The 144,179-nt window shown below is 36.6% G+C and overlaps 2 protein-coding genes and 1 pseudogene across 3 annotated transcripts; all 3 read left to right on the plus strand.

The window, feature by feature from the left end:
• Positions 1-12,980: 12,980 nt before the first annotated feature.
• Positions 12,981-65,995, plus strand: LOC149798906 (uncharacterized; annotated as a pseudogene).
• A 3,470-nt stretch (positions 65,996-69,465) lies between these two features.
• Positions 69,466-73,247, plus strand: LOC149798907 (tumor necrosis factor-like). 2 transcript variants are annotated; one of them, XM_089957823.1, is made up of 4 exons: positions 69,466-69,522; positions 70,374-70,431; positions 71,885-71,983; positions 72,329-73,247. In XM_089957823.1, the coding sequence occupies exons 2-4, from the start codon at positions 70,380-70,382 to the stop codon at positions 72,778-72,780; spliced, it is 603 nt and encodes a 200-aa protein (XP_089813949.1). In that variant the 5' UTR covers positions 69,466-69,522; positions 70,374-70,379; the 3' UTR covers positions 72,781-73,247. The 2 variants fall into 2 exon arrangements, with proteins under 2 accessions (XP_089813949.1, XP_089813948.1); XM_089957822.1 differs by lacking the exon at positions 69,466-69,522 and adding an exon at positions 69,529-69,852.
• A 10,873-nt stretch (positions 73,248-84,120) lies between these two features.
• On the plus strand, positions 84,121-88,555 carry LOC149798908 (tumor necrosis factor ligand superfamily member 6-like). The gene is made up of 4 exons (XM_089957824.1): positions 84,121-84,603; positions 86,817-86,853; positions 87,241-87,333; positions 87,977-88,555. Exons 1-4 carry the CDS (start codon positions 84,253-84,255, stop codon positions 88,384-88,386), a joined length of 891 nt encoding a protein of 296 aa, XP_089813950.1. The 5' UTR covers positions 84,121-84,252; the 3' UTR covers positions 88,387-88,555.
• The last annotated feature ends 55,624 nt before the right edge of the window (positions 88,556-144,179 follow it).

The following is a 144,179-nucleotide window of genomic DNA, read 5'->3' on the forward strand; positions in this document are numbered from 1 at the left end:
AGGGCTAACCAAAACTCTAGAAAAGACAAACTAATCAATTTGCCAATGTGTGAATGTGGAGTAGTGTGAATATAAACACTCACTCCTTTCTTGGTATGATTGCGTGTGTGTGTGTGTGTGTGTGTGTGTGTGTGTGTGTGATTGTGTTTGCAAGCGCTCACGTATGTTTGTGTGGATGGTAGATTATTGGGTTTTGTAAGTGTTCACGTACGTGTGTGTGAATAGTAGATTATGGTTATGTTGTTTGTTTGTTTTTTTTTGCTGCTTACCGTGTGTGGATAGTATATTTTGGTTTCGTTTTTTGCTGCTTGGCGTGTGTGGATAGTATATTTTGGTTTTGTTTTTTGCTGCTTGGCGTGTGTGGATAGTATATTTGGGTTTGATTTTCGTGCTTACCGTGTGTGGATAGTATAATATGGTTGTGTTGTTTGTCAAGTCATTACTGTGTGAATAGTAGATAATATGAGAAGAGAAAAGTAGTGGATATTTTCCTTTACGTCCGCGCTTTTTATATAAGAACGCATAGCGTTCGTCGTTCGCGCCATTCTACGGAATAATGGAGACAAAATGGCGCAAGTGTCTGCTTTGTTCAATTTATTGAGAGACATCTATTTCTGGATGATGGATATAGAATATGTGATAGAAAGAATAGAAAAGGAATGGAGGAATGGAGATACCAAAGACTTGGTAACCAGTCAAGTTAAAGGCCTAAAGGTAGCCAGTAATCTGATAGCAGGGATGATAGAAGAAGAAGTCAATAAGTCGAGAGGATTCATTGACCCACCTTATGTCAGAGTGGGAAGTTTGAAGGAAGCACTGGATTATGTCATTCAAGCCAGGTCCTTCCTAGAAAACATATTGTATTGGACGGAGTGGCGGAACGTAAAATGGGGGTTAGACAAGCTGACGAAAGCGGAAGATCTTATGAGAAAAGTGATGAAGGAAGAAGTCAAGAAGATAAAAGAGAAATGGAGTAAAGAAAGAAAGGATAAGGAAAACTTAAAGAAAAAGGAAGAGTTTGAGAGGTTGAATAATAATTGGATAAAGATACAGGAGAAGTTTAGGTCTATGGGTCATCCTGACTGGTTACCAGAAAATGAAAAGAGAAAGAAGAAAGGAATTTTTGGAAAGGTCTGGGGATGGATGAAGAAGTGGAGGAAATAGAAGAAGAAGAAGAAACCAAAGGCCCTTTTCAGGGCGCCTCCTATATCTCGAAAAGAAATTAACTTTCATGCCTCATTTCTTTCTTTTTTTAAAAATGTCTGTTGTCTATTGCCTGTGTTTTATCCATTTCCCATGTTGCATTTCTATTGTCCCTAGACAGTCCCACCATGTTCAATTCTCATTGTCCCTCAACGGTCCCACCATGTTAAATTCCCATTGTCCCTATATTCCATAAAAGATTGCCCCATGTTAAATTCCCATTGTCCCTATAAGGCATAAAAAATGTCCCCATGTTAAATTTCCATAGTCCCCATGTTACAAACTCCCTAGTTTAGGATTAAAGTCCCCTAGTCCCCCTATCGTCCCTATTCACTACTGCTGTTATTACAACAACAAATAAACCCCAGAAAGCAAAGTCCTTGAATTCATAAATACTTTACTGATATGAAGGGTTCCAGGCCCAGATGTAAATGGCGATAGGTTACTCATATGTGATAACGAAACGATTTCTCTAACTGCAATTTAAAATAAATTATTCCATTTGTTAAATTCACAAACATGTTACATGATCTATCAAGTGTGTATTAGTTCACAGTAATATTTGCTAAAATCCGTTATATTCTCCATTCTTATGAACATAGTTGCATGATTTCTTGTCCTGCCACATATCTACGGTATTCAAAGGGCTCTGCTATTTCGAATTGGTGTATAAATGCTTTGTTTTTGTTTTGGGGGTTTGTTTTTGTTTTATTTTTTTGGACGTAGACGTTTGCATCACGGCTTGCAATTTTATTTATGTGGTAGAAAACAGTGTGTTATAATTAATTCATGCATATGTAAGGGAAACAAAAACAAAGCTGGAGTACTCCACGTATCATTCTTAAGGCCTTGACCTTTCTTGCGTAAAAATAACCTTAAAGCATAATCAGCCTCTGAAATAATATTTTCTTAGTAAACGGAAGAATCATGTTATTCATGCCAAGCTTAGAAATAAAATTTGTGAATTCAGTTATGATTTAATTTGCAAACCATTTTTCCTCAGCCCCTGGCAGCACTGTGGAGCCATTGAAACTTTCGTTGTAAGCGTTCAGTATGATACCATTGACGGCGCATGTGCGAATTACGTCATCATGACCTGGTTCCAATTTCAGTAAACATCTCAAAATTTCTTCCGCAAATTGAGATTTTGAATAACTTTCTTAATGCTTGGCAGACAACAATGATTTCCCTATAAACATTTAGCAAGCATCAGCTCTTTAAGTTTCTAAAAATAGAGAATTTGTCTCCTCGCTGACGAAATTGTGAGATTCCTCAAATATGAGAAATTCCTCAAAACATTTTGTCAAGAATAGAAAGGCTTCCAGCATCAAATTTTGAAATCAAGAGTGATTTTGCAGCCATTTCTACATCTAAAAAATATAACTATTATATCAAATACTTATTATAAGCAAGATGATGTAAAACACTTTTTATACAGAAATTATGAGAATTATGAAACTGGAGTCTGGTGACCTAGATCTGATGGCTTCCTTGACTTTACTGAAGTTTCTCTATAGGTTTTCCTTAAGATGACACTTGGTGATATGGATATAGGTCTTGACCTTGCTCACAAAGTACATGGCAATTAACTCAAAAAGTACAATGAAATGAACTAAAAAAGTACATGAATTTGAATTCAAAACGTACATGGATTTGAACTCAAAAAGTACATGGAAATGAACTAAGAAGGTACATGGAAATGAACTCAAAATATACAATGGACATTAACTTAAAAAGTACATGGACGTGAACTAAAAATTACTTGGGAATGAACTCATAAGGTACATGGAAATCACTTCAACAATTTCATAGAAAGTAATTAAAAATTACAAGGACAATGACTGCCATAGACCGGGAGACTGAAGACAGTTGCGAAAAAAAGGGGGTCGGAGTTAGAGCTACTCGATAGATAGATCGATAGATAGATAGATCGATCGATAGATAGATAGATAGATAGATAGATAGATAGATAGATAGATAGATAGAGATTGATTGATTGATTGATTGATTGATTAATTGTATCTGACACTACGACATGTGGCAACCAGAAAGCGCAGTGTTTGATCACGAAGTTGAGAAACAATTACAGGAAGCGTCCTTCTGATTAAAGTCCATTTTAAAAACGTTAAGAAGCAGTATCAACCACGAAATCAATACCAGAACCAATACCAGCCACGAAATAAACCCTAGAAACTGTATCAACCACGAAATAAACACACAAAAAACAGTATCAGCCACGAAATAAACAATCATTTATTTTAATTCTAATGGTTTCTGGACATTCCGTAGCCTATTCTTGCCTGTCTTGTTTACACGTTTGAATGTAATTAGCCAACCTCCTTAGAAAAGCTTGGCTACCCGTGGAACCCCGCCACCCCACCCCCCGGCTGATCGGCTGACGTTTGATGGCTTTATCCTGCCTTTGTCTGTGAGACTCCATCAACGTTCTCACGTAGATGGAAAAGAGTGAAGGAATACTTGTGTTCCTTTCTTTTTTCTGCCATAATACAGCTTAGTTTCAGAAGTTTTCATATCTGTTGCAGGAACGAAAAAATAACATATATATATTGTACGAACAGAAACAGTTCATGTCTGTTATGTGAACAAAATAACTTGTTCTTGTGTCTTTTGGTTTTAACGGCACTTTTAACATATACCATGTCGATGAAATGAGAGCTAAGTAACTATCCAAATGACACCAAGAGGCAGCCGATTGGGGCTGGCGTAAGCGGGCATCGAACCCGCGACCCTTGGATTACGAGTACGACGCTCAATCAGCTGAACTACCACGACTCCCCACTTGTTTGTGTACCAGATAATTTAATAGTGCGCAAATGTTACGTATAAATTGTTCGGTTGTAAGATCGGATATATTAGCGGTACCTTGTGTGGGAAACATTTGAATACTTCATTTTGCTGATAGGCTTCAGAAATGGCTCATGACAGAACAGCTCTAAATCCGTCATTATTTTTGTAAAAAAAAACCCAACAAACTTTGATAGCATATATTGCCCTTTTTACTTATTCAGTCCCCATTTTTGTCTATCCTTGTCAAACTCAATATGCAAAATATGTACCGTCATGAACAACTCGTAATATTATGTAGAACACTGTGTGTGTTTGTGTGTGTGCTTGTGTGTGTGTGTGTGTGTACAAGGAACCAAAAGCAAATATTAATTACGCAATATGTATATATGCATTGGTGATGTAATGGGTAAACACACATTTAGTAGATGCGGTAGAGAGTGTGTTGCAGATACACGGCAAAAAATGTCCATATTTTCCAAGTTAATCCCCACAAATGAATGGATTTCAACATATGCCTTCGATGCAAATTCGTGTACATGCTTTCATTTTGTCTCACGTGAATTGTTGCATACTCTGAAAGCGACAATGGACTCGCACTAGATGTACACCTCCCCCCCCCCAAGAAGTACAACACAAAAAACAACATTAATATTGGTAAGGAATCGTCTGTCATACCTGCATATCCCAACTGCTTAGAACTTGTATCTGTATGTTGTTTTATCTCTTCCTGACATTGCCTTAATAATATTCACGTTAGCATGAATGACGTCGGAGACGTTCTTTCCAATCTATACATAAAATCCATCCCAGGTTACTCAAGGAAGGCTCTAGAATTCTATAGTGGTATTTATCAGAAATGTTTAGCAATTTGCTTCAATGTTCATATTTTCCAATAACGTGGAAGACGCTAATGCTCCCCCATTTATAAACTGGGTGGGGGGATGTTCTTTCAAGTTACAAATCGAGATCTCTATTACGCTGCTTGAGCATGCCATTTGAAAAATGTGTCCTAAACACTTGTACAATTATCTTACGGCCAAGAACCCAATTGTTTATGCTCAATTTGGTTTTACTCTAAAAGACTTGACTTATGTATAACGATTGTCAAAGGCAAAGAAATTAGAATAGGTTGGGATATTAGTAAGGCCGTAGGTAAACTCTGGCATGCACGAAGTTTTAATAAATAAAACAAAGAAAATATTGAACAAGGTTGCATACTCTTGAAATGCATCTCTCAGACAAGACGCAGAATATTGTAATCAAAGGTTGTACATCAGACCAACATCATGTCAGGGCTGGTGTGTCCCAGGGATCTATACTTAAGCCACTGCTATTTTTGATTTACTTTAATGGCATTGTCACTGATATTCGGTCCAGTATAAGACTGTTTACTGATGATACGCCGTGGTCATTTATCGTTGAGGACTCAACCCTAGTTGCTGATCTTTCGAAAAAAGACCAACTTAGAGTTAATGTATGGTCAAAGCAGTGGTTAGCCGATTTTAATTCGAACAAATCTAAATCAATGACCATATCCAGAAAATCTCAAAGAGAACAACATCCAACGCTGTTAATGAATGGCATGGTTATTAAGAAGTTCACCTCACTTAAACACTTGGGCCTAACTTTAAATCAATCCTTATCTTAGCATATTCACATACATTAAATAACTACAAAAGCATGGAAAAAGTTGCACATACTACTAAGCTTGAAATCTAAACTTCACAGAAAGTCACCTTTCGATTTCACCTTTATAAGACCTCTTTTAAAGTACGGGGTATTATCTGGGATGGCTGCCCCACCTAGTATGAAATGGAAAAAAGACAAGCCGAAGCAGGTAGAACCCTTTGTAGGGCAACGCAGTCTACACCATATGCTAGAATGTTAGAGGAGACAAAATGGGATAAACTTTCAGCAACCTGTCTCAGTCATAGGATGATTTTATTTTAAAAACTCTATCATGGTATGTCTCGAGGATACATGCAGGCTTTGATTCCATCAAGTGTTCAGGAGTTAAGTAATAGAAAACGTGATTCAACCAACCTACAAAGCGCCTTCGGCAAAACAAATCTATACCGAAGCGCATATTACCAAAGTCTGTTGCAGAATGGAATCTTCTCCCTGAGGAAATTCGAAACAACCTTCTTTGCGCCCTTTTAAATCACACCTAAACATGAATCAAGGAAAGACCCCAGTTTATTACTATCAGAGAGAAAGAACAGCATACATTATGCACACAAGACTTTGACTTGGTTGTAGTTTGTTAAACAATGATCTTTTCAAATCTATTTGTCAACCAGCAATAGATGCTCAAACTATGAAAGAGAAACCGGAAAGCATTTTCTCTTAGCCTGTACAAAATATATTACTCCCATAAACCGAACAATAACAATATTGCCCATATCACAGATATAACGTCATTATTTAACCATTGCAATCGGTTGAGGTCAGCGAGAATATATTTAAGTTCATGTAAGTGATTTACCTGATCATTACATATGTCTTCAGGTTGTCATAGATAACACCCCATGTAAAAATGAAAAGCCTTGATCTACTCTACTCCACCTCTACCCTACCCCACTCCATGAGTTCAAACATCTTTATATTTTTTTCTTTATTTTCTCCTTTTTTTTTGATTTGCAAGTATACAGTAACACGTTTCCTGCTGTAGACACTTATTAGTTACTGTCTGACATTATAATTTTGTATTTACAATCTGTTACTATAATACCTTAGTAACATGTTTCAATGTTTGCAATACACTGCCTTTATAACTCACATGAGCCACATTAAAAAATAAATATTGTTAATGGGGAGAGAACTTTAAAATATGCTAATGCTTGTTGTTCAGTCCTCCATATCCCTTGCTTAATTTAAAGTACATTCTGTAATGGCATCTGTGGTAAATAAATATTGTTTAAAGCAACTAGTATCTATTTTGATTTCTGAACCTTTAGATGTGGACGCGATTTCGCATATATTTGGACTGCAAGAAGAAATAGCAGTGATCCAATAAGAATAACGTGCATATAGACAGACGGACAGGAAAAGACGAGAAAATTATGTCAGGGATACGAGTTGAGAGCAGTTTAGATGTGCGTGGGCTTTTCCAAATATTGAAGTGAATTTGTTGTACTAATTTCATTGTAGACGGCAGAGAGACAGAACTATGGTTGCTTTGTTTTTCGTCATTTTTTCATCATGATATACATACCAAACTTTGTTTTGGAGATACCTGTATGTATTTATTTTAATACAAATATCCGAAATTATTGCGTCCGTAAATGTCATGGCATGTATTCACCCTTGCTTCTTCACATACGTGCATGTGGCTACATGTATCTGTATAAAGTCACAAACTAAAAGTGCACAGTCCGTATAGAATTACCTGGAAATGAATAAGAATTGTCACATAACTTAATAGAGGACTGCATACAAATATAACTACAAACAAAAAAGTGCCTCAGCTTCCAGTTTAGCCCATGGGGGATGAATCGAAATACTTTTCTTTGCAGTTACTGTTCTCAGTCGATAAAAGTTATCTCCCTTATTACGATCATGGTAAAGAGCGCGTGGCACTTAAAGCTGATTTTGATGTCATCTGTAAATCTGTTCTAGAACAATTTCGTAATTTGAAGGTTTGTGGATCAATGATGAGTAGAAATTGAACCATTACCTTATGTTTCATCAATATCCATCGTCATAACTGGTTGATGGAGAAACCGAAATTTTTCAGTACCATTTAAGTTGATCAAATTTTAGTCTCTAGGGCCGCTCAGGTGGCTTAAGTGGTTAAAGCGTCATCTTTGGATGCGGTAGGTCGCGGGTTCGAACCCTGGCCGAGTCGTACCAAATAGTTACAAAAATGGTATTAGCAGCTGCCTCGATTTGGCACTCAGCACTGAGTCAGTGTTAGGACTGGTCGGTCTGGTGTCAGGATAATGTGACTGGACAAGACATGCCACATGTCTGCTGCAAGATGCCCCAACGCTAGACATCTCTATAAACTGCCACACTGCAGACATCGTAGTGATATGACTAAAATTGTTAAATCTACGCTAAAAATAAAAACAACCCCACACAAACACATATTACTTAGGCGTTGCTTTGAAGAACGTTTTTTCTGTTGTTAAATAAAATGTTTAAATTATTGAACACTTAACAACAAAGTTATATTTTTTATAAACAGAAGTTATCTTCCAAGACAAGTATCCTAAAACCGTTGTTTACATCTACATACCACTCCAATTCCCATTCGAGCTTTAAAATTCTCTATCGAAAACAATGCAGTAGCAATTTTGTGACATTCACGCACGCACAAATGTATGCAAGTCCTGACTGTCAGGATAGCGTAATTTTCATTTTAGTCGAAAACCCTGCCGATTATAATATCACGATTCTTTGCAGATAGCTTATCCTTCGCAGGCAATTTCCGAATTACTTTCTTTAAGTGATAGACCAGCGACCTCTGAGCCTAGTTTCAGACAGTAAAGAAAATATTATGCAGCATTACGTCAGTGTTACTGTCCGTTTTCTTATTAGTTCTTTTATTCTAAATTTAGCATTATGACTGTTATTATCTATGAAAAGCATCATACGTGCTTTTAATTCTACGGAAAACAATGGCTTCACTTTTTATGAGTAAGTTTTAGGTCTAATTATGGTTTACACTGGAAAAGATCTGTATGAGGTCCTGGCTAAGAGGGAGTTCTGCTCATATGTAACGGAGCAAAATATAGATAAAATGCGTTCCTAAAATGTATCGAGAAAATAAAACTCTAATGCAAACTCAGTAATGCAGGTATCTTACTTTCAAACAAATCCTTTAAATGCATTTTATTGAAAACAAATATGGAAAAATTGACTAAAACTAATAAAAAGATTATGGATTAGACGTTAATCTTTACCTCCTCTTAAATGGACGAATTCTGCCATTTGCGATGAACGTTTCGTTCATTTTCAATAAGGGATTCCCCAGTGATGCTGTATATACTTAACACCTTTAATAACTTGAATATCCTTGCGCTAACTTGGCAGCCACATACCACCTCGATTATCCGAGATTGGAAACAGTTTGGATTAAGTGTGTAAGCTAAAGAGAAACGTATCTAAGTGTGTAAACTAAATAAAAATGTATCTAATTGGAACTGTATACCAATTTTCATCATAAATATTCCGTAATCTGAAAATGTTACCGATTCTTGATCACCGCTTGTCGATCTTATCATTTAATCGGATGAAATTTGCTCCAGGATGTTGTTTTTATTATTTTGTTTTCTTTTTAAATTTAATTGGTGGTATTGGACTTGGGTACCGTAAGAAACATCTTTTGCTGGACAATTTCTACACAAATATTTTACAGCAGGTGCCAATGATAAGCGGTGGTTCGCCAGTGCCATACTAAAGTAGGAAACTGGACAGACTAAAACAGAAAACCGATCCGTACTAAAAAACAAATGAGGTTACCTCTGTGATAATTAATGTAGAAATGTAGCTAATAATCTGAAACGACAAGAAAAACAACACTCTATCTTGATTTAATAATTTGGAATATTAAACATGTTGTAAATGTCAAATTAGAAAACAGTAAGATGCACGATTATTATAACCATTAGCCATTTTATCACCGCTATTGTAAAGGGTAAAGCCAAGGTAAGCGTGACAAAAAGGGTATGGCAATGAATAGGAATATCTAATGGGGATCGAGAGTCAGGGATTGATTAAGATAAATACAACAAAACTGAGAACAAATTGCGCAAATCTAGTAGTTTTAGCTAGCCTAAGCGCTTCCGACTCTCGACGAGTTTTCGTCAAAGGCAAACACAAAGCAGAGACAAGACAAACAATAAACACAAAAGATTAAAAATTTATATGGCCGTCGAATGTAAATATTGTTTCAAAATGTTCAATGTCGCGCTCATTTCGTTTCGATTCAGATTTAGTGGGTTAGGTCTAAATTTTAGCCCAGGTAAAATCCATGTTTACATCAATCCTGTTCATTCTATTGGATAAAATATCTTTGGATTTCAGCATGATGATAGGATGGTTGTCATCTTCTTCCTTTATCATTCATTAAAGTTTCTCTATTTATATGATGCATTCCCTCTTTTCCCCGATTTTTTCTGTTTCATTTATGATATCTTTTGAAAAGTTTATAGTGCATAATACATACCATATACGACTACAAAAATAGGTAACTGCTATTGTGATGTGATGTGATGTGATTTTGATTTTTAACGTAGCTTTAACAATTTTTCAGTCATATTGCTACGATGTCTGCAATGTGGCAGTTTATAGTGATGTCTAGCACTGGGGCATCATGCCGCAGACATGTAGCATGATGTCCCACCCAGTCACATTATCCTGATACCGGGCCGACCAGTCCTAACACTAACCTCTTAATGCTGAGCGCCAAGCGAGGCAGCTGTTAGTACCATTTTTGTTAGTCTTTGGTATGACTCGGCCGGGGATGGTAACTGCTATTAATATTTCATTTATTTATCGAGAACTACATCTTCCAAACGTCGTATGTTCGTTTCTTATTAGTATATGTTGACAATTATTTAGTCTTCTATATAATATGCATAGAAAATACCCAACGTTGTAACAGTTTTATAGATATATTTTCAAGAGGCTGGGCTACTTGATTCTATTGCTAGTTTCCTATTAAATAGTTTTGGTTTTAGAACTTTTACCCATATACTTTTTGTGCAGTCATCTGCATGTTAATAGGTTCATCTTTACTCAAATGTTAAGTATTTTTTTTTCCATTATTACTTGCATTGTTTCTTAGTTTAACTCTTAATACATACATGGCGATTACAAAGAGCATCATCGACAGCGTACAACCTTGACTTACTAATCTTGTCATATCTGACGGTTCTGTGAACGCTCCATCTATTTTAAACATACATTATCGCATAGAGTTTCAATCCATATTTCTACCAAAGCCAAATTCAGGAGCACCAATTTAGATAAGGTGTTCCATCCGTGGTCATTTTACTTGACAAGCATAGCAAGTATCTTGACTTTTGTCTTGAGTGGAGTAGTTCGTAGACTTGTTGGATGTATACTTTCGAATGACTGTAACTCTCTGACTAAAACGGCGATCTGTTTAAACTCTTCGATCTTCTTCTCATTCTGAGAGCTGAATGAATGTATACTCTTAGGTTAAGAATCTCTCTCTCTCTCTCTGTGCATAAGGATAGAGTGTGAAAAACTTAGTCAAATTAAATTACAGAATCAAGATAAATCGATCACATGTTTTTAATGAGAAGTCACAAGAAGCAACAAGAGGCCAAGATACGTTTGCTACTACGATCCCGACACTATGATAAAAGAACAACGAGAAGTATTATAAGCCTGGTGCCAAATTCATTCTTCAAACCCGTTTGACTTTCAAGAAGAAATGTTGAAATATTGCCGATCTGAAATGGACATTTGACGATAGTATTGTGGAACATTTCAACAATTATTAATGGTTCAGGGAAGTATCGGTCCTTTAAGGAAGCTTATACCTTGGCCAGTGCGCGTGGATTAGTCTGTCGAAAGGAAAGATGTACGTGTGAGCACTGACTAGCCATCATACCCCTCAGTCATATGTGTTGGTTAGCCGTCGATATTCCGTCGAAGCTTTGCCCATGCATCATTCCTTGTATGAAAGTGAAACCAAATGAATACAACGTCGTATAAAGATAATTGGAATTCATTCCGTGAATGGCTGAGATTTAGAAAACTATCAGACATTGTACGAATTCCAGGGATGTTTATTTCAAAAATGCTTCAATTGTTTCCCACAACGAAACTTGAAAAGTCTTTCTAAGAGTTCACGATGGCCGAGGCGTACGAGTAAACATATAAATCATTCCTGAGGTTAGAAAGTAAGGGATACTAAGTGGCGTGTATATGCGAGCACGATTACGATCGACATTTAAAAACCGGTCCAGATGTTGACACATTTGCCGATGAATACGACAGAACGTCGTTTACAGAAGAAAACGACGCGGAGTACATTCGTCAATACGAAAGTTTGATTAATTGCATTGCTTCCTCCGACGAACTTACATCATTATGTGTGTAAAATAGCGATGTTTCCTTGGTGCCTTACGCATGCTGAAACATGCAATTAAGACCAATATCGATGCTACAAAGTTTTAGAATACGCTTTGATAAGAATGTGGACGAGTATCGAGTATTTTGTTTCATGCTCTCGATGGAGCATGCCAATTGTTAAAAGTATAAAAACTTTGGCACTTTCCGACCACAGAACAATACCAAAGGAAGAAGACATTTTTTCAGGCTACGTTAACGACCTTCTAAAATTGATACAAGAAGCTAGCGGCCATCCTTCTGTCAAGGAATTGTGTGCAGTATATATGAAAGAAAATGTACTTGGATGTGGTTGCCACATACAGTATTGGTCGAGGGTGGTTTATGTTTAGCTGTGGTTTTTTCAAAATACTAAGTTTGTTTTACCCATTGTTGCAAGCGCAAATCGAGAAACTCGATTACCTCGAATTATGTGACTGTTGATATTCACCACAGCCAGGGTACTTATGAAGTAAGTTCTGGTTGTTTTACCCGCAATACGAAGTGTTTTGTCAGGAAGCTCTCTACTTTACGAGAGGAATTTCAGCTGTCGATGTATGCGAAATAAAAGATTGGATTCGTTCTTGCTTCCGTTTTGTATAGTGTTGCGAGACAATGCTCTTAAAATAAATAAGTAATTCTAATACTCCTTCTTGAGAAGTAAAGTCTTACTTTATCATTGGCAATGGTACGTACAAAGCAAACAGCGAGCAAATCCACCAATTTTTGATATGTGACATGGATATTTCTTCGACAAGTTGAGCAGAATCATGGAAAATTTAAAACATAACTTTCAAGATAAAATATACAATTTGAAATGGAACCGAATCACAAGGAGTGAATTCTATTCACAAGACATTTTGACAAACAAGCAAGAAAACATGGCAGCTGCACATAAAGAGATACGAAGATTGGAAAAATTCTTTAAGATAAAGAGAATAGAAACAGATGATGGATCATTTCTGGAATGTTCCTATAAAGAAGGCACCGAAGAATTGGACATATCTACTACACCAAGAGATAGGATACCATCAACATCTACAGTCATGATAGAGCTGAAAGTCATAAATCCAGACGGTATGAGTCAAACCTACGCAATAAACAGAAATGGCTACACAAGATATATTTTACGACCAAAAGGGAACCTGCCAATAATACGATGTGGCAAAATCAACATCTTGGGAAAAAAGGTCATAGTAAAAGAGCCAGCAATAATTCTAAAGAAGAGAAGAAGAAAAAAAAACGGGAGAGCTTCATCTATCGGATTATCACTGGAAATACCCCTAGAAGTAACAGTGGAAAGTTTTGAAGAAGAAAAAAACGTTCGAAATAAAAGTAGAAACATCAAGACTGGCATCCATTCCACAAACAACGATATACAACTGAACAAGAATCTTAAAAATAGAGTGAAGTAAACTCAGAGGAATGAAGAGGACATTTTACCTTCACGGTTTCCTAGCCAAATCGTGGTTTAAAGGCTGCATCCACCATAGAACGTGTAACAGGTGCGAAAAAGCATGACACACACCACACAAATGTCCGAGTAACCAAGAAAAGATTCAAGCGGCGAAAAGTACAAAACAAACAAACTCACGTTGCGACGGCAGAAATCTTTCCATAACTAATGCACCAGGTAGAACAGCGAAATAACAACAGCAACAGCACCATGAAGAACAAAACAAACCCGCGAGGCGACTGAAGAACAGACGAAACAACAACAACAACGATTACATCAGGAAAAACTAAGCTCAAAACAACAACAAAAGGTAGACCCACAACAATAACCAAGACAAAACAAATCCAACAACAACATGAAAACATGACCACGATAATGAAAAACAAAACAACATGGGGAAAAACAACAGGACAAGAGAATGTCCAAAACAACAACTAAGAGATGACCAACAATAAGAATAGGGGCAGAAACAAATCCAGAAAAAACGTAGGAAAGCAGAAACGATTACAAAAAGAAGAAACAACAACGGAAGAAAACAAGAGGAAGCAAGTACAAAGACAGGGTGAACAAGACGAATTAGAAGAAAAACAGCAAAATAAATCAAAACCTAAAATAACATCAACAGAGACAGAATCAAGTGAAACAACAAGGGAAACCGCACAAATAACACTCACAGAGGAATTAACAAAATGACTTGACCTATATAGAAGCAGTAGAAGGCAAAAAAGAAGACAAAGTAGACAAAATAAACATAGAACGATGGAAACATACTTACTGGACGACGATGAATGCCTAGAATATAATATTGAATACACTTACATAAAATAATAACGATACCTAAACACACACACACACACACACACACACACACACACACACGCACACACACACACACACACACATACATACATACATACATACATACATACATACATACATACATACATGCATACATACATACATACATTTTCTTCTTTTGGAATATTTTATTTAACGTGTCAATGGTCAATAAATGTTTATACTTCTCTTTACAGAAAATGCTCCACAAAAGATGCTGCTTAGTGATGGGTGACTCTTCGAAAATAACGATCTCCAAAAATTTGATACGTATCAAAGAAGTTTTATGTTATGACCTTGACCCTTTCGTAGATGAGCTTATACAGAAATCCATTTTTTACATGGATATAAAAGACAAGTTAGACGGCTCATAAATGCCTAAAGAAAAGAGCGACACTCTGATTCGTATGATTATGCGCAAAGGACCAAAAGCATTTTTACAAATTTCTCCAGTTACTGCATACAAATAAATACACGCTGATGAGAACTGAAGAAGTCGAGTCTAACGGTATCTTGATTTGGTTTTGCACAGGATGGAATAGTAAGCATACCTGACGACTCTGTGAAAGTCATTTAATGAAAAGGAACGTAATATAAACATTTCCCAAATTTGAGGACATCTTATATGAAATCAAATATATTATTCCCTTCCCCACCCATTCGTGGTTGAACCTGTAATATCAAAATATTAAGGATAATGCAGATTATGTCTTCTTAGATAAAGGCAGTGTTTTGAGATATCATAAACAATTGTAAAATGAACGTCATCCTAAGACTAGTTGTACCAGGGCAGGCAATTCACAATACATCACAAATATAAGAAGATCAGTAATATTCGTTCTCTACCCACGTGTACACAATGCAATTACTCAGCCGGTAATAGGGCACTACATCAAAAAAGGTAGTACCTTGTAAGCTGAAAATGTTTCTCCAGTTGGAAGTGCATCAATCGGATTTGCACTACCTAAGGTAAAGGTAATGAAAGTCTTTCTTCAGGTTTACAGGTAATCGTTGATGCTTTTGAGATTCAAAAATGCGTGACAAAGGTGCAACGGAAAACTATGTTTAAGACGTTTATGGAATAGTCAGTACTCAACAACCCTATCTCTATATTAAGTCTCAATACTTAACCAGTTAATTACAAATAATCGATATAAATTGATAACAGTTTTTATTTGTTATAACACGGCAATGCGAAATTGATAACAGTTTTTATTTGTTATAACACAAGCAATGCGAATTCCAATGCTTATATGTAAAGAGGCAATCGAATTAGTCAAAATAATACTTTTCCGGCTGGTAACAAAAGAAAAGAATCTCAGTGTTATTAGTCACTAACAAAATGTGTGTAAATTTGCACTTGTCATTATTGACTCAAAATTGTTTACATATGTAAGACGGTCCTAAAACACGATTATTTAAATCTGTTCCTCTACGTGATTTAATCATGTCGGTTTAAAGTGTGAAAATGCAGAGATCACAACCCATTCAAGCAGAAAACAAAATAAAAATTTAAAAATACAACAACAATGCCGACGCCAATTTGATGCAAATATTAGGGGAAAACAAAGTAACTATGTCAGTTACGATGTCTTAGAAACTATAGTAAATTCGTATCGACGTAGATATTAAGAGTGATTTTTATCTATGAAAGTTCTTTAAAAGTTTCTGAGCAGAAACGAAATAAATTCTTGACTGAGAGGATAGTAGTTGCCTGGTGTACACATTTATGAAACTTCATTTCAAAATGTGAATAATGTGGATGATTACTGTAGTACTGGCATTGGATGGAACGCGAGGCTGGCATAATGACTAAGCCTTCCATGTAATGTAATGGTAATGGAAAGATTTATACATGCAGATACTGAATCAAACGTTCCAATATTGCCTGAATAGTTGAAACGTGTAAGAAATGTTTAAATTATATTTCGAACATCATGTAATAATATTTGATATGCCAAAGGAATTTATTTTTAATAAACAATATTCTATCAAACTCTTCAGATCTGCGTTGCATTTGTTAATTTCCAACGCATTTCTTTTTTATTTAGCAGTTTGGACACATCTGCACCTAAGCATTGACAAAACGCTAAAGCACTTCACTTTCTTTGTTCAGTGGGGACTTTACATTGAATATGTGCCTTCCTTCTTTGTGACTTTCTCAAAAATGCCTCCCTTTTGGTTCAAGAAAACTACGTTTTCCTTTCTTTAATCTCCCCTAACTCCCCCACCCCAACTTCTTAATCGCTTGGTTCGTTATGCCTGAATTGAAAAACTGAAGCTGATCCACATGATCGTTAACGTTATTATTCTGAGTGTGCAGGAGGCTTGAAAATCGTATCTCGTAGCTAATTTAAGATATATATATATATATATATATATATATATATATATATATATATATATATATATATATATATATATATATATATATATATATATATATATATACATGTAATAAACTGACAACGAACAGTGGGAAACTACTATCTAACTAGCCTGAGCGATCTCGACTCTTTAATGAGTCTTTTTCAAAGGCAAATACCAAACATAGACATATATATATACATGTAATAAACTGACAACGAACAGTGGGAAACTACTATCTAACTAGCCTGAGCGATCTCGACTCTTTAATGAGTCTTTTTCAAAGGCAAATACCAAACATAGACATATATATATATACATGTAATAAACTGACAACGAACAGTGGGAAACTACTATCTAACTAGCCTGAGCGATCTCGACTCTTTAATGAGTCTTTTTCAAAGGCAAATACCAAACATAGACAAGACAAACAAATAAAACAGAAAACGGTTATGTTTGCGAAACTTTACATGGCTGAGACAAGGCGAATTTTCTAACCGATTTCGATAAATCCGAAGCTCAATATACGGTCGTTATAACAATGACCACTTGGAGATTGCCTCTTCTGTTCTTATCTGGATCCTACGGCTCTTGCCTAAATGACCTCGTGATCGATCTTTCTTTTGAAAGATTGTACAGATGGATATGTTTGACTCCTACAAGATGTATTGACAGCATTAATCGAAAACAATGGGATTAATAGAAAGGTCGTTGTGGATACCTGCAGTATTGAAGCGTTACAGCCCTTTAGCAGATTTTAGTAAAACTTTGCGAAGCAGGTGTTGTATTAAGTCGTATGTATGTATATATATATATACACATGGACCATGTCTGGGAATATGTTGAAACCACGAAATAAATCTTGACGGAGCGAGAGGAATCAGTGAAATGGTGGGTGGGGAGAAATTTCTGAGTATCGGATATACAGAAAAACACGTTCAATGGCTGTCGATTGTATCATTATTTTGTACCTACAGATAATGTACTTCGAGTGATTTCAGCGCCTCTTGGAGAATTTCTGTCTATGGATCCGCTCCATCACTGGATAGATTTACTGAAAATTTTTGGGGCCAACTTCCAGGGATATGGAGCTCAATATATATTATGTATAACAAAGAACATAAGGAGATCACATCTTCAGTCCTTCTCTTGTGGTGGAGAACAAAAGATGGTTTTCCAAGCTCACGCCGCAACAAAAAAGAAACGATTTGATGTCCACACAGGGCACATACATGCCTGTGACGCCCTACAAAAAGACATTTTGAAGTCCTAACCCTCTAACAATTGGAGAAACTCGCAGCCTGAAATATTGGCCGGGGTGACTGGCTGCGGTCTAGCTCTAGCGTCGAATAATGCTGAGGGCCACCCTGGACATGCACATGCGGGTGACCAACAAAGCAGTTTTTCGTGCGGTCTTCGATCGCAAAGAAGTCGGTATCTTTTCGATTCCCCTATTTGCTCGTCTCACGTCCTTGGCTATTGCTGCCAGGGCGACGGTGATCGCGGTACAGTTAGCTACCTTCAAGGCAACCACTAAGCGTCTTAGCCGGGCTGACTCTAATGTCCATCAACCGCAGCGTTGGAGACAAGGGCCTGGGAAGACGGCGAGCACAATCTCCAACTTTAACAGGCTCCGGCTCGTCCAACCTGAAAACACTTCTGCGGCGTCTGCATGAGTGACGCGTGAGTCGCCTTAAACGTTTCAACATCTGTTCGATTCACGTTCGGTCACTTCAAAAGTGAGGTATAATCCCCCGGTGGAATTAAACCAACAGTCGTTGTACGAGATCGCTTTGATCTCCGCCGAAATATGGAACAGCATTTTAACGTCACCGTGAGCAGTAATGAGTTTTCATATACTGCACGAGCAGGTCCGTCAAAAACTATCATGATCTAGCCAGGCGGGTACAATATCACCGATATCGCGACAGAAATCTTCAGCTTGATCACCGACAACGGGGCGAAGACGAAATATCACAATCGGACCCAATTACTCTACGTTCTGGTCCATAACCACACTCGCGAGAGGGTACATCGTGCGATTATATATCCATAATATGATCGGATCCATCCTGAGTTTTAGCGCTGATACCATTTTTGACGGAAATGGAGTGCACGAAGGAAATCTTCCCTCTAACATCACTGACGTGAACAGTATACTTATCAGCTGCTTGATCGCTCAGGGATTGTTATCGTCGGTCCGATCGGCCTCAGACGTGATTTATTCTACGGCGATTAACGTCTCACCTGGATCGATTATACATCATTCATCCCAATCCCTTTTTTTACTATCCTATCATGAACACGTACGCGTTCTCAGAAATTACCATGTGGTTCGCGGATCAATCTGGAAATGCCGTCGATAACAACGACGAAATAATCACCTATTATCTGCACGTAAGAGCAAAATCTGATAGCGCCGAAAAGCGCGTGACGCATGGTGTCTCCGACGCAAAGTATGTCGGCATCGTTGACGGAAAAAAATTCACAGATAAAATAGTAGCTGTTAAAATGAGACGGTCACGCGTACAACGGGGTAAAATCGTGGGAGAATTTTTATCCACCTTGTTTTCAATATATGATTTCAGTGACTGATGTGGCTAATGCTATTGAACTTTACGGAGAGCGTTTCAGAACCCATTGTGCTTTTGCTCGTAACGAATCATACAATCAAAGATTTGCTTTCTCACGGATTCCAGTCGCGAAATCTGCATGATGCTTCCATTGAGAAGCCTTTTCAGAGTAGGCACGGACATCTGTTAAGAGGAGTTAAGCATACGCTCGTTCTGGAAAGAGATTCTCCCACACAGTGCATGCACAGAGCGGACGGACAATTCACCACGACGTGGCTTTCATTGTGGATGCCAAACAATACACGTTCTACTGCTCATTTGCTCCAATTAGAATCCACGCTTGCCAGATTAACCAAAAAGATTTACATTGAGCAAAACAGGATTTACATGCACTAGTCTGCGCTGGCTCAGCAGACCCCGTCGTGCCGATAAGCTACCAATCCAGGCATCGAACTTCCAAGACATGTGTTCGTGGCACTTTAATTATCAGCACGGCGCGAAAACCGGATGGGAAAGAAGCACTTGTTTAACCTTTTGGGCTTATCTCGCCTACATGTCCGCATCAGTTCTAGACAATATCCAGAACGAGAACTCGAATGTCGAATGTACTTTTGATGTGGCTACAGGAAACTACTCCCGTGCGTATCTGATGATCATGGAAGCCATGCAAAAATATCAGGACGTGGATACGGGCGCGCAGATATCGCAGAACTGTTTCGCCAATTTGCATACTATTTTCCATTTCGATGTATCTAAAAATTCTCAGCGTCTCCGTAATTCTGCGGTCGATATCTAAATCAGGTGGACTTTTCGTGTCCATACGTGTTACGTCCTGATGACATCTGACTGATTCATGACTCTGGATGTGGATGTAAAAATTAGAGAATGCCTAAAAAGTCAAAGTCAAAAGATCGTCGTACCACAAAGAGACAAAGTGGTACTGGAACCACAACTTGTGGTTCAACTGTCAGCGCATCAATTCAATTTGTCAAGATGATGACACCGAACCATTTGCTTCGGTTCTTGCTCAGTTGGGACTTGCTGCGGCTACAGGAACCATTACTGGATCTATACATAAAGCGGTGATGGTAAATAGTTTTGCCCGTAGCAGAAACTTCCGCCAGAAACGTTCTGTCGTGACATCGTCAATTGGCTATGTCAATCGAGGTTATCGAAATAAACCCGTCAAGAGAAAACAAAAATGTATAGCAGTAAAGATAACACAATGTAGTTCATGCCAGGAGATTTAACGGTGTCACAGCAGCAAAAGAAAAGTTTTGATGTGGAGGTCACGCACAAAAGGCCCATATTTATCAAACGTAAGTCGTCGGCGTTAACAGGACGTGACAGTCTCACGCTGACCCATCCTTAAGCCACATCAGTAGCTGAACATGCCGCAGCACGAAAAGGATTTGTTCTTAATTTGTTGGCATCACCGCTGTCCAAACAAGGAGGATTTATCACCCCCACCCCCACCCCCGGTTAGTAGGAATCGATGGAACGTTACTTCCAGGAATGCTCGGAGTCGGAAAAGGACTCTAACTTCCTGGAACCACGCGCGCTAAAGGTATTTCCAGACAAAGGCACGATAAAAAATGTTTTAACGCGGCAAATAGTTTCTTCCTCTGTCCAATATAGACCTCGAAAAAGAAATTAGTACCCATCGTTGGAAATTTCAGAGGTGTCTTTCTAAGAATCAGCTTCCTGAATAAATTACACCCAACGTGAGATGTGTGATTAACCTGCAAAATTATTACGATGGATATGGCACGTTACAGCGACGTCGAGTATTTCGATTCGTTTGGTTTACCTCCACCAGATGGGGTTGTGCGTTACATCCAGTACCCACATATATGAGCAGTGTACAACTCATTACAGCATCAGGATGTTAACGATATCATATGTTGATGGTACTTCATCGATTAAATCCAGTGATGGTACGAAAGAAAACCACCCATCGAAGTGATCATACAACTTTCGAAACAGCGTAGTTGGCAAAATAGTGTAAACTAAAACACATAACAGCCAAGATTAACTCGTGGTGCCTTAAGTCTAAAACCAGAACGAAGAGTATCGTCCCCACCGAGGTGGTCACGAAAAATCATCGCCTCATTATCCATTCGAGGTGTGCAGCATGTGGTTCCAAAAAAATCACACATCGTCAAGGTAAGGTAACGCAGTCAGCATCGCTGTCACCAGCGGTAGGGACAACTAAAATATAGGCAGCAGAGTTGTGTGCGAAGACCTTCGCGTGGACAGAAATCTTTGCGTGAGATACTGTAAATGCTGCAGAGAGATACACATTCTCGGTGGCGCCGTTGACATCCATGCGTTGATAGGAAAATTTCAAGACCCCGTGGTGGACCGACGTTGCCATGACATAATTACACGTGACCGTTGAATCAATTAGAACAGCAACTCGATGAAAACGATCTGCCGCTGCTCGGTTTACAGCCCTACTACTGAGTAGATGCCGTCGCAATGCAACACGACATCTGTTACAGACATCATCCCGATGACAAAGCTGGATGCGATCGAATCATGCTGAGGGACTTATGAGAACTCAAGCCTAAATATTTCTAAAAGCGTGTAGACCGAGCTCTTGTAAGTCAGACAAGTCAAATATAATTTAGGCATAGGCGTGCCAGGTAAAATGAAAAAGTCAGCAGGAGATCTTTTGAAACTGAACATAAACCAGCACGCAAGCATTTTCTACGGTCGCGTCAGACGATATGTGGTCGGCAGATCTCGTCGACATGAGAGATTACAGCGCGTACAAAGGTAGTTTCAAATATATCATGACGGTCATCATGTGTTCCACAAATATGCATGGGTAGTTCCTCTCAAAAACAAAAGAGGAAATTCTATCTTTGAAACATTTGATAACATTGTAGGTGCACGAAAGCTCAAAAAGGTATGGGCAGATCACGGCAGCGAACTTTATAAAAAACGTCTCAGACTGGCTTCAAAAAAATAACATTGACATGTCCAGCACACACAATCCAATCAAGCATCGGTCGTCAAAAGGTTCAAAAACTCTCAAGAAAAGATTCACCAGCAATAACATCAACCAAAACTTTGATTTTCTGCCAGAAATCGCTGACCAGTACAATTACACGCGTCATCGCATCATTAGGACGACGCCCATGGGAGCATCCTCGATAAACAAAAAACACCCGGTCACAGACGTCTTAGTTTTTAGATCCAAATTCAAAGTAGGTGACCACGTCAGAATCAGCAGACAAAAACTACATTCGAAAAGGGATACACCCCTAACTGGACCGAATAATTCAAAAAACCATCCTAGTCACGTACACGCTAAAAGATTCCTCGGGGGGTTCGATCCAAGGTTCCTTTCACAAACACGAATTACTAAAAACCCAACACAAAACCTGTACAGAGTCGAAAAGTCATCTCCAGCAAAGGAAAAAAGTGGCTCGTCAAATGGTTTAGTTATCCTGAACAATTCAACTCGTGGATTCCAACAACATCTTTGACGTCAATGTCTCATGCGTCCACGACGTAGTTTCCTGAGGCGACAATGCTTTTACAAGAATCTTATCATACGCTTCGCATATGCTCCTTCCAGATATAGTCTTACAATTAGCTGCTAGCTCTTGAAGACACATCATCTCAAATATACGCTTGAACACATACTCAAATTTTATAAATTTCACACGACCCACTAGCTGAACTCTAGTCACTCTCCTCAGCAACTGATAAAACTGATCTCGCTTCAGCGCTGTCAAATTAAAACGCCTTAGCTTCTTTATGTAATATTGTTGCTTGTAACATTGCACCGGACGCTAATGACTATGACTGCGCCTCACCCACTCTTCCTTCTTGTACTCATCATCACTCTCCTCACAATAGATCATATTAGGCATATAACTCAACTCCTTATTTATATATGATATCTGCTTTTTTGCACGCTTCAGCTACTCCTTAGACTTCTCGTCACTTAATTCCAATACTGGACTGCTAAACTCCTCACTTGATCCCAATCGATCTGCACTCCAAGAATAACACCGAAGAGACATCTTCGCTATATTACAAGCACACCTCTTACACAACGTGGTGCAAAACCCACTATGGACATAAAAAGTGAGTCAGAAACCAATAACAGTAGTATATGTACAAGGGGATCTTTTGATTACGCAGTGAGCCAGAAGCTTCTATCAGTAGTACATAGATCCATGGGAACACTCTTGAACACTCTTTATCACGCAGTGGTAAAATTAAGCCAGAATCCCCATTTCTACATACTACTGGCGGTGTCATCAACAATTGTCGACTTAAAAAAAGATCTGTTGGAAATGTCATCAGTACAGGTTACATACAAACTGATATTGCGATTCATTTTAGTAAAAAAATAAAAAGATATTTCGCACATAGGTTTATATTTGAATGTTTTAGAGGAGTGATGAATGACGGTCTTCTTATCGATCACATCAACTGAAGAATATAAAAGATAGTCACTTGGAAAACTTGCAAGCAATAACATTCAGAGCCTTGCAAACGGAAAACCAGCAAAAACAAAAATAATGCGCTTTCAGTTACATCAAAAAAATTAGATATGGGAGAAAAATAAATATTTTATCATCAGCAGCAGCCGGAAAATAATTTGATAAAGAATCAAAATTGGTGTACTGTGTAGCAAATAATATAAATAATTCAGCAACATCAAAAAGTTCACTCAGAAAGAGAGGTTTTCTTCATCATTCAGTAACATCCATTGATGCAAGGCTCGGATTGATATTTCGAACAAAAATAATGTTCCTTTTGGTCCAGTTTTGTTCCAACGAGGCCTCATTCACTGTTTTTTTTATAATTATTTTAAATACTTCATTTTTTATGCCCACAAATTACATAATTGTGGCCTTGCTTGATTCCCATAGTAAGAGCAGAATCACTCCTTATTGTTATTATTACAACAACAATTTAATCACAGATCACTAGGTCATCAACCATAAAAGATTTCAGTATGCACATTAACGTATTTTTTCAGCTACAGCGAATTGCCGGAATTCCAGTTTGACTCACATATTAGACATCATCAGGTGACGTGTCAAGCCGGCTAAAAATACCTGTGACAAATTGATCGCTAATAATAAAAGACGGAGTTTCCCACGGTCGGCAAGAATTAATGCCTGTTATGATTAGACATAACTACTTAAATTCTCTGCTTAGTGTAATATAAATACGTGTATACTATTAATTTTCGATCCGTAAGTACGAGTGTACTGATACATTACGTAAACAACATTCATGTAATTTTTTTTTAGCAGAATATTTTTAACAGAGACTGTGGCCTAGTGGTTAAAGCTTACTGACAATCTTTCGATCAGCCTGTGGAAATTTACTTCATGTTCGATCCCAGGAACACGTGACTGACATATTGTCGACGTTTTAAAAAAATTATTATAAGTGGAGGGGTGTGTGTGCCTGCGATGCATTAAAAAAAGATGAAATATCATTGAATGGATAATTGCAAACTTGTAAACCTTAACCCAGGTGCACTTGTCTGGGCCCTTCCGAACCCAAATAAGGGTATTCATTTTATATCACCCTGGGTTCACGGGTGTGTGTGTGTGTGTTTGTGTGTGTGTGTGCTTGATTACAAGTTAATGAACTGGACAGCCCTCTGAATCTCAAAAATTTCCTTACACACTTAGCGATTCGTCGGGGTGGGTTGGGTTGTTCACACACAAAGGACAAAACTATAACAATTACCCAAGAAAGTCATTCAACAGATATTCAGCATCTATCAACCTAGTCGCAGTCATTTCCTTTTGCTATTTTTATACAATGCTCAGATTGATACAATGGGGTCTGTTGGGGTTTGTCCACTTCATTGGTAGTGTGTGTATGTGTGTGTGTGGGGTGTGATTTGGATTTTTAACGTAGCTTTAACAATTGTTCAGTCATATCGCTACAACGTCTGCAGTGTGGCAGTTTATAGTGATGTCTAGCACTGGGGCATCATGCCGCAGACATGTAGCATAATGTTCCACCCAATCACATTATCCTGACACCAGGCCGACCAGTTCTAACACTAGCCTCTTAATGCTGAGCGCCAAGCGAGGCAGCTGATAGTACCATTTTTATAAGTCTTTGGTATGACTCGGCCGGGGATCGAACCTACGACCTCCCGCATCCGAGGAGGACGGTCTAACCACTAGGCCATCGGAGCGGTCATAGATAGTAAATAAGCCTTAGATAGGCCTTTGGATAATTAATGAGTAAATTTTACTTCGCTTAAAACAACCTTTTTTTAGGCCCCGCTTTGCAAAATGGGGGCTTGATGGAAGGTTCCCAACCCCCAAGTCGTCGCCACTTCTTTCTGGTCGGTCGACCCCTTCTGCTGCTGCAGCATATACAAACTGAAACAAATAACTGAATATATTTTTGCTTATACTTGTTTTTAAATGTTATTTTCATCAGTATCATTTTGCAAAGGAAAATTATCCAAAATATCCAAATCTAAATTATGCTACGTTAAATTAGTCAAAAGGAGAGAAAAATTGTAAACCGGCTAATCAGACTGGATTTCAGCTACACAGACTCGGGCTCAGGTCTCACTGGATAGTTTCGTATTTTGACACCTCCCTAATTTTTAAGGTAGAAGGCATGAACCTAATTATCACTTGCCTAGCATTTGTAAATTTACACAGAAGCTAAATCTGTAATATGGTTTAGATTTACTTTGAGTTAGGCTTGGAAATAGGTTGGCTTGTTGGTGACTGCCTGTCACAATTAGACTAACATTGGAGATCAGATGCGTAACTTGGGCTGCAAATGAGCAGCCGACTTGGCATACGTATTTACGTGTGTCTGCTACAGAGGTAAATATCTGAAAATCTTGATGGTTGAGGGGTGATGAAAAGTATGCTAATTTGTTATAGTACTAGTGAACTTTATTCATGCATAAGGCACATACTGATTCTTTTAGCTGTCTTGTCACAGGACAATATTCAAAATAGCTCTTTGCTGTCAAAAATGCATGTAAAATTTAAGGGTTGGTGGCAGTGTTGATTCAGTATAAAAGCCACCATTTGCATCAGGAATTAACCTGATTGCCGCAGTCAAAATCTTACATGTAACCTTTCTATAAAAATCATTAGTTTATTTTTATTTGTGTCTTCATTGTAAAACTATTCTCATTTTTCTGCAATAGGTCATTGTTGGATGAAAATTCACCATATAAACTGTCCAGTGAGACCTCAACGCGCGCTGTCCAAGTCCTTAATACTCGCACAGGACTTTCAAATTGGTTACATCTCTTCATTGCAATTCGGGCATTCTTGAAAATATAATGCCTCATCCGGTAAATTGATCAAGAGCATGGTATTGATACAGTCTTGTCGCATAAAACCAACAAAGCCTTTATGCATCAATCAACGTATCCAAAATTTATTAAATTCAATTTGTCAAAGGTGAGAACCATTTTCATTGAGGAATTATTCACTTGACTTACCAGAGAACTGTTTTCAATAAGAGCCCGCATATTGATCGGCGGAAGTAATCGAGAACTACTGTATCTAAAGTCCTTTTTCAACAAAAATGGAACGTGTTAGTTAAACAAATTTTGCAAATAAAAGGGGAAAATATAGTCATATTCAAGTCACTTTAACATTTTAGTCGGAATCCTCTACAGATTATGCCCAAGACACCTAAAATGGCATTTGTGTATAAACAGACTTAGAGCGATGACGTCACAATTTTTTATAACGCGGCTTAGGTGGCGCTCACCAGATAATATGTACTTTTGAGAGAGTGACGTATGTAAGGTGAAGTAGTTCGCATTTAAAACATGCACAGTGGAGAGAATGTTTGCATACCTCTATGCTACATTAATGTAATGTGGATGATATTTCTTTTGGATATTGTACTTTTGGAAATTTTACATGATTTAAGCACACTGCTAACTAAAATGACTGCTCCCTTGTGTTAAAAAATCAGTCTGAATTAGTCTAAAGTACACTATACATAGCAGCTATTAAAATAGGGAAAATGAATTTTGCCAGACTAGACAATACCAGCTTCTGAAAGTGCAATGAATGAATTACCAAATACATAAAATGTAAGAAAAGTTATCGGCTCTTTTTTATACAATTGACCTCTGAAGTTCAGGAAGTGAAAATGACCAAGTAGAGCTAGCACTTTTTTGAAAGGTGCACATTTGAAGTAAGGCCAAGCTGTATACTCTATAACCCATAGTACACCCATCAATCATACACCAAAATAAAAGGAATTAAAGGTTCTTTGCATTATACCTAAGATCTACAAGGTCTTTTTTAAATAGCCAGTATAACCAGTGAGGAAAGCCGGGGACATTCTTTTTCTTTAAATTCCTAACCCTATGCAAAATGCGAAACTGTATAGCGCCACCTTAGAGGGAGAGGGTTGTTCTTAAATACAAAATTTAACAAAAAGAAAACGATGTTTTTCTTACTTTATTATCAGTTTTGGTTCACAAATATCATGCTTTTATTACTATTAGCCATGTTAGCTCAATTATCGAGATTGGGACAGACAAATACACGAGAGGTTATAGAGACGATTATATAGAATACACGGAAAGGTTGAAGCAAGGTAAGTTATGGAAAAAAATAGAAGAAAGAAAAGCTGGTGATGCAAAGATGGAAGAGGGTAAGATGATTGAAGAAACATTTAAGACGACCAAAACTGGCGAGAAAAACGTGAAGGAGAGTAATACAGGTGCAAATATAGCGAAAGAGAGTAAGACAAATGAAGGAAAGGTAGATGAGTGTAATATATATCAAGAAAATACGAAGGAGGGCAAAATGGTAAAAGAAAAGACTGGAGAAAAGAAAGACATGTGTGAACAAGTTGGAAGAGGTAAAGGTGGTAGAAGAAACAATAAGTAATAATTAGTAACACAGATGAAGAAAAAAGAACGAGGGTAATATTTGTCAAGAAAAGACTGGCAATATAACAATGGATGATGCTAAAATATGTGACGAAATGATGACGGATAAAGATAGTTGAAAGAAAGATACAAAATGAAGTAAAGACATATGAAGAAAAGATGGAGGGGGTAAAACGTGATGATATTTTCGGGGAGGGAGAGTAGTAACACAGGGAATAGAAAGAAGGAAGAGGGTCTAACAGGTGAGAATATGATGGAGAAGGCAGGAAAGAAGATGGAAGGAAAATTCAGCAAAGATTGATTTGTGCGTACATTGGGTTTTTGTTTGCTGCTGACTCATATATTTGCTAAAGTCGTTGCCAGCACGAGACAATGCCGCGCCATGTGTGAAACAAATATTTGGCGCCCCCACCACCTACTAAAATATTTGTTGATTAGAAAGCTCATAAGAAATCAATTTAAGTTATGACGCCCAAAAACAAAGATTTTCATATGAAGAAAAAATTAAAGAAATTATTCATTTTGGCTCCGTTGTCTAAATTTTGCGCCCGTTTTCATCACTGCTCGCCATTGCTTGCGCCAGCCTGCTTACAATAGTGTATAAAATAAGATATCGAAATAAATTAGAATAATGATTGAGCAATATAAATTATTTTTTGGGAAAATGATCAAATTTAAACATGCAAGTATGGTAAAAGCCTCACACTATCATGCCAGTTCTGCTTGACCTTTACCATCCGAATCCAATTGTCCCATCTGATGATACCAGTTTTTGCCTGAAAAGGTTACCTGTAAAATGGTATCAAAACATATACTGGGGCAAGTGTCATATAGATATAGATAGATATATAGATATATATAATCATATAGTGATATACAATAGGTTGACGCATAGAACTGCTATTTCATAACATTGGTGAGATCACAAGGGGAAGAAATGTGTAGAAAGGAAAGCTATGACATACTTCGGATGTCAGGCAGTTTTTACAGAATATGCCAAACACCATTGAAAAATAAACCAATAAACACAGCCCAGCCTTCCTATCCACGGATACATTGTTAATATTCTGACAAGGTACCAAATGCTTCTACTTAATAATTCGAGTATTCTACAAAGCCAACCGAAATAATTTTGACTAATCTTTGGTCATGCATGAACTAATAGGTCATGTGAAGGAATTGAATATCATTACTTATTCATCAGTTGGACATTGTTAAAGGGTACACTCTGTTTTATTTAAGATATACTGAAAATGGACTCTATAAAATATTACTTAATAGCACATGTTTTTGTCGTTAGCGTAAATTTCGTAATAGGGGCTGACGGAATTACACCCACCTAGCACAAAAACGAAGACCAAGTAACTGTTAAAGTATCCTAAAATAATTTACAAAGATCTTCCCAGTCAATCACATAAAAATTACCACATTTTCGCAAAACGTCAAAACATTTTGACACCTCAGATGGGTTTATACAGTACCTTGACAGTTAGGGAACAGTTTTCCTTGATTTACAAGCGCATTGCTGGACATAGTTACTGTATGTATGTATGTATGTATGTATGTATGTATGTATGTATGTATCTAATATACCCTCTTTTCATCCGTGCTCTTCAGTATTCAATGTCAGGTATACGTATGTTATTATTGATATCCACGTTATACTACTGTATAAACATATTTGTAATATGCAGTATATTCTTGATATACACGCGACACTCTTGATATCCACATGATACTATTTATAAACAAATATTTGTTAAATCCACGATACTCTTGATATCCACATGATACTATTTATAAACGAATATTTGTTAAATCCACGTTACTCTTGATATCCACATGATACTATTTATAAACAAATATTTGTTAAATCCACGATACTATTGATATCCACATGATACTAGTTATAAACGAATATTTGTTAAATCCACTACACTCTTGATATCCACATGATACTATTTATAAACGAATATTTGTTAAATCCACGATACTCTAGATATCCACATGATATTCTTACACGTATGTGACATCTGTTTAAAAAAATACGGATTCTCTAAATGTTTTCTCATACACTATATGATCTTTTTTCAAACTATGCTCTACTCGTGTTACTTTGCTAATGTAAGAATATTTTATGTTAGAAGACAGACTACACAAATGCTTCTACAATTGTTTTCAAATCTCACGATACTGGTGTTTTGTGAAGTATGTCAATCTCTTCAATGTATTTGAATAAATATTATTTACAGGGTAGGTTTCACTTTCCTTATCATTTAATACATATTTCCGTGAATTTGGCCCTTCAAATTTAGTGTAACTGTATTAAAAACGCTCTCAACAGTTTAATACGGAAAGCAAATGCAAAGTATATCCTCATATTCTCTTTCCACAAATAAATGAAAGCTTGTATTTGCATCGCTTGAAGGTAAGACTTGAGCCAGTCCCTTCTTTACATTTTGTAGTTGCCTTAACATACATTTCTTCTGGTCTTCTTTCCAAATCTGCATCTAGAAACGAGAACAACCCTTGGCTGTCAGTTATACGTGTGGTACAATTCAAATGAAAAGGATAATGAACAATGTTATTAAAGAGTAGCGTCATGAAGGCACCAGATGACTTTTTGTGCAAGCAGCGAAAGCGCCCTCTCCCGGCTTTACTGACAGCTGGCGAAAAACTTGATTTTAAGCCGGAACTATTCGATATGTTAATTAGGGCATGTATTTTAAAGTGGAATTACAATTCAATTACCAAGGGATTGTTTTCCATTTTATAATCATCCTTTGTTAGATCAAGGCCACAACCACCCATATGGAAACATGGATGCCTTTTTTTAAATAGAAATCAGAGAGCAGAGATACCATATAAATCAGTAGATAATTTCAGTGATTGTTTTTTATTGTCGCGATAAAATATTTTCTAATAATACAAGTAAATTCCTTCTATTCACCATTTTCCAAACAACACAGGTATCAAAGGAAATGAAAGTGTCTTATTACCAAATCCTGACATAATTTATTTAATACCTCTTAAAAAAATAATCAGGAAAAACATTAATAAGCCAACTGCAAACAAAGCTGCTAAATTTGGCACGTTGGTGTACGAGAGATGTGTGTGTGTGTGTGTGTGTGTGTGTGTGTGAATTGGATTTTTAAGGTAACTTTAAAACAGTTTCAGTCATATCTCTGCGACGTCTGCAGTGTGGAGGTTTCTGTTGATGTTTACCATTGTGGCATTATGCCGCAAACATGTAGCATTATGTCCCACCCAGTCATATTGCCCTGGCACCAGGCCGAACAGTCCTAATACTAACCTCTTAATGCTGCGCGCCTAGCGAGGCAGCTGTTAGTGCCATTTTTATAAATCTTTGGTATGACTAGACCGGGTTTTAAACTCGAGACCACCCGCATCCGAGGCGGACGTTCTAACCACCAGTGATGAGTACAGTAAATCTGTACGTCATGGCAAAAGAAGCGATAAATGTAAACACTTACCTTAATTCAAACCTCTATCATTTAAATTTCGTCTTTTATTACTTACGAATGGCGAATAAACACCTAATTGTATTATCTTCATTATTTTGTATCAATGAACATAAAAGTAAGGGCAATACATAACAAATAGTAGTATAAATTTCCAGTTCATCATTTGTAACTCATGATATGTACTATCAGATACAGGTAATCAAATATGAACCATTTTTACTTGGTGTTCTGTAAAATATATATATATATGTATATATATATATATATATATATATATATATATATATATATATATATATATATATATATATATATATATATATACACACATTCTATCAAAGGCTTCTATTATAGAACCTGATCAATTTCATTTTTTCATAAGTCAAGTCAATGATTTCAAAATACATCTATGATATTAACCACGCCATTGAAATCAAGTACGTTAATAATATTAATCACGCCCATTGTGTCAATTAAACCAATTATATTAAATCTATCAATTACTTGGATACTTGATTATTATCATTTTTATCTTTAGGCACATTCACACCTAGCCCGACACTTGAGGGTTTATGTTCATTGAATGCTAAAAGTAGCCTTCAAAAATTTGTAGAATTAAATCTTATGACTTTTTAAGTCGTTGCTATGGGTTACTTTGGATTTTCTTTAACATTTACTCTCATACAACAAAAAAAGGGAGAATGGTAATTTTGTAATAACTGTAGTATGTAACCGTACCAATTATATGGTATGAGATGTATCCTAAAACCAACACAAAAAAACCCAGACCTACACCAAAACCACAAAAAAACCCAGACCTACACCAAAACCACAAAAATAGCACTGCTGAAATCCTCTAAAATAACGACCAAATCATTTTCATGTTCAAAAACGATAGTATCACTTAAAAATTTAGAATGCTTATCCTTTAACCCAAAGATACCACAAACTTACCACTGCTGAAAAAGAAAAAGATAAAGAAAATGGTCGTTACATATTAAGTGATGACGCAAGTCGCATCAGACTGTGTGTCAGCTATGTACTGGTAGATGGCATTGTATCTAGCACGTACAACACTATCTGCTGAAATCAGAATTGCACACAAGTTATCGAATTATGTAAGTTAGTAACGTAATGACATCACCAACATTAACGTGGTAAAAAAGAACAGCAACAGTAACTTAGTAATATAGGAACAACACCAACAGTAAGTTAGTTAAGAAAAACACCAAGAGTAACTTAATATAATAAGAACAACAGTAAGTTAGTACATTAAGAACAACAACAGCAAGTTAGTACATTAAGAACAACAACAGTAAGTTAGTACATTAAGAACAACAACAGTAAGTTAGTACATTAAGAACAACAACAGTAAGTTAGTACATTAAGAACAACAACAGTTAGTACATTAAGAACAACAACAGTAAGTTAGTACATTAAGAACAACAACAGCAAGTTATTAAAAAAAGAACACAATCAGTAAGTTAGTAAAATAAGAACAACAACAGCAAGTTATTAAAAAAAGAACACAATCAGTAAGTTAGTAAAATAAGAACAACACCAACAGTAAGTTAGTAACATCAGAACAACACCAATATTAACTTAGTAAAACAAGAACAACACCAACAGTAAGTTAGTAAAAGAAAAAACTCCAACCGTAAGCTAGTAAAGAAACAACATCAACAGTAAGTTAGAAAAGCAAGAACAACACCAGCGGTAGGTTAGTACAACAAGAATAATACCAACAGTAAGTTAGCAAAATACAAATAGCACCTGCAGTAAGTTAGCAAATGAACAACACCAACAGTAAGTTCGTAATATACAAACATCACCAATAGCAAGTTAGTAAAGCAAGAACAATATCAGAAGTGAGTTAGTAAACGAAGAACAATATCAACAGAAAGTTAGTAAAATACGATGATCACCAACTGCAAGCTAGTAATGCAAGAATAACATCAGTAGTCAACTAGTAAACTTCAAACATCACCACAGCAAGAATAGAAAATCAAGAAGAACAAAAGCAGTACGTTTGTAAAATACGAACATCACCAACTGCAAACTGGTAAAGCAAGATCAACACCAGCAGTAAGTTTAGAAAGCAAGAACGAAACCAACAGTAAGTTAGAAAAGTGGGAACATATTATCAACAAGTTAGTAAAACAGGAACAACACCTGTTAGTAAAACAAGAACAACACGAACAGTACGTTAGCAAAATACGAACAGCACCAACCGCAAATTAGTAAAGCAAGAACAACACCAAAAGGTTTAGCGTAGACATCATATAAATCGTGTGTCGACATCCTCAAAATTCTCTAAATTTTTGCTTCTAAAACATCCATCTAACACTATTCCACACATCAAAGCTATATATGTATGTGGTATATCTATCTATCTATCTATCTATCTATCTCTCTCTCTCTCTCTCTCTCTCTATATATATATACATATATATATATATATATATATATATATATATATATATATATATATATATATATATATATATATATATATATAGAGAGAGAGAGAGAGAGAGAGAGAGAGAGAGAGAGAGAGAGAGAAAGAGAGAGAGAGAGAGACATACACAGAGAGAGACAGAAAAAGAGAGAGACAGAGAGATACCAGTTCCTCCATGTCCACAAGACGAAGGAACATGCCGTTGTTGAGGAAATACTCACTGCATTGTAGGACAGGATCTTGTAGTTCGACATCAAATTCGGTTCTAAAATGCCATTCCTAGTAAATCAAAACATTAAAAAGCAAATAATAATTTGCAACAAAAATTCATTATTTTACCGTATGTTGTCCATTTAACCTTTATATAATTGATCCACCGATAACCATTCTCAAAACGGGCGGCTTGACATATTTCTGCATTTGGATTCCGGTATAGTATTTCTTATTGCTGAAATACTAATGTTCAATGTTGGTAGCTGTTTAGGTCAAATTTGACGTCCAAAATAGATTTCCACCTAATCGATTTCTGTTTAAAAAGACTGACAATGTCAAAATTATCACCCAAATTAGCTTACACCTAACCGATTTCTTTTCTAAAAGAATGCAGTCACCTTGTAATATGCAGCAAACGGTTCCTTCATATTAACTTTAAAAAAATGTTTCATTTTCTTTTTAAATGATTGGGATTTTAACTGGATCAGATACGTTCTCATTTTATTTTAGTATCTAACAAGTCTCTTATGATCAATTTAATTCTGAATCATTATGTTCCTCATATAAAAGACGTTACAACTTTTTCCATGAGTAAATCTCCTTCGAATGGAAGTTGAAGCACATACATCTGAACGATCCATCATCCAAAGAAAAGAAAACAAACTGCCACCAAAAGGAAAACGACTTAGAACCAAATAAGTATGTAACTTGTGTGATGAAATATATTGGATTCATTCATTCATTCATTCGTTGGTTGGTTGTTGGTTGGTTGGTTGGTTGGTTGGTTGATTGGTGTACTGACTGGCGTTCAACAACACATTAACACATGAAAATACTCTTAGTGTCCAAAAAAGAGAGTAAAAAGCCTAGGTGTTATTAAGGGTAGAAAGCTAATGGAAATGTTTGTTTTTTTTAACTTAAAGGACATACGGCCCATGCAAATTTGATTTTTTTTAAGAAAAGTATATTGTACAGACAGCTGGAATGCATCTGATAACAGCAAATAAAAAGCTATCACACGCCTCTGGTTCGACTGTACGCAAAGCATCATTTGAGAAATTTACCCAAGGAAAGAGGTCTGTCGGAAACTTACCTCAGGAACTGGGAACACATAAGCTTTACATATGTGCTTGTACAATTGCTCTGATGCATATTGACAATTGATGGACCTTATTTTTCCCAAAATAAATCTGTAAGACGGGAAACAGATATGGAAGGAAGGTAAGAAATTAGCCAGCTAACAAGAAAAAGTAGGTGAATAAATATGTTAGTGAACGAGCGAGTCATTCAGTATTGGATCTATCAACTACCACCCGACCAGACATCAAGAATTATTATAACAAATGCATGACTGCTTAATCGTTTCAAACAATATTTCTACATCTATATATTGAAAAACCTTGACTTAAGTTGTATAAACAACTCGCGTTTTTTAATCACAGTCTACATGTTTTAAAAGCCACTCAATGTATATTATTATTACAAGACAGAGGGACCACTTTCACAAGGTGCCTTAACTTATAGTCCGATCAAAATGGAACTTCTGTAATAATGGCAATTCAATATTTTTACGTAAACAAAAACAACAAATGTACCTACCGAATCTGAGACTGGTTCTCTGATGCACTTAAAGATTACTTAAGACAGTGGTTTAATTTCCCCATTAAAGACGGAATAATCTAGACCAGCCGAACCCGAAAAACCGATCAGAAAATTTAATCCTTTTGTTTTTTGCGCATGTGAATGTTGTCTATTTGTCAGCTATCTTCCTATATCATTTTCAGTAATCTACTTATATTCACATTTAATGAAATTTTTCACATGTTGGACAGTTGTTTCATTCTCAAAGAAAAGTCATTAAAAATAAAACAAAATGTGTAGGCATAGAGAGAAAGAGATAGAAAAATGAACTAAGTGAGAAAACTTACTGACCATAAAATAAGTATTCCCAGAGTCCATAACTAGAGAAAGTCTCTCTCTCTCTCAGCTGTTACTGCGTCAATTCGCTCTTTTGCATAGAGATTTAGCGTATGCTGTTAGGTGACATATCAGTCCCTCTACTTGTCAATCACATATTTTAACTGAGAAAGCCCTCGTATTAAACATAGATCTGGAAAAAAAGCAAACAGTATACCTTGGATACGTGGAAGCACTGATTTGTTTTTCCAGGATTCAGTAGATATAACATGTCAGTTACGGCAACCACTATTGTGTGTATCTATTTTTAGTTACATCACTTCAGCTACGTAATGTAACAAACGCTGTAGAGACAAAGTTACGTAACTGCCAGTGTCAGATTAAGGATTTTCAGGGCACTAAGCACCGAGAATATTATGATGCCCACGCCACCACCACCCCCACCCCCCCTTACAAAATGTGACACTCAAAATTAAAAAAAAAATATTAAAAGCTACCAAGGTGGGAAAATAACAGTGTTTCCATCATTCCAAATCAAAATACTTGTACATTCAGATCGAAATAGTCATATATAATTCATTCAATTTTATCATCAACAGTTAATTTTTTCTGTTGCCCCTGCTGGACTGCTGCCATAAGCACGTGCTTAGTGTGTTAATGGCTAATCCGGCCCTAATAACTGCTATCAATAATTTTAATAGTTCCTCTCAAAACTATCTTCATTTTCACTTAATACCCATCTCAAATCGTGTGACCCATGTCCAGAACAACTTTAGCAGACCGTTTACATGACATCATTCTTAGTGACCTGGTAATTGCATCCCTTACATCTTCTCTGCATTCGAATGGTTTACCCCCAACGCAAATCTTTCAGTTGTGGAAAACGACAGACGTTGTGAGTAGCTAACTATGGGATATATGGTGAATGATTTGAGGTTTCAACGCCAATTATTTGTAAGGTTCGTTTTAAACACTTGCATATGCAGGGCTCAGGAAATTTTTTCCAAGAACTCGTTTCCTGGACTAAAAAAGTGCAACAGTTACTCATCCTTACCATCATTGCACTCAACGATGTACGACAATATTTTAGATTTTACTTTAAACAAATAATAAAACAACAAAAAAGACAAGAAATCTAAGATACCTGACTCAAGCTTGACACTAAAATAGGCAAAAATCATGAAAACAGTAATGTGTGTGTGTCTGTGTGTGATTTGGATTCATAAGGTAGCTTTAAGAATGTTTCAGTCATATCGCTACGATGTCTGTAATGTGGTAGTTTATAGCGATGTCCAGCACTGGGGCATCATGCCGCAAACATGTAGCATGATATCCCACCTAGTGACATTATCTGACACCAGGCCGACCAGTCCTAACATTAACCTCTTAATGCTGAGGCGAGGCAGCTGTTAGTACCATTTGTATAAGTCTTTGGTATGAATCGACCGGGGTTCGAACCCGCGTCCTCCCGCATCCGAGTCGAACGCTCTAGGCACTTAGGCCACAGGAGCGGTCAGTAATGTTTATAGCAAAGACAGCAGCTGATTCATGGAAAATTAGAATAAATGTACAGTAAGATACCTTGTATGTATCTCGACAACTTGTAGTTGTACAACTAGTCATGATTTCTTAATAGTTCGTATTATAGCGCTACGTTTCAATATTTTTGAGCTATCACCCATCTTTCAATTAGCTAGATTCATTAGATGTTAAGAGGCAGATAATGTTAAAAATACGTGATTTATCGTCTGGTCAAAATGTGTTACGCTCGCCACAGGTCGTCGTTATTTTGAAAACATTTTCTGGCTTCTTAGAGGTCTAACTCATAAACATTTATGATAGTTCCGTGAAAGAAAACAAATGTCTACATTAAAATGAAGCCTATTTTTCTGAAACGTATAAATCTAAATGTGAATGTCATTAAAATTATCGCCTGGGTTCTGATCAAAACGATTATGAACATAGCCATACAGTCCCTCTACTTAATAACAGAGAGAGAGAGAGAGAGAGAGAGAGAGAGAGAGTACCAAATTTCGAGAACAGCACGAATGTAAGCACACAGATTTGATTTCGTATGGTCTTTTCTCAAGCTTGGATTTCATTGCTTGCCATATATTCTCAGTAGTAGTGAGATCCGAACTGTTTTGTCCCGCTAGAAACATGAACAAATTATCTATATTCAATAAGGGCCCGTCCCCCACTAGAATCTCTTTTTTGCGCTAGCTCCAACCTTTTTCATTAAACACGGTAACACATGTGTCAGAGTCATTATTTTCCTCCACTGAAGTACGACTTCCAGCATGGTTAGAGATACACACATTTAGTTTCAAACTACAATCAATTAGTTCATGAGTGTCCGCATGCAAACTTAAATTTCCATAGTCATTCTTCTACATGTAGTGACCATTTTTGAAATCATGTTTCACTAAACTGAAGTCGACATTTCTTACTCCGTGACAACTCACTTTTGACCTGGGACTGTAGAGAGATAGACATAAACGCTGTCATCCACCCGTCCATTCATTTGCAAATGAACAGATCCATCGACCCAACGACCAATGTATGTCATCTTTCATCATACCTGTCATTGCATGCATTTTTATTTTTTGCAGAGGAACAATTGTCGATACCTTCTAACAACCGATCTGGAAATAATGGCATTTTATATTATTTTTTTTAAAATGGTTGATTTTTATATTGAAAATTATGACATTTCAGAAAAATTTGTCTTCGTCTGTTGGAAGGCAAAATAGCGAGTCCAAAGCTTTCATAGTTTAATGCGCCTTTTCTAAAATTGTTGGAGATCGAAGTTGCATCTTTAGAAATTGAATGAAATAAAATTGAAGATGTGTATATTTTGTTGGGTTGCTGGAAACCTCAACTGAATGAGCAAGAAGATCAAAGTGGAACATATAATTACACGGATAGCTCGTTACTCCATCCCAGATCATCAAGAACCTCGAAAGACTCAGCTAGTTTATCACGTGCCCTTGCGACAATTTGCTGTTGCGGAGCCTCTGACAACTGAAACGGTAGAATGGCATGTCTTCATTCCATTCCATCAAGTTAAATATAAGATGAATTTTGTTCGATGATAAATATTACATATTTACATTTTGATATGGAAATGTAAATTTATAATATTTTAAACTTGTGTGTCTTAAATGATAAGTTAGAGAACATTTACTCAACATAACGTATGCCAAAATTTCACTTTATTTCAATAATTAAGTTAAGACTACAGAAGCAAGAAAAAAGCTTAAGTGTCAGAAACTGCAGTTTTCGGCTATTACTGTGGTATTCCTTTTCTGTTATCTAAATTGAAACTACTAAACTGTCCTTGAAATCGTGAATATGGCAGGTCAATAGAACAAAATTTAGCATCGCTAGTCGTTTGCATGTGGTAGTAAGGTTAACATTAACTATTTAAATTTTGTCTGTAATTACATCATCACTGAATCTTTCATATTCCAAAATTAACCATGCTCCTACCTTTTAATAACAAATCAAGTCTCTGCATTTCACCTTTATATACAAATTGAAATTTGATTTTGATATCTCATGTTTCATTCTTAGAATTACATCAAAATGTGTTCGTTCTAAGACAAGTTCGATTTTTAAGCAAACCGTAAAAAGAAGTATGATTCTAACACAGTCTAGAATTGTACTGAATTCATTCGTTGGGCAACTTTTTCCAACAGTAATGCGTAATGAATAAACTGTTGCATAACATCACTGTAAAATAGCTGTTATGTCACATCTATGACTAATTGCAGACCATCCTTGTCCAATAGTAACATGTAATTAGGTCACATCTATGTCAATTTGTAGACGATCCTTGTCGAGTTAGTAACGTATAATTATGACACATCTATGCCTATTTGTAGATCATCCTTGTCCAACAGCCACGCGTAATTATGTAACATGTATGCAAGGGTATCCGCAGGAATTTTTGCAGGGGAGGGTCAGGACATTTGCAAGGGGGGGGGTACACTCAGTCACGGCCGGGAGATTTAGCATAGTAATCAGTCTGAAACTAAAGCTAATATTTACAAAGCGTTTTGAACAAAACCTTGTGACATATTTTCAGCTTCATTTGCATGATTTAACTTGTCGGAATATATATATATATATATATATATATATATATATATATATATATATATATATATATATATATATAAGAACCACCGACCCACGAGAAGCTACAGGCAAGCTTTCTCACATATCCACATTGGCTGAATCCGAGACTCGAACCCACACAGACAGAGGTGATATATATATATATATATATATATATATATATATATATATATATATATATATATATATATATATATATATATATATATATATATATATATATATAGTATGTACGCTGTATCAATGATATACCACGAGATGCATAAATTTTTCATTCCAAGGAAATGAGGCTTGCGGGGTTTCCGTTTATTGACAAATTTATACAACGATTGGTACATCATTGATACAGCGTACATACGATACAGATATTTTAGTTATATCACATACAAATGCACATATTTGCACTTTGAATGGGGTTACGATATGCTCCGGGTAACTGTACTGACCAAGTGAATGAACTCCTCACATCCCTGCGAGTGTATACGTTACAAAATGTAGTTCTACGATTTTTCTTGTTGTTGACAATCAGATATACGAATTGATAAATTGATTGTTCTCTTTTTGAGTTTCTATTTTTATTCAGATTTATTAAATCATTATAAGACACACTCATGATTTAAACATGAAATATGGTTTTTATAAAGAAAGTAGGGCACTACAAACACGGTTAGCCTCTTGTACAATGAACTGAAAGGCATTCACGTACTGGCGTATGGAAATTAGCGTGGAATAGAAACTAAGCGATATTAAGAACCAACAAGAGGTAATTAAAATAGTTTAATATACTGACAGTTCATCTAAGTAATTATTCTGCTTTTAATTAACATTTCTAAGGATTATAAAATCTCTCTCTCTCTCTCTCTCTCTCTCGATGGACGGTTTGACTAAACTTTACCATCATTCATTGGTCCAGAGACATCGTCATATGACACAAGCGAAAATCCCCAAAGCTCGTATTTTCATGAATTTTAGACTGTATCTAGCTAGGAAAATCCAGAGGTGGGAGCCGTGAGCGCTCATTTGGACATTTTTATATTTAACAATTAATAATCGAGTTTTTCAACATTATAATAGGTTTAAGAAACAAAGACAGCAAAGCATTAAATACGCTACAGCATGCGATCCTTGTAACCGACAAATTTAACATATAGGCCTAGTGTCTACTGACGATTGCAACTATGCATCATTGATATTATGAACACTGTAGATCGATCCCAAGGAAAGCGTAAAAATACCGTTACGACGAACCATATTACTGTCGGTTACTTGGTAAAAGTTCAGTTTTAATCATTTCGTCCAGCGCCTTATGTTTTTCTCTCTCATTCTAAATGTTTGCTTTTTTGTCCCTTACGCACGAGAGGGGAGAGGAGATTGGAAAAAAAAAGAAAGGATTCTGATGAAATTGTGTACCATTTTAATTTCATTTAGAAAACAGGCACTATTAATGCTTTTATCGTTATTTTCATATGTCATTTATGATTAATGAATGAGCAGAAATTCATCATTGATCTATAGGTCTGCAGTTGAAAGAATGTTTATATATTCGTATTATTACGCCATGGACGGATCACAATTTGATATACCAGTAATATTGGTATATCAATTTGCTTTATACCAACACTTTCAATGCCACGTTATTTTTAATGTATGTGGTATAATACATATATGTAATGTGCAATTATGTTAAATCCATGTCTATTTGTAGACCATCCTTGTCCAATAGTGACGTGTAATTATGTCACATCTATGTCCATTTGTAGACCATCATTATCCAATAGTAACGTGCAATTATGTCACATTTATATCTGTTTGTAGACCATCCTTGTCCAATAATATTGTGTAATTATGTCACATCTATGTCTATTTGTGGACCATCCTTGCCCAATAGTAACGTTTAATTATGTCACATCTATGTCTATTTGTAGACCATCCTTGTCCAATAGTAACGTTAAATTATGTCACATCTATGTCTATTTGTATACCATCCTTATCCAATAGTAATGTATAATTATGTCATATCTATGTGTATTCGTAGAACAACTGTGTCTACAGTAATGCGTAATTATATCACATCTATGTGTATTCGTACAGCGTTCTTGTCCAGTGGTAAAGTGCATTTGTGTCGCATCTATGTTATTGTTTTCACTGTATTGACCATTACAGGTACACAGGCATGAAAGTGTAAGATTCAGACACTCCAAAAAGACAGATAGGCAAGACTAAAGCAAAGCATATCACTTCAGTGATGTACTTATAGGCCATAATGATCGGTTGTCGTCAATTTATCTGAGTAGATTTCTCTCTTTTATAATAATAATAATAATAATAATAATAATAATAATAATAATAATAATAATAATCCTTAAATTCGATAAAGGTATGAATACAATAGTCATGTTTTCTCTAGATATTTCGATTGCAATAATAATAATAACAATAATAATACTAATACTACTACTACTACTACTACTACTACTAATAATAATAATTATTATTATTATTATTATTATTATTATTATTATTATTATTATTATTATTATTATCATTATTATTATTATTATTATCATCAATAATTCACTCCTGACACAATATATCAGCTTTACACACTTTCTACTGAGACAGTAAAATTCTGGGTTCAGCAGCAACTTACGTGGTTTTTTGTGATGGAAAGATTATATTTTAAACGCTAAGCAACAGCAACAATCGCCAGTTCATGCCGTTACACATATATAATACTTACACCTCTCTATCCTTTTTACAAACTAAAAGTTCGGGTAATATAATTTTCTCCATTTTGACTTTGTTTCATGTTCCAAAGTTAGGGGTAACACAAGGTCGATTTTAAGGTCACGTGTCAAGTCATATCGTGACGTCAAGAGTGTTATGTATGATCCGCCCACATCAGAACAATTTGGTTAAGTTAAGCAAGTGTGATCCCTTATCTCTCTGACGAAGAAGAAGAAGAAGAAGAAGAAGAAGAAGAAGATGATGATGATGATGATGATGATGATGATGATTTTAATGATGATAAAGAAGAAAGAGTACGATGAAAATGATATTGCTTCTACCTTTGATCCCAGTGATGATGATCATGATCATGATGTATAATAACAACAGTAATAATAATAATAATAATCATAATAATAATAATAATATTAACAGCAACAACAATAAAGCCAACGCTACTACTACCACGTCTAAAACTACTATTATTAATAATATTCAAGAAAATATTGATAATGATAAAGATTATGACGACGACGATGATGATTTTTCGTTTATTAATGATTTCTAATGGAAAATTCACCCTAATTATGGCGTTGATATTGTTACTTGTTTAGGCTCGAATAAACAGAAACGCGGAAAGAGTGAAAACAACAAGCTTTTTAAAATTTAACAAATAATTTATTTTCCTGGAAAATTCTGTAAAAATGTATAAAAAAAAGAACTTACGGTTTTAAGAATCAAAATCCAAAATTAATCTAAGAATCATCCACGAATTAAATTGCACAAGTCCTAGTAATAAATGTTCTAATAACTTCACATTCGAATCCTGATGTAAAAATCCAAGATGGATGACGATGACGTATGTTGTAGTCAGTACTGTGTTTACCTACAGTTCCTTGCAGAAATGCAAATAATAGCACTCCGGTGTTGGAAATCCAAATTGAATTTTTAAGCAATGTCTTTCCCTGTGTGAGCACTCTTCAGAATATTTCCAGACAAATAACAGAATTAATCCTTTTTGAATCCAAGTGATTTGAAATAACTCAAAATAAGTAATTTGAAATAACTCTAAACAGCACAACATAACAGTTTAGCTGCCCAACTTCTACTAAAAATTAATTCTCTAAAACATTGAGTTACATGGGCTTTCTAAAACATCAACAAGGGTCATTTGATCAGGTTTATATCACAAACAAAGAAGATGGCCTTGATTAGACCAATAATTTTATTGCCAGAATAAAAATTCTAAAACGTGTTTACTTGTTAACCCACGTAGTTCCATAATGACCTTGACAACAACCAATCATTTTAAAATAGAATAGAACTTTATTTACTAATTCTGAACCCAGGTCAGAATTTAGATCAACACCTGTTGTTTATAAAGTAACAGTCGAGGTCAAACAATTTTCTGAAAAAGTATCGTCTATAGTGAATAAATTTACATAAAAATTTAAATAAAAATTTTATAACTGACAAACTAAATTATATATATATATATATATATATATATATATATATATATATATATATATATATATATATATATATATATATATATATATATATATATATATATGTATGTATATATATTAAATCAGATATATGTAACAATATAGTGGTCGTTTGTCTTCGAAAGGAGGAAATTTCTTTCATCCTAACAACGCCTAGGCAAAGCATGGCTCCAGTTCCGATAAAAAGTCTTTTTGAAATTTGAAATTAATTTATTTTCTTACATACTTTCGGTTTCTTTTGTTTCATCTTATGATTCAATTTCACTGGATGAATTCATGCAGAGAAAAACTGGCAAACATTAGGTAACATAAACAATTTCTTTCTCATGAGCTTTTCTCCTGCAAACTTTGCTGATATCCAGTTATGTTTGCTTCATGTCGAACTAAATATTGAACTTCATTCTCTTAAGAATCACTCGATTAATTGGTGTTTATTTCTTTATCAAAATAAAATGGTTATTCTCATGAAATATCTAGTTGAGTTAGCTGTCTCGGATACCTTATTATAGAAATAGCCTGCGAAATCAACAACAAGAACCCATAATATTAATAAAATCGCCCCCAAAAAAGAGAACATGTACGTGACACGAATAAGTTTAAGATTAGTATGAATGTGGCTTACGTCTTTTTGAAGATCATAGAAAACATTTATAAAACCTGATAAAGTGTGTTGTGAGGGGCAGTCATTTCATGTCCTATTTAAAACATTCATAAACAGCAAGAACACCAATAATAATAATAATAATAATAATAATAATAATAATAATAAGAAGAAGAAGAAGAAGAAGAAGAAGAAGAAGAAGAAGAAGAAGAAGAAGAAGAAATATACTCAAAAAGACTCCAAAGATATGAAAACGATAAAGTCCTGTTTCTTAATACTTTATGGCAATACTACTACTACTAGTAATAATGTATTATTATTATTATTATTATTATTATTATTATTATTATTATTATTATTATTATTATTATCAATAAATCAATCCTGACCCAATATCTAAGCTTTACACACTTTCTTTTGAGACAGCAATATTTGGGTTTGGCTGTAACTTTCGTGGAAACACTTAGTGTTATATATATTTGATTTAATTATATCTGATCTAATATATATTTATTTCAATTTAATTGTTTGTTTGTCAGGTTTTTTTTTATTTTTTTACTTTTTATTACACGCTATTGAAATGTAAATTCATTCACTCGAGATGATACCTTTTCCAGAAAATAGTTTGACCGAGACTGTTCATTTTAGTAAACACCAGGTGTTGACCTAGATCCTGACTTTGATTCAAAATTAGTAGCATCATCGTAAATAAGTTCTATTTTTATTTTAAAATGATTGGTTGTTGTCGATGTCATGATGGGACAACGTGTTTAAGATGTAAATTATTTTTTTTAAATTTTATTTCTTAGAGTACAATGATTGGTTTTCGTCAGGGCCACACTAGATGTACGTGATCTTTAACAAGTAAATCATTTCGACGAGGTTCTGGAACATGATCACGTGACCCCATTTTTGCGTTTTAGAATACTACATAACCTTTGTTTTGGAGAGATATTCTCATTGGTTGGGCTTTTTCTTTACATTGGAAAGTGTATGTTGTGCTGTTTGGAGTTATTTCAGATTACTTTGATTCAAAAGGATTAATTGATTTTTCCTCGAAAATACGTGTGCTCACATGGAATTTTTGAACAAGGACAGCATTTATACAAATTTATTCAGATTTAAAAAACCGGAGTGATAGTTCTTGTTTCTACAAGGAACTGTAGAGTTCAACACTACAGATTACAGCATACGTCATCGTCTTCCATCTTGGATTCTTCGTCGGAACTCGAACATGAAATCATTAGCAATAATAATAATAATAATGAGGACTTTGTATAGCGCCTAATCTTTAGAAGTTCTAAGCGCTTTACAACATTAGACAACACCTATAAGATAAAAAAACATATATAATGATATGATTACAAACACAAACACAATGAAATTAGAAAACATAAAAAACATGCTGAGAATATTTAAGGTGGGAAACATTATTAGGTCTTTAAGTTTGTTCTTGCAGTCGAAATAAGTGAGTTTTGAGAGCACTCTTGAATGTGATCACTGTGTTGTTTTTGTGTCTAAGTTCAGTGGGCAATTCATTCCACGTTGCTAGGCCCTGGTATACGCTGTCCATATGACTTTGTTTTCATAGTGGGAATAATGAGTATATGATTGTCAGAAGAAGAGCGTAAGTATCTTGCTGGTGTGTACACATGGGTGAGGGCGGATAGGTATGTTGGACTAGAGTCCGTCAGTGAAACGAAGCACTGAGAACAAATTTTATGTTTGATTCTGGATCGAATGGATACCAGTGTAGGGTACAGAGCAGCGGGGAGGTGTGTTCTGATCGCGTGGTTCTCTAAGTATGATCCGAGCAACCGTGTTTTGAACTTTTTGAAGTTTCTGGAGTAGATATTGAGATGAACCAGACAGAATTGAGTTACAATAGTCCAGTCTTGAAAGTACTAATGAACACACAAGTGCTTGGCATCAACTGAAAGATATTTGCGAATGGAGTTGATGCGTCTCAGCTCAAGATGTGCAGCCTTGCATATGTTCATGACATGTTGGGGCAATGTGAGAGTACTGTCCAGAGTAACACCTAGGTTTCGTATTGATTGTGTGAATTTAATGTTGGTGTTGCTGATATTTATTGTTGCAGGTAAAGGATGTGAATGAGAAAGTCTTTGTGTTGTAATCAGAATGGCCTCAGTTTTATCATCATTCATCTGCAGCTTGTTACATGTCATCCATGATTTCACATCAGAAATGCACCTCTCTACACCTTGGATGGCAGCATCAACTTCAGTTGGGTGGCTAGATTTGTATATTTGGGTGTCATCAGTTTACAATTGGTGAGACACTGGATGATGATCTATGACACTTGAGAGCGACTGAGTGTATAGAATGAAGAGAACAGGTTCAAAAACAGACCCCTCTAGAACACCACAACATAGATCAACTGGGCTGGAGTGTATTCCATTTGCAGACACAATTTGTGTCCTGTTGACCAAGTAGGACTTGAACCACAGTAAGGTTGTATCATGAATGCCAAATACATGCTGGAGATGGTGAAGTAATATATCATGGTCTATTGTGTCAAATGCTGCAGACAAATCAAGGAGGGTGAGGACTGTAATCTTTCCGCTATCCAAAACAGAGAGAATGTCATTAACTACTTTTAGAAGAGTAGCTTCAGTACTGTGGCAAGGGCGATATGCAGATTGTACTTTGCTAAAAAGACTGTTTGAATTCAGATGAGACACAAGCTGGGATAGAACAACCTTTTCTAAGATTTATTATATGAATGGGAGATTAGAAACTGGGCGGTAGTTCTTTAAATCGTTATTGTCTAGTGTTGGTTTCTTCAGCAGAGGCTTTACAGTGGCAGTTTTAAAAAATGATGGGAATTCCCTTGATGAGAGAGAGGTATAAATAACATCAGTTAGTGAAGGAAATACTGGATCTAAGCACTCAAGCAGCAGTGATGTTGGAATTGGATCAAGTTCACATGACTGATGCACTCTTCATCACGATTGTACGTACGAAATCCATAGAGATAGGTTCAAATGCTGCTAATGGTTGCCGCTCAAATTCTACATCCCAACTGTATGGTGACGACGAGTCAGTTGAAATTGTGGTGTCAAGCTTATCTCTAATGGTTTGTACTTTGTCACGGAAGAAATTTGCAAACATGTCCGGAAGGTCGACTGGAGAGAAGGTAGTTGGAAGTGGTGTAGATTTGTTCCTTGACATTAGCTTGTTAGTAATCTCGAAGAGCTCTTTGCAGCTGGAACTTTCTATGATCTTAGTAGTGTAGTGGGCTGATTCGCTGCATGGACTATATTTGTGACATTCTTCTTAGCGGCTTCATAGATTTGCTTATGAATAGTGAGTCTTGTAGAAAGCCAAAGCCTTTCAGCTTTACGTCGGTCTCTTTTAGCAGTGCGAAGCTGGTCCCTAGCACTGCTATACCATGGAGAACACTTTTGAATTAATACTCTGCACTTGGTAGCTGGGGCATGTTTGTCGAGCAATCAACGTAGCCAGTTATCGAGTTGTTCTGCTGTAGGAGGTAAGCAAGTTGTTAGGTTTGCTTGGATGTCATTCATTAGTTTGGTTCTATTTATCATACAGAGGTCTCTCTTAGGAGCAGATAAAGGTGGTGGGTTAGGGACTGATACGTCAAGATGGCATATAATGCAGAGGTGATCTGATGCAAGGTCATGGGATACCAGGGAGGACCGTAGAATGTTATCATCAGGTCTATGAAGAATCCTGTCTAAAATGTGACTATGTTTATGGGTGGGTTGGTTAACTGACTGTTTGAGGTTGAAAACATTAATGGAATCTAGGAGTTTTGATGTGTTTGGGTTTCCGGGACAGTCAGAGTGAAAGTTAAAATCTCCAAGAATAATCAGGTTGCCACCTATCGAATTTCCATACTCCAGGAGATTCGGTAACTGTTCCAAAAAGAGAGATTCAGTCAGCTTGTTTTTTCTACGAGGAGGAGGGCGGTAGAGGCAGAAAAAAATGGACTGACCTTTGCTCCAGTGTGAGTGTGCTTTGGACTAGTTCAAAAGATGTGTGGTAGAAATTGAATGTTGTGGTGTGGTTAAGACGTTTGATCATGGAGTTCTTTGTGATGACAACAATTCCACCTCCGCGAGAGTTACATTTTGTTATTAGACTACAAAAATTTTATTCGTGGATTATTCTTGGATTTTGTGGAGATTTGATTCTTAAAAACGTAAGTTCATATTTTTTCATTTTTACAGAATTTTTCCAGGGAAAAAAATAATTATATTTTTTCAAAGGTTGTTGTTTTCACTCTTTCTTGTGTTACTGTTTATTCGAGCCTAAACACGTAACATAAGATGAATATGAGTTAAACCTTAAGCAACAACGGCAATCGCCTGTCCATGCCCTTACACATATAGAATAATTACACCTCTCTATCATTTTTACAAGCTAAAAATTCGGGTATAAGAATTTTCTCCATTTCTACATTGCTTCCTCTCCATAGTTAGAGTAACACAAGGTCTATTTTAACGCCACGTGTCAAGTCATATCATGACGTCACGATATTGTTATGTATGATCCGCCCACAACATAATAATTTGGTTAAGATAAGCATGTGTGAGTCCCTATCTCTCTGAAGAAGATAAAGACGATAACCTTAAGTATTATGTAAAAGAGAGACGGAAAAGATAATTGTTTTGCTGCTACTTATGATCTCAATGATAATGATGATAACGTTGCTTACATTGATGATTTATTAATAATACTAATCATAATAATGACAGGAACAACACAGCTTTAAGCAATAACAAAGCTGATAAATGTGTAAACACCGCTACTAAGTACCAAACTATCTCCTTACTTGTTTTTATATTTTTATTTTTCTGTCTTCCAAGTTGTGTCACCGATAACGTGTGTGTGTGTGTGTGTGTGTGTGTGTGTGTGTGTGTGTGTGCGTGCTGGTGTGTGTGTGTGTGTGTTGGATTTTTAAAGTAGTTTTAACATGGTTTCAGCCATATCGCTACGATGTCTGCAGTGTGGTAGTTTGTAGTGATGTCTAACACTGGGGCATCATGCCACAGACACGTAGCATTATGTCCCACCTAGTCACATTATCCTAACACCAGGCCGAACAGTCCTAACACTGACCTCTTAATGCTGAGCGCCAAACGATGAAGCTGGTAGTACCATTTATTTAAGTCTGATATGACTCGTCCGGTCTTCGAACCCGCGACCTCCCGCATCCGTGGCTGACGCTTTAACCACTAGGTAACTGGAGCGGTACATCCAATCTAGAAACATCCATTCCTCTTCCGAGACTCGTATTGTCTCCGCTGTTTAAACGAAGTCATACAGACAATGTTCTTTTGAGTACCAGGGCCCATCTACGCTGAACGAATTGTCCATAGGTTTTAGACATAAAAGTACATTGCGATCTCATTCAAGAGTACTCATAAAACTCACCTAATTCAACTAAAAGAACAGACTTAAAGACTTAATAATGTTTGCTTTCTTAATTATTGTCAGCATTAGTTTTTGTTTTGTAATTTCATGGTGTTTATTATTGTTATATTGTCATTTTATATGTTTTTATGTGTTGTCTAATATTGTAAAGCGCTTATAGCATCCAAGATTATCGCAAGTAAATACCTACCAACTTACCGACCTACAAATCTGCCTACCTACCTGCCGATATATGCAGACCATAACATTTACTAATTGTTACACACAACGATACTTGGTCGATGTTTTACTGCATATCAACGCATGAACGTTATTTCGTGCAGGCTCTTGAAAGTGCCTTGCCAAGGGAAATACTTAAACAACTGACCCGGGCTGATCCGATAATAAGATTCAAACCCATACCGTTTTCATCCCTAGTTGGGCACATGCCACTCAACTTGGCAACAAGTGTTTATTCGGTAGAGACAAAAAATGCAATGGATCAAAAGAATTAGAACAGCCACCACCCACCCACCCCTCCAAGCAACAAATACGCAATACAAAATGTTACCCACTAAATAAAACCCACAAAAAGAAAACAAAACAAAACAAAACAAATTTTGAAACATTGCAGTTTCTACTCTCAAGTCCCATGTCGTATCGACCCGATGTACCGTGCTTACGTATCACTGTCCCACCTTAATACTGTTTTCTTCGTGTATAATAAAAGCCCTCGTGAATGCATCATGAACCCAGGTAGATCAGGCACCACAGTGTCTATATTAGATTTGTGATTCAAGGTCAAAAGCATAGACATGTTCTGCTCCAAAGCGGATACGTGTTAAACTTACAGAACGTCTTATGGTAAGACAACTCTTGTCGTCTTCGCCTGCCATCTGCAATCACGTAGGAAGAGACTGGATTGTCATTCTTTTAAAAGTGTGAAGCACCGTTCTATCACATTTTTTTCACTGCTTGATTATTTACCTGACGTGTCTGTGTTTGTGTTTGTGTGCGTGTGTTAGATTTCTAACGTAGCTTTAACAATTTTTAAGCCATATGCTACGATGTCTACAGTGTGACAGTTTATAATAATGTCTAGCACTGTGGCATCATGCCGCAGACATGTAGCATTATGTCCCACATATTCACATTATCCTGACACCAGGCCGAGCAGTCCTAACACTAATCTCTTAATGCTGAGCATCAAGCGAGGCAGCTGCTAGTACCGTTTTTCTTAAAGTCTTTAGTATGACTCGACGGGGCTTTGATCTGCGACCTCCCGCATCCGAAGCTGACGCTCTAACCACTGAGCATTCAGAGCGGTCCCTTGCATGACGAGAATAAATATATAACTTTTATCACACTGCCAAAAATCTAAATTATTTAATCATTAAATTTTCAAATAAATAAATAAATAAATAATACTCTTTTTATCCTAATGAAGAATCCTTTGATCAAATAAACTGTAATATTTAGTTTTAGGCACAACTTATAACATAAGCTACTAAATGTGCTTTTTATTGGCTTCACCCATGCTACATTATCATGATAAGGGCAAACACAAACGCCAAGTGGAAACAGTGAATGTATTTCGACACTAGGTGTCGCTTTTAAAACGGCATGGGGTACATTTTTTAATTGTTTCATCCAGTTTTTTTTAAGTTCAAGTTTTATTAATTGATTTTAAAGATATATATTATACTTTGGCCTCACCGTTATCGTTGCTTCTTATGAAAAGGCCACTATCGACGATATGATCACAAAAGATACGAGAGCTTAAAACGATTTTAGTTGTTGTTTTGGGTTTAACGCCATTACTCAGAGCAAGACAGATTTAATAAAAGCTACAATACTACATGATATGCACTGATACCGATATGCAGATCTCGTAATGTACTGTTGTCAAGGCTTTCGTAAATATATTTAAAAAAGATGAGTTCTTATGACATTATTTTCAAGTTAATCTGCATTTGATTCCATATTTGTTATTGTTGATGTTATGTTTTTCCTTTTCTTTCTTTCATTTTATGTCTTGAAAGATTGATTAGACTGAATTTAGGCTGCATTCATTCTTACTCTGACACTTTCATGCATTAATTGTATACGGGTCAATTGGAAAAACAATTCCATGCATACTTTCCAAGGATAATATAACTTTTAATGCAATGTGTATTATTGCATAAACAAACGTATTGAACGTGTGTAACGAATGATGTCCTCCGTCACCAATTGTATTACTCAATATATCTAGCATCTGCAGTTACTACACTTTACATAGCTGTTCTTGGGACAATAAATAAATAGTATCGATTTTTGAGTCTAAAGGTCTGAGATCAAGATCCCAGTGATTGAAAGAAGAATCCTCATCCGCGTACAATAATTTGAATTCTGTACTATCTAAAGTTACAGGACCATGTGGAGAGCTTTCACTTATAATAAGGAAGAACCTTGTCGAATTCTGTCGGAAAAGGTCTGAGGGCAAGGTTATTGAGAATGAAAGAAAACAAATGGTTTCTTCACAATAACTTCGACTTCTACATCATCTTCAGTAACCAGCCATCATGAACGGCATTCATCTGAGTAGTTCGATTATGCTAAATAACTCTAAAGTTGAGCGGGTTACATTTACATTAAAAAGTCATTTGTTTAGGAGCGCAGTTACTAATTTTCGTGATAAAAATGACGCTAAGATATAACCATTCACCATTTGTACTTTCTGAAATAAGGTGGACTACTTGATCTATATTTAACGTTTTCAAGAATCACTCATGATTACTACATGCAAAATGTTGAGAAAAAGTTGGACCACCAAACTTTGGTAGTGAGCATCTTTATTTTGTGAAAAAGTTAACCCACAAACACATGACCTTGCACATTTGTATTGGTTTGAAAAAAGCTGGCACACCAGCACATGAAAATGAACCATTTGTATGTTGTCTTTAAAACGGGCTCAACACCATATGATTCTCCACTATTTTTAGGTTTTGAAAATTATTGGTTCAGCATCCATGGTTCACCATCCATGGTCAGTCATCTACTTTAAACAAATTTAATCAAAAATTCTTGTTCAAATCGCATGAACAAATAAAATAAATTGATATTATCTGGTGATGATGATGGCTTTAATATTCCAAAGCTTTCCGTATTTGCTATCACTTTAACGTTAACTATTTTATATCTTATTTCAAATCCTCATTGCAAGAAAAAACGATTGATAACAGAGAGAATTAGGAGTTGACTACAGATTCTTTTCTTTCATATGCGTCCTAATGCAAACTTTCAAAATTTTAAAATGTAACAATGTTTTTTTCTAAATTGGAATGATGTAATAAATTAATCATTTCTTAGAGAATTAGAAAAAATATTATAATGTCATAAATATTTAAAGTAAAAAGAGCAATAGAAGAATTAAAATATCAGGCGGTATCGATTTCAAATGTATACTTTATTGTCTTTAAATATTTTACTTCTTTATATACTGAGGTAATTTCCATTAAAAAAAAAAACTTGGATTTTTTTAAAGACATGAATGACGTCTTTCCTTACCGTCATAATTGAAATATTAATATTTCGTCGCCTGTCATGTATCTAGTGTTTGACCTGTGACAGGGTAATTTCCTATATTGCCCAAGGGTAAGTAAAATCAAAAGATGTATGTGGTATCGCCCGATCAATGTCTTTGTCGTCTTCATTAAGACCTTTATTGTGTGTGTGATTTGGATTTTTAACGTAGCTTCAAAAAAAATTCAGTTATATCGCTACGATGTCTGCAGTGTGGCAATTTATAGTAACGTCTAGCACCTTGGCATCATGCCGCAGACATGTAGTATCATGTCCCACACAGTTACATTATCCTGACATAAGGCCGACCAGTCCTAGAACTAACCTCTTAATGCTGGGAGCCTAGTTAGGCGACTGTTATTTATGATGTACATTTGAGAAAGTGACGTATGTAACGTGAGGATGTTTGCATTTAAAACATGCATAGTGCTGAGAATGTTGGCGTACATCTATGCTACTTTGATGTAATGTGGCTGTCATTTCTTTGGATATTGTACTTTTGGAAATTGTACATCATCTAAGTACACTTCAATCTAAAATGACTGCTCCCTATTGCTAAAAAAATCAGCCTGAATTAGTCTAAAGTACACTATCATTAGCAGCTATTAAAACAGGGGAAATAAATTTTGCCAGATTAGACAATACCAGCTTCTGAAAGTGCAATGAATGAATTACTAAATATGTAAAATATAAAAATGTTACCGGCTCTTTTTTTGTACAATTTGTCTCTGAAGTACAGGAAGTGAAAATGACCAAGTGGAGCTAGCATTTGTTTGAAAGGTGCACATCTGGAATAAGGCCAAGCTGTATACTCTCTAACCCATCAATCATAGACCAAAATAGAAGGAATCAAGGGTTCTGTTCTTTGAACAACACCAAGATATACAAGGTCTTTTTTTAATAGATTGTATAACCATCGAGCAAACCCGGCTAAATTCTTTTCCTTCAAAGTTCTATGCAAAATACGAAACTATTGAGCGCCACATTAGTACCATCTTTTATAAGTCTTTGGCATGACTCGGCCGGGGTTCGAACCCGCGACCTCCCGCACTGGCGGCGGATGCTCTAACCCCTATACCACCTGAGCGGTCATATCTTTATTCATATTTGGTAGAGGTCCATACATGGAACACAGAGTAGTTTAAAAATATTATTTTATATAGTGTTTGTTTTAATGAAACTAGCATAATTGTCCTTGAATTTTGAAATAATCTTAATTTTTCATCATTCGTTCAGTTGTATGTATGCATAAAATTATTGCAATTATCTCCGTTTTCATCCGCCTATTTGTATATTGTTTTCTGTAGTATGCCGCATAACAAGGTGTACATCAGCTGTTAGCTTTATATATATATATATATCTGTGTGTGTGTGTGTGTAAGAATTTTTTATTGTATAGATAGTATGGTTGTTGAAGTCATACTACTCATAAAGTTATTCTGTTCATAAAGGTAAAGACCCAGAAAACCATAATGTCAACCGAATAACACAATAAGACTTTTTCCAACCCGATCTGTGAAATACAATTTCAGAAAAAGAATATCTTTTATAGCTATAGGAATAGAATAGATTTTACCTACGAATAAATTTTCAAGTTAAATGTTTACAACTCAACACTTTAATCTGTTCTCAACATGTTTTTGAAGATGCTATTTAAGACGTAAGTAGGTCAAACATCAAACGTGCGTATTGGGACTAATTATTATATATTCACTTAGTTCTCAATAGACTATTTAATATCACATAAAATTTGACTTCATACAACTTTCGACACTGAAGAAGATAAAGGAAACTCAAACTTGCATTGGAAAGCACTTCAATTATTTATGATAACAAATTGATTATAGTGTGAAACACAGCTTTCTTGAATTATATATGATAACAAACTGATTGTGCGATGCACATCTTTCATTAATGATTTAGGCTAATAAATTGAGGAAATAATACATAGAAAGACTATTTAAATATGTGATTTAGACAAAATAATATCATATGCGTATCAGTACTACAAACACAGAATTCAGGCTTTGATTGCAAAATACTTTAATATACTTTGTACAACATAATCCGTTGATAAGAATAGACCAGTACAAATTGGTTATAAGATTGTAGAATTAAGATTTTGTAATATATATACATAAAATATTATGTCTACATAGACGGTGTACTTTTAACCTGTAATATGTATTGAACGCTTTTAACTTAAAAAAGGAAAACAAACATGGCTGCCTTCCATGCTACAGATCCGGGCCCCGTTTCACGACTCAATCTAAGTTTACGCACAGAGTTATCAGAACTTTTAAGCGTATGAAAATCTGTTACTGTTTTTGTAAGTGTTCTTCACAATGGTATACATATGAACATTTTATACATCTAAGAAAAACGTCTGCGTAAGCTACTCTTTTGTATGGGAGGTATATAATAAATCGGTAAACTATAATAGGGTACATGATGATGTTTACAAACGATGGCGACGAAGATGACGAAGACGAGAACAACAATAACAATACATTGACCCCAACAAATATTTGGCAGAAAATGCTTTGACTTATGGGTCATAGTGAATGAAATATAGATATCATATCTGATTAAATATCACAGTGTGTGTGTGTGTGTGTGTGTGTGGACGGATTTATGATTTTGCAGCCCCCATGCGCTGTCACAGTTGCAGCGCCACCACCATACCCTTTCCCACCCCAGTCCAAAATGAAGCCTGAGAACCAGACCCTTTAAAGACCGTTACACTTAAATAATATAAAATTGTAACTAGTGTTTTTTATAAGCAAAGAAATACACTTTTTAACAAATGCAGATTCTCATAATTTAAAAATTTGCCGCTGCATGGATTTCTTTCCTATCAATGCAGGCAGCTGTCTTGTCTGTCTAATGGGAAAACAGTGTGTGTGTGTGTGTGTGTGTGTGTGTGTATGTGTTTGTGTGTGTTTGCAAGAGAGAGAGAGAGAGAGAGAGAGATTGTCGAGCTATAATAGAAGTCGATGAATAAACATAATTTAACTTACTTGTTGAAGGTAACGGCTAAGCCATACTTTTGTAGCTGTCTATATCAAACTGGTCATCTAATCACTTCGCTATATTTATCGATTTTTATATTTCCTTTGAATTCATAAATGCACTTGAAACTCCTCATACTGATGTTTTCAACGACAAACCAGCAGAGTCCACAAGTATAGATGAGAAGATAAATGTGTCATATTATGCAATTCTTTGTGTCAGCCATCCGAACTCATTCAATACTAAGAATACAGTTTAGTTAGGCATGAATTTACTTTTGTTCAAATTATTTGGACCACAAGACCAAAATCCAAAGAACATAATTCGCCATTCATTCGTGCCTCCGCAGCCCCTCTCTGATTTTAGACTCATCAAACCTTGGGGTAAAATTACATCGTATTGATATAGATCAATTTCGTTAGAATGGAAGATCGTCTCAGAATACTGTCCCCCCCCCCCCATCTCTCTCTCTCTCTCTCTCTCTCTCTCTCTCACACACACACACACACACACAGAGACTTCGTAAATTCTTTCAACATATGATTAAGGTAAGTTGATGACTATATATAACTGTATTTTTAACTATATAACAAACATATGTCTAATTCTTGTTATTTAATGATAATACAACAAAATATATATAAAATATTAAGGTTTATGTATCCAGTAATTAGATTGTGGTTGATCCACTTGGAGTTGTTTATTTTGATTCGTGTAGGACTGGCACCACCAAAAGAATTTTTACAGTATATCAGCAGCAGTAGAATACATAGCACTCCGATCTGGTATTCAACATTACCAACACAAACATTAACAGATCCACCTATATACGGTGAAGAAGTACTTGCTGTACTTAATGATTTGTCAAGGTCACCATGGACCACCGGCGGTGGTCTGCCGACGCATAACGTCGTGCACGTGTATACCACCCGTCGTTTTAAACAGGTCCTATTATAATACACAATGGTAGATATTTAGGGAAGATCTGCTCAAGAAACGCCCCAGGGTGATATTGATTTATCCAAATATGCAACACGAGATGAACTTGCTGATCTTTTGCGTATCGCCGATGTGGACACAAATGAGGTTGTTGTTTTTCAGGATCAGCAAGGACGATTAAAGGCGAGCAATATCCCGCTTGCAGATATTATTATGCGAGTTCCAGGCAAGACCGATGTTAACTTAGCGGTGTTTACAAAAAGTGGTAAAATTCAAAACTTGAAGAATCACTTCTAACACTCATGGGAGAGATTACTGGACATGTTAGAAAAAATTGGAGATACAATGACTGGCGATCTTAATATGGCTAGTAATCCGATTAATGGTCTTAGAGAACCAAAATCAGACGATGATGTGGCAACAAAAAATACGTGGACAACAACGACGCCACGATCAGAGCTGAGATTAATAAACATGTTTCTAAAGCGGGTGATACAATGACTGGCGTCTCAATCTGACTATTAATACAATAACTGATCTTAGAGAACCAAAAATAGACGATAACGCTGCAATGAAAAGATACGTGGACGACCGCAATCTCCCAATGATGTGCTCATTAATTACAATCAGTGATGGACTGATCTAGTTCAGATGTGAATATGCTAATCATATAAACAAGGTTTTAGATTTTCGCAAGGACATAAATAGACTCGCCGATGATTTCTTTGGAAAGCCAAGAGTCGTCAGCGTTAAGCTCTCTGTGATCAAAAAGATTATCGATGGTGTTGTTCATCGCACAGCCACAATCAACACTGTATACACAGTAGAGTCTGAATCAGTATTATGGACACCACTCAGTAACTCCATCAAACATGTTAGTGATATTAGAGCAAAACGACGAGGAAACCTTCGTAGTGGAACCCGAAGAGAATGGCTTGGTCGTATTGTACTACTGGATTCTTGAATTCGTCGCCAAAATACCACCACTTAGAGTGTTAGCACCATATATAATAAGCAAGATCGCTGATCTCCTTGTCCTCGGATAAGGGATGGACGTTCAACGTTTCAGATACGAGCAAGCATGTATGTGGTAGACGCAAATGAAAAATGTCATCGGTAGATCAACAGTAAAACAAAACAAAACAAAAAAATAATAAAAATACCGTAGACGTATCGCTGTCACTGACATGATTGTATAATCGGAACATTATCATCCACATAAATAATAGCACCAGCGATAGGAATACCAGTGAAGTCTGATCGAAGCAAGCAAATATGTATATAACCAATTCAAACGAACTTCACTTGTTTTCTGCAGATCTCTCTGTATGTTTCGAGATTTTTAAGAAAAGATAATCATTTCAATTTTCTGTTTTGAACTGCATTTAAAAACACAACAGAGTCCACATTCTTACCATGGATGGAATATTAGTCTGTCCACTTGGATGTCATTAAGATGCATTGTTCTTTTTCTCTTTTTGTGGGCTTGTTTGTTTGTTTTTCTTTTTTATGTTTCTTTTTTATATTTGTTTTGTTTTTTGTTTATTTTTTTTATATTTTCTTTTCTGGGATGGGGTTGTAAGATTACCGTTGTAAGCAAGGGAACTTGAAGAAGAAATGCATATAAAGATCAGATGTCATAGTAAGGTTTATGAAATAGAGAAAGAGTTATTAGGTACTGTTTCAAGATGTCTGAATGTCCTGCTTGAAAAAAGGAAAATTAATTATAAAAAGAGACATTACATAGACTTATACTAAAATATTCAAACCTGTTCAGTAAATAAGGCAAGCAAATTGACAATTATGTAGGAAAAGGGATTAACATTATTTTGCAGACAGCTACAAACTCCAAATAGAAGCCTGAGGAAAATGTAAATAAGCATTTGTAACGGAGGCAATTCTGTACAAAACTTAAATAGGGTTTTCTCCGATTTTAGACCTCATTAATTAATTGACGTGACTGATGGATGGGGCGGGCTGATGTACATCAACGACGCTAGTGGACGAACGAACGGAGTGAAGCCTTCAAATAGTCCCCACGTATTTCATTTATTCTAACCCAGGTTCGTTTCTATTAAAAATGGTATTCGGTGAGATCATTCAGAGAGAGAGAGAGAGAGAGAGAGAGAGAGAGAGATAAGTAGAAAGACACAGAGAAGAAACAGAAAGATAGCTCATTTCCTTAAAGTGAAGTTATTACTTACTGACAACAAGAGGAAAAGATTAAATTCCAATGAAAATAATAATGTTTATTTAAAATAAATGATGTTTTTGGTGGATGGAGAGTAAACATAGGAAGGATATTAAGAAAGTATAAAATAATCTGATAAAATGATGTCATTCATGGGGCCAAGCTGAATTTTTTTACCATATTGTATTCCAAACAGACGATTATATTGTCTCAACAGACTGCTCTTTAGACAAAAAAGTTTGATCTAACGCCAGACAATGGCAACTTTACTAAGCATCAACAACCGCAAACGGCGATTCCGCCCGAGCCGACGTATTGCTTCTTCAACTGTTTGAGGAATAAATAAAGATGGAGGCAAGAGATCGACACATAAATCCAGGTGACGTAGAAAATTGCATTGAAATCAGAAAAATTGCAAAGCGGCGACGCAACGAGATGTGAAAAAAAAAATGTTCAGCGATGGTTATGGATTGTGAAGAGAGTCTTTATAGTACAAAAGAAAATACCCAACCACACATATTGATTGACTGTCTTAGTGAACTTTTTATTTCTTTATGCAAGTTTGACGGTTAGTTATAGCTCTCTTCCAAAATTAAATTTTCAAAAATACCTACTGCAGCCACCACCAAAATCCAAAGACGCAAAATTGGAAGTAAAAATGGAGAGAGAAAGAGAGAGCATCGTCACACTAACCTTTGATATAATGTATCAATCAGCAGGTGAATGAGCGTGCTATGTTTCACATAAACGATCCACTTTTAGTCACTCAGAATAACATTGTTCTACCCCGTACTTGGAATCTCGTGAAATCGACTTCAAAATGAATATTAATCCGTATTTTGAGTTATGACCCGAGACCGGTGGGACACATTCCCTGGAAATGTTAATGAAGGTTCTTGCTGAAAATGTGGGACTTTGAATCATTTCATCAGGAAAACAAGTCACCACACTCTCAAAGACGAGCAAGTCGCCCACAAAGACTACGTTCGATTAAATTTTTTCTGGCACATCTTTTGATAATTGTACTTTCCGTTTCCATTGATGCACTGAGTCATATTTTCCTCACATAAATATTTGTTCGTGGTTTTTCTTTGGCTACATAACAGTCTATCCCCTTTTGCAAGTTAGGTTTTGTTCACTACTGACGAGCGCGTTCATATTATTAAAACAGTGCAGATTAATGCGTGGTGCTTAGATTTCATTCATAAATTAAACATCCTGTAATATATGAAACAAAACAAAATAATTTTATTGTTTCAGTTGTATTATTTCTTTGATTTACCAGAACGATTAATATGCTTATTATTAGGTATATAATTAAAAAGTTAATAAAAAGCTCGGGCATTCTTTGCCACATGTACTCGGGACCCTTATTTTTCAATACTCAAGTCAAATAACCTATATCGATGGAATACCTCTCTGTATATCTGCAAATGCTGAACTTGACATACCGTATATAAAAGTGTAATTTTTCTGACGTATTTTTCAAGGAATTTAATTAAATTGATGACTTTGTGTCTTGCTTGTTAATATTTTCGGAATAATCAACAAAGTAAAATTTATCGTACATATATTATTGTTTACTTATTTATTTGTTCTACAGAGAACGTTCATGAATATGAAATAAGATAGCAAAGGACCCGCTATACGGTATATATTGGAATGTCATGGCGCATCTCAAAATATCTCTCTCACTGTGACTTTCGCTCTCAAGAAACATTCGTAGGAAAACACTTGCCATTTACAGCTCGACGTAAAGTTACGTAAAACTATTAGGGAAACTTAGAAAACAAAAGTACGTAATTCTCGTTAGTGAAACACCCGTAATCACGTATGAATATCGAACGTAAAAAGTTAGGAAAATCTTATGCTTACATTGTTAAGTGTAACGGGGCCCAGGACCGGTAAATTCCTCCACTACTCACGTTTCCGATTGAAATAATGTAATGCCTTAAAAAGTGTCAAGAAAATAACTGAGGCATGGGCCGCTTAGATATCGGATTTTGTTGGCATTTTTTTTACCCCATTGCATTTCAGCAATTTCCACAGAAAAAAGGAATGTGCAGAATAATGTTTGCACTAGCAGTCTATCTACGCAACAGGTTATTTAATGCAATTTTATTTACAAGTGTTAGCTTTTCCGAAATATTTGCACTCTTGAAACTTAATACAGTGGATGCCAAATCGGAACCTACTGATGTAATGAAGATTTGTGAAGCATATATATACGTTCTTTAGATATCAAAGCTCGAACTGGTAGTCGGATAAGAGTGTAAAACAATGATTAATAACACAACAATCATTAGTGTACTAAATAGATGGATGAGTAGTTCATAATTATTTAGCGAATTAGCATGGGCAGGTTAATCAGTTGCGTAGTGTTCTTTGTGCAACAACCTGATCACAATTACAAATATGTTTCTCGAAGAAAACCGAATTCGGATTAAAGGCATGGCGTAACCCTCTCCTTCGTTTTGTGTGACTAAACTCTGTTCAATAAGGGTTGTTATCTCCCCTGATTTATTACCTCCCCTTGCATGCTCTTCATAAATAAAGATAAAATTGACCTGTTCACAAAATTTTGGGGATCAAAAATGGCAGACGCAAAACCTGAGGTTTCTGAGAGAAAAATCGCTACAGTTCGTAGTTCTTACAGACATTTTTGTTGTGTATGCAGCAATTACAGAGGGAAATGTGTTAACAATAGAATAATTGCATTACATCGGTTTCCAAATGACAAAACGCTGAAAACCGCGTGGTTGAAACGCATCCGGATTGTGAGTCCCAAAATTTGTGTTCTCAGAAAAGAATGATCGTTTGTGTTCAGCCCACTTTAAGGATGGAATGTACGAAAGAAAATCGGCGGAGAACAACTTGCCTTCGCTTTTTATTCTGCAAGATGGTAGACTGAAGCAGTTTGATACAGTTTGTGTAAGAAAATTAAACTCAAACTATTTGTCATGGCTTGCCAACAAAATTTCCCGGGTGTTACGTGTTTCATTTGTTGGCTTTTATCCATGATTATATGTTATGCTATGCTTATTTTAGAACTTTTATCACCATTTGGGATTTAATTCACAATACTGTAAGTTCTTTTTTATATTTTCACTTTGTATTCTAAGGAAATAAATTGTTTGTTAAGTTTACAAAACTTGTTGGTTCTCGCTTATTTATTATAAGACCATATAGTCATAACACCAGGTACTTTATTTAAACTGTTGGAAGTTAGAAAACTTAATTTAAAAGTATTGCTAATAATAAAAAACGTTATAAGATTATTTGCAAATAAAAATAATGCATGTGTCAACCATTTTTTTTCTTTGTTACTGGGCCTGGGACTTTTGGGCAAATTAATCCTGTATGCCTTCTTGCTGGAAACAAGTTTACATACCAAAATAAAAAAAAAACATCTTTGAGCAACTTTTTAATAGAACAAATTTTCTTCTTTCAGATCTATGAGCAACAACAGCAAGTCGAAATTCAACCAGAAGTGGAAGAGTCTACACCAGAGGAAGAGAAGTATTTTAACACACCATTTTCATCAAGGTGCAACAGTGGAAGTGTCTTTATGTTACATAACTACGAGGGACGTATTGATGATAGTACAATAAGTTCACGTTTTAATAAAGAAACACAAACTGAAAATATTGGAGTAAGTTGTATGACACAAACTGAAATGACTTTTAAAATGCAAAAACCTAAAATATCAAGGACAATCGGAACACAAACTGACATTTTGGTGACAACAAACGGAAGTTGGCGTGCAAGTTATTAGGCCAGATTTGACCATTGAAGATATTAAAAGCAATGAAATGTGTATGTTTTATATAGGGCTACCAAATGTAGACACATTCAATCTATTATTCAACGAATTAGATGATGCTGAGGTAAGAACTCACCGTAGTGGCAATGGCGAAAATCAAGGACGGCCATGATCATTAAGATTAGTTAATGAATCTTTTCTTGTGTTGATTTGACTAAGACTTGGATTACTGCTGGAAGACTTAGCCAGAAGATTTCATGTGTACAAATCTACTGCCAGCAACATTACAAGTCGATGGATTTCTTATCTTTCTATAAAACTATCAAGCCTAACACATTGGCCAACGCAGTCTACAGTATTGTTAACAGTGCCAAAGAAATTCAGATATAAATATCCGAACTGCAGAGTTATTATTAATTGTACAGAATTTTATACCGAAACGCCACAGTCACTAGGTAATAAATCGTTAATGTATTCACATTACAAGTCGCATATAACATGGAAGGCATTGCTGGGAATCAATCCATCAGGAATGTGTCCGACTTATGGTCAGGAAGCATCAGTGATAAACAATTAGTTACTAAATCAGGGCTTCTGGACTTGTGCCAGTTTGGTGATGCTATTATGGCTGATAAGGGCTTTCTGATATCTGACCTTACAAGTCCAAGGGTTATTCATCTTACAATTCCACCATTAAAAAATAAAAGATTTAACCGCCGTTTAAAGTCCATGGCTCCGGAATCTTTTCTCCGAGAGGCGTACAAAATATTTCTGCACGACGTTTGTTGTCATTCTCATTGTCGTCTATCTGTATTTCATGTAGCGTACGCGTGCCCAAATTGACAAGTCCTTGAGCACGCTTGATCAATTCAGATTTATTCTCTGACACGTGTGCACCTCTATCGCTTAAATAAACCTTCAATTCACGAACGGATAGCTTGTCAGAAGAGCACGGGTCAGCGATTCCTTTCTTAGACGTCATTTCATCTGAATTTTTGCTCACCGGAAGTAGATTTAACAAATAACGATAACTCGTGCAAGGGAGGTAACAACCCTTCTTAAACAGGACTATAAGATAAACGTGACTGAACTTGTGTACTCATTGTAGCATATTAGCGGTTTTCAGCATAGCCCGTGCAGCAGACTGATACGATTTTCTAACTGATCAACTAATATACCTGACTAACTAATAAAGTAGCAAAACTCTGGAGCTGACCCAGTTTTTATCTGTTCGAATGTAAGGAAATATACCAGATTACGCAATCAATGGTGATTTTTGTTGTTGTTGATCTAGGGTTTAACGCCATTTTTCAGCACAAGATAGGCTATACATGGCGGCCAGTATAACTGGTGGAGGAAGAACCCTGGAAAACCCAGGGAAGAACCACCGACCCACGAGAAGCTACTGGCAGGCTTTCCCACGTACCCACGCTAGCAATCAATGGTGATATAGAGCTACCGATTTTTTTCCCCCGAATAACGTCTATTGTACAGCTACAGTCCATGGAATAAAGCTCGCATGTTTCCAAAAATAAGTAAACTAATGAGGAAATAGGAAGATAATTAAAATGATCAGAGGTTTCAATTTCTTCTTGATTCAAAGCAGCCCTGTCTTAGAGCCCAGAAGCGAATAATCCAAAAACTTTCCTTTGCTCTTATTGTTTCGATGTTCAGTTTTTGATTGTGGACTCTAACAGTCCAAATAATGTCACAGAAATGGGTAGTCACGGGAAGAAATGTGTTCTTGAACGGGATATCCGGCATTGTTTGAGGATTGACAATCTGATTGATGTAGATTAATCCTTCTGTTTATTTGTTCTGTTTTCCCAGCTTGCTGGGTTGAACAAACCATGCATCTTATTGAAATATATCTTTGGGACTTGCGTTTGTCGTGAATAATTTCGCTTTGGATATTTATTTCGTAGCATGCCTGTGACGTGAATACTGTCCTATGGTTTGGGGTCTTTCCTGAGACATTGCTATGCTAAATAACTACGATCACTTGTGTTGACATTTCCTGCAGTATTGATCGACCCAATGTTCGAAGTATCCCTTTTTGTAGTTTGGTTTCAGGGGAGCTTTTGATTTGCTGACGATGAAGTCTCTCACAGTTTCGTGTTTACTGGTGTGTGTGTGTGTGTGTGTGTGTGGATTTTTTTTATTGTAGCTTTAACACTTTTTCAGTCATACCACTACGATGTATGCAGTGTGGCAGTTTACATTACTATCTAGCACCATGTCCCACCCAGTCACATTATCCTGACACCAGGCCGACCATTCCTAACACTCACTTATGAATGCTGAGCGCCAAGCGAGGCAGCTGTAAGTACCATTTTTATACGTCCTTGTTATGACTTGGCCTGGGTTCGAACCCGCGACCTCCCGCATCCTAGGGCGGACGCTCTAACCAAACCACTAGGCCACCGGAGCGGTGTGTTTACTGGTATATTATGATTATTTCTAGTATTAAAAAGAAATCTTTGGGTTTTGGATGACTCAGTCTTAGGTCAGTTGTGTGCATTTACTATGTATAGTTCCCATATTATCGACCGCTCCGGTGGCCTAGTGGTTAGAGCGTCCGCCTCTGATGCGGGAGGTCGTGGGTTCGATCCCCGGTCGAGTCATGTCAAAGACTTACAAAAATGATACTAACAGCTGCCTCGCTTGCCGCTCAGCATTAAGAGGTTAGTGTTAGAACTGGTCGGCCTGGTGTCAGGATAATGTGACTGGGTGGGACATCATGCTACATGTCTGCGGCATGATGCCCCAGTGCTAGACATCACTATAAACTGTCACACTGCAGGCATCGTAGTGACATGACTGAAAAATTGTTAAAACTACGTTAAAAATCCAAACCATACATACTCCCATTTTATTGCGATGTCTGTACTGTAAACGATTGTCCAAAGTCTTGACTTTTTTTCCTTCAGTGGCATCATCCGCATTATGTGTGTCATAGTTTAGCTTGACTAGACCTTGAGACAATGCGTTTCTTTTCATCTTTTTACCTATCTATTTTTCAGAGCAGATTATTTCCACTTTAGTGCATGGTCATTTCTAAAAGAAAACAATTTTATTTTAGGGTTTCGACTTTCCATTTTATAAATGTATTCGACAAGTAGTAAAACATGTATCAGTCAGTCACTTCCGGTAAATGTATTCGACAAGTAGTTAGATATTTACCAGTCAATCACTTCCGGTAAATGTATTCAACAAGTAGTAAGACATGTATCAGTCAGTCACTTCCGGTAAATGTATTCGACAAGTAGTAAGATATTTACCAGTCAATCACTTCCGATAAATGTATTTGAAGGAAACAATTGCCAGTACCCTATTTTCATCATTTTTGTTTTGATATCTCAATGAAAAGTGAAGAAATTTATAATTTAGGAAACTCTTAGAATTTGATTTGTCATTTAAAAGTAATCATACCCATCTTGCTTTCTTAATACAATACACGACTATGCAGACAGATCTCAGACTATACTGCCATTAACCACGAAGTATTTCTGTTCGAAGAACTAGTCCTGTCATTAACCAATTATCTTCCGCCAAAACAGGCTACATTAAAAACTCCTCGAAATGGAACCGCTCTTTCACTTTTGACTTGGCAGTCAGCTTTAGTTAAAATTTAAAAATCTCCTGTTCAGCTCGAAAGACTGAAACGTACTTCATATGCAGAATGATCGTGAGACATACCCAAAAAGGTGGGTTAATAAAGGAAAATTATGTTTGATCAGTTCTAGAATGTCACTAAGCAAGTGCAGTTAAAAATATAGGCATTGCATGTAAGTTAAAAGACCAAGAAAAATATTACATTGCTGCTACGACACATTATATATTTCAAAGATCTTCTGTTGTCCGCCTAAAGAAACTTTTGGAAACACTGAATCAGTGTTCCACAAGAGAATGTTGTACAACGCATGTAGTTTTATAAAAGAAGGAAGTACAATGTAAAACTTTTTAGTTTTATGTATCAGTGTAAGTCCAAATTTAATAGCAAGTTAATTTATTTGTATATCCATATCGTTCGCCCTCAATTTTAACGTGAGAGACATCGCCTTAGTGGGAGTTATTTCCCTTTATTTACTGTGAACTCGTTTTACAAACATATATTCTTCAAACAATAAGATATAATAGGCCCGGTTTATTCCCCTTTTGTGTGTGAGTGTGTTTAAACTCAATTCCCTCATCTCGTTCCATATGATCTATTTCTTCCACTGGGTTTCATTTTTCGTGAATCTTTTATCAACACATTGCTCATATGACTATTCATGTAAAGCAGAGAGAATACTTCAGGTATTTTTTTCTTTCTCTCCGATCGTTTCCTAAGTTTCATGCTTCATTGTAGGTCTAGTCCCAAAACTGTATGCTGGTTCATTAATCTTCGTAAGAACCATTTACCGTTAAGGGTATATTAAGCTGCCGATATGCTCTCCGTGTATGTTTTCTGTAAAGGAAATACTACGTCGCTTGTCTTGAAATGAATACTTTGAAGTCATTAGAAATCAATTTCAGTCCGTACAGTATTCACATTATTAATGAATGCCTAATTGGTCAACATAATGTTGTCTCGCTGCTGTCGTCAATCTACCTATAGCTTCCACATTTTAAGAAAAGACTTTCAAATTCAACCAGAGCTATATGCGACTCAAACGATGCACAATACCCTTATATAATTTTCCCGTTAATAGAGTAATTCAAATTTGCCATAAGCACAGAGACACTGTACTTTATATGTAGCATCTCTATACCGATAACATAATAATAATAATAATAATATTATTATTATTATTATTATTATTTGTCAAAGTAGTAGTAGTAACAGTATTTTCATTTTTAGTAATAATAGATGTTTTTAAGCGATGATATGGTAATGTGTAAGATAATAAAATCGACGATAACATAAACATAAGCAGGAGTGTGTGTATTACTAGTAGAAGTACTAGTAGCAGTAGTTGTTGTATCAGCTTTTTGTGATAGATGTACTAGCAGCAGCAGCAGTATTGATACCTGAAGAAGAGTAGTTGCAGCATTAGAACAGCAGTGGTTGTTATCGAAATTTTACTGTTAATAAAACATACTAGAGGTAGCAGTACTTGCACAGGCAGAATCTGTACAAAATCATTGGTTAATACCACGTGCTTTCCAAAAAGAAATACTACGTCAAGTTTCGCTACACAATACTTTAAAATAAGGAAACTTTAATATCGGTGTTTTTTTCTTTTCTTTCCAGGTATATATATATATATGTGTGTGTGTGACGTGAGATCTTTTTAGACCTAACCAACCTTTGGCATGCTGTGTTGAAATATTACCTGAATAGTTGTATATATAATCGTTCGCCTTGCGTTACCTGAACAGATCCGAGTAAGTTAACCTTAAGAGAGTTTATCTTGTATATATACCTGGGGATTGTTTCTTTTCCGTGGAAGGAACTTTTCCACATCAACAAGGTGGGGAAAGAAGATCCATTTCAAATTTTGTTTGAAAATGATTGTTGTTCAGCGTTTGACAGCTTTTGTTTTATTACTGACTCTAGCGGTGTTGGTGACCGTGTTGACATTATTGTATACAATGCCAAAATCTACGCAGCAACCGACCTGTGAAAAACTGTGCCTTCCCAGCCACCCATTTTCTCAAAGCTCCCAGATACGCTGCGCCTCCGCTTCAGATCGTCTGAAGGAATATTTGGTTGAGGTGTGCATTATTTACCTGGATTAATCATATCCTAATCACTCAAACATATTAGATAATCTGCCTAAAAAGTACGTTAACGCTCTTTAATCGCTCTAACGCTATAAAATAACTTTGTGTCTAAGGACCCAGTGTAAAAATGAATATTTCATCACTAAAAGAGATTGTTGCAGAAAATAGAATTATGTAGGTGACTAGGTAGGCATGAAAGGATGAATGTTTGATAAGAGAGTGGAAAAGTTGATTTTGACATTCTCTTCATAAACTTGTGGACGGATGAATGGGTTGATGGATAGCTGAATCGACAGATTGTTCGATAGGTGAATAATGAACGGACTGAACGAATACAAGTGGAAAGTGACACACACACACACACACACACACACACACACATATATATATATATATATATATATATATATATATATATATATATATATATATATATATATATATATATATATATATATATATATATATATATCCGTATATGATTAATTTTCAACCCGTTTTCATATTTACAGGCGATCATGAAAGAAGAAAACAGGCTGAATGAAGAGGAGGAGAAAAAAAACACAGAAGGTAGTAGCATGTCCTTTCATCAACTTCTGACAATGTCGAGTGATTATTTGAAATATGTTATAATATTTTCAAGGAATCACATTTATATTTTAAAAATGTTCTCCTTCAATTTGTTTATTAAATGAGGTAACATTTATTTTCCTGTATTGACCTGGTTGTGCAACCTGCTCGCTTCAGATGTTCGCGCTAATCATTTTGACGTCATGCTATTACGTAAGCAATTTGTGTGAAGTCCCTACGTGGTGAAATATTGTTAAAATGTATGGCGGGTATTTACAAGAATGGAATGAATTTCGTCAAGTGGAAACAACTCTGTTTTGTTTTTCTTTTTATTTTTACATCTTGCCCTTTCGTGAAAATTACTTTCACACACGGGTTGAAATATATCCGGTATTCACTTGAAACAAGCAAAGATGTCTATTATGCTCAAAAGTATTGGCTAGGTAAACTTTATAATATAATGAAGTTGTAGATTTCTTACGCTTATGTCAACTACTTATCATTTGTGTTTTTGCTGTATTTTGTGCACATTAAAACAGACAAATATCGTGATATAATTGTCTTTCTGAATTCAATGCAAAGAATCATATGCCCGAAAAACAAACTTTAAAAAGCAAATTCGGCTCATGGTGGGATTAGAAGGTGTTTCTTTTGCGTAAAAGGTTAAAAGGTGGCTAAGGCGAGGTTAATGTTGAACAAAAGCATAACCTAAATGGAAAAATAATCATGTAGAGTCATAAAATTACCTCAGATTACTCCTATGACAAGTTCTTACACAGGACCCAGTCCATCATTCTATAAAAGAAACAAGCTAAGCAACTTCCAAACACTCCGTTCCACACCTGACCTTTGTTCTCAGGCTGATATTTCCGTTCATGAAGACACTTTTGGCCATCAACTATGGCTTCTTTAATTTCTGATATGGTTTTCTTTTCATCACGCCATCGTGGATATTTCTGCGCCGCAGCAAACTGAAGTTACCGCCTCCAAAACGAATTTCGCCTGGCGGGACAAAGCTACTCTCACGTATAGCTTGCGGTACTAACCAAGAGATACAGTGTATAGGACTCTTCGACATGTTCTTTCATTAATATGATAAACGTGGATGATGCAAATGAAGGTTTTATTTGCCAATCACTCATATAATCTATTTGAACCCTGTTCCATGAAATAATTTCGTACGCGTTTGCAAACTTCCACTCTCTTTTGAATCCCACAATACAAAAAAGTCTACACGTCAATCTCGAGCGTGAAAAGATTAGCTCAAAAGTAAAGTTGCTGTATAGTACAAGAATGAGTCCAATGCATAACATTTCGGTTAGAAAAATACAGTAAACAATGATTCTATTAAATTTACTTTTAAAATCCACTAATTCACCATCTAGCATAAAATAAATATAGCATTAATCAGAGTTATGCAGGCCATTGTAGCGATATACATGTACTTTTTCAGGGCCTTCACCTCAGTTGATGGGTCTACTGGGTTCACTTCGGTGGAACATCAAACCCTCCGCCCGCATCACGGGAAAGAAACAGTCCCCCCACCCTAAATGTAAGTCTGAGAGAGAGAGAGAGAGAGAGAGCATACCCTGTTCTCAACATACAAATGATGAAATGCAAAATACATATTTTTATGAAGAGATTTCGCTTAAGAATTCCCGAATTTAGTTTAAACCAATATCATTTCATTGTGCCGAAAGAGAATGAACATGGTTGATACCATCATTAAAAATATAATATTCATTTACACATATAATTATATTGATTCTTCAGGCGGATCCTTTATGATTGATTACTTAGTAGTTTGATTTTATTTTTCGATTAAAGGTAATCATGCACTCTCACTCTCTCTGAATTTACATTTTGAAAAATATTTTACTTACAATTTTTGCCTTAGATGATGACATTATGGCCCCAGTGAGGGACTGGCACATTAAAGACGATAGAGCATTCCTCAGATATGGTATGGAGTACAGACATGGGCGTTTAGTGGTTCCAGCAAAGGGAATATATATAATCCACTCTTTCCTGGATTTGTACGAACAACCCAAGAACGTAACTACAAAAGATGATGCGGCTCTTGAACAGCGACATACTTACAATGATCCAACATCCCCTAGTATCAAACACGCAATATATCGTTTTAATATCTTGAACGGTACAGAAGAAGAGTTGATCAGGACTGAACACCCCCGTGAGGTGCCTCAAAATGGATGCTTCAATATTTACGACAGTTATTTATCAGCCGCTGTCGAACTGCATGGAGGAGATGAAGTTTACATCAAAATTTCAGACTTGGATTTGTTAGCGCAGCCAAGTTCAAACTTCTTTGGTGTTTCCATGATTTGAAGGAAGGAAATGTATCAACGAAGTTATATATAATCCATTACATTTCTGAGTAAGTAAATGTGGTAAATATAACTGTTGATACGAATTGTTCGATGAATAAAAGCGCTCGGGCGAAATCCAGGTTCCGAGAAGAGAGGGGAACTGAGAACGAAACGGAGAGATATAGAAGTTTGCAAGAGTGTAAATGACATACGTTACCAAAAGAAATGGCGATAAGTTGGATGATTAAATTTTTTTCATTTGTAATACATTTACAATCTGAGATGCCGTGTACAAAATTAATAATTTTCAGATTTGATGTAAAATATTATAAAATTCATTCCATTATAAAATTCATTTCAAACGAACGTTTTCGTACGTCGTTTTGCATATAGTGTAACTTATTTCTGTACCTCATATTTCCATTTTACATCGACTGAGGTGAATTGTTTTGTAAATAGTTTGAATAAACATGTTATAATAAATGACATACAGAACTGATTTTTTTTTTTGTATTGCTTTGCATGTTGTGTACCATTTCACTTCCAAAATATTCACTACATATTCCACAGGAAACCACCAACATTTTGTCATAGTCATCGTTTAGGTAGTAGTTCCTAATTCATTTTTTATTATGTTATGTTTTATTTATTTATTTATTTATTTATTTATTTATTAGGCATATGGGACCAAACAATTAGTCGAACCTTTTCCAAACGACAAATGCTTGAGCTTGCACAGTAGTGCTTGTAACGTAAAATGTTACGGAAAACACACTGAGTCACCTGTGCCTCTTTCAAGCCCTGGTTTACCACTTCACGGTCAATATGTGCTTGAAATACATAGGTTCATAATCAAGCAAATAAACAATTATATTAATAAATAACTATTGATATTGACAGGTGCTATTTTCACAAGGTTTTGCCACTTTCATAAAATTGTATGTGTCACATCTTATTTTAACTAATGCCCAGGAACGGCCTTAGCAAACGCTAGGCCCGATTTGGATCATTTTGGCGGGGACCTTTGGATTAATGAGCGGGCTGCCCCGTGAGCACGGCATTTGGAAATAAACTTTTAAACAAGTTTTATACGATATTGAACTAAAACGTTTCTTCCATTGCTTTAAAATTAACTTTCTCTCTATAGATATATTTTTATAAAAAAAAATACTAAATACAGCACTCCTCCCACTCTCGTGAGTTCAAAGTGACCTGGATATTTCCTACAGAAAATTTTCTTTATAGTGACGTGATAAAATGTAGCAGTTTGCTGAAGGATTCACAAGGGGTTCCATCTCACAGAATCTTTGCCGACATCTGTTTAACCTAACATTCGTCCCCCACCACACACAAACAAACGAAATTTGTAGGATCCACCCATTGAATCGATACATTACACACATAAAATATGACTGTAGTGAATTTGTAAGCACACAACATACATAACAATGTTTATCATGATTTAGTTCTGAAAATATTAAAGAAAAAATAGTTCTTTTACTTCCAGTTACAATATAATTTCAAAAGGTCATGGAAAATGTAAACGTTCGACGGAAATGTTCGCTTCATAGTTTTCTTGCCAAAATATTTACTTATGTTTTGATGTTTGATTTAAGTATTCTTGGTAATATCTTTAAGGCATTTGCAGTTCCCATGTGTAACAGTGCTCTTTGCGTCCTAGTCTTTTTCTGGTGTATACATGACGGAGTAGGATCCTCATCTTCCTTTTGAAAGTCTAGATCATCAATACAATATTCATCTTGCTGCGGATTATATTAAACCCTTCAACCTAGCAAACCATGTTTAAAATTTTCACGAGTGAAAAAGTTCCTTAAATCTACTCAAAGAACGTTGTTTTCATTTTATTATATATATTGTTTTAAGGAAAATGCCTTCTATTTGCATGGAGTTTTCACTCAATTCGGCATCAGTTTGTTTAACGTCTGCATAATAATATCAATAAAAAAAGTTTCACAATTTAAAAGTAGTTTAGGGGCATGGACTTTTTGTAAATATAAATTGTACATAATACTTCAAATTGTGTATTGTTCATAACACATTTATTGCGCGAATTGATACAGTGAACGATAATGGGATGGGTTGCTATAGCAACATGACAGAGCAATAAAGCAGACTTCAGAACGTAGAATCATTAACCAAACCAGTTGAATGATTGCGAGTTTACTCTTAAACATGTTGGCTGGTATGTTTGCTAATTGTTACGTCAGACGTGAATTTTGTAACTTGAAATTCATGCGACAATTTTGGTAACAGACGCTGCTCTCAAATTTCGATTGACACTTAATTTCGGTTCTCAATCATCACTAATTAATACATGATTTTTAAATCGTTTTCAGACGTGACTATAATTTTGATATCAATTAAAATCACTATTTATTTACTCTGTGTGATCAAGAGGTTTTTTATTTCTTTATTTTTTTTTTTTTTCAATGTGTGTCATTTTGTCGTTTTGTGTAACAGGAATTAAATACCTTACAGATGATACAAAATATCGAATTACAGCAGTTCGTATAAGTCCAGTCATTGACAATTGGCAGGATCAATTTGAGAACTAATTATAAAAAGTTAATACTTGAATGCTGAGATTTGGTTTTGTCTTGGGTTCATTTCTTTGCATACTTGAAGGCATTTATTAATTGGTTGCATTAACATATATAAGACGGTCAACATTCTTAACACATTTTAAGATCTATTAATCCTGATGGAGAGAGAGAAGAAGAAGAAAAAAAAACAGCTTTTATACTTCTGAAGAAATTGATATTTTTTTGCTCTTTGGTTCCCCTAAAAAGTTATTATAATACATTGTGTGACACAAATATTTGTTCCAATTCACTTTATTGCATTATTTATTGAAACACCACTATAAGTATCATGTTGATGTGAACTTTTCACAGCCTTTTATATTGCAACACAAATGAGCATTAACACTTCGTCTAATAATATTACGAATTTGTTCAGCACAATTGAACTTTTTCTAGTGCATGACTGTTTGAAGAAGTTAAAATCTTCGTCCTCGCAGAGCTAGTAATTATTCTGCGTAATAAAACTCAATCGTCCATCAAGGCACTATACGTTTTTAAACCTAAATGATATGGAATAATGTCAAAATGCTCTCATTTGAATTTTCGTTTAATAAACGCGGCACAGTTTGACAAATCAGACTTGACAACGCAAAGAAAGCAAATATTGATTGACTACGGACGAACGAGATACGCCAGATATTGGGTATAATCATCCACTGTCTTGGTCTTAACGTCAGGGAAGACATTTTTCATCATCCGTCATTGTAACATCAAGGAACAAGGAACATTCCATAATTTTAGATGTATATTGAGGATTGAATATGTTCTTTAAGTTGAAAAAGAAAAACTAAAACTAATACACGATTTTGAACCATGTTTGCGCTTTGCCAAGGATAATAGAAATTACATACAAAACATAACTTGCGATTGTAAGGTTGAGATAGACGATTACAAATAACCGTATCATATTAGTTCTTTAATATCATTCCTTATTGGCCTGAGTTAATCAAACGCCATAATGCTTATGATAAAAGATACTTTATTCCCGTTTCATGTAATATGAATTACATGCCCGTTTCTGTATGGCAGTTAGGGATTCAGATGGTATAACGTCTTTACTGCACCCACCACCACCTTTTGGAATATCAAACACTACAGTAATAACATTAAAATACCACGATTAAATTTGAAAAATGGATTACTTTTATGAGTAAAATAGTATAATGTTGTTAATAGAGATAATTTGAATTTCTTCTTGAATATAAGTGCAGCATATGTATTGTACCTCACATTATTGAATGCTCCTCCATAGTCGATTCTCCTCCTTTCATAGCTTTTGCAGTGAACTAGTAATTATATGTAAAGTGTGTTGGATTGTAAGAAGTTCGGTTAACTGAGCATACTATTTGAGCATACTTGCACTTACATGTTTCCCATAATGTCATCTAAGAAGTAAACTATAACGTTGCGAAGTTGACCAGAGTCACACCTGCTTCAAATCATCCATTCTTTTATCGTGACTGTTATAAAACACGTATCTCAATGTCCACTCATTCTATGAATTTAACTAAACCTGCATTTTAGAATTGCATAATTGCTTGGTCTTGGATTATTATTGGAGCAAATATATAGAAAGAAAGAAAAACGAGAGAGAGAGAGAGAGAGAGAGAGAGAGAGATTGGTAGGTAGATATATGGAAAATAGCGAAGATATAAAATGTTAATAAAGAGTATAGAATTGTACATGAAATATCCAGTTCAAATGCAACATTTAAATTGATCTTTTGTATGTTTATGTTGAATTCACATAATGGAAAAGGAAAAGAAGACCGAAATACAGCACTATTGCTGGGGATATATATATGTGTGTGTGTGTGTGTGTGTGTGTGTGTGTGTACATTATTAAATTTGAAACGGTTCATATAATGTACAATTTCCAGCTATTAAGTGTTTGAGATCATATTAATAAATAAATACGAGGGCAATAGTTAATATCCTGCGGAGTGGAAGGGATTAACTTTCCCTAGAGGGAACAATATGAATATTTCAAGATCTTAAAACGATTGAATCATTATTATGTTGAAACTATTTTATTGTCTCACCGTTCCTAACTTTTCGCTAAATATGTATTATCGTTTTCAAAATGCTATGTTATAATCAGCCATATTACAGATTATGGGAGTGGGGCGGGTACTGTTATATACCGATGTCTATAACTTTTCGCCTGTTTCACTTTGCTGTGTAAATATGGAATTAAAATTTACTTGTTAGCTATTGCGGAGTTGTGTTTCATTTCATAATCCAAACTCCACCATAATTAATGAGACATTTTTCAGATGTGGTACATGCGTCTGACGACAATGTTTAGTGGCGTCTAGGTCGGCAATTTATATTTTTAGATTACGTCAATTCTATATATATATTTGCTGCCTATTGTTCTTATCAAGGGTTTACTGTGGTGCATGTCACCACTCACATGTTAGTATTGGTTTGACATAACTGTGTTCAATGTGACCTATTTTGTATGATTCATAGTATTTGGTCTAATAATATTTGTTAAAGCATACGTGGCTTCGCTACTATTAAAGTTCAAAAGTTAATGTTGATACGTCTGCACAACCAAATACCTAGTAATTTGGAAATATGATTTTTGGAACCACAATTCCAATAGCTTATTTACAATGTCACTTAAATACATGTTTATAACTGAGTGTTACGACCTGTGGCCTCAAATATGTAACAAGGAAGAGCGATAACAAACACGTTTTATGTCAATATAAATTTTAATTCATTTATATGAATACAAATTAACAGAATTAAAAATAACTTACAGTGTGTTGAACGAAATCATAACATCCCAAATGTTCTATTAATTCCAACAGTTCCGAGCAATTTGAATTAGTTCCAAAGGTATTCCGAATGATGGAACTACTATACTGATGTATCAACAGTACCGAATAAATGCCAAAGTATCTTCAAATGAACTCAACAGTAATTTAAGCACAGCTATAAATCCAGATGTCTTTGACTGAACCCAGAGTAATTATGTACAGCTATTAATCTAATTAATCTAAACGTATTTGCATGAATTCAGAGTATTTCTGTACAGCTATTTTATCCAAATAGTCTTTAAATGAATATTAGACAACTGTAATTCTAACAAATGATTATTACATTAAATAAATGGATCAATCCTTTCGATGACACTGCCAAGGCAAGCTATTACTAAGAATATTTAATTCCGCCTAATAATTCACTTATATAAAAAGATGATACGCTATAGCGAAAAATGTAATACGAATCTCTGGATGAATCATTTTTGCTATTTCAAAATAATGTATCAGTAAACAGATTAGCTGGCTTACACTGGTTAATAAGGAATATTATCAGTTAACGTTTCAGAAAACTCATGAACTCTTTTCAAAAGAACTCATGTCCTTGTTGGATCATATGATGTTTACATCTCAACCTTGCAACGTATGAATGAATCAATTTACAGGAATCATTTTACAAGTTGGGACTACAATCATATGATATTACCATTAAAAATGTCAGTAACTAAATAAACGTTACAAAAACGATTATTATGAAAATGATACACATAAAAAAATATACAGAACACTGAGGTAAAAGGGAGATATTTGCGGATGGCACAAATTTGTTTTAATTATCGAGTAAATATTTTAAATTTGTTTTCCTTATAAACATTTGTAGTATATGTGACACGTTTGTGGTTATTTTTAACACGCTTTTGAAGTGATACATTTGTTTTAAAAATAAAAACACCATAAAAATGTGTCTTGTAGTGTGAACTTTTCATGTTAACATTTGAATATAGTTCTATTCCTTGTGTACTGCTCAGTAAAAAATCATAAAGGTTTGGGAATCAGCATTACGACATAGAAAACATCTCTCTCGCAAAGTGATAATATGACTTGACTTGAAAGAAGTCATATAATTCGGATGCCGTAATATACTTTATAAAATATACAAAATTGACTGACTCATTTAAAATTAAAGATGAAGACAGAACCAACATTTTTATCAGACAAAGATATATAAACGTCCGTATGACAGATGATAAGACCACATTTTTTAAAATTTACCTTTGATTTATATTTTTGTAATACTTTTCGTATCGATCTGTAGCAAAAAGCATGTATAACTTCATTCTGTTAACCGAAAATGTACCAACTTAGTACGGCACAGTTGAATTTTTGGTTTTACGGCTTTAACGCCACTTTTCAGCACATGATAGGCTATACATGGCGACCACTATATTTGGTGGAGGAAGAATCTGAGATCCCCGGAACTACCCACCGACCCACGGATAGCTACTTGCAAGCTTTCTCACTTACTCACTTTGCCCGAACCCTACACTCGAGCCCACGCGAAAAGGCACGCAATGCAAGTGATCTTTAAACCAAATCGGCATGCGAAGTATGCGAAACTCTTTGTATGTAGAGAAATGGACGTCCCTAAGCTGTAGAACTGGCTATGATGCCCAATCGCTTCTTTAACATATCTATGAAAAACATATTTTACAAAAAATGATTATCTGCTGACATATCTAAGTCTTGTATGGTAATCATCCAAAACACTTGCGTGTCTATCGTTCTTGCGTTCTTTATTATTATTATCTGTTTTATTCATTCACGCATACATTCAATGCATACACTCACTTTTTCGGGTGCGGGATCTCGTGGGTTCGATCCCCGGCCGTTTCATACCAAAGACTTACAAAAATGGTACTAATAGCTGCCTCGCTTGGCGCTCACCATTAAGAGGTTAGTGTTAGGACTGGTCGGCCTGGTGTCAAGATAATGTGACTAGTTGGGACATCATGTTGCATGTCTGCGGCGTGATGGCCCAGTGCTAGACATCGCTATAAACTGCCACATTGCAGACATCGAAGCGATATGACTGAAAAATTGTTAAAGTTATGTTAAATATCCAAATCACACACACACACACACACACACACACACACACACACTTTTTAATTTACAAATAGTAACAGTACACATATGTAATGAGCTCTGCTCGGTGTTTACAACCGTGGAAACGCCGAGTGGTCTAAAGCGCTCTCAGTTACGGATCACTGCCATCTCACCGCTATCTGCGTAGGTTCGAGTCTCGGATTCGGTCAATGTGGGTATGTGAGAAAGCTTGCCAGTAGCTTCTCGTGGGTCGGTGGTTCTTTCTGGGGTTTTCCAGGGTTCTTCCTCTACCATTAATACTGGCCGCCATGTATAGCCTATCGTGTGCTGAAAAATGGCGTTAAACCCTACAACAACAACAACAACCGTGGCAACCGACTACACTCTACATGCTCTTTTTGTGTTTACCTTTATGAGTAATGTAAACACGAGAAGTGCGTTTAAAGGTATGATTAAGAAACTAGGTCAAGAAGAAAGGCAGCCACGGATTTGTTATGTGCACCCATTATGCGACGTAATACAGGTCAGCAATATATAATATAGACTAGTTGGAATACATTGTATTCAATGGCTTGTATTTTGAAACACATTCATATTTTGCCTGGTTGGCATTCAAATACTGATTACAATCATACTGTGAAATAACAATGTTTTTTCGTTAAGGCTGACGCAGACTGAACGTTCAGATATATGTGACTGAAATAAAAGCTAGTAAAGTGAAATAAATGAAAGCTAGCTTTAATTTTGGCATTCGTGTCCAGCATATAATCACAACAGCAGACAAGTTATAAATAAAAATCTTATTTCATTTCGATATGTTCTCATTAAAATATAAGGAACAATTTCTTATATTTGAAAAGTTAATGAAACATTTATATTCTACGAGTCACAGTACCTTAATTACAACCCGTTCTTCCTTGACTAGTATCACTTTCTCTGTTCAACATATTCTTTCAAAGACTGCATTATTTTCTGTTTTACCATTTTTGTTCAATATTTACTCGTGTATATATCGTACACCTTTTTGGACTTCAATATAGTTTGGTCTCTCAAACCTCAACAATGACACTCTCTTTAAACTGTTTCTTCCTCCAATATATATAACATATCTTTCAATTTTCACAATTTTTGTGGTTAAATATTAAATAACTATTATGAAAGTCCATTTTGAGCTCAAGATTTTATAGTCCCCGTATTTTTAATTATTCATTGGTCCTTTTTAATTTTCACTTTTTGCCTACTTTCTAACTTGATTTTAAGGATTTATTCTAAACAAATATATATTTAAAGGAAATTGTACCCTGTGCTATCGAAATTATATTATTATGAACTCTAGCAATTCATGTATGTCTGCAGATATCACGTATTATGTGGGCTATAATGTCCCAACAAAACAAATGTTCTCTTATTCTAAAGAGAGCATAAAGGATAACTGAAAACCTAATATTCAGATTTAATATTTATATACATAGTTGTGGTCTTTAAAAGTACAAAATTGCATATGTTGTTGTTGTTGTTGTTGTGTTTAACGCCATTTTTCAGCACATGATAGGCTATACATGGCGGCCAGTATTAATGGTGGAGGAAGAACTCGGGAAAACCCCGGAAAGAACCACCGACCCACGAGAAGCTCCTGGCAAGCTTTCTCACATACCCACATTGGCTGAATCCGAGACTCGAACCGGCGCAGACAGAGGTGAGATGGCAGTGATCCGTAACGGAGAGCGCTTTAGACCACTCAGCCACTCGGGGCCCCCCAAAATTGCATATTACAAATAAGTCAGCTGAATTGACACACATTTCGGACCTTTGCATGCACACGTGCGTGCCGGAAAACGTTTTCACTTAGCATTTTCCGTCCCTTGTTGTAAATGGTCGTTAATTGATCATTTACAGTAATGACGAGAGTGTTTTACTCGTATATGTTGCAATTACATTATTTATTGCTTTTGCGTTTTTACTCTAAAGCACATAGGAAAACTTAATTTATATTGTTATTACAAGTAATTTGCCAAAACTGATCTTCACGACCAGTACTAATCTTTATCTAAGTGTTTCAAATAATAGACTTCTTTTTTAAAATTCCCCGTACATAGATAACAATGGGCTGGAGAGCCATCGAACCTTTCAATTCCCTTTTTGTCTACATATGCCTTTTCTTCTGTAACAAGGTTTCAATCCGTTTCAAAACTATTACTACGGAGAAAAAGTAGTAAAGGAAGACACGATAGCCTGAATAAACCGAAGAAAAAAGACTATGTATATATATATATATATATATATATATATATATATATATATATATATATATATATATATATATATATATATAGTGGACAAAATGTTATTAAGAAACAAAAGTATTGTAAGAGGATAATATTTTATAAGTATAGGCATAAATCTTATTTAACTAATTTACGATAATATATACAAACAAATAGATAATCCCAGACAGTAGATAAATCAGCCGATTGCCATAAATATATCTAAATCATTTCTACCAAGAGAGAGATAATGTAACTGAGACGCTACTAAATTAATACATCTACGTCATTCAGTTTATAAACATTCCAGTTTATTGTTTCATTTCGACCCCTCCCACCTCAAAAATTGAGTATCTTTTTAAGAAGATATTATACAATGGGGGGGGGGATTTCTTTCAAGGCTAATCATATATATATATATATATATATATATATATATATATATATATATATATATATATATATATATATATATATATATATGGGATATTTAGGGGCTCGACAAGAACCTGTTGGTTAGGTACAGGTATTTTTCTGTACCTCTCTTTAAGGTGAATCTAAGTTACGTTCGAGGACGAATGTCAAAGTGAATGGAACTAAGTGGAGAGATTGAGATACACAAGGCTACTTTCTATCCAGCCTAAATGATCCAGAACTTTGAGTCTAGTGGTATGTGCACATAATTATAAAATGGAGGAAACGGGTTAGTTTCTGGACGGTGACTAGGTGACTTTGTAGCCTGTCTCATATTTGAGAAAAACAACAGAGTGCATGAACTAAACATGGAATGGTAAAGGTATATTGCCTACGGGTTGCATCATGGGTTGAATGCAAAATTCTTGCAAAATAATATTGCACGATGATTCAGAAACTAGATTCAATAAGCGTTTTGTATTCAATAACACAATCTTCAACTAATATAAATTTCTGCACTTATGCGGTCTTACCTCTTCTAAAACAGCAAAAAAGTTCGTGTGATTCATATACAAAATGTTTCCAGGATTATCCACGCTAAATGGGGGGGGGGGGGCACTCATCATAAACAATAATACTAAACAGGGTGTCCTATTTGTTGGGTTCTTTTTCAAACCTAGAAGATGAAGCTACTTCAAATTTTCACTTGGCAAATAGCGTTACTAGGATGCCAAATAGTTACTTATGTTACATACTTTAAAATTAAGCTTAGAATATTTTCATTCAAATTATCAGATCATACGTGAGTTAAAAAAAAAGGAATGTTTACAGCCAGTGCAGATATATTCAGTATTCAGCACTTAGGTGAAAAATACATACAATTAGTTATAACAGTAAAAACAATGGGACAAAGCATGCTGTAACCACAGTAGATATTTCATTTTCTTACGTTCGTTTGGATAATCGAGGGGTTGTTAGAATAACGAAATTACTCTAATTAGCTAAGTAATTACGTGATTCAAAATTCCAGTGGTTAACTAGGTGTCGATTACTACAATGCAGTGACTATTGATGCATTAGATATCAGTCGGAAAATCCAGGTAAGGCGTATGGGGGTTTCCCACTTTAATCACAACTCTCGTAATAAACCGTACAATAATCATTTAAATAAAAAGCTTTGAAATGAAAATCATTCCAAAGGGAACACTTAACGAGGAAGATAGTCAGGAAGATGTAATCGTTTCGACAATAAGCTTTTATATTTACGAAAATATCAAAGTGGTCTTATTAAGAACATCAGGTGAAAACTAAACTGACACATCGGTCTCATAATGGAGTGTACGAGTGTATTAAAGGACACTGTATACGAAAAATGTTGCAACTTGCAGGGCAATGCCAATACAGAAGAGAAAAAGTGGAGAATTGGCGCCATTTTCATGGTGGTTGTTAACATCATCTTTTTGGTCAGCATACTGGGTGTGGCGATCACGTGGCGAGTGGAGAGGGGTTGGGAATCTACCAACATAAAGCAGGAAACAGAAATGTGCCTTCCATGTGATGATTTGTACCGTAGTGCTGACGACGTCAGTGACAATAGCAAGGGATTCGAGAAACGAATGGATGGAGACAAAGAAACATGTTGTGGACGTGCAAGCCAACATCTTGACCAACTCGTTGCTTTGGTATGTAACACGTTAAGTGTGTTTAGGTTCCACTGTTTGATTCTCTGAAAGGATTTAAAACTGTATGGCCATCAATGTTGTCAAAATGATGAGTACGATGATGACAGTCACACGTGTGGGAACATCACTTAAAACATAAATCAGTGGTACAAGTGGCAATGGTTGCTGGTGTACCTGTCGGTATTATTGTTTTTAATGTTATAGTTGCTGGTGTACCTGTCGGTATTATTGTTTTTAATGTTATAGTTATTGATAGCGTGGTGGTCGCCATCATGTAACAGCATCTTCAGTTGGGGAAGATATGAAATAATATGTATGTATGTATGTATGTATGTATGTATGTATGTATGTATGTATGTATGTATGTAGGTAGGTAGGTAGGTAGGTAGGTAGGTATGAACATGTATGTATGTATGTATGTATGTATGTATGTATGTATGTATGTATGTATGTATGTATGTATGTATGCATGTATGTGTGTGTGTGTGTGTATATGTGTGTGTGTGTATGTGTGTGTGTGTGAAGGCATATATTTGTGTGTATGTAAGTGTGTGTGCATGTAGGTATGGGTTTTAGCATCACATCAGTAAAATAATGGATATATAGTGGCTCTAAAGAGTAACCCTCAGGTATGGTTAAAATGTGTGAATAAGATAAACCATTCCACACAAACACCCCACAAACGTACACTTCTAGAATATAAAAGGAAAGCACGTTCAAAATAATTTCATGCAGTGGTGATTATATGTGGCACACGAAGAAGCGCCGTCATACACGTTGGTGGTTTGCAAAAGATGGGGACACTATAAATTGTAGAAGTATTTGTTGGATAAACGCTAGTTCTGGTAGTGTCAATATTTAATAATAATAATAATAATAATAATGCTAATAATAATAGTGGCTGCGTGTGTGTTTTGTAATTTTGAAATAGCTTTAACAATTATTCAGTCATATCGCTACGATGTCTGCAGTGTGATAATTTATAGTGATGTCTAGCACTGGGCATCATACTGCAGATATGTAGCATCATGTCCCACCCAGTCACATTATCCTGAGATAACCATGTCTAACGCTAACCTCTTAAATGCTGAGAGAAGCTGCTAGTACCATTGTTATAAATCTTCGCTATGGCTCGGCCGGGGTTCGAACCTGCGACCTCCCGCATTCTAAGCGGACGCTCTAACTACGAGGCCACCGGAGAAGTGATACTAGTGATTGTAGTAATGTTAGTAGATAAATAGTACCTGAACTAGTAGTCCTAAAGTCACAGGTGTTATTAATTTAGGAGTTGTATTAATATATGTATTAGGAGTAGCAGTATAAACAGTAGGTGTCAAAGTAGTAATTGTGGACATAGAACAAAAGGGAAGTGTGGTAACATTATACTATATACTGCAGTTAGGATAATAATAGTGAACATACGATCGTTCTTCTAGCAATATTAATCAATATGGCACGGGTTGTTTGTTTTAAACTAGTAATACATTAATTATCGAGTATAATTTAACAGAAACATTTCAAAGTAATGCTTTTGCAGCGGTAAATCGATAAAGATGTATATTCGCTATACATGTTGTGATGGCTTTGGTGGTGGTAGTGGTTGTAGTTGTGATGTTGATGATGAGAACAGCAAAAATAATGTCGTCAGAGATAATTATTTTATGCATCTTCTAAACATTCTTTAAAAAAAATGAAGCTGTAGTTCAAACTCAAAGTTTAAAACTTTGCAGCTTCAATAACTAAATGTAAAGTAAGTCAGAATCACAAAAACTTTTATGATCTCGCCTTCCACTTCTGTGCTGACATGCAAATCTCAGTGACGCACATGTAATCTAAGTAGTATATGTAATATCCCGATGTTTTAAATGTTTTAGATCGAGCTCCAATTTTCGTATACAAAAGGTTTCGATAATGGCGATTTTACCCATTTCTGAATATTAACCTTTAGTTTTCTCTAAACTTAAACATGAACAGATACTTAAAGTAAACAAAGTTTATTAACGTCAAGAATGATTATATCCAGACCCACATTGACAAGATTATTTCGGGAGCTGATTGTGTGAGGACACATTTTTCAGAAATGTTCAGTGCGTAATAGCTTTTATTCATAATGATTACGTTATGTCTTCTACAATTATTTATCTATCTTCATTTTTTTTGGTTTCACTGTAAATAGGAAATAACTTAAATCAGTTTGTTAATATTTATTTCAGTACACCGAGAAAGCTCACCAGAAAGAAACAAATCTCAGTAAGTTTAATTATATCTTTGTCGTCTGTGTGTGTATCTAATTACACTCCTAGAGTACTTAGGCTTATGATGACGATGAAAATATTAATCATGCTTGTCGTTGTTATAATTATAAAAGGTAGAATATAACCTAGAGAAAATCACTTACTAATTGAAATCTGGTTCTGTCAAATATGTTTATAAATTTACTAATTTGTGATTCAGATTAGTTATAATTCAAAGTAAACTCCTGTATAATTAGATTCATGATGATGATAATACTAATAATGATTTTGTGTTGCTGTTGTTGCTATTATCATTATTATTATTATTATTATTATTATCATTATTATTATTATTATTTTTATTATTATTATTATTATTATAACGTTGTTATTATTGTTTCAGAAGTGCAGATTGCCAATTATTATAAATGTAACGAAGGCTCTCAGTCATTAAAACCCTCCGCTCATTTGGTCGGTGTTACAAAATCAGTTCAAGGTAAGAGAATATGAACAGCTACCGATACCACACATAATATAGGTGTCATATTTTATACACTTGACATGGTAAATACATTGGAGCTTGCCTCTTTTATAGCACATTTAAAACTTTTACGTATTTCATTACAATGAAAGTTTTGGACGTTTTATTCTGAATTATTTTTTACATAAACTCTTCTGATCTTTTTATTTAGAAAAACGAAAACCATATAATCGTGACTTAAAGATGAGACGAACCACACAGAAATTTATCTATTGACTTTCTATTGTTAAAATTGAACATTCAGATAAATTTTGTTGAGGGACCATTTAAGTACTCAACCAGGCCTTGCCTTGAATGCCATACTAAATCTGTACATCAGTACCCCTCCCCCACTCCAAAAAATATAATAACCAATCGACACAACAAGCCATGTTGCGGTAGAATAGCTAGAACTAGAATAATTGGAGTAGATACAATGCTAACAAGAGTATTAAAAAATTCGTAAATATTCCCGAATAAAATTTAACTTGTGATCACTTTTAACACTATTTTGCGTTCCAAGGGGCTGTTGGAATCAAAATATTTGTGATCAGTTGTCGCTGACTTCTCATTGGTTGCCAAAACGAAACATGAAAGCTGAACTTGTTTACTCTTACAGATATGCATCACCACCACACGTTGAAATGGAACGAATCGTCTCATTTGTCAAATATTAATGGAGTAGTGTACAACAACGGCAAGCTTTATGTGAAGACTTCGGGATTCTACTACATTTACTCTCAAATCATATATCAGGACCATAGGGTATCGTCTTCACACAATGAAAATAATATTGGTCTTCATCATTCAATACATAAGGAATATAATGGAGACGACACCACACGAGAAAAGTTGCTGGAAAGTACACAGTCCCGATGTCAGATTGTTGGAGATAGAGGTAACAAGACTAGTTACCTAGGGGCAGTTTTCTACTTGAAGGAAGATGAACATGTCCATGTAAGGGTTTCACATCCACATAAAATTATTCCCTCACAGCATGCTAGTTATTTTGGAATGTATTTGACGTGACGAATAGTGGCAGAATAATTGAATATTTCGTCGAATATACGATCCACAAAGTGCAAAACTTCGTTCTGTATGCGCAAAACATTCAACGTTTTATGTTTTTATAAGTTCGACTATGTGTAAAATAACAAAATCACAACAAATTAGTGTTCATTAAACAATTGTAACGCAATGTTTTATCTTGTTGATATAATTGTCATTCATCGTTTTCCACCAACCCAAATATATTTGTCAAAATGCCAAAAAGCCTTGGTCCAAAATATAGTTGACAGCATTTTATATTCAGGATTGCAATCTTCCACAACGATTTATGCAGGACGATTTCCATTCAGTACTGTTAGAGTCTATCCAACCAAATAGGAATGGATAACATTACTGGTCTTGCTTGTGTTTATTTTCATATTAGTCTGCGACGAATAAACATCCAGACTTTGATAAATATGTTCAGTACCTTCAAAAAGATAATTCGTGAATTTTGAAATTAAAATTTACCATTTTGCCCAGATCACTTAAAAGCAACACATACAAGAAGAAAACGGAAGTTAGAGGTTGCAATAAAGTCACGGTTTCTAAATTTTAGTGTCTTTTATATTAAATGATGGTGTATTTACAGTTTAATCTAAGTGGGACGTTTTCATTCTTTGAGACGTTAAAGCCTTTCGTCACATGTGAGTCATTGCAAACGGTGCGTGTGTATGTATCTGATTATGTTCCGAATCAGATGGATCGATCATTTTGTTAAAATGAAATACAAGACAAGTAAATATTAATATCTTCAGACAGTGATGTGCACTTTTTCATTATGTGATCGTTTCGGGTTACTGTTTCTGCGTAACACAAAACTGTCCAAATGTGGTTAAGTTCTGTATCAAAGGTAAATTGTGATAAAATTGGAATGAAAGATGAGTAAATAGTTATTCGTCTGTGAATGCAAAGTACACAGATATAAAAATAATAGAAATTCAAAGTGAACAGATTTTATTAAGTAGCATTTTCCAGGTATTTCATTATATGTCTTCTTTGACAGGTTACGACCAAATTCAGACTAAAGCTGACGAATTGTCATTCAGATTTCTTCACAAATACCATAGTGCAAATCGCCAACATTTTGAAAATGTATCTAAATTTGAATTGAAATAAAGATATCCACTTTTTCATGTACATTATATTTGTTCAACGTGTCTCAAATTATATTAGTATTCAATACGCATTGTTTAGTCAAACATGTAGCTGGTCCAATACTGAATTTATCGTTAACTACAATATTTACTTTTAATGAAAGAAGAGATCCTTGTATGTGTTACGTGCTAAGATACTATAACATGTATCTACCTTATATGTTATTGTTAGAATATATCAAGATAAGTATATACAATTTATTGAAAAAATATATGAGTGCCAATTTACGATTTACATTTATAAATGCCCACTTCATTTAATTCATGCCTTTTCGTTATCTTTGATAGCTTGTCTTATCTGTGCAAAAATGTTAACATGTATTGTTCTACACTTGTCACTCTTGTGCGTTTTTGTCTCAGTGTACGTATTTCATTACAATTGAGGAAAATCTTGTCCTAGGTCGAAACTTTGGAAAGATTTAATATTTTTCTCGCGTTTACTCTCAATTGTTACGTCATTATCTGTTATAAGTGCGGATGATTTTGTATTCCTTTTGATATCTTTTGAAATCGTTGGGAATCGGAACTTGTTTTGCCCATGTCAGCAAATTACATGTTTTTCGTGTCAGTAATTTTTCTTCCTAGGAACACTTACAAGATTTACAAGACTACATATTTGAACACTACGTAACCTACACGTGTTCATGTGCCGTAAAACACCGCATCAACAAATAAACGTTTTGTCCCTTGTTTATTAAGTGAATTATCTTGATGTTTTGGGGTTGGGGAAGGTTTGGATTTATTATCATAGAGATAATTTGATACAATGTCTATTTTTATATGTTCAGATCGACGGATAACGTAATTTATAAATACGGTCAAACATATGTTAACGACCATTTGCATATTACGTCCAACCGCTCAAAAAGACGTGTTGTAGATGGTCACTTTATGCACAAATCACAGCAGTGTTACTAGTGTATAATTACCACACTTAGATGGTGCCCTGATGGGTCTTTTTACAAATGTCTAACTTCTATCCATCCCCAACATTATCGTGTAGAGCCATATATATAAAAAGCATATATGAATTTTACTTCTTTCACCGATCCGGTGGCCTAGTGGTTAGAGTGTACCCCTGGGATGAGGGTGGTCGCGGGTTCGAACCCCGGCCGAGTTATGCAAAGACTTATAAAAATGGTACTAACAACTGCCTCGCTTGGCGCTCAATATTAAGAGGTTAGTGTTAGGATTGGTCGGCCTGGTGTCACGATAATGTGACTGGGTGGGACATCATGATGCCCCAGTGCTAGACATCACTTTAAACTGTCACACTGCAGACATCGTAGCGATATGGCTGAAAATTGTTAAAGCTATGTTAAAAATCAAAATCACACACACACACACACACACACACACACACACACACAATTTCCTCATGTCGTATTTTAACATCCAGTCGTTTCGTATATTTCAATATTTGAAGTATATAACTTGTAATTTAGTAACTGCGGTTATCCTGGGTAAAAGCCTTTTTGTCGCAAAAAGCAAACTGAATCACTGTCATTTATTGAAATGATTATGACATTTATGTTTTAATAAAGGTATATAATAAGGAAAACTTGTGCTGATAACCATCTTCTCGTGTGTCCAAGCAAATAATGAACTACCTGAACACCTAAATATTTCTTTCAAATCATGTCTGATATATACCCTATATATTTAGGTTAAATTTGAAACATAATACACACAACCACTCTGCGTACTTCCTTACTTTATTAATATCAGTTAGCTCTAATCTGATAAAGGACCTATAGTTAACATGTAAGACATATGTTAAATGTATGTATTACAATAGTGAACAGTTTTACAAAAAGGAAGTCTTAGAGTATCATAAGATGAAAGAGACTGTTCAAGATGATGATGATGATGATGATGATGATGATGATAATGTTGGTGATGATATGACAATTATTGTCATTACTGTTCATGATCATCATCATCTTTATCGTTCTCTGTTATCGTCGTTCTTGGTGTTGGTCTGATAAACTGTCATTGTAAAATACATTGCTAAAGAGATTTTTAAAACTTAAAATGCACTAAATATGGACGGATAATATCCATAATATTTTATTAGGACTTTTAGGAGTATGAAACTTCGTAAAAATTAATAAGAATGTCTTTATAGCAAAGCATATTCGAGTCGAAATAAGATAAGATTAGATCAAGACAGGTTATGAAACAAAGATCCAGAATCATAAATTCCTGACTTCGTTTGCTCCAAATGCATCGAAAATCCCGTGAAACCACAAATTAAATGGAAAATTATAAGAACCTTCCAATCAGACGTATCTTCCTTTTTTACGCAAATGCACCACTTTCTATTTGTTAACGCATAGAAAACATGTATCGATATGAACGGGTTTATCAGAACGGGTTTTTGAATCAAGTTCAATGCAGATGAATTCAAATGGTTTCTAATTTATTCGAGTATAAATGCAGGGTCAACCTAACGTCGACTCTAGATCTACATTATATAGTTTTCATGGTAGTTATAGGGAGAGCCTAGGTACATCAGTTCATAATCAAAGAATTTAAATTGAAGGTTTTGTTTTGGAGGGATCGGTTTCGGAGAGATACATTAAAAGCTTAATATCTGAGAAATAGATAGTGCTTGTGAATTAAAGGATATTAATCTTTTCAGTCTCTAAATAGAAAAGGATTAGCTGTTTGCGCATAAATAAGATATGTTATTAATATGCAAAATATTTCAAAGTTATCTACACTAAATTTCATAGCGTATAATCGCATGCTGATTTAACTCAAGATCTCATATTTTAAAAAAGTTATAAGGCAACCGCTACCAGATAAAAGTCTTTTCACAGTGTCTCTCATGCAAAATATGTGTATTTTTGTTTCCCTTAACAGACAACATCTGTTAGTATTTCATTACTATATGAAAGAATTTAGTTATTTCCTGCGTCAGTGATAAATACTCTGTTATCGGGAAACATACTTTATTCATTAAGGCGAATCTTTATCTCTTCTTTCCTACCTCTTTTCTCATGTAGTGATTTCTTTTCTTATTCTTCTTTTGGTTTTATATGTCCTAGATTGTTGATATATTTTCTTCAGTCATAACGCATTAAGAATACCCCGGATATTGCAACAAATATCGACGACGGTAATTCGATAGACGACAAAAATATCCGTAAAGATTTGTATGCTTAGTACAACTTTAACTTACAGTCTGCTATGAAAGATCACAATGCTGTCATATTATTGTGGTGAGTTTATATGTCATGAGGAAATGAGGATGAGTATGATCGAAACATTGTTTTATCCAGCATGTAATGAAAAGTGAAACTGAAACAACTGTAAATTTGCCTGAATGGTTAGAGATTGAGTCATAAGATATTCAAGTGTTATGTGGTTTGCGTGACAAATACTTATATATTCATGTGTTTTGTTTTTTGTACGACACAAGGTTTAGATTAAGTATCAAAATAACGAATTAGCTATGTAGTAGCACGGAATGGGTGTTTTGCGATATTCGCTACCCGTCCTCGTCTATAGCCTCCATGACAAGCTATTGCCCCACACGACCCATAGATGTCTGGTTACTTTTTTTGCCGAGGGGTTGGTATAGATTAAACACACACGTGACGCGAGTGTGTCAGTCATGGAGGTTCGAGTCTCGTACAGCTGTATGTGTCTCCATAGGGTATGAAATAAGGATAAACAGTAACTTCCTTACTAACATGTGTTTGTCTGCAGCGATTGTGGAAAAGAATCATCTCTGCAGAGAGAGTTAGTGATGATATTGCTACTATTTAGATAGCAAAATTCAATTTATGGTAGCGATCAATATATATACGCTGCGCGAAGATTGCGTTTTTTTACTAGATTTTTAAATTTTGTTGATCTGCAGCAGAACGGATTCTGATTTGTACTCGGAGTTGTTTGTGATTTTTAAATTACCCAAACACAGTTTCAAACTCAGCCGCACTGAATATTTTTTCCTTGATTGCTACCAAATACAATTTACTTATCGTATTGAGACTGTTCTGACTGGTCGCAAGCAATTCGGAATTGACTCGTACTCAGGAATGCGTTACATTGAGATTAGCTCCGACAAAACAATACCGATTGATGTTTGCGTAATTCCAATCACACCAAGACCAACAGTTGCTGCCGCAGACATACCGTAAATAGCATCTGCGACCAGAAACACTCGTTTATATTTCACGAACAACGTGATCCTCTTGGTAATTTCATCTGGCAGCTGTCGTTCCGCTTCGATATTTTTTTACGACGGTAAGACTAAGGGTATGTCATAGTTCTTTTATCAATAATACAATCACGTATTTTAACTGCACGACAGGGGAGGGGGGCCTTTACGGGTCTCATCATCATATGCTTGTGCAATACGCACTCGCACTCGCACTCGCACTTCTAGCCACATAATCTTTTTTACTAGCACAATGGTCATGCAGTTATATAAAAAACCTCTGTCTCGGTAATGCCTAAATCTCCGGCGATGGTGTTTTGTGGTGGTCTGGCACCCCTCTCATCAACAAAGGCACCGATTACTCCAGGACAGTCGAGACCTTTCTTTTCTCAGCAGAGTCAATGTTGGTTTAAAATAATCGATGGTGAACTTAACTGGTCGGAGACATCGGTGAATGCTATTTCGCAATTGTAGAAACAACAGTGGAGTGCTTATGCATCCTGCACTGTAGTCAAAGCTTCGGCGTTTTCACGCGCGCGTGCAAAGATTCCAATCTGGCCTCGAGTTGGTTGTGGCAAATCAGGGTGATACCAAATGGCAATTTCTACTTGGGCCGTAACAAAATTATATGACAGTTCATAAAAGAGTGTGGTAACATAACTCTGACGCAGATATTCCTCGAGTTGTGGACCAAAATTGTTATCGATGTTAGCATCCGCTGCCAACTGATCCAACGCCACGTCGGTAAATTCTGCAACTTCATCACCACGGTCTGATTCCATCGCGCATATAATAGTGATAAAATCTAATCTTAAACACAATGACCTAACATGGTTAAGTACCCGTCAGGATACGCGTTAAGTGCTTCGAACTGAATTTAGTCCCTGGTGACTAATGATGATGATTATACATCTATATAAAAAAACATTAGAAGTTTCTTTTCCGCCTTCTCGATACGCGATATAACAAGTACAATATCACGATTAAGATACCGCTTTTTATTTTGCAACGTTCTCATTTGATACCACCCACCTTTGCTTCTAGCTATGCCAAAGAAGTATGATCCGAGCTCGAACACCTTTAAAATGTAACTTTTAGGTCTATGAAAGACATTTCCGTCAAGAGCACCAAAAATAAGTCAACCATTTGCTGAGGCTAAGACCTTAGCGTTTTCCTCTCCTTCTTTGATCAATATTCCCATAGTTATATTACGACAAGCTACTACGCGTGGTGGTGCGGGCATGTAAGCGATTTCTCCTTGAACGTACCGTCTTACTGCAATATTACCAGCATCAACATAGTTTTTTTTTGTTTTTTTTTAAACACAACCGACAGGGTTCCACCATATTCAGCAACTTCAGCCAGGGCCTTTGCGACAGCGCCTTTCAACTTGACATTGAAATCTTGAATATCCACGTTTGACGTTTCATTTTGTCAGTTTGATCTTCAAAAATCACAAGCTCACTTGGATCGATGCCAACAACATTGCTGGTAAACTCGAAAAAAAATCCGCTTCTGTTACAAATCTGCTCAGATCCGCATCAGCGCCGCGTCGTCGAGCAGAGAAACCACCGTAAATGTTGATAGACATGTGTTTTGTACGATTAAGCGTACTATAATGTAAAATCAGTTTTCTGGGTTGGTGACCACTGCATTGCATGCATTTTTCTCAGTGCAAGGTGACAACGTTACCTTGTAGTTTTATGTCCTGTGCTACACACTACTTTCGAATCATACAATGTCCGATTTAGTAGTTGTTAACCTGCAATGTAAACGTATAATCTCTTTCTCCAATACCACACATTCTTAGTAATTATTTTACATTATTTACTGCAGTCAACTATTTACACAATATGACACTGCGATTTAAGATTGTCCAAATCAATGTATGGTTTAGTGACTATTCTGCATCTCTTAAGAATAGGTAGGATTTAAAAAGATTTTGAAACATATTATAAAACATTTTTAAACAAATTTACATTTTATGTCTTCAAATGGCAAGTTAGCAAATTCCAGAATTAATGTGTACCGAAGCTTAATGTAGTCTACATTTAATTCAGTATAGATAAAACTAATTAATTAATATTTTAGGTCCTGAAATTACTTTTAACACGACTTTATGTATATAGATTAATCAAGCTAAACTGAGTTTGTTTTATTATACGCATTATGAATACCGTCAATATCGACTACAAGAATCTGTGCTGGAAAAGAAACATTATTTAGTTGCTTTCTTATTGATATCACGAATGTTACAAAAAGGTTAATTAAAAACAAACTATGAATATCTTAAAAGGCCTATGGAAAACTTGCCGACATGGGTTCTTTGATACAGGTGTTAATTCACTGATATTGTTTCTTCCTCCAAATTGGCATCGCGAATGTTATATATAGGTTAATTAAAAACAAAATATGAATAATTTAAAAGACCTATACATAAAATTGCTAAAATGGGATCTTTGATACAAATGTTAATTCACTGATATTGTTTCTTCCTCCAAAACTAATTACGAATCTTTTTAGACAAAGAAAAAAGCACTGGCAAATCCAATACATTTTTTAAAACGAATTAATATAACGGTATGTCCCTCTAGCAAGCCTTATAGTTGTAGAGTTGTAAAATGTGTTAATTATTACAACTACACGACATATTGCAACATATTGTGACAAAGCAGTCTAATGTATCTGATGTATTCTCCTTACAATTGTTGAGCGTACAATATTGGTTGAAAATGCACACAATCGTCGCCCTTATTACAATAATATGGACAACGTTTTTACCAAATACGTTTAGATCTCATGCACGGGCAAAAATTTAGTAACGAATCTCTTTGATGTACATTCAAACTCATTTGATCATACTGCTATAAAGTTTTATTCTGATGGAAACTGCGCAACCAGGCAAAGATAAAAAGTCTAAAACAGGACAATTTTCTTGGCAGTACCATCTAGTTGACCTTTACAGGTCAGCTGAGCGCACACGTTCCGCTTTAGGGTATACAACAACGCTATGAAATCATTAAAAACTGTATAAAATAAATAATTTAGTGATTTTAGGCCGTTTACATGAGTAGATTTTATATGAAGTATCAAGAACAATTCGCGATATCACTAAAATAAAAAAATAAAAAATTCTGTACCAGATCTGTATTCTGGGCTTACATTACACTCAATACAGGCATAATAATAATACAACGAGGAAATAAAAAAAGAGTATGCATTTTGCACCTGCTTGTCTACATATAAACTACGCGTGACTAATTTATTTTGTCCATGTTTTTGCTTTTTCTGTGATTGTTTTATATCATTATACACGAGGTAATTTAATTTAAGTTTAGCTTTGATTACAGTTCAGACTGGCACAACTACCAAAGATAAACATGCCAACCCTGAATATATTAGCCCTCTTTGACGTCAAACTAGCACGGTCACTGCTACCAGCCACCGTGAATTATTTGTTCACCTACTGCAGGTCTGTATAACATTAATTAGATTTAGATCCTAATTACCTTAATTAATCGCTCTCAAACCGCATTTTATAATAAGGTCAAATCAGAGTTATCCCGTTGTCATGTTACAAGTGGACCAGAATACCAAATCGTCCATTGATTGCATTGTTAAGCAAGAGAATAAGAAATCGTGTTACATGTTTCTTCAGATACAGGGATGAAATAACTCTTAATGCATTATACTCATGTCATTCGTCTAAAAATTCATCGAATTAGATTCGACGATTGCTGTTGCAGTCTGTACTATAATACTTTTATTTCCAGCTCGAATTAATACCAAATATGAACAACCACTGAAATCATACTGCTGTTATATTATTATGTGCCTATCCAAACCACCATGTTAATGTGTGCTTTGCCAATCGGTATGTTTACCATGGATGTGATAGCAATCTGAGTAAAATAGACACATCATTACGTAATGCTTGTTACGCATTTTAATACATACAATGACAAATAACAACTCATAAATCAGATATTTTCGTTTATTTCATCGTTTCGATATTCAAATCCATGTTCAACAAAGTTTAAGTATATAATATTTTTTAAAACTTCTACCAATTCTCAATTTCCACAAAGCAATGTTTAAATCGTGGATGCCAAAACTATGCTGATTTTATCATAGTAGACTGTGCAGCGACTTGACTGATATTTTTCGTGTGAATGGATATTTGGGTATCTTACAAAATGCAGTTGACGTTTCATTTATTTATATTTATGTGGCTATGTTTTGAACGTTTAACATCAGCACTGAAAGAAACTGACTTGTTAATGTCTGCTTATTATGCAAGCCATTGGACGGATTGAATGATTTGTCCCCTTTGAGGTAAACGCTTTACCAAAATGATATGAAGATACAACTTTTCTATATAGTAATTGCTTTTAATTTAAATGTCCTTGAGGCATGTCCGTTTCTTGAACAATTATTAGAAAATACCAGTTTAACGTAACCATGTAATGTGGCCACATTTGTAACAAGGGGCGGATTAAAATAATCTAAGTATATAATTTTTTACAAATATACCAACTGTGTACATAATGAGGTAAGAATAAATCTGCTAAAATAATCCCAATTATTCTATAACAACGACAAACAGTAAATTATAACACACGGTTACAGTATATCGATTTGTTATATTTTATCTTAATATAGATATTTACTGTTAAAAACACTTGACCTCTTCGTACTTGTCAAATTATTTGGCAGCAATTCGCGGCCAAATAAAGACAAATATATCATATTTATGATATAAGCCGTGTGTGTTTGTATTTGACAGTGACTAAAGTTTGCAAAGAACGTGTCTCCTTTGCACTGTAGATATTTGAGTTTAGTGACTCCACTTTGCAAATTATCAAACTCCATGGTCTCTCGCTTATACCGTCGACGAATCTTTTCTCTTAAAAAGTTTTTTTTTTAAAAAAAATTAATAAACGAAGGAGTTAAGAATATGTCGAGGTATCAATTTGCTATATATAGTCTACTGCTTTAATCTTGTTCATAATGTAAAGATGGGCACTTGTTCACAATCTTGGTACAATGGCGGTTATGTGTTGCGTTATACTGTGCATTGCTTTGCAACTTGTCAAGAACATTCATACATTGACAAATAAATCGGATTTGACTTGTATTCTAACTATAATGGCCACTGATGTTACGGATGAGCAACCTCAGATTTACGACTACATGTTTGAAAGATAAAAAACGACATGAATGTGGATGACTCCCTACTTAGTAAACTGTTCATGAAGGTTTAGAAATTAGCCTAATTTGTTGTGTTTGTTCTAGTGGCATACTTTTTAAATAAATAAATCAATCATCATTGTTAACGAATAGACTGCACACTCTATATTGGATATTATAAAGTATTAGTGTTGGGAAACTGTTTCAAATACCAATTTGATAAATATGTGCAAAATATAAACACTCATAATCTGAAAGAAAGTTTATGTTTGTCTTGGAAGAAGGATGACATCAGGGTTGATTATATTATTTTAGCTCATACGGAAGTAAAATATAGATATTTAACGTCCATAAAATCATAATTTTAGTGCGTTACTCTATTGTTCACACGGTTATATCCTAAACCATAGTACGCATAACATTAATTATAATGTTAAATATATAATGAATATATTTTCTGAGAAAATGATGTATTATTTTGTTCTAATCCCTATTATATTTATGCACCTTTAGTGAGTTTACGAGCAGATTTATTCACATTATACCATTTTATTTTTAATGTAATGCAGATCACTTTCATTTCCCATATCATATCCGTTTTCTTATAAATTTAAAGTCGTTTTGATTTGCAAATGAATCAACTCCCCATTTATTTCTAGATGATCACATATACTATGTTAAAAATTTACTGCTATTAAAAAGCAATCCGAGGAGGTCCACTGTTATGATGTAAATAGCTGCAATCTCCAAGATTCCATATTCTTTTCCCGGTCATTTAAATGTAATTTTCCATGACAAATTTCCCGCTTTTGCGAAATTTCCCGTTTACAATAAACCTTACCGTATAATTCATTTGGTCTTGATACTGTGTTAGGAAGAGACAAATCAGGGATGCTTGCATGTTTGTTTAGGTAAATAGGTTTTGGAACATATGAAAGCTATTTCTTTACAAGTTGCGCAAATTGCTCAGATTTGACATTTTTAGATGTATATTAATCAGATAAGCAAAGGCTTGACTCTTCTACCATATGTCTAGCTTGAAAATTACAGAGTGATTCTGCAAGAATTGAAAAAAGATTTTAAAGCATTCTTCCATAAAATGTATGTGTTACTGATAATGCATGATCAGTAGTTGTATGGGGCACATGGGTACAACCAGGAATTAGTATCAGCTTATAGACTAATGCATGATCAGTAGTTGTATGGGGCACTTGGGTACAAACAGGAATTAGTATTAGCCCATAGACTTACACTGGTGGGATATTTGGGGGACGAGCGGGAAATCCTATGTTAAATTTCTCCATAGGTTTAACATGTTAATAGGGTTATAATTTTTATAGGGACAGAGGGATTTATGTCGGAAAATAGACAAACACTTGCACAAAACATAGACACACATTGTTGACAATGATTCAGTGGTATCTCTATTTTCTGGAGCTCTTGGTGGCCATGTAAACGGCCATTTGTTCTATTCTACTTTTTTGTGTGACCACAGTTCATTCCACCAGTTGCGCTAATACCTACCCAAGTAATTATATTTTTACGGTTTTATTTGATTCATTATTATTATTATTATAGTACGTGTCAATTTTACTTTAGCATCATTCCTTCAAAACGTCCTTGCATAACTCTAGTAGGATATAATTTCTGGCGTGGATCTCTTGCCACGCTTTGTCTCAGTTCCTTGTTCACAACTTATTATTAGGTCAAAACGTACTTCTTGGTGCGTTATGAGATAGATATAGGAACCCACTCATTTGTTATTTCTGCGCAATCCACAAGGGCTCGTTACTATGAAAATTAGGAGTTTCCGTCAATGAGTCTCGGGCTGGGGGTCTAACCTATAAAAATATAACACGAGGGAAGTCATTAGCCTGCACCCCTCGATAGTTCTAACCCTGCTAATTTGTCCTAATTTCGTCGGGTAATTTCCAGCTAAAGCCATTCGTAATCAAGAATGTTTCAATTTTCAAAACAGCTCGACACACTTCGTTCAGTTTGAGACATACGGAAGAAAATGCAAAAATTGTTCGCCGATTTTGAAACCTAGATAAATATCGACAAGGAAATGACGTTTTCATTCGGATAGTCTTGAATTTCACCATTAAGGTTGTTCGGATCTTACCTTTCGGTCAATGGTGAGGGATGCAGACTCGGGTCTTCCATTGTGTCAAATTGTAACAGGTTAGACCCCCAGCCCTCGATTCATTGACGGAAACTACTAAGTTTCATTGTAACGAGCCCCTGTGGCGCAACCTAGGATTATTATATCTCTTTTTGAAAACTGAACCTAGTGATTCTAAAATGTAGGCGTCCCAAATTGTTCGTAGATTGTATGTTAAGTATGTGTTTTGTATATAATTCTCCTCCTCTGACGATGAGCCTGCTAAACGTTCGGAAACCGTTTTGAATTTGTGCCGTCGTCAATTTTTATGTCAGTGTGTGTGTGTGTGTGTGTGTGTGTAAATAAACAACCATTAAGGCTCTGATACTGATGACAGTTTGTGTCCAAATCACAAACGTATCGTGAAAAAATAGGAAATCGAAATATGAACATATTAATAAATTCCAATTTCCAATCGTCTCTGAGAACAAGAAGACGAAATATGAAAAACGAAATCTCTCTCTTGACTACTATTTAAGCCTAACTTATTGAATTAATTTAATGATTTAATAAAAGATTATTTGTCTCTTTGTCTTAGATCATGCTTACAAACATTACATTGTGCTTTCGGTTTGTTATTAAATGTCCGTTTGATAAGCTCTATATTTAAGCAGCGACATTGGCGATTTTCGATTAATCTTCGCCAAATTTTCTTATCTAGAATAATAAGTAAATAAAGATAACAGTATGTTTTTGTAATAGTTCGTTATGTTGGGTCATGAGAGTGTGATAAGCACATTTTATAATTTTAAATAAACTACATATGATTCCAGAGTTTTAAGTGAATATATGTGTACACGTCACCAGTAAGGGGTAATCCCCAGCTCAGTTGAGAATTCCAAGTAAGACAGTGGGAGACCTTTTATATCAAACATAATATATGAGAATGTACAGTTCGCGAGAGGTGGTGTCCGAACAAAAGGTAATATGACGTTGAAGACTGAATCTTTGCCTTGTGCCACAAATAAATGGAAACTCATGTCTCTATATCGGTGTCAGATATTCCATAAAAATAAATTGTCGTACAATGATATGATTCATTAAACCTTTGGTACGAAAAGGAGATCATGGGGTGAAACTAATCATAGTATTGCCCATTCAAGTCATTCACGATGATTTAAATATTATATTAGTTGAATATATCAAGTAAATATACATGCAAACTCATTTAATATAATTACTTTAGTGTATAATGGTGCAAAATCTTGTGTGAATCACTTAAAAAATTAGCAAGGTTATTTGATGGTTCCAGATGTATCAAGCAAAGGATAGAAGTGTCGTCAATAAAATTTTGTATTGCTTTTAGTAGTTTTAAGGGAAAATATTAATAATAAATTGCTTATAAATTGAATCAATATATACTTACTATTACTTGCCAAAAATGTTTCACCTTTGATGTTAACTCTGTTTTATAAAACTGTTACATAGGCCAAAATCGTTATTGTGATTTTACATGTATTTTACATGTATGTACGAATGTGTTTTTTTTTTTTAAATATGCGCGTATCTGGTTTCAATCAAGCAATTGATATAACTGAATTAAATCGAGTAATAATTGAAAATCTACTCCAGCAAATCTGTTATATCAAACAGCTTTGCATGCACTATAAAAGTCAAGGGCTAAGCTTTGAGATACAAAGTGTTTTATAGAGAATCAAACTAAAATTATCATTTCGTGTTTGCAACCTAATAATATATTTATTATAAACTGTGCAGCAAGATGATTTTTTTTAAAAAACTGATATACTTATTTAGAAACATAGTAAAATGATTAGTGACTGACCCTTTAAAATGGTCGCAATGTCAGTAAAAATAATTTCTTTGTCGATCAAACAAAATTACTTAACTTTAACAAAAATACTTCCCGATGTCAACATGACACATTATTCAAGGTAGTTTAGAAGAGATATGCACACATACGAAACAATGTCTTGAACATTTCTTTTCAAAATTGTTTTGCTCTCAACATATCGCAGATTGAAGATACTAACTTACTTTTGAAAATGCATGAGTAACTTGAAAGACTTTATGTCTACCAAGACTTTTTATGATACGTTTTGTCAAATGATTAAATATTTGCTTTAAGAAAACCTGAACTGGTGCCGCAAAGGAAAACATTTTTCTGCATATTTACAAAACTTCTTACTCACTGGAACATCGAACATGCTGAACTCAATCTCGGAGTTGTGTAAATATGTCACCCAAAAGAAAACTGCTAAATCCATGTTTATGTTATTCTATTTCGTATACATAAACTTTTCTGTACAAAACAGAAACTCAGTTTTACGTCTTTGTATTTTTTTTTTCAAATCAATCAATACAATGCGATATCGATTTCTTTCAATACATCAGTAGGATGTAATTCAAGGAATAGGGCATTGAATGTCTCATGACCAGAGTAGTGTTTTTCTTATATGTGTTTAGGGAGATAACATGCCAAAACGTTATTAGCTAAAACGGGTATGAGTGTTACGAGTCATTATTTTATTGTACTCTTGAATTTGCAGCTTGTCATAGGGAATCATACAACTAATTCATTTTCTGAGAAGCTAATGCTAGCTTGCGAGAACCTATAAAATTGTATATAACTCATTAGCGCAAACATTGTAAGCAACCCGAATGGGATTCTTTGCAATATAATTGCTTAGGTTAATCTCTGTTAAGAGGGTTATACGCGAAAGCTACCTTAATTTACGTTCAGTCGCGGAATACGCAAAGGATCGCTCTCACCTGCCAAAAATATGGAAACATACATGTGTAATATACGTAGAAGCTGAAAACAGTAATGCAATTCTGGAATAGTTTTGAAGAAAAATTACACAGCCAATCTGCAATTTTTAAGTAGGGGATGCGCTCAATTCCAACCCCACCTTTACCATTTCAAGACTGGTGTATGGTGTAGTACTCATTTAATAATTAGCTCCCTAAAATACCTTTGTTAATAATCAGGAGGAACAAGTAATGTTTCCAGCATTAAAGTGCAGCAAATAATGGCATTCACATTCACCCGAACTAAAGAGTAATGACTTACGAACATTACGTGTGAGAATTTAAAAAGAAAACACTTAGAAATTACGAGATTTATCACTTTCGTTGATTCCAGTATGCTTTTCTAGATGATTCAAATTTAGTAGCTAATTGATTGCTGTATTTTTTTATACTTACTGTTTAATTTTGATACTTCTAATAATGTATCTACCACTAAAACAGTGAATGTTTTTTTCACCGTATATCGTATAATTTGCGGAAATAGTAAAACCCTATCATAAAAATACGAACACTTCATCATCATCGTGATATATAATATGTATTATATGGACGTAATGACATACCTGTTTGTATATAAATGTGCATGACAAGATTTATATGAGTCATCTCCGTTTTAAATATGACATAATTTATTTAGTATTCCATATTTACACATGTTGATGCGTATGTTACGGTTTCTGATTATATTTTGATGGAGTGATAGATTTAAATAATCCTGGTGCAATAGTACATCGCATCGTTCATATCTAACGATAAGTATTCGTTTTAGAATAATGATTAGTTTTCAGACAGCAAATTAGAATTCACTTATATGTGAAATTTAAAGTAACATTCTCAAAAAATGAGACAAAAACTGATGCGATGTATGACTGATATTAAGAGCATATTGACTGAAGCGCCTAACAGCATAGCACGGTGGTCTTACTCCAAAACTACACTCGGATAGCCAATTTCAGCTTCCTTATATCTTGTAAAACCCTTGTTATGTGGTCGAAAATAGTGGTATATACTCTCAGTATCATGAAGAGTTTGATAACGAGGCTTGTGTTTTCTAGAATGCCGTATCTTCAGTTGATTGGTCTTGATTTTTTATTTTCTTTTTGCATTGTGACCACTACTTTGTATAGTAAGGTCGCTTTCATATAGTTGTCTACCGACACACGGACAGTGAGAAGTTATGCTCTGAGAACTTCGTTTTTCCATCCTTCGAGTTAAATATGGGTTGACTGTGTACATTTACATTTGCAGCAATGACCTCGTAGCCGCTTTTAAACATAATATAAAACTGCGTTACGAAGAATTTAAAGGGAAACACCCAAATCAGTTCTGAGTGAAGTGAGTATATCATTGATGGATTGTTTATTTTATTAGTATACTTAAATACAAACACTTTAATGATTGTGTATTTGATACATATTTTAAGGTAAACGATGGATACTGAGAGAAAAATATGATTTGAAGCGCCTATCTGTCATTTAATTAGAAATAGAGGGACAGTTTCTATCATTATATCGCTCATGTTTACTTCGATCTAAAATTAGTAGTTGAGACAAAGTATAATTGAAATTATGAACGCAGTTTCCTAATTTAGATATTCGTCTAAACAATGCATAGGGTACATTTATCCATAGGCGTTAAACAATTAGTCATTTGTGAGTTGTACAATGATCAGTTAAGTAATTCAGGCATAGTCAGCACTACAAGGGCTAATATTGGCATATGGTGTGCATATGAGGTAAATTTTATGAGTACGTGGTAGTTTTAACTGACACCTGTTCCTATTGTTAGATCCACTTACTGAATAACCTGCATTAGTTGAAGTGGAGTTAAAAATAAATATTTGTTCAACGAAACTGTACGCTTTGTCATGTACATATCTGAGATCACCGATCACCAAGTAATATGCACAACTCTAGTCAACATGTACTTATTATTCACGAATAGATAGTTGAATATTTCGTCGTTTTTCGATGACGATGCCATCATATATGCATTATACGTCAAGCATCAGAAACCAAAACGTCTCAAGGAAAATTCTGAATCTTCACGAGGAAAATAAATAATTTTCGTTTACTTCTGTTAACCTTATTGGTTATCGGGATCCAATACAAATTAAGCATTTGCTATATGAAACATCGCATAATAAATTATAAGACTCCGGCGAAATTGCAAACTGATGTGTATCCATGCAAATTAAAAGTTTGAAAATTATATATCTATTCAATAATCCATAATTACAATGTTACCAATATGACATTTTGTTGTACTGTCCATTGATTATTAATGTATTATGTGGAACACGATGTTACAGAAAAGTATATTTTGTATGCTTACGATTTACTTTTCTGAGTGTAGACGTTATGCTAATAATTGTTACTCAAGAGTAACAATACGGGGCAAAATATTAAAAAAGCGTTCCTTTGCCATAAAAGAATGAACATAAAGAAATATATCGAAAATTTAGTTTCAGACCAATTACTTTTATTGTACTCAAAATACCAAATAAATGTATCAAGCTCGTTATTCATAATTTTATTTGAAATCCTTGATATGAGTGATAGTTTCACAAAGAAATATTTAAAGATACTATTTACACACCGACAATCAGAATATACAATATTTCCAATTCACTCATGAAATGCTTCCTCACAGATACTAAAACGATATTATATATATCACAATCATAGACTTTCTTTTTATTATATATTTTGAGGATAAATCTGTCAATTTGCACCGATCTTTATATCAGTTCTGTGCCAATCAGATTAACAGCCACAACTGTACATCGATCAAAAGAAGATCTGAAATTTTAATTTTTTTTTGAGGACAGAGACTTTTTACAAATTTAGCTCTTGCATTATATTTCTTCAAATTGTGTATGTTGAGAAAATCATGTCTATTTTCATGCGAAAATGAATCGAATTGTATTTTAGTTAACAAATTTCTTGCACGGTTTCATAAAGTGAACATTGCTGGGGTGTCTGTCGAACAGAACAGTGCCTTCACCGAACAAACGTCATAGCGTAAATTGTTACAGCAAAAGGTTTTGATGATTACAATTTTACTTATAACAATTTGCGCTCTATGCTTTATTTGCACATGAATTGAACGGAAACTTATCTGTTCATGGCAGGCTTGCAGTATAGTTCAGTTCAAGACGCCCCACACAGATGTCAATCGTCACTTAATTTCTAATAGCAATCAAAACATATAGAATCTATGTTCGAGCTTGGACCGAGACAAGGAAATCCCAGTCAAGGGGTTGCATTATTTGTTTCCCCACGAGGCTTGCCGAGGGGAGACATATAATGTAACCCCGCGACTGGGATTTCCTTGTTTTGGTCCAAAACCAAACTTAGATTCTTTTTCTCACCCAATAATTGTCTTTAAAGTAAAAAGGAACTTCCCACTGTTGCAATATAGCTCACGCCCAAAAGTTTACATGCGGTGCATTAACATAAATAGGTTTATGATGAATGTGGCGTGACAGTATCATCCGAAGTACACAGTTGTTATGCGTGAGCCAAAAAAAAAAAAATATAACAACGCAAAACGTTGCATAGTATTGAGGTATTATCACATTTGATATATGGATGTTATATGAAATTAACAATAAATATATAATATTTATTGCAAGAAAATGTTTCATTTTCATCAGTTCCAATTAAGAAAATTATATTGTAAATAATGGAACGATGCTGGGCCCACACCCATGTTTTAGTAGTATAAGCTATTATTATAACGAAATGTTATATGTAGCATGGGTGTCCATGCTTAGGTTATTCACGGGTAATTAATGATCTGTGTAACTATCGTATATAACTCTTCCTTGCTTTCAAGGAGGTGAATCTATTTGTGACATACTTGTGTTGTCATTAATATTGATTGTAAAATTACCCCAGTGTATAAAAGACCCTCCAAATACGGACTCTAGCGGATAACCATGTGCGAAACTTTCAAGTTTACGGATTCTTTGAAAAAAATTTTTGCTGTCTTGAAAATATGGCATGTGCTACTGTGAAATTTGCCTATGGATTACTGAATTAACGAATAAATGATTCATTCTGGCTGGTAAGTGCATTATTTGTCAATTAAATATTGTAAATATAATTTTTATTCAACTGGGGCACATAGGATATGCTTTAAAAAAATTAGAATAAAGCATGTTTGACATAACACATTTCTCGCTGCTACTATGTTTTCCGTAGTGGTTAAGACAGTTGGGAGGCTATAAAGTGTGTAGGTCTATAGTCTGTGTGCATCGATCAGTGTTTTCTGTTATAGTTCATTTCACACAGCATTGAGAATTTTATCCTATCTGTAGCACAGTCAATTTCCAGGTCATTAATTGTAGCAAACAGTATATTGTTTCACAGGAAGTATTTAAAACTAGTTAGGTAGCTTTAGCTACATTTAATGACGCTGACCTGAAAATGTACTGACTATGTTTGCATATAGGATATATAGAATCTATGTTGGGGTTTGGACCGAGACAAGGAAATCCCAGTCGCGGGATTATATTATTTGTCTCCTCACGAGGCTTGCCCGAGTGGGGAGACATATAATGTAACCCCGTGACTGGGATTTCCTTGTCATGGTCCAAACCACAACACAGGTTATTTTTCTCACCCAATATTTTCCTTTAAAGTAAAAAGAATTATTCACTAGTGTTCACGGCCAATATTTAGATGTGGCGCATGAACATAAATATGTTAATGAGGGCTGTGGTGTAAGCGTAGCTTCCGAGGCACACAGCTTACACGCGTGAGCTAAGAACAATAACAACATAAAACGTCGCATATTAATGACGTATTATCACATTTAATATATGGATTTTATATGAAATTGACAATAAATAATTAATATTTATTACAACAAACGGTTTTATTTTCGTCAGTTCCAATTTTGAAAAGTTATATTGTAAATAATAAAGCGATAGTGGCTACTCAGCTCTACTGTAGTTATACATAGCACAAGCTGTAACGAAGAGTAACATCTTGCTTTAGATTATTCATGGGTAATTAGAGATCTGTGTCGCTATCGTATATAACTATTGTTGTCTTTGGAGGAGGTGAAACTGTTTGTGACATGCTTGTATTGTCCTTAATATTGATTTTAAATTACCCCCGTCTATAATAGACCCTCCAAAAACGGACTCTAGCCGATAACCATGTGCTAAACTTTCAAGTTCACGGATTCTTTGAACATTTATTTTTCTGTCCTGGAAATATGGCAAGTGCTACAGTGAAATTTGCTTATGGATTAATGTGTTGACGGATAAATGTGTCCTTCTGGCTGGTAAGTGCATTATTTGTCATTAAATATTCAAAGTATATTTTTAATTCAACCGGGACACAATGGAGATGCTTAACAAAATTAGAATAAAGCATGTTTTATATAACACTTTTCTGGATGTTACTAAGTTTTCCGTAGTTGTTAAAAGTGTATAGGACTCACGGTACTAATTCAGTTACCATAGTTAACATATGCAAACACGATGTTATTAAAAATTCAATAACTTAACATATTTGAGTGCTCATGATCAAACCTATATTTATCAGTATCGATGAAACCTGGATGCCAGCTTCTGTGTAGAGGAAAGGATATGAGCCGCGAAAGTTTCTGGACCTGCATGTGTTTTAAATATGTGCTTTCAATTCCGCACCAAAGAGTCAGGTGCTAATTTTTGTAATGAGTGTTCCAAGCTCAAGACTGTTAAAGACTGAAATTCCACAAATAAAACAATGTCTCTATTTTTTTTTCTTCTCACTTACCGATTAATCTACAAGATCCTGAATACATTAAATTTAAACAGCAAGTAAAAGAAAGGAGACGAGAACTTGAAATGCCTACCGGTGCTACTGGAAGTGGTATTACAACTCAATTAAGTGGTTTTGTTATTTCATGCCCTAACACTATTCTTGATGACGTGCAACGACTAGAAGTTCTCTTAGGAGGGAAACGAGCTGGTAACAATTCTTCGGAAATAATCAATGAAGCAGCTGATATTTGTCAACCATTATTTCAAGGTGGTATCATGGATATCAATATTTATCGATCTCTCATTGATGAAATCGTTGATGACTACTACAGTGATTAGATAAATAAATAATAAATAAGATGATCATACACAACTCTCAACGTAGACCGTAATTGTCAGAATAGTAAACTCACGACTACCCGTTTACAGAGTGCTTTTTGGAGAAGGACTCGGTAATGTTATTCAGGGATTATTCAGAAGGATTGCTTCAAAAGCAGCACCAGTCGCAAAACAATTATCAATGAAAGCTAGGTTATTCGCGAAAAAGCTCCTGGTGCAATCAGCGACGTTGCTGTTAAAGCATTCTCGGCAATCAAAAACAGAATAGCACGATTAATGCGCAAAACCACATCCAGTAAAATTACCCAGCCCCGAAGTTATGCCCGCAAATGTCAGTAAAATAATAAATCAAGCCGCAAATCAAAAACTGGCAGCGTTCATAAATCAAGAGAACGGTTTGCCATGCTTAACATCCGTTAAGGCAGAAAAAGAAAAGGAAAGAATTATAACTACAAGTCTGATAGCGGTAAGTGGTCTTGGTGTTCCCTTGACGCTGTTAGCGCGACTATGATTTCGATCAACTCAGTTACAATAAAATGTTCAAACGCATATCCGACACAGCATTTGATATGGACGCACCAGTTCACAAAGATGAATCTGTGCGTGATTATCAGTATTATTCTTATAAGGCACGTGTACCTGACGCACGTGAAAGAATCGAATTACAGGTTCATGATACAAGTAGATATTTCTTGCCGTCCAAGGAATTCATCGAAGTTGAAGGTAGAATTTTAAAAGCAGATAATACAAATTACGGAATTGGCGATCGAGTTGGTTTTGTTTACAACGGCGTAATGGCTTTATTTAACAGAACTACATATATGATTGACGGGGAAAATATTGAATCGTGTCTTGAACACGTAGACGTAGCCACGACGATACTTGGTCTTGCAAGATACTGCAACGATTACACGAGATCAGCCGGCCCAACATTGATGTTTGCAAAAGACACAACTGATCAACCAGTTGAAACGCAACAATGAATGCAGCTGAAACTGAAATTGCATCAGTGAAAGAAAATTTCAATTTAGGATTTGCCGCACGTCGATCAATGCTGAGCGACGATGAAATGTTTCCGTGCGCAATTCCATTGTCTCATATTTTTGGATTTTGTAGAGATGTTAGAAAGGTTATATTCGGCGCTAAACACACATTAACACTTGTCAGAAAACCAACTGATAACGATGCAATATTGCGATTGCTGAAGTTGATCCTGGTAAAGTAATACTAACAACACTGAAGCTATGGATGTCAGTAATGATTCCATCGCTTGCTGAAGAACAAAGATTACGTTCCTTTATAGACACAGGTGGTAAATCATTGTTATCATGGTTTACAATGATCACAGATCGCGCCCCAATTAACGCCTCTGGTTTGTTCACGTGGCAAACAGAAAAACAACAGGGAACACCACGACATATATTTATCGCGCTTCAGGATAATGCCAGATAAAACAATCAACAAAGAAATCCAATAGTATTTGACACATTAAGAGTTTCTGAAGTTGCTTTGAGGATAAACGGACATCAAGAACCCTCTGAAGAAATATTGCTGGATTTTGAAAACAATCATGTTACACGGTAATATCATCGATTGATGTCGTATATGGGACGCGATCAAGATGTTGACACTGGGTTACAGATATCTCAGCGTGATTTCACAATGCTGTATCCGATATATTACTTCTCATTGGAACACTTGGATTTATTCAGACAATCTGTCGTTCATATACACTTCCGAACTCATATAGGTACTTTACCCGCTGCTGGTGGTAGAGCAATCACGGTCATACTCAGCGACAAAGCAAAGTTACTCGAAGGTGCTGGTGGCCAAATGAGAATCATTGATGCACCAGTAGAACACATGTGATCGCGCGGTGATTTAAAAATACGAGCATTATCATAAATGTCATCATACCGTCAAGTCAATGTCAGTCTGACTCCTGGTCATATTAAAAAATTACAATCCGCATCAAAAAAAAAAAATCCGGAACAACAATAACTCTAAAAACAAATTACAGGTGACGAAAAAAAGTTGTCACTGACAACACGTCAAATTAAACATCTTGATAAAGCCAAACAATCCAAGGCTGGAATACGACTTGAACTTTCCCCGTGCCATTAAAGATGCTGCTAAGACAGGCGGTATATTTCCACTTCTCGCGGTGATACCAGCATTGATAGCTGCTTCAGCACCAGCCGTTGCAAAGGCAGCTGCGTTAAGTGTCGTTGGAACAGCTGTTGAAATGGCATTAAAAAAGCTACAGGAAAGGGTCTAAGACTTCAACAACACAAAGGGAAAAGGTCTGAGACTTCCAGGAACACTTCCTTGAAAAACTATCGTTTTTTACATATGTCAAATTTTGATTTACTTGATGCTGCTAAGCAACTAAATATCACCAGTTTTAGAGGTGTTTTTATGCGTGATCAGTTGCCTCATCAACCAAACACACCGAAACTAGTATTATTAATCTTGATAATTTCACCGGGGCAGGAACTCATTGGGTAGCATTCGCTATCGATCCGCGTAGAATTGTTTATATTGACTCATCCGGATTAGCTCCACCGCAGGAATCCATCAGCTATGTTACGCCTCGCAAAGTCCCGGTTTAGTATTCAACGTTGCCAACACAAACACTAACCGATCTGCCAGTGTTTAAAAAACGTGATTTAGATGCTCGTAGATAAATAATGGACTAAGAGTTAAAAAAAAATCGACGAAATAGACTTGTCAAATTACTCGACAAAAGATGAATTCGCTGATATCATGGACCTCGCTAGAGTTGACAGCGATTAAGTTACTGTTTTTCAGGTTAAATACGGTGCCTTAATAACCAGTAATATTAAATACAATGACATATTTCGTAGAGTTCTTGGAGCTATCGCGGATAACATCCCTGTGTTTACCGGCGACGACAAAATCAGAGACTCAAGTATATCAATCGAGGATATCAAAAACGAAAGTACATAAAATGTTGCTAATCGTTTGGAAAATACCCTCGACACAATGACAGATAAACTAAGCATGAAGGGAAATAAAATAGTCGTGTTAAGAGATCCAACATCCGACGAAGATGCTGCAACAAAAAAAATAGGTAGATGTCGTAGACGGTAAACTATCCACGTTGTGGGTTGAGTACGATGTTCATGTCGGCTCGTTTAATAATACTCGTCGTAATATTCAACGGCTTAAGGAAGTCGCAGAAGATTTCTTTGGAACTCCATAAACCGCGCCTGTAAAACTCAGGACGATCATCAACGACGTCTACGTAAACAAGAAAAATAATAGCGACATCATCCAAATTGAAACTATAGGCCCAATAAAGATCGAAGTAGAGAGACACCATAACACTCAAAGGAAAACACGAGTCACTTCGAACTCCAAACAAAGTGAAACCACAACTAATCTGGCTGAAAAAACTAAAACCACGATCTTTGAAAAAGTAATAGCACTAAACTCACATCAAATGGAACACAGACCACCAAAGTCTAAGGTCTTAAATTTCACAAGGGACAAGAAACAAACAAAGCAGTTATAGAGGCTACCGAGCCAATACCCTCAATAATAAAACTAGGACAGTCAGGAGTGTACCATAAGCTGGAAAACTACATAAATAGGCCAACATTTTGCACCAAATGCCTGCACTGGGGACACTATGCCCTCGGATGTAGATTCAAACCAAGATGTAAGTACTGCAGAGGTCCACACAAAGGAGAATGCCACACAACTAAACAAAAATGTGCTAACTGTAAAGAAAACCATTATCGTAGATCGGCAGAATGCAGATTTGCAATAAAAGAGAAACAAATAATGGACTTAAGGAACGAAAAACACCTCACCTACGATTCTGCCAAAAACATTATCTGTAAAAACAACCCCATCACACCAAAATCTACCTCTGAAACAATCAATGAGCACCAAAACTCTCAACACAGAATCAGAAGGGAAAACATTGCACCACAAAACATACCCTCGAATCAGGAAACAAAAGAACCAAAAACTACAACCCACATTGTAACAAACCAAGACCACCCTGATAACACTCCAGATACAAACAAAACTGTCACCCCAAACATCCCCAAACCTAACACACACCACAACAGGAACCCTAATACAAGATCTCAATAGCATAATGAGAACCCTCAAAACCATTTTCACCATACTAGCTGATTGGACCACAAGACTAACAAATAAAGACAACGTCAAAAATGGATAGTACAAAAAATAATAAAATCACCATCTGGCAATGGAATTGCAGAGGAATCTTTAAAAACCTATCAGAACTGCAGAACAAACTGAATAATACGGCCGTAAAACCAGACGTAATCTGCCTACAGGAAACCCTCATAACACAAGAACACAAACGCATTCCCAAACTACAAGGCTGTACCCAGGGAATCTTTAAACAGACCCATGGGGCAGAAAGGGGGTGGACTAGCAATGTTTTTGATAGATACACTAATCTACTATGAAATACTAGAAGTACTTCCTAACCTAACCATCAATAATATCATCGAAATAATGTCAGTAATGATAAATATAGGAACCACAAACATTCAAATAATAAATGCATACGACCCAGGGGGTACCTTCTGCCCTACCAACCTAATCTCACTAAGGGCAATCACTAATAACAACAACAACAATCTAATGATCTATGGCGACTTCAACGCACACAGTGAATTATGGGGATGTAAAAAGAAAGATCAAAGAGGGAAAATGGTTGAAAAATGGATAACTGAGAACAATCTGGTCGAACACCAGATGACGGGTCGAACACTAGATTAAACGTTGAGGATGGCACTCTCTCAGCCATAGACCTAACCATCACTAACCCAAAATTGGCTCAAATGACAAATTGGTGGGTGGATCAAGAAGATACGTTAGGAAGTGACCATTTCACTACCACAATCAATATTCAAACAAAATCTCAACACATTCCATACGAAACCCACCTAAATGGAGGTACCAACAGGCAGACTGGGACCAATTCCAGTTATTACTAGCTAGAGTAAATCCAGATAACTTAGAAAGCCCAAATATTGACATGTATTATGAAAACATAACAGACACAATTATAGAGGCAGATAACCGATGCATCCCAAAGACAACTAATATCCAAAATAAAAACCCTGTACCATGGTGTACTAAACAATGCACTATAGCACATAAAGACAAAAAAGCTCCTTAAATAAATATAAACGCGCCAAAAATTCTGTCTACTTCCAGCAATACAAAGATAACGAAAAAGCACTAAAACAAACTATAAAAACTGCTAAAATTAATCTATAAGATAATAGCCATAAAAGGGAAAGCAACTACCTCAGCCCCAAAAATTAAAAATGCCATAACAAAAGAGATAAGGCAGACCTCCTAGCGAAGCAATTTTCGAACATGAGTAGCAACAATAAACACACCAGAAACTTTCAAGAACACAAAAAACTAATGGAGGAAACCCAACCTCAAATGTTTCAAGACCAAGGAACAAAAGAATCTCACCTAAATAGCGACATCACAGTACATGAATGGAAGATAGCCCTACGATCCAAAAACGAAACATCCCCTGGTAAGGATCAGTTAGGTTACATTATCTATAATAAAACTACCTATCAATATAACAATAGCCATAATCAAACTCTTTAATAGGATATGGGATAAAGGCCAACTACCCACCAAATGGAAACAGGCCATAGTAATACCAATCCCCAAGCTAGGTAAAGATCCCAACAACATAAATTCGTACCGACCCATCTCCCTTACAAACAATATTTGCAAAATAATGGAGACAATAATCGCAAATAGGTTAAAACACCACTTAGAAACCAATAACCTACTCTCCATAAATCAATGTGGCTTTCGGAACAAACGTTCCACCACTGACCAACTTCTCAGATAGGAAACAGACATAAACTCGCTTTTAACGCACATAGGAATACCGATCGCAACCTCATAGCGGTTTTTCTAGACGTAGAAAAAGCGTTCGACATAGTATGGACGAATGGACTAATGGCCAAATTAGACCAATTTGGAATAACTGGACGCTTGTTCAACTGGATTGGCGATTTTCTCACAGGCCGGAAAATTACCACAAGAATAGGCAACACCCATTCGGAAGAATTTTCACTTGAAAATGGAACACCGCAAGGCAGTGTAATAAGTCCCCTACTATTTAACCTAATGGTAAACGACCTTGACCTCAATGCAGCCTCCACAAAAATAAACTTGTCACATTTTGCAGATGACAGTGGCATATGGAGGAATGGAAATCCTCCCAATAAAACAGTAGTTAAAGAAATCCAGCAGAGCCTAGAAAACATAGGGAGATGGGCGGACAAATGAGGTTTCAAAATATCTCATGAAAAAATTGTGGCAATCATATTCACCCCCAAATAACAACCTAGTCTATTTAAACTTCTATATACAAAATCAATTAATCAAGTACGTAACAGTAGTAATATTCCTAGGAATGTTCTTTGACAACCACCTAACATGGAAACAGCACATTGAACAACTCACCCAGAATTGTAACAAAGATCTCAATTTACTCAGGAACATCACAGGGACTGACTGGGGATCCAACCAGGAAACCCTCCTCACGATGTAGAAAACCCTAATTAGATCAAAACTGGATTACGGTTGCCAAGCATATAACTCGGCTAAGCAACCTGTACAAAAAACTTGACACTATCCTGCGAAAAGCTTTACTATTATGCACAGGAACTGTCCCTTCAGCATCATGAGAAGAACTACAAACACTAACAGGAGAACTACCCTTAAAATTACGTAGGCAAGAACTGTTCCTCCGATACTCCATTCGATTAGATACCCACCCAGACAACCATCCCACCAAAATAGCTATAAACAAGTGTAAAGTTGTCTTCAAACCCCAAATTATACCCACCACACCAAGTGGCAAAGTAATCCTTGAACTAAGAGAAAAGATACCGCTACTAAAAAAACAGGTAACAAACAATACAGACCAGAACAAATCACCATGGTTACAAAACCGCCAAGGATTAGCAATGAAGCTACCAAATTAGGCAATAAAGAAGACAAGAAAACTTACTAAAAACCTGTACTGGTAAACGAAATCAACCAAAAATACTCGGACTATGTTAAAATATATACCGATGGATCAAAAACAAACAAAATACCGAGAACAGCAGCAACAATAGTCATCCCTGAATTCAATATACAAACGGGATCCAGATCACCTGACTATTGCTCCATTTACACCACTGAATTCTGGGCTATACTTGAATCACTACAATGGATCAAAGACAACCAAATACCTAAAGCAGTCATTATAAGCGATTCCCTAAGCGTTATCAAATCGATCCAAAATCGCAATACACACTCTAGGGAACAATTCCTCGACAGAGCATGCCAATTAATGGACGATATCACCACAGCACATCAATTAGTCTAGCTCATGTGGATACCGTCGCATATTGGAATCTCTGGTAACGAAACAGCAGACAAAGTTGAACAAACCAAACTAGGAGATCAAAACTCTATCAAGCTTAACTATAGCTCTACAGAACCACTAAGCTTCGCACAAACATATACAGACCAAAAATGACAAGATTTTTGGAACTTCTCCACAAAAGGTAAAAAGCACCATGAAACCCCAAAAACCGTAGATAGGAACATACAGCTACTTAAGGGTACCTATTTAGAACAGAAAACCATAAACAGGATAATAACTGGAAAAACTAAACTAGCAAGCAGTTTTGGAAGGTTTATAGGACCCAAACCAGCAACCATTAATTGCTTTAACTGCCACACCACCGAAGATCTACACCACGTATTCAATATATGCCTAAAATATCAACCCGCTAGGAAAATATTTATCAAAAACCAAAAAGAGATTGGATTACCACACACATACGTAGAGTTACTACTTATGGACTCTAATAAAAATAAACAAGCAGCATATAAAAATATAAATAAATTCATAGACTCAGCAGGACTTAGGAACAAAATATAATTACTAACCCCACAAAACCAAAAGACCCAGTAACTAGCTAAATAAATTTAGAAGCCCCCACATAAAAACCCATAACATAACATTCAATTTTATAAAAATATTAATAAATAATTCACTTACGAAGCACATATCAAAAACTAAGGAAACCGCAAAATCGGATGTCCTATATGTCCTTAACGAACCGAGTAATTAGCTAGGACTCCGGTCTTAGATGTCCTTAACGAACCGTGTAATCGGCTAGGACTCCGGTCTCTTGCTAAATAAAGTATAAATAACATTCAATCTCTAAAAACATTAATAAATAAATGACTTAAAGAGGTAATATCTAAAAACGTATAAATAACATAAGGTAGAAAGGACACCCTAAACACCTCGACTAGTTATAGCATGATAACCTTGAAAATCTCTCTTCATACATGATTTCTACTAACAACCTCTACAAACAGCATAGAACACCCCCCTTTAGTACATTTTGAAGAAAATAAAGAAGAAGAAAAAAAGAAAATGAAAAAAAAAAAAACAAAAAAAAAAAACGCAAGAAGCACCAGGGAAATGCTACAAAAAACCAGCGATGTGAAACAACCAGGACCGTTCCCGAGCTCTCCTTCCCACTAATGACAGCCAAACATTCAACTGTAAGGGACCTTTATGGACCCACAGATTGAGGCCAAATTGGCAGGGTTCCTTGAACCCATAAAAGCCTGGGGGAGGTGGCACCATTCCCTTCCCCAAGAACAACTAGCAGGCTGCGGTGCAGTCAGAAAAAGTGGCACATGCACGATTGTGCTCACGCAACTATAATTAAACTCAACAAGAACAACAACATGGACACCTCAAAGTGACACTATCAGGTACACCGTAACTGTTAAAGGTATTTAAAAGTTCACCGTATTCTCAGCTATACAATTTGATATGTCTTCGAGGAGGTCTAGTTGTGTCAGTGCAATAATAGAAAATGACTCCAGTGAAATATTCAGAATAACACCTAGCGATCCAAGTTTGGCAACAGCGTCACTTACATGGTATGTACAATTCGTAGTTGATTTAAGTTCATCAAATTAATACTGTTGGAGATGCAGACGTTTAGATACCATCATGCGCGTGAAACACTGAGTTCACTTAGGACCATCATGGACGAGTATACAATCGAGATAAAAAAATATCGTAGATGTGCGGTCATTATCGATGTCGTGGTTTATTCGATATCGGCGATTGTTGGTGTTGTTGGTGTGTATCGATAGCAGCAACTGTAGTGGCGCCGTTAGCACTTACTATTTGAGTGAGTGCATCCACGACAATTGCCGGTATTCTTAATATTATCGCGAAAAAATATATCTGTGGGTACTAGTGCAAAATTAAATGACCATATGGTGCGATTAAACACGCCAAAACCGCGTATTCTAAATTATTGTCGATGATATCATCAAGCCTTAACGATGGAGTAATATTAGATTCCGAATTTACCGAGATGATTAAAATATACAGCGAAATAATTGATTTAGATAATCGTGATAATAATAATGACGGAATTGATACAGCAGATAGCCGCAAATACAGCGCCGTTGAAAACCACAATGATATCAGTAAACTTAACCAACCCTGAATTCAATGTTGTTTTTCCAACTGCGATTCCAGTAAAGGAAATAGTTGTTACGAGTATACTACAGTTGGCCCAATATTCGGTCAAAATCATTCGGTGGGCTACAGTCAAATAATTCGCTGCTATTTGCAAATAAAAATAAACCAGATGGAACACCCGACTAGGAGGTTGTTGGAATACTCATGGGTAGTTATCAGATTGAACAAATCAGTGTTGAATTTCAACGTAGAATAAAATCGGTAATCCAAGATAGCTATAACGGTTCATGAACCAACATTATCGGCCGCAATATAGATAAATTCCCCCGATTATGTCGTTGATATCTAGGTTGGCCTGAAGTTGCGCCTAAATAACAAGGTCCGCTAAAACCTCGCCGAGATTAATTTTTCACTGATGAAATCAAATTTATAAGGAATCCAGAGTACAGAAATAATATCTGGGAAAATGATTTATTTGAAATTGGATAAGACGGTACCAAAAAAAAACAAAAAGCTTAATTTATTATTTCAGATGATAAATTAACTGTAAACGAAGACTATACAAACGAATTTTGAGAAAAATTGATTCCGAGTTTGCATTTACAATATCGGGTATACAGCATTTGCTTAATATCATCAAAGAATATTATTCTGACGAATCAAAACAAGAAGGTATCAAATTTATACAATATTTTAATGCTGTCAAGAAAGACATGGAATACCTTAATTGGCGAATTCGTGATCAAGTAATAAGAGTTATAGAAATTTACGACTCGGGATCTGGACAATTCATTTCCGATAAGTTATTTCTTGATCATTACAAAATAACCGAACAACAATTGTCGACATTTATAATACCCAAATATTAAGTTAATAGCAGGCAAACAAAAAGAATTACTCACCGAAATGATCGATGTATATTCTCCCGAAATCGTCGAGTCATGGAAAGAAAAAATTTCGTTAACAAATTTTCTCAGATATAGCAATAACCCTTATGGCGAAGGCCGTCATATATCGCCGGGAATTGTAAATATAAATTCAATCTTGTATGCGACGTAAATGAGGGCAGCTATCAGACAAACACTGAAATATCAAATCAAGCTCAGCAAGGATATATTCTATTTACGTTTACACCGCAAGTTCCTCCTCGATATCTGATTGTGCAAAAACCAATTAATATGGTTTATCTGCGATGTCATGACCAGCTATTATTTCGAATTAATTTCAAACTCGTTGACCAACACAGACACTTTCTTGATTTACGCAAAGAATGTTATGTTTATATTTGTATGTGCGCTCATAATGATGAGCAATCATAGCGTTAATCATGGAAAGCGTAATTATGATGGTAATCATATTGGTAACTATAGCGGTAATTATGACGGTAATCATGACGTCAGTCATGGCGCGGTGATTTTCGCCGTTGACAAAAAACGGCCTTCGTTACCGGTGCATCGCGCAGCACTGTATTTTTATGTGTTTTACGGAGATTTTACCTCCATAATTACTACTATTATTACCATAATTTTTCCATATTTGTTGCTACAATTACCACATAATTACCCTTTCCATGAATACCGCTTTGATTACCCAAAAACTATGCGCGTATAATAAGCCTAACAATCCCACATATTTATCTGACGAGGATGTATTAAACAAATTATCAACGAGCGCGGAGTTGAAAAACTAGTAAAAATCGCATCTGGATATCATATCAGGCTAACTCGGTTATATAAAATTTGGACACGCGCGGGTGTATACGAGAGTTACCCAGGAGGGTTAACAGTAGTTGCAGGAGGAGATAATCTTACCAAACGAGTTCAGCGAATCAACAAAAATATTAAAAGTAAAAAAAAAATAAAATTAGTAACGCCACACAAATGTTAAATAAGTTCACTCCGGCAACGCGACATACAAGAATAAAATCCCCGAACTAGAAACCGAAAATACAACGCTAAAAAATATTCACGAGCTGGAAACCGAAAATACAACACTGGAAAATCAAAACATTCAGTTGACTAACGATTGTGTGAGCGTTTGTGATGAAATGCAACAATTGACTGATCGTATTAACGCGTTGAACGTCGACGGTAAAAAACTAACAGCGGAGATTGAATAATTAACGCGACAAAAATAACTAACGCGAAGATTATCAGAACAAAAAGGTGATAATACTATGTTTGTCATCCAAGATAACCTTGGTTAAGCTGGAACTTTTTCATCGCCGGCGTCACCAACATTCTTGTTAATTCTCCATCGAGACCCTTACTTTCTCGCTCTTCGTCGAATTTTTTACTTATTTGTTTGAAAACATCTTACTTTCAGTAGCAATTGGTAAAAATTCTTTAAGTTAATCTTTGGCAATCCGATGTGAATCTGTCATTGCATTTTCAATCATCTTAATTATACGATATTCATTTCTGTATGTTCGTATACCATTAACTCTGGCTTGTTTAACATTTTCGTACTCGCGATCGATAAGTTTAACATTGAGTTTGTCAAATATATGCGGGGGATTTTGGTAGTTATCACAGGGATATCTCGAAATCGCTGGATTTCTGTTTTTAGGACATCACTGGTTGTCGGGGTCATATACTAATGTAATCTGGCTAATTGTTTGATATTTTTAAGCATATTCAAACGATACCCGTGTAGATTACTTCCACTTTATGTTGTAGCGATTATACCATCGGCGAAGCGTTTTACTGACGACGAGTGAATATCAAAGTATTTAGCTGCAGAAAAAATCGACAGAACCTTAATTTCTGTCGTATCAATGACAGCAATCGTTTTTCTATATACATTTTCCAGTGTCTCCAAATCGGCAGTTATCGCGTTGAGTGACCGCTGTCAAGTTGGACATATGATTATCTGTCTTGTTTGAATTAATATGGTCTATAACGAGATTGTCACCAACTGGTCCATTGAAACACTCGTAAACAAACGAGTGAGAATAATAACTTTTATGACCAACGCCAACCATATAAAAATTAGATTTAACAAGTTAACCGATTTTTATTTTCCGTCTACAGTTTCTGATAGATCCATCGCAAGTTAACGAATACAAGATGCTTTACGAATTTGTTCTCCATAATATACAAACAAATGTGTTTAATTAGTGCGCGTAAACTTACATAAGTAATCGCGAGTGATGCAACCTTCTTTAGACATATCAAACTTGTATTTACGCGCGTAATATCTAGACAGTTCTCGATATTGCTTAACGCCACACACGCTGAATAACTGTGTTCGTCCTCGTGTTTCTTTTCGACAGCGTATACATGTGATAGGACCATTGCTCCCCCGTCGAATATGAATTATCCCTTGCATCTTCAGTTTCAAAGCGCGGTTGATTTAATCATGTTCCATTTGCAAAAAGAATTACAATCATTGTAATTATTATCAGTAGTTTATCTAAATAGAGACAAATTTGCGTAAATGTTATATGAGTGCATCACAAACGTCAAAACAAAAACCACAATGTGTGTAAGATTATCTCGAATTACTGATATTACTGTAGCAAAAATTCCTAAGCGTGAATTTGACCTTGACAAAATATTCGCGTTGCCGCTGGCAAGGATTTCGACAAGGCTACCGATTAGGTCCAAGTAAATTAAAAGCATCAGAGAAGCTAAAACAAGATTTTATAATGACGGTGCAGCTCATGCGTGGTCAACATTCAGGATCAAAGATGAAGTCACCTCCGTTAAACGAGTCATCGATGCCACACTGAATGACTAACGAGCATTAAAGATTATTAGTTACTTGCTTAACAACAAGCAATATTTTTGGAAAATAAAGTTTGTTGTGCTGGCTCCGTCAATGAAAACGTGGACTATCCAAGACAAATATAATACCGTGTATCATAATAAAACCGTTGCTGTGTTAAGTAAAAATTCCAAGCCAGGAATGTTGATTGGAATTGACAAACCATATTGTGAACGAACATATCCTGTAACCGAGGTTATTTATGGAATTTATACGATTAATGATCCCAACATTAGTGAGCTAGCGCCGATGAAATTGTTAAGGATAAATTGTATAGCCGAGCGAGTAACCGAGCATTTTACAAGCGCGATACGTGGAAACGGGTTAACGAATTTACTACGTGAAAGAATAAACGAGTGAGTTGAATCGGTCATGGATACCAGAGATACAACAAATGATGTGCCTATGTTAGAAAATAAAATTCCCAATAATATTATCAACGATAAAAGGAGAGATTTTACACGATTCGAAACATTATTAAAAGAAAGGAGCTTCGATTAAAATTATTGATCATAACACGCACGCGTGGAAAACCGCGATAAGAGTGTTTCCACGAGATCGAATCATTAGATTTTACCTCGGAAGCATGTTTGATTTTATCGCTGATACGAGAATACTGATCCTGTATCAGTATGGTTATTTCGAAGTTCAATCGATGATGGAGAATATGATCAATTTGTGCGGCCCAACGGAGAAATTTATCGTTTAGAATCTCTTAACGATAAAGTGGAAAATCTTTCGCGGTAATATACACATGACAACACCCTGCTGAGTAATTGTTTTCCTGTTCCATCAGTGGCCGCTCATTTTGCCCAGGAAAAGAATTCATGGAAATCAACACGCAGTGAATTTCTTGAAGATGTTAGCCTTAGTTGTCGAATACGGACACGGCGGATTGTGGAACACTAAGTATGAATATATCGACGTTATTTTCGTGGATTTGACAGCGTGTTATCCGGGGAGTTTTCTTGGGATAGGAGAATGTCATGAGTATTTTATGCGGTTTGGACACCCCGGTCAGGAGATGACCAGAGTGGCAAAAAATGGACCATTACCGGATTTTACATTGACTGGATTTGCTTGTGTCAAGTCATTTGAGTTTGCTGATGTCTTCATCCTATTTGTTATGTCTGGTTTGGTCGATATTTTTCAGAAATTAAATGGGCGCCAATAGTTTTGTTACGGTTTATGCTTGATAGTAAAATACTGTTATCGTTATCTGTCAGCGAAGCAATTATATCATATCGAGCGCAGACCGAAGTTTAGTTACCCGTTCACGATAAACCCGACACCAACAAGGTTAAAGAAAATTGTCCTTGTCTAGGCAAAAACGAGTTTACTGAATTCCTAAATAAAACGCTCAAAATCAGAAATGAAAAGAGGAAAACATTGTGAAAGATATTGGTAGAAAACTAATCGTTAAATTTACTCAAGGTGGAAGTGATCAACGACGACACTGTGCATGATTAATCATGGATAATGCCGAGTTGGATTTTATAATCGCGGATACAGTAAACAAGATTACGTTTATAGGCCGAGAAATAGCTTTTTTTGTCAGATGGATCTAAATTAGGGACACTTGTAAGTTATACTGATGGTGATCCGCCGAAGTTTGTTCATTTAAGATCTTCGATGCTTGCGTATGCTTCGATAAATTTGTTGTCGATGGTAAATAGATTTCCTGACGCCGCGGTTAGAGTTGCCACGGATTCATTTTGTATCTCGCGAAACTATTCAAACCTACTGAAGGTTACCGGGATTGATAAATCATCTGATTGGGGCTTGTGGAGAATAAAACAAGAGCAACTACATTGCTACGCAGGATCCCCTGATGTTGAAATCAAGGATAATTATCGGTTATCTGCATTGGTGATACAACTGTCTACGGTGCCATCTTTGTATGATCCAGTAACCAGACACGAGACAGTTTATCTAAACGGACCTGGGGGATGTGGTAAAACAACACGAGTTAATGAATTACTTCTGTGTTATGAAAGTCAAATTATGGTTTTAACACATACACACAGACTTGCAAGCGGAATAAAAGAACGAGGAATACAATCGTGTACTTATCATAGCTTTTTCCAATAGAACGGATACGCATGGACTCCTAAACGAATGGGTGAAAAATATATTCCAGCTATTATTATTGGGATGAGATATGCACCATGTCGCTGTATACATTGAAAGTTTTTCTCGATTGGATATTAACAAAAAACACAGATGTGATTATGTGCGGTGATCATGGTCAACCACCGCCGCTTGTTGGAAGGTCTCCGCACGAATGATTGAAGAATTTTGTAGATTATTATGAGGAAATCGACGACGACCATAGATCACTTGATGAGATATTAAAAAAGTTTAATCGTTTAATCAGATTAAAACCGAGTTATGGTCAGGGTCGGGCGCTACATACGGTGATAAAAGAAACTCCCATGGATAACTTTTTGAACACGTGGAAACCAGGTGACTTAATAGTTGTAAATAGAAAGATAGTTCGCGATGAACTTCAACAGCAGTTATTTGAAAACAAAGAAAAAATTTCAGATCTACCAGTACCATTGTGTTATAGACCACCATATACGCGACAAGAAAACATCGACGTTGATATACCAAGATCATCAGAAAAACAGAATCTCGTATTAAATGATATTGACGCAGTTAATATCAGTGTTGTTGAGGATGTGCTAGGCATGAATAAATCTCCGTGGAAGTTAGGATACGCAATGACAATCCATTCATCTCAGGGATTAACTATTACTGATACGCAAGTTTGGATCGTTGATGATCGTATCAGGAGGTCAGATTTAGTTTATCTTGCAGTATCTCGAGTTAGGGAAATAACTCAGCTACGGAGAAACGTTGTAAATTTGTTAACGATGATAAAGTAAGAAAAAAAATAATTATTGTAAACAAAGTGACCAAAAAAATAATCGCTGCTTTGATCTTGATGTTGAATGTATCATGACATTAAAACAACAACAAAAAATCGTTGTGCTGACTGTAACACAGTAATATTGTGGCAGTACTTGAGTAATAATCCAAGACAATTTACCGTAGATAGAAAAGATAGTAGTTTTGGCCATACAAGTAAGAATGTGATGCTAACCTGTCTTGAGTGTAATCGGCGGGGGGGGGGGGAGGATGGAAACTTACAAAAGTGATCGCTGTGGTAGTTGTGTATCTTCAGGAATTGCTTGTAATTGTTCACGTGTGAATCCACTTTGAGGAGCAGTTGAATCTAATCTGTAGATTGCGGGTTTAACTGTGGATGTAACCACGGTGAAAATTGTATGCGTGGTAATACTCCAAATAGGATCAGTCACTCTTTTTTTACGACCTTCAAGTTCACCGGGTTCATATAAATATCTTACGGTAACATTGCCTAATGCTGTTTTTTTGAAAATTTATGTCTTTGTACAGGTATATGTTTTTTTCTGTAATTGCAAGAACAGTTGTTCGAGTTATTTCATTGTTTAATGCAGCTATTACGCTAGGTAGTCTTTTAACCCAGGAAGTATTCGATTAAATATTTAAACAATTAGGCGGCGGTGGATAAATTTGTCATATTGCCTATCGTGTTAACCATTTTTCAGCAGCAACACGGGTAACATTTGCTGCGTCGGCGAGGTTACTAATCGCTGCTCTACCTTTTCAATATCCCCTAATACTAGTTTACCTTTCATCGCGGTTCTTGCTAAACCAATTAGCTAATGATTCTTTGAAAGATTATTTGTATGGAATTTAACGCATGAATTAATTTCACATCTGCAATGTCGCTGTTGTAAATCTTTATTTCTGTAAGCTAAATCATGAGCGTGACACCCTTTATCAAAATCGGTTATTGGATACTCTCCGGGTTTTGGTTGATCTTGTTAATCAAGTGGAAATCAAATCTGGTACCAGGATCACAATAATTATATCCTGGGAGATGTTTTTCTCCTGGATACTTAGCCCACAGAGTTCTTGGTAACTTTGTTAACGAAGCGGCAATATCACATTTTTTTTAAACACTGTTTGGGTAAGAAACAAATTTAATTTTTTTTTTGTTCCACATTGTTCACACTTGCCCGTAAGTTCTTGTTTGTTATTTTTTGCTGTTATATTTGTTATTGTATATGTAGGGGTGGATGCTCTATATTTCACACAATATAAATCCATATTATAAGTATATGGATGTAATTGATTTTTCGACAACAAAAAAGCGAAAACTGGTTAAACATCATCCAGTGCTACCAAATTCTATCCGAATGATTATCATAGGTCCATCTGGAAGTGGTAAAACACAACTGTTACTTAATCTAATAATGAGGTGGTTAAAATGGGATAAACTGTATTTGGTATCTCCGTCAGTTTAAAAAAAGGGTAGGCAATCGAAAGTCATTCTCTTTTCGAGAAATATGGGTTTATGTCTTCTTCTTGTCCTTAGGCTGCGTCTCACTGTTGGCCCGTAAATCAGGACTCTTTTGAGGCATCCTTGCCTCTCCACGTAAATCCTACGTATCCACAGACTGGTGTCCGTCCTGTGGACAACGGTCCACTTGGATCGGACATACATGGGTATGTCCGTCCGGAACATCATGGAAGATACAAGCGTAGAAGATTGCACATCGGTCCACATCTTGAAGCGACGAGAACAGGTGAATCAATGCAGTGAACTGCGCTTATTTATAGGTAGAGGAAGGATTGAAACGGATTGAGTTCATTCACCAATCCGAACACGCGTTACAAAATTCAGTCAGGCCGCATCCAATCCGAAGAGAGCAATCTGTGACGTCACGTGGTCTATATAGATTCGCTAGCGCTTGTGTGCAGTCAATCTATGCGACAGTGATTCAACATGACGGAAACTCAGAAAACGATCCATTGGGGTGCACCAAAAGGGGAGACTGCCCAAGGGAACCCGGACTTACTTTCAGAAGAGGTGAATTGGGATTTTGTGGATTTTCTCTCCTCGCAAGAATTTGTTCCGGAACCTTCGTTACCTTCTTCATTACCGCAAGTGGAGAATTTTAGACAGAGACAGAAAGAAGAATTGGAGAAATTTATACAACGACAAAAGGAAGCGGAACAAGCTTTTCTCCTACAGCAACAGCATCAAGAAGAAGAGGTAAGAAAAAAAAACAACAGCAACAACAGCAAGAAGAAGTAGCAGCAAAGAAACAAGAGGGTGAAAATCAAACGGTCACGGTACTGTTGGACATTTTAGCGGAGTTAAGAAGTCTGAAACAAATGTATCAGACTTCTTTATTACGACCGAAGAGAATACGACCTTCCGAGCTAAACACGTTAACCCTGTGACTAAGCCTACCGTACCACCCTTAGTGATTTCAACCCAATCATCATCATCATCAACATTACGCAGTCCAGAAGTAGGCCTTGGCCGTGGCAAAGGCTTAAGGGAGTTAAAGTTGATTGCTTAAACTCACCCCTACACCAAAATAAAAAGGACCTTTTCAGGGCCACCCACATTTATCGAAAAGAGATAGCCCTTCAATTTTGCCAATAACTCAAAAAAAAAAAAAATAACCCACCCATTTTACCCACCCATTTGTATGAGTGCGTGAGTGTAGCTTCTTATTTTAAAATCAAAACTCAAAGACACTTACCTTGTATCATTAATTTATTCTTTTCTCCATTTTTTACAATCCAATTCACAATTCACAACAGAACACTTTAATTAAAAGTTCATTGACTTCTTCTGTCTCCTTGTTTAGTCTCTCTGTTTTTTGAATTTTTTTACCGTCACACTCTTTTCCTCTTCTTCTTCCTCCTCGCTTTCTTCCCTTCTTCTTTTCTTCTCCTGTTTCTTTTTCTTCACCTGTCTTCTTTCTTCCTCAGAAGAATCCCTCTCTTCCTCTGAAGAATCCCTCTCTTCCTCTGAAGAATCTCTCTCTTCTTCTGAAGAATTCCTCTTTTCTTCTGATTCCTCTTGTTTCTTTTTTGGGCAATCTGGAGACCAATGTCCTTTTTCTTTACAATAATAACAGGTATCTTTACTTTTGTCTTTTTTAGCCCCTGTTTTTTTTCTTTTTTGACGGTCTGGACACTCTGAAGACCAATGCTCTTTCTTCTGACAGATATAGCAAGTATCTTGACTTTTATCTCGAAAGGAAGGAGAGTAGTCCGTGGGTTGGTGTGAAGAGAATTTTCTAATGACCCCTCGCAAAGCTCTGACGAAACGTTCGATTTGGTTAGTCTCTTCCATCGTTGTGCTCGGCTTGAGAGTGAAATGAATAGTGAAAGGACAAGACACACACCCTTTTATATACGCTGGTCTGCCATGACTATAAATTAGTCTATGGTGTTTAAACTTGAGTCATTTGACGTTTTGCACTCAAGATGAAACGATCCTATTCATTCGAGAAGAAATAAGAAGAAAGTAAGAGGCAGAAACATGATCTATCGCCTCGTACCAGGGCTGAAATCTTGGCACAAATTCATGCCAGTGATTTTGAAGAGGACATGAGTGAACCAGAATTTGAACCCTCTAAACCAAGTTCACCACCCTTAGTCAATCCTGAAAAATACTATTCCATTCGAGAGACGGAAAAGCGCTCCTCTAGAAAATTTAGAACCACGGTTTACAAATACACGGTGAAGTTTAAAGATTTCAAGGCTGAAGTGCCGTTAGAGAAAGCAGAAGTGTTCATCACTGGGGTGTGGGATTCTTTGCTCACTGCACTCAAGCGACAATGTCAACCCAAAGAAGACGATCGCTTGAGACTTTCCATACAACACGACGGTTTGAAATCCCCTGTTTGGATCGAGTTTAGCACCCCTGCAGAATTGACCGCTTCCAAAGTCATGGACAAGATTCAACACGTACAATAATCTAATGACCAGTTTGTCATCACCGATGGAAAAGCCACACTGGACATGACCCACGTCTCTCCTCCTCAAGGGACTGGACGCAAAAAGATGTTATTGGTGGACGACCTTCGCAACACCAAAACAAGTCTCGTCCGAATTAACAACCCTCAGGACCAGATGTGTTTAGCCCGTGCCATCGTGGTGGGACGAATCTATGCCAATAAGAACGACACGGTAGAATGGAAAAGAACCTGGAAAACTATTCGACGATCCGATCGAGCCAAACAACGAAACGAAGCAGAACTCCTGTTGCAACAAGCTGGCCTGTCCAAAGACACACCCTGTGGCATTCCTGAGATGCAAAAATTGCAAGATGTCCTAGCACCACGATACACCTTGAAAGTGCACCCTCAAGAAGTGCGTGGGCCTCTGTTGTTTCGAGGCCAAGATTTTAAGGACGGAAAATACATTCATGTTTATTATCACGATGACCATTTCGATACCATTACCACTATCACCGGATTCCTGGGATATATTTATTATTGTGAGAAATGTGATTATGGTTATAACAATCGAGAGCAACACAAGTATTGTGGAATGAAATACCCAGGATGTTTGGCCTCTTCACCCTGTCTGAGCGAAGAACCAGTTCCTTGTTCAACTTGTCTGCGCACGTTTGTCAGCCCTGCCTGTTACCAACAACATTTGAAGACACAAGGTTCACAGAAGAAATGTGCTTGTCAACTGCTGAGATTGTGCCCTACCTGTGGACAAGGCATATGTACCAATACTGCCAAGGCACACGTATGTCGAGGAAAGAAAAAATGTCACATTTGTCACCACATTTGTTACAGTTTAAAGATTCGATGAGCTATTTGGCCATGCCTTTGAGTCGAATGCCTAAAACGTTTGGAATGACAGAAATGGCTAAAGGGTACTTTCCACACTTTTTCAATACGGAAGCCAATCAACACGCCGTTCTACCTCATTTACCCGAGGTTCACTATTACGACCCCGAAAACATGCGTACCGAACAACGAGAAGCTTTCTACGCTTGGTACCAGGCTCACGCCTCGGACCCTTTCGACTTTCAGGAAGAAATGCTAAAGTATTGTCGTTCCGACGTGGACATTTTACGGCGTTGCTGTGGAAAATTTCGAGAACTGTTCATGGAACACGGAGGGGTCGATCCTTTGAAAGAAGCTTGCACCATTGCCAAAGCGTGTTCCTTAGTGTATCGACAACGATTCATGCCTGAAAACACCGTGGCTGTCATCAGTCCTCAAACGACCCACTTTGTCAAACGTCAATACTCGGTCAAAGCGCTACGTTGGTTACATTAATTGTGCAACAAGGAAGACAAGTGGATTCAGCATGCCCGCAACGGAGGGGGCGAAAAGACCATCGGAACGTATTCGATCGATGGCTGGGACTTAGAAAACCCTAAGATCGTGTACGAGTTTAACGGTTGCTTATTTCACGGATGTCCCGTCTGTTACCATGACCGTAGCACTAAAAATCAGTTTTTACAACGAACCATGGAAGACTTGTACCAGGACACTTGTCAGCGTCGCCTAAAGTTAGAACAGCAAGGATACCAAGTGGTGGAAATGTGGGAACACGAGTACGATCACCGTATGAAAACCGATCCCGAGTTTAAACGTCTCGTGGAAAGTTACCAGTTCATGGACCTGCTGAACCCAAGGGATAGTTTGTACGGAGGAAGGACCAATGCCACCTGTTTGCTGTACCAAGCCGACGAAGAGAAAGGAGAAGAAATCAAATACTTGGACGTGTGTTCGCTGTATCCCTACGTGTGCAAATATTGTCGCTTTCCTGTAGGGCACCCACAATTTCTGACGGAACACATCGACCTGAAAAACATTCGACAATACGAAGGCTTGATCAAGTGTAAAGTTTTGCCTCCCACGAACCTATACCATCCCGTCTTACCTCACCATTGTCAAGGCAAACTGATGTTTCCCTTGTGCCGTACATGTGCCGAAACGTGCAACCAAGACCAGCCTTGTCAGCACACCCAGGAAGAACGTGCCTTGACGGGAACCTGGGTCAGCGTAGAATTGTTCAAAGCTCTGGACATGGGATACCAACTGTTAGAAGTGTACGAAATTTGCCACTTTCCCAAGACACAACAATACCACAAGGGTGACCCCAGTCAGAAAGGCATTTTCGCCGACTACGTGGATGCCTTTTTGAAACTGAAACAAGAAGCTAGCGGCTATCCTTCCTGGTGTCACACTCCCGAAGACCAAATACAATTCAAAGAGAAATACTATGAACAAGAAGGCATCACTTTAGACCACATCGAGAAAAACGAAGGCAGGCGATCGTTTGCCAAAGTGATGTTAAATTGCTTGTGGGGTAAAATGGCACAACGACCGTGTTTACCCAAGACGGAATATTTGACACAACCTTCCCGCTACTTCCAGATGATTCACGACAAAACCAAATACATGAAATACGTGGACGTCGTTCGAGAGAATTTGATCTTGGTCAATTACGAAGAAGATTTGGACTTTGTACAAGACGACCCTTTTGGAAATGTCATCATTGCGGCTTACGTGACAGCTCATGCTCGCTTAAAATTGTACGAAGCTTTAGAACTGTTAGGGGAACGCGTCCTGTACTTTGACACGGACAGTTGCATTTACATCCATCACCCGATTCAACATCACCCTGACATCGAAGGAGACCGTTTAGGAGCCTGGACAGACGAGCATCCCGACGACAAGATTCTAAGTTTCGTCAGTGGCGGACAAAAAAATTACGGCTACGAATACCGGGACAAACAAGGAGAAGTGCACACGATGTGCAAAGTAAAAGGACTGACTCTGAATTATCGTACCAGTCGTGTGGTCAACTTTGGGGTATTGAAAGAAGCCTTGAAATCGGGAGAGGATGGACACTTTAAAGTGACCACCTATCAACCGAACAAGATTGTACGTTTACCCACTCACCACATTGTCAGTCGACCCTTGGAAAAAGTCTATCAAATCGTGTACCAGAAGCGAGTGAGACTTCCCAATCGCTTTACGTTGCCGTACGGTCACGTCGGTATTGGTCTGTATATAAAAAGGAACCCTAGGCAAGATCGATAGTTCATTGTGACTACCAAGACCGAGCGAACAAGATGAATACTTTCAGAGAAACACAGAACAAGTTGTTTAGAAAGGCACAATTCAAGTGTGAGGCTTCGGAAGTGGAATGCGATTGTGAGCCTTGCGATGGGTACGATGCTGTACGCTGTGACCTTAGCGATGCCGTAAAGCATCATGGGAACTTTAGTGTCACTACCCCTATCATGGAAAGGGATGCTGTGCGTGTCAAACCTGAGGGATGCGAAAGTGATGCCGCTCGTCCTCTTGGACATTTTACTGAGTTTCGTTTTAAAGGGGAATGTTCACCTTCACGTCTACCCCCCTACGGATGTCATCCAGCCCTGAGCAAACTCCTACCCATGTCACTCAACCCTCATCGAAACGAACCTGTGAAAGACCAATATTCGTTCCCTGTGCGTTTGTCGGAATACTGCGACTTTGAAAATCGTCTTCAATCGTTCAAAGGAAAATGGCCTAAATATCTGGGAGGACCGACCCCCGAAGAATTAGCCAGAGCCGGATTTTTCTGCTTGGGCGAAGGAGATAAAGTCAAGTGCTTCAGTTGCGGTGTGTCACTTCACCACTGAGAACCGCAAGATTCGGCCTACGTTGAACATGCTCGATGGTCACCGAATTGTCATTACTTACCCTTAGTGGGACCGAGACATTGAAGTAACTTACCATAATCTGTTCATGGATACTTTACAAGAGAACATTCGTGCTTTGCCTGTGGAGTTGAGAGAACGCATTTACCGAGAGCTGGTCAAAATACAAGTGAAACGCAAACTCAAAGTTATTCATCCGTTTTTAAATTATGCTCTGTTCCAAAGTACAAGAAGACTGATTATGAGTGGATATTACATTAGGCACAAAGTTAAACGAGGCTATTGGCCACCACCCAACGATTCCAAAAACAGTGTATATACTTATGGATACTTTACAAGAGAACATTTTGGGCTTGCCTGAGGAGTTGAGAGAAAGGATTTACCGAGAGCTGGTGAAAATACAAGTGAAACGTAAAGAACAATTGCATCCGTTACGTCACCAGATCTTTAACCACTGGTACCTAAATGGTATAAGAGGACTGATTCGTCAGAAATTTTTTCAGTGGTCAGACCTTGTTGAACACTTTCAGTTTGGGGATGATGATGGAATAGACGTTCGTAATTTTGGTTACTACGAGATTCACTTACTGCAACGTATTGAGGAGGACGAGTTAAAGGATTACCAACCTTTGTTACATGGAATCTGCTTAGAAAAAGACGAAACATCTAGACAAACTCTGACGTTTCAGTTACAGTATGTAACATTTAAATTCCCTATTGGAGAACGAACATGTTTGGTTAGAAATTACCTTTATTGCTTCCGAAACAAAGACACTATAAAATCAAGTTGCCATGCCACGGATTATGTCACATATTATTGAACAGATTCCGTGGAAGGAACTCAATGACCATATTCAAACCGTGGATCATTACCATCGATTATTACAAGAACTGTATCCATTCAATTTGGGACGACAAGTGGTGTGTGTCTTAGTGACTTGTTTTCTGGGATTTCGTTTACCAGCCGATACTTTGTGGACTCTTTACGATCAGTACTTACCACCTCAATGGCCTTAAATGGTCACGAGAAACTCCTTTTGCTCAAAGCCTTGCGTTTTCATCTGGATACTTCTCGACCTCAACAGGAAAAAAAGATTCGTCAACTTTTAGCTACCCAAGACGTGTATGACGATGTGTGTGTAGCTTGTGACTTACATCCCCATTGGACAAATGTCCGTGCCTGGAAAGAATGGGGTTTTGAGGCTTGGACCCAAGAAGTGGCCCAGTATGCACGAGAGTTGTTCAAGGAAAAAGTTACTTTTCAACCCGTGTTAGTGAAGGTGCCAGAAGAACCCGTCACCCAGGACGGGACTGTCGTGGACAGGCCTGAAAGACCCTTTCGGGAGGACACTTGTGTGACCTTACCCCCTACTATAGAACTGGTTAGAACATTACCCAAAACATGTTGTTGTTGTACAAACACTTGTTTTTATTACACGTTAATGGTTATCATGTGCCTTTTATTCTTGTACTTAAGCCTTTGGCTTTTATGTATTTTTGTCTTTCGTATTCATGTTTGAAAAAAAAAACATTCAATAAACGTGTTCTGAAAAAGTATATAAACTCTTGTCTTGTTTGTTTTCGTGTCACAAGTGACATTTCTCACACAATGGCTACCTCTGCTGTCTCTGCTCCCTCTTCCTCTACTGTCAAAGTCATCGACGAACACTTAGATCGTGCCAGTTGGGAGGCTTTGTATCTTCGCCATCCCTTTAACATGCTCATTGCTGGACCTAGCGGTTCAGGCAAAACCGAATTCGTCAAACGTTTGATCGAACACAAACATCGTTTGATCGATCGGCCACCTCAACGGATCGTGTGGTGTTACAAAGAGTGACAATCGGCGTACAACCTCTTGCGAGAAAGTCAAGGCGATTACATCGTGTTTGTGGAAGGCATTCCTAAAGAAGACGACGGCATCGTCTCTGACTCCCGTCAAACCCATTTGGTTATTTTCGACGACATGTTAGGAGAAGACGAAGAAGAAATTAAACTGTGGTTCACGCGCAAAGGGCATCACCGTAATGCCAGTGTCGTTTACATCACCCAAAGTTTGTTTCAACAAAGTAAAGCCCATCGCACCATCAGTCTCAATGCGCATTACGTGGTCTTGTTTAAAAGTCCTCGAGATAAATCGCAAGTGCAAGTCTTAGCCAAACAGTTAGGAACGCCTTGGCTGACTCAGGCGAACGACGATGCCACTCAAACGCCACACGCCTATTTACTCGTCGATTTGAAACCTACGATCCCGAGGATTTGCGATTTCGTACCCACTTGTTTCACCACTGGTGCCAAGACGGAGGGCCTATCCTGTACACGTCTCCGTCCTCGACTTAATTTCACTCCACATAAAAAATCTATAAAAACCGCAGACCCTTTTCGTCTGTCTCACACAGTGTGAACATGACGTCCCTTCAGTCGCATCTTCCCGTCAAATTGATTCGTGCCTTGTATGGCATCAGTCGAGAAAAAAATCCACAAACACGAGCCCGTGTCTTAGAAGCTAGTCTCAAAGAAGTCTTACGATGGTTCACGGTGACGGCAAGTCAAATACTCCAAGGAATCATTCAGATTCCTCATCAAACCAAACGCTTTTTCGATCGAAACAAAGTCGCTTTGGTCCAACTGGCCGATCCCCGCATCGACACTCAAACCAAAAAACAAATCATTTTGAAACCTGGAGGGAGCGGTACTCTAGGAGGGGTCATCATTCGCTCTCTCTTAAGATGGGATCCTAATACCCCCAAAGTTATACCCAAGAAAAAAGTCCAACGAAGCCCCAAGAAGAAGAAAAAGACCAGGTCCCCAAGGAGAACTTCTCCAGTGGCAGGACCCTCCTCTTACCAGACACCACCCCGGAAAAAGAAAGGAAGCCCCCAGAAAAAGAAACAGAAAAAAGGTCCCCAGAAAAAGAAAAGTCCACAGAAGAAAACTAGTCGCAAGAGAGGCACTTCGGCCAGGACGCAACCTTACACTCGCAAACCACGACCTGTCACAGCGGTGACTGCGTCTCCGGCAGCCTCACGTTTATCCACTTCTCCGTTAATGACACCCAGAACTGAAGAGTACTTGGAGACGTTGATCACACCAAGAACTTCTCCGTTGATGACCCCCAAAAGAACTTCCCCAGTGGCAGGACCCTCCAATTTAGTGGCAGTGGCTGCTGCTCACAAAGTACCTTCTCCCAAAGTCCAAGAAAGATCGGACATGTTACAAAGTTTACTGGATTTGTCCAAGCAAGAACTGGCTCGATTTAGTCCGTTACGTACCCCTGCACGACGTGTCATGCCTGTCCTCAAACTGATACGACGTAAAGACAATCAGTGGCGACGCGTTCCAGTATAAAAAAGGCCTGTGACCAAGTCGGGTATCAGTGTTTTTTGGTGCTCCTGAAGACTCAAAGATGTCACCCTCCAGAAAACCCCAAGGAAAGAAAAGGAAAGGACTGCCACCACGTTTAGCCAAACATGGGGACATGTTATCTGTCCTGTCCAAAGCTTCTCCACCCCTACGAAAAAAACTCATTCAAACAGCCTCCAAAGAGGTCATCGATACCGTGTGCGAATGTTGTTTGAACGTTTTGAAAGGCACGATCCCTTTGTCCAAACACCAGAAACAATGCTTAGGCAAACATCGTCACGTTCTTCGCCAAATGGTTCAAAAGAAAATTCCCATTCGTCAAAAAAAGAAGATGTTGGTCCAGCGTGGAGGCATTTTACCCCTCTTGTTAGGCCCCATACTGAAAGGAGTCTTGGGAACTATGTTGGGAGGATTGGTGGGAGCAAGATAAAAAGGCCCTCGGAAGTCCCAAGATCTCAGAATCGACCCCTGACAACCCCATGGAAGGACGAAAACTAGCTTTAGTGCCTTACAAACGATGGATGGAATACCATCGGTGGCAAGAACAACGCACCCCGCATTTACCTCCCAATCCCCATTTGAGCGAGATGTCCCAGTTACAACACGAATTGCAGTCCTTGATGGATCGCCAAGATTTGTCCGAAACAGAAAAATCGCAAAAGTACGGTCAACTCTTGCAACGACTGCAACTCTTTCACCAGAAAGCTTTAGACGAAACATCTCTACCCACTCTGAAAGATTTTAAGACCTTGATGAAAAGTCCAGCACCATCATCACTACCGCCGCCACCACCACCACTACTACCATCCCCAGGGGTCACCAGAAATGCTACCCCACGAAGACCTGAGGAAGAAGAGATGCGCGAAGTGTTTCAAACACCGTCAGCAGCTCCCATTTCGAGTAAGATTGCAGTATCCTTGTTGACCCCGTCCCCCACACCCCAACGAGAAGAAATGAAAGCTTGGGTTAAAAAGATGATGTCCACGCCTCCTTCGACAGAAGTGAAAAAGAAAGAAGGGAAACCAGAAGTGAAAAAAGAAAAGAAGACCAAAGCCATTCCATTGCCACCTCCACCACTACCTTCGACTTCTACTCCCGTAGCCCATCGGACACGTAAATCCATTTCCAAACCACCCTTTCGTCCCACCCAAAGTAGCATCACCGAGGAGTGGGTGACTTATTAACACACAAAAAATGGAAAAAGTCTTAGCCAGCATTTACTACGATCCCTCGCATCCTGCAGGTTACGTAGGAGTTCAAAAATTGTATCGTGCTGCCAAAACGCGACTGAAAAGTCTCCGTTTACCTCAAGTGCAACGATGGTTACAAGAACAAGCTACCTACACTTTACACAAACCCATTCGACGCAAGTTTGCCAGAAGTCGCACCCGAGTGGAAGGCATCGATCATCAATGGCAAGCCGATTTAGCCGATGTCTCTCATTTGGCCCGCTACAATCGTGGCTACAAATATTTGTTTTGTGTCATCGACGTCTTTTCCAAATTTGCCTGGGTCGTGCCCTTGACTTCCAAATCGAGCAGCGAGTTAGTGCAAGCCCTGCAACGGGTGTTGAAACAAAGTGGTAGTCACCCTCTTCGATGGCAAACGGACAAAGGCACCGAATTTCTGAACCAAGCTTTCCAAAAAGAATTAAAGAAACGTGACATTCATTTTTTTCCCACCGAGAATCCCGAAACCAAAGCCAGCATCGTGGAACATTTTCAACGCACTTTGAAAGAACGCATGTGGAAATATTTTACACATCACCACACTCTGCAGTACATCGACATCTTACCGCACCTGGTTCAAGCGTACAACCAATCTTACCATCGAAGCATCGGACGTGCCCCGCAAGACGTGACTCACGAGAACGAAGTGCTGGTGTTTGAGCGCCTGTTTGGTACGTCCCGACGAGGGCTGTCCCCAAGAAAAGTGGAGAGTTGGCCGTAGGAGATTGGGTGCGCATTGGCAAAACCAAACGCACTTTCGACAAAGGTTACTTACCTAACTGGACGACCGAATTGTTTCGCGTCACTGGACGAGTGCATGGCCGTCATCCTACCGTCTATAAATTGGAAGACATGAACGGAGAAGTGCTCAAAGGAACGTTTTATTTGTCCGAGTTACAACGTGTCACCAAAAAAGAAGACGACGTGTACGACATCGAAAGCATTCTCGAACGCAGAACCCGTAAAGTGGGCAAACGACGTGTCAAAGAAGTCAAAGTACGTTGGAAAGGATATCCACCCAGTTTCGATTCTTGGATCGACGCTTCGCAAGTCATCGACTATAAAAAGAAGTGACCATCATGCCCTTTCACACAGCAGACGCAGTTACGTCGACCACTCCTTCTTCACCCAGTTCTTCTGTGCAAGATTTAGAAAAACAACCCTTGTGAGTGTGGTGTGGAGAACGTGTGCCTAAAACGCAAATCGTCTTTTTCTGCCAAATCTTCGTGGTGTATCGTGTCATCGGTGCAGCCATTGCCAATTTGAGTTTGCAACAAGGAGACAAACAATTGTGGACCATTTTATTGAGCAGTTGCATCGGTTACCTGCTTCCCAATCCCTCCCTGAAATTCTCTTCCAACGGGAACCACGGGAACCTTGTGTCCAGTGCCAGTGTCAGTCACCACTCCAATGACAATCAGAACCCCATTTTGGGTGGAGACACGCCTCTGACGTCCACTAACCCCTCGGACAGCCACAGAACTCTGGAATTATGAGTCACGAAAACCAATTTTACTTAACCTTACCCAGTGACAGTTCCATGGAGGTGTTTCCCAACAACACGTTGTGCTGTTACACGGCTAAATTACCTCAGACCATTCAGTTAGATCACGAAGCCCATTGGGAAGTGGCTTTAGTGGAAATCATTTACCCTACACAAATCCAAAACATCACCGAAAAGCAAAACACTTTTGATGTCGAAATCCTGAACCAACAATTACAAGAAGCCATGAATGACATCGGGTTTTCAGGGGACACAAGACCATCCAACAATTCACTCTTCAATATCTACACCTTGAAAATTCCGACAGGGTTTTATTTTAGTGGCCAACATTTGGTGGACACCATTACTTCCAGGTTCGAGTTCGCCTTTGGCAAAGCCCTGAACAGAGTCAAGAAAAGTGTCACCCTGCAGTACCATAAAGTGGCTCGTCGCTTACTGATGAAATTTCAGGATACCCAAACGTTGTCCATCAGTTTTAATCGTGACTTGTTTGATATTTTAGGTGGAGACACAAAAATGGCTCCAAATTTTAAACCGAAGATCAACAGCAATACGGAATTTTACAAGTTTTTTCGATTCCCTGTAGAACTGAACCAAGGACTGAATTTGATCTTTGTGTACTCCGATGTGGTGGAGTATAACGTGGTGGGACACACCTCTGTACCGTTACTGCGTGTCATTCCTTTCAAAGTGGATAGTACCACGACCAGTGACCAGGAAGGTGGAAACACTTATCACGTCCACCGGGAATTTGTGCATCCTCACTATTTGCCTGTCAGCAAGTCGTATTTGGACACGGTCAACATTGCTATAAAAGGAGATTTGGGACAAAATATTCCATTCACCAAAGGAAAAGTCACGGTGAAACTCCATTTTCGAAAACGGTTCTCTCACGACTCGTAAGTCATGTATCCAGTGTACCGAGGGGTTGCTCGACAGCGAGGACACGGTTTAGGAGACATGCTGAAATCGGCCTTTCGTTCGGTGGCCCCAGTGTTGAAACCGATGGTGACACGCGGATTGCACGCCTTGAAAGATGCGGCACTGACGCAAGGCAAAGAATTTCTCCAAAATGTCATCATCGACAAACAAAACCCTAAAGAAGCCTTCATGAGGGCAGGCAAAAATGTCTTGCTGCAAACGGGCAAAGACATTTTGGGCCGACGAGACACACCTATAAATGCCCTGCACGCTACCGAGTCAGGCATTCAGCAAGGACAAGGCAAAAAGAGACCACGAAGAAAACACCCTTTCACCAGACTTCAAGCTAGAAAGGCCAAGAAGAGAAGAACCGTTCGAGACTTAGACGTTTTCGATTATTGAAACACAGAAAAAAAATGATGCACCGAGAGTCTTGCGCTTGTTCCAAGACGGAACTGGATCTGTTTGCCATGCCCCCCACCATGATGACCATGCAAGAATCCCAGTGGGTGGAATTTCACCCCGTCTCCTCATTGTCAGCCTCAGCTCCCATCGAGTTTGAAATCAAAGGATAGCCCGAAGATTACATCGATCTGAATAGCAGTTACTTGTACTTGAAAGTCAAAGTTGTCGATGAGGACAATTCGACCCTAGATGGCGATGAGGTAATAGCTCCCGTCAACAATTTCATGCATTCCTTGTTTAGCGGAGTGGACTTGTACTTGAACAACAAACTGGTCAGCAGCAGCATGGATACTTACCCTTATCGAGCGTACCTGGAAAATCTCTTGACGTACGGAATAGACGCCAAGAACACTCATCTCAATGCCTGTGTGGTATGGGAAGCTGACGATGCAGGCCAGTTTGAAGAATTCGAAATTGATACAAAGAAAGAACACAATGCGGGATTTGTAGAACGAAGAGACAGAATCATGGGAGCCAACAAAAGTTTAGAACTGATGGATCGTTTGCATTTGGACATGTGGTTGCAAGAGAAATATTTGCTGAACGGCATAAATGTTCGCCTGAGACTGAATCGTAGCAGTGCCACTTTCCATTTGATAGGTACTACTGCTTGCAAAACTGTCATCGAGGAAGCCAGGCTCTACGTACGACGCGTGGAAGTGTTACCTAAAGTGGGTAACGACATCAGTCGGACGTTGAGCAGAACGACCGCCAAGTATCCCATACGACGTGTGGAAGTGAAAACCTTCACCATTCCCAAGGGACAGCGATCCATGATCGAAGATCATTTGTTCCAAGGACAGTTACCCAAACGTTTGATCGTTGGTATCGTCGAAAATGAAGCCTTCAACGGAGCTATCGCTAAAAATCCTTTCTACTTTCAACACTTTGGATTGTCCAATATCGAAGTCAGTCGTGATGGCAAGACCTTGTGTACCCGACCCTTTGAGCCTGACTTTCAGAAGAAGAATTACTTGAGATCGTACTTGTCCCTGTACGAAGCCACCGGTCAGTTAGGAACCAACACCAGTCATGGTGTTACGTACGACGATTATGTAGGAGGCTATACTTTGTGGGCTTTCGATTTCACTCCTGACCAAGGCAGCGACGAGGGACATTTCCACCCTATAAGATCCGGCCAGATTCGTGTGGAAATTCAGTTTGCAAACCGAGACCCTGATGTAACGGTGAACGTCATCCTGTATGCAGAATTCGATAATACCATAGAAATCAACAGTTTGAGAGAAGTCATTCTAGATTACTAGAAGTCATGGAAGACTGTTATCCCTCTTTACCTAGTGGAGAAACTTTGGGCATGAAATGTGAGGAGACCGTGGAAGAAGAAGTGATCATGATGAAGTCAAGATGGCCAGAACAAGAAGCCCATTTAGTCTCCTGTTTTGCCAAACACTTGGTCGAAAAAATGACGGAATTGATCAAGAAAAATTGCTATGGATGTCAAAACGATCATCCCAGTCAAATTCAACACGATAAATGCCTGATGTTGAGTCAAGAAGAAAAATTGGACGAGTACCTGGACGAAGCTTGGAGTCTCATCTCGGACGAAGACGTGTTGCATCAGTGGTATAAAGACTTGCGTGAACATTCTTGTCCACCATTAACCACTCAAGAGATCCATCGTATCGAAGCTCTCCTGAATCAGAGTGAGGAGACGAAACGAAGAAACGGTTATTTGTCAGACATTTTCAAGCAAAAAGTCAGGATCGAATTGACGACTTATTATTACCTGTGAAGAAGAAGAAAAAACATGGATACCTGGGAACTTTATTACCTTTTGAACCACAGTTCGTATACGGCTTCTTGGAATCCTGTCGTCTGTGCTAAAGATGAACTCCCTCATCGCAAACCTAAAGACCATCAAGCTTACGTGACCAACACGGACGACAGTCATCTCCCAGGAACCCACTGGGTGGCCGTTTACTTTCCTCAAGAAGGATGTGTGGAATATTTCGATTCGTATGGATTGCCCCCTTTGGAAGACGATATCATCGACTTTATGAGAAGAAATGCTCAGACCACCCGATTCAATAATGTGAAATTACAAGGCACAGATTCCTTGGTGTGTGGACAGTACTGTGTGTATTTTCTGCATCATCGCAGCCTGGGCTATTCCTTAGAACATTTAGTGACTCATTTTGATCCTCGTTCTTCTTCTAGAAATGATGTGAAAGTAGATCGATGGTTTTGTGACCATTATGCTTATCTTTTGTCTCAAGCTAGGAAACGTAGTGTCCATCAATGGCCTAATGATTTCCAACAGTGGAAATCACAATTTCATTCACAACGTTGTCAGCCCTGTTTAAAGTAGACTGTCAATTGAGAAAAAAATGTTTGTCAATTTTGAAAAAAATGTTTGATGTTATATTATTGGATTATTGTTAAAAATGTTAGAGTTGTTGTTTAGTGTTAAGTGATTTTTGAATAAAAAATGTTGTGTTTTGAAAAAAATGCCTTTGTCTTTTGTTTAGCTATAAGAATGTTTGATTGATGCTCTTTAATTTCTTACTATCCCTCTCATGACACTCACTGAACGTTGCGGCTCGAAAACCGTGTGGGGATGTTTTCCTTCACGTCCGCGCTTTGACTTTAAGAACTGGGGTTGTTTCCAGTCTAACCATCCATTGTCGACTCATCCTCCTACGAAGATGTGCTCCAAACTAGCTAAGCTCAACAAAGCCTACGTGAATTTGCATAGGGTCAGACACAGTCTGATACCGAAGCCAGAAGAAATAGAGAATGTGAGAATGCTAAAAGTCACTGAAGACCTGATAGACGACCCCTTCAGAGAAGAAATGAACAGGGAGAAAGAAGAATGGACAGAGAAGTACAGACTTCAGAGACAGCAGCAACA

Source organism: Sinohyriopsis cumingii, chromosome 5 (assembly GCF_028554795.1).
Source record: "Sinohyriopsis cumingii isolate HCF-2022 chromosome 5, ASM2855479v2, whole genome shotgun sequence".
NCBI lineage: Eukaryota > Metazoa > Mollusca > Bivalvia > Unionida > Unionidae > Sinohyriopsis > Sinohyriopsis cumingii.

What these genes read in the sequence shown, in the direction of transcription:
- LOC149798908 (XM_089957824.1), top strand. Translation starts at nt 84,253, where the DNA reads ATGGAGTGTACGAGTGTATTAAAGGACACTGTATACGAAAAATGTTGC. An exon ending in CCAGAAAGAAACAAATCTCA is followed by an intron (nt 86,854 to 87,240) that starts GTAAGTTTAATT and finishes TTATTGTTTCAG; the next exon opens with AAGTGCAGATTGCCAATTAT. An exon ending in TGTTACAAAATCAGTTCAAG is followed by an intron (nt 87,334 to 87,976) that starts GTAAGAGAATAT and finishes TTACTCTTACAG; the next exon opens with ATATGCATCACCACCACACG.
- LOC149798907 (XM_089957822.1), top strand. Translation starts at nt 69,646, where the DNA reads ATGATTGTTGTTCAGCGTTTGACAGCTTTTGTTTTATTACTGACTCTA. An exon ending in GGAGAAAAAAAACACAGAAG is followed by an intron (nt 70,432 to 71,884) that starts GTAGTAGCATGT and finishes GTACTTTTTCAG; the next exon opens with GGCCTTCACCTCAGTTGATG. An exon ending in ACAGTCCCCCCACCCTAAAT is followed by an intron (nt 71,984 to 72,328) that starts GTAAGTCTGAGA and finishes TTTTTGCCTTAG; the next exon opens with ATGATGACATTATGGCCCCA.